Raw genomic sequence first — 135,730 nt, 5'->3', positions numbered from 1 at the left:
AAAAAAAAAAAAAAAAAAAAAAAAAAAAAAAAAAAAAAAAGATAAGATAAAAAGATGCTGTTTAAAATATTTTAGGTTTTTGACCACTTCCGGACAGAACAAATTGCTTGCAGCAGTGACACAGTTTTTGGAGGTGCTGCCTCTGGAGTATCCCATAGCAATCAGCTCTTTTCCTTCCGACTGGCAGTATGGAGAGAAGCTGGGAGGTAACAGCCCTCCTTGGTGTGGTACCTTTGCTATGGGCCTGTCATTCCTACAGGCCAAACCCAAACTGGTATGCACTCAGGGTTGTTTATTTTAGCGGAAGTTTGCATAAGGGTAAAGAGGTTACTGCAAACAGTGTTGCCTGGCTCTGCAGATTGCGCTGCAACAGTGTTATTTCCAAATGCGTCACTTACAGGATTGTGGTTTGTCCAGTAAACAAAATCTAACACAACTGGGTTCTCACCAAGTATTGCTTAGCATTTAACAACACCAAGGTATTCCCCTTGCCCTAACTATTGCATATCTTCTAGTAATGTAAGGAACGTCTATTTGATACAAGTCGTTTGCATTCCTCCCTGCCCCCCAGGAGGTGTAACTGAGAGCGTGTGCAGATCAGTTTTGCGGTGGAGTGTTTTTTTCTTGGTAGTTAGCTCTAAGAGATCTTTCAGAAGCCGCCACCTTCTTGTGAAAATGAGAGCGACTACCCATGACTTGGGGTTGTGCCTTCTGGCTGGCAACTGTAGCTGTTTGGAGTTTCCTTGTGTAATAGACGCAAACCAAGAGAGAGCAGTGTGTTTGGAGGGGTTTTGTTTGTTGATTGGTTATTCTTATGAAAGCACTGCTTTGCTGTGCCCAACTTTGTGCTCCTTTTTGGGCTGTAGCAGCACTTTTAGGCTGGCAGAAGTGGCAGCTTTGAATGTATTTCTTACTTACCCACCATCTGAGGTTTAATTCATGTGTCAGCTGAGTTCTGTGCAAAAGTCTGAGATCATAGAACAGCTTAGGCTAGAAGGGACCTCAAGATCATCAAGTTCCAACCTCTTGCTGTGGCCAGGTTGTCGACTTTAGATCAAGCACTAGATTGGGATGCCCAGGGCCCCATCCAACCTGGCCTTGAACACCTCCTGGAATGGGGCATACACTGCTCTCTGGGCAGCCCACACCAGCACCTCATCACCCTCTCAGTGAGAAGTTTCCCTTGACATCTGACCTAAATCTCCACTCCTTTAGTTTAAAATCATTACCACTTGTCCTATCACTATCTACCCATGTAAAAAGTTGATTTCTTTCCTGTTTATAATGTCCCTTCATACACTGAAAGGCCATAATGAAGTCTCCCTGGAGCTTTCTCATCTCCAAAACTCCAAAGCAAGTCCAGCTTCTGCAGTCTGTCTTTATAGGAGAGGTGCTCCAGCCCTCTGAGTGTTTTGATGCCCTACTCTGGACTCTCTCCAAAAGCATGACATCTTTCCTGTGCTGGAGGCCCCAGGTTTGGATGCAATACTCCAGGTGGTGCCTCTTGAGAGCAGAGGAGAGAGGGACAATTACTCCCCTCATCCTGCTGGGCACTCCTCTTCTGATGCAGCCCAGGATTACAGCTGGCCTACGGGCTGCTGGCTTAAGTTCAGCTTTTCATCCACCAAGACCTGCTTGACAGGACTGCTCTCAAGGAGTTCTTCCACTCTGTAATCATATCTGGGATTGCCCTGACCCAATTACAACACCTTGCACTTGGCTTTGTTGTACCTCATAAAGTTCCCATAGGCCCACCTTTTGAGTATATCAAAATCCCTTTGGATGGCTGCATAATTTTTTCTACCAGCAGATGTCCCTGCGTGTTTCCTAATATGCAAATTGGGAGCAGATTTCAGAAGAATCAAACTCAAGAAACAGTTACCATGTAGCAGCCTGAGTTTTTTGGCTTCTTTGCAGCTCTACCTTTAGAAATGTAAGATTTTGAATCTAAGGTGAAGTTGTTGACCTACTCACTGCGCTGTTCTGATTTGTGCATTGGGTTTTATTGTTGTTCCGTGCTTGCATGCAGGCACTGATCATAAAAAATTCTGTTAAAAATAGCTGCAAAAATGGCATAAGGAGGAGTTTAAACATATTACTGCAGTGTTCTGGTTTTGGGAATTTATATTCAAGCCTTAATTGGCATTCAACTTTCTTTCTCACCCAGAAGCCTACTTGAACAGATTAAAACTGACTCCATCAGGGTATTATGATATTATGAACATTTAAATTTTGAGAAGGCCATCACACTTTGTCTCTTAGATGAAGGAAAGATGTCACAGTGAAATAAGCACAAACCTGGGGTCTGTGCATTGTATTGGTCTGAACTTCAAAACATTGAATCCACACTTGTGTTCTGGGGGGAAAAGCGTGAGATCTGACTTGCTTTCTACCACTTTGTTCTTTGGTTACACATTGTTGGTGTTTGGTTTTGTTTTGTTTTGTTTTTTCTTTCCTAATTAAAATATATTGTTTTTTTTAATACTCAATTTCATTTTGGTTTCTGTGTATTGGTGATTATTTAACAATTTTTTTTTTATTTTTTTTTTTTTGTGCTAAAATTGGGCAATTTAGATTAAAACAATATAATTTAACCGAAGTGCTTCCATCAAACTTAAATTCTCCTTTGACCTGTAATGCACTTTAGAACATTGTTGCATAGAAGACTTACACCTGGAGTACATTAGTGAGCTAGATGTAGGATCTCTAGAAATTTAGAATGGTAATGAACTCAATACAATTGTCTTCATCTCTTAACCTTGCATTTTCTGGTTTTGAGTATGTTGGCTGTTCTTCAGTAGACAATAGATTTGCCCTAAAGTCCAATTTAAGGAGGATAACAGTTGTATTTTGGCAACCTGATTTGAATGAGAAGGGAAGAAAATGTGAGAGAATATTAGTAATGATCTTCAGTGACTGTGTTGGCTTTTACGTTGCACTGTGATATGGCCTCTTTGTAAAATCTCAGGATTGCTCTTCACCCTTTCTAAAGTGCTACTGATAAGCACTTAGGTTGGTGGTAATAGTGAAAGGATCTTGGACAGATGATGTGGTAGCAGGGCCCTGAGTGGGCCCAAACACCCTGTCGGCATGGCAGCATAGAAATGGGAAAGCAGTGTGTCATCTCAGAAGTTTGCAAACTCTGCTGCTTCCTGTGTTGTTCTGTAAGGCTGCTGCTGTGTGGTGTTAATCAAACAGATTGGAGAGTTCCGGCATGTTGCTGTCAGAAGAAATAGTAGTTGGATAATCTGACATGCAGAGCCACAGATGATGGTGTATTTAAAAATAAAAAAGAGGGGATAGGGAAGGGAGCAAATGTAAAACTCTCACTGGTGATAGAAGTATCAGTCGTAGGACTGCTGGAATGAGGGATATAGATGATGTCTGAACCCAGGTGAGATCCAGGGTAGCAGCTGTGTTTAACTAAAGACCTCTCAGTGGGAGCATCTCAGGAGCCTCTGTTTCTCTGGTCTGTGTGTGTGTGTGACTGATGTAAAAAAAAAACAGCAGGAAACTGAAACTTGTTACAAGTCACTTATCCCATTAGCAGTTCTCTTCTAGAGGGGATGAATAAGACCTGGGAACTGTCCCTGGCACTGAAAGGTAAAATAGATGTGTACCCTTACTCCCACAGTTCAGCTTCTTGATGGCACTACTGCTCCAGGCTCTTGTTCAGCAGGCCCAGTTTGATGACGTCAATGCATTCTTCACAGCAGGAAAAAAAATCGTTTTTCAAACAAACCGAGCATTTCTTTAGACTGGAAAAGCAAATTGGCTGGATGCCTGGTAGCTCTCACAGCCAATCACTATAACCTTACCATAAATGTAGATGTATTTCTATCTTAGGGTTGATTATTGATTTTATTTTAGCCATGGGACTGTCCTGTCCCAGTCGTTTGAGTATGTGCCCTATGACTGTGAGTGCTGAGATCCTGAAAGCTGCACTTTTTAGCGAATATTTTGCACATCTCACTGGCTCAGTTAAAATTTGACTATGTGACCAACTGATACATTGTAGATACATCTCTTTGGAAACTTTTGCAGACCTCTGTCTTTATCCAGAGCTTGCAGCTGGCAGCTTAGCTTCAGTGGCTTGCTGGTAGGCTTTTTTCTCTTAGCAACATTTTTGAGGATAGTGTTACTGAGATCATGCTTTCTCCTTGCAGAGCTTAGTTTAAAGCGAATGCTAACTATCCAATGTGTAACAGATGAACTGTAAAAGCTCTAGAGATTATGTGCAAGGCACTCTACATGTCCTCCAGGGGATCAGTAACGAAGTGCTTAAGCCTATTCCTTTGGACAGTGCTTGGCCATGATTTGGTCTGAGTTGTGTTACAGTTTCCTACAGCTGTGAATAAAATCCAAGGCTGAGTACTAGCAGTGACAGTGAGACAGAAATATCTGTAGAGGAATGTCTGGAGTTAAAAGGCAAATGTGTGTAAAAGGAGGTATTTAGTTTTGCTTTTAACTGTTGGTTAAAACTGTTGGTCTGAAGGTGGAGGTAATAAGCATGGCAGTTGTCTTAATTTCAGGTAGTAAGTGACATGAAACCAGCCACACTCTGGGGAAAAGCATTTTCATAATGTGTTTAAAGTTAACAAAGGTTTTATTAAAGGTGATGGTAGAGAGGAGAAACTAAAAGAAACATCTTGAAAGATCTTAGCACACTGTTCCTGATCGCAGCTTCTAAAACTGTAACAAATACCGTGTGTTTGTGATTTAGGACCTCCAGTCAGCTTTGTTCCGTCATGCTCTGTTTGTGGGATATCATCTGACAATTGAGATTAGCACAGGGAGATAACACGGTGCCTAGTGGCTGATGCTCCCAACTCTCCTGTGTTTTTAATATCACTTAACCTTTAAAATTCTTTTGGGGGAGGGACAGTGAAGTGGAAAATTTTATCCCTCCCACTAGCATCTCAGATATGATTTGCCATCCTCTGTAACATCAAACATTCTTCAGAGCGAGAACAGGATGCAGTGTTCTCACTCTGAACGTTTGTCTCCAGGCACTGCTGTGTGCTTTTTCAATGGGATTTGAGCTTCAGGGAGATGACCAAGAGCAAAATGTTGGTAAAGTAAACTTGTGGCAGGAGCAGGTTTGGACCTGGTGGACTATCACCATTCCCTTCCCTCACTCACACACCCACATTCACTGCACATCTGCACAAACAGGCCTGGGCAGATCATACAGTGGCAGGGATGAGTCATAACTCCTGTGCTCAGCTGCACAACCTCCTCTGAGCTGAGCTTTTGTGAGCATGAAGCAGATAAAAGGAGTATGGACTAATTTATATTTCTGTGAAAAAACAGTTGATTGTTTTCTGTCAGTATTCTCAGCAATTAAATTATGGGTTTAGAATCCTGTATGTCTCCGACGGTGGCTGTAACAACAAGGGATACAGTAATGTTGGTGTTTGATGTAGCCGTCTTAGTTCCCAGATAGTATGTTCGTGATACTTTTCAGCTGACTCATTTCTCATATACGTACTTATTTGAAGCCAAGCATTTCTGAAATGGCATTCTTTCCACGCTGCATGGGATCCCCCTCTCTCCTGCTGCCACCAGCCTGTCTCCTGCAAGAGTAGATGGGGTGAAGGAGGGGGAGGGAGTAGATGGGCTGAAGGAGGGAGTTCCTGAGGGGGAACAAGCAAAAGGGTTCTCCACTCTTATTCAGTCACTTCGGTGAGCCATATGTGAGATCAGTGGTCATTTTGATGTTTTCTCGAGTGAAGCTACGATTTTACCACATGTGCACCAAGCGGATGTCGAGATGTGTTGTGTCGTTAACAGGGGACTTCCCGCCCTCTGCAGGGCAGGGCTGGTTCCCTTCTCTCTCAGCTTCAGAGAGGAGCAGATGCTCTGCTCTGTGCCTCGCATGTGGCAGAGCCTGGACCACCCTGGCTTGGTGTGTTGAAGGGCTTTTACCACGAGGAGCATCTTCTTGGCTCTCCCAGCCACAGCTCCTCTATTCCTGAGTGACCTGGTTCAGAACCCACCGTCTTGTTTTCTCTTTAGAGGGCCTACATGTATAAAAAGGGATCTGGCAAAAAAGTCTGTCAAAGGATAACTATAAATTACCAAAAATCAACAAAGTAGGGAAGATTTAAGTTCATACAGACTGTTGTTTCCATGGTGTAAGCAGAAAAAAAGAAAACAGATGTAAACCCTTTTTCCCAAGTGGTTTGTTCCCCACTCCCCCCTGCAGCCCTTGTTTCTGAGGAGGCCAGGATGTTTGCAGTGGGAGTGGTGCTGAGTTTTTAATGCTGCCACTACTGTCCCAACGTTGCTTTATTTATATACAGTTCAGAAATGTGTTTATGCTGCAGACCGGCTAATTAGTTAATTTTCTCCTTTTGTTAAGCAATGTGTTCGTGCTGCGTAATGCAGACCAATCAGAGTGCAAAGGAAAGATTTATGTTGTGTTGAAGAGGTATGAGCATTTGGACTTGTCAGTGAATTCCTAAAGACAGCTAAGTACAGTACAGGAAGTGACAGATTAATTAGGATGCCAAAAGATGTGTGTGTAGTTCTGGTATCCTCCTGTGAAAGCTGTCCAGACATTTTCAGATGCCTGGATAGCAGTGTTTTGCAGCAGTGAAAGAAGTTACTAAGTCTGTTCAAGGAGTTACTAGCGAGGAACTGAAAGAAAGAGAAACCTGGGAAGTACCCAAAACAGAGATTGTGTGGTAGAAACAGTAATTCTGGGACAGAAGTTTACAAAAGCTTGTCTTTTACTTAGTGCTGTTAGACTTGCTAGAAGAACAGAACATGAACAAGCATGTTATATCATTTTCTGCTCGTAAGTACTTGGAATATTCATGAAGTCCTGATAACCTCAGTGAAATTGTGTGGATGTTAGCTTTCCATCTGTGGAACAGAGGCAGTCTGCAGTGCAGTGCAGCAGAGCTGTGTCTGTAACAATCTCTGCATGTACAGTAAATGTGTATGGGCAATACAGAACAGTACTTGTGATTCTTTCCTTGTTAAGAAATACATCAAAAAGCAGTTGAGGTCAGAGAAGTCTGCAGCTGGACAACCAGCAGATCAGATCCAAGTCCTCTCTTTTCTACCCCCTATGAAGCCAGAGGTTGTCTTGCCATTGATTCTAGTGAAAAAATGAACTTGAATAGGCTGGAATGAATGAAAACTTTGTAGAATTCTGTTTGTTTGTTTGTTTTTCTGGTTTGTTTGTTTGTTTGTTTGTTTCAGAAATATATGTCCAACCATCTCTTACATTCATAAAAGGAAAACAGCAAAATATTCTTTGTTATGATAGAAAATTTGAGTAAATAGTTAAAGGTAGGCATGTAAAATACTTTTAGTGGGAAAGGAAAAAGGAACATTTGGCTGGAAAATGGTGGTATGCTTTCAGAAAACCAAGCAAATTATTATAAAGAAAAATGACATAATCTTGTGCTTCTCTGTAGTTGACAAGACAAGAAAGAGGAAGGAACTACCTTATGTAAACAAAATGCATCTGCAAAGCAAAGGTGAAAACCTGCCTATCTCAATCTTTTTGTGAGACTTGGTTGTCACTTGGGGAGAAGTTCACAAACTGAATGTACCAGAATATGAACAGCTGCTGTGTGGTAAGTTTATCCTGGCTAAGTGACCAAACATCTTTAGCCATCGGTCGATTGGAGCACTACAGAGGACAAGAGTGGCTATTCTAGGCCCAGGCAGCGGCCAAGATGTGTGTGGGGAGATGTCACAGAGGCAGTTGGACTCTGCATAGAGGACAGAGGATGGCACCAGTGTTGTTCTGTCCTTCCTACCACCAGCAGTGAGTTAGGCACCCCTTTACCAGGTGTGTTTGTCTGCACCTTGTTTTCATCAACCAAAGTGACACCCAGCAAAAATCATACAGATAGAAGCGGAAATCCTTTTGTGCAGGTCAGAGATGCAAAGGCATCTCATTATCTGGGCTTCATATTATATACAGTATCCTGCAGGGGAGGACTCTGTCTTTTAGATCTGCAATATAGATTATAGCAAGTTGCAAATATACTTGCAGACACCTTGTTGATCTGCAGTTGTTATCATTCAGACCACTGCTAAAAGCATTAAATGTCATAGCCAATGATGAGGAGGGAAGGTCCCACACGGTCACACCCACTCAGCAGCAACATCCCTGCACTGCTTTTTGTGAGACTTACAGACATCTGTATGTCAACTCTGCATTAGCCTAATTTTTAACAATACTATGTTTTAGAAAGTTAGAAACTTTAGGACTAATCTTTTACACCTGAATTTGTAATATTTCTCTTTTTTTAAAAAAAAAAGTTTGAGAAGTAATTTTCATAAAGCCATCTTCATCATCTGTTGTAACATCCCCTTTTGCTTTTTAAATTATTTCAATTCTGTGGTGGTGGCTGTGGCAGTTAGAATGTGTTTACCTGACAAGTTTGCAAGAGGCTACTTTTTCCAGTTACATGCTTGGCATTTTTGGTAAGCCATCTTTCTTCCTGTTTTGTAAAATCCCCTTAATCACTTCTAAGAGCCAATTAAAAAAAGCGTTAATTGCTCTGGACATGGTTCAGCCTGTTGTCTTGGACTACATGGATGGACGTGCACCATCCAGAACTGCTGCACTGCATGTGTCTAACTTTACTGCCTGTTCTTTCACTCTCTTGCAGTGGGTATGAAATAGCCCAAGTCCATTTTGCAATGCTTTGAATTGCCACGTGGCTCTTTTCTCATACAGAAAACAAACATGTATTAAATGTGTTTGCATTTGGTGTATTGTTTTTAACAATTATGTATGTGCATATATTTCCATGTAGTAGTATGCTGGTCCCAAAAGTACATTTCCTTTTTACCCTAAGATATTTTCAAAACTTTGTGTTAACTTCATTCTTACCGGTTTTATATTTCCACTTGTTTTCAAATGTCCTTCAGTTTATTGATATTTAATGCTCATTATTCCACTGGGACATAGTATTTCTCATGTAAGCTTTAAAAAAAAAAAAAAAAAAAAAAAAAAAAAAAGTACAACTGTACTCTCAGGAGTTGTTAGTTGTGCTGAGTAACTCCTCTAGGAGACAAAGAATTTGCTACGAGGACGGGTTTTTCTGGTCCTGCCTAGCAATGATACCTAGTTATGCTGCATGTGCCCAGCCAAGGAGCCAGGAGAAAGAAGCTGGAAGCCATGGCTGGCCCATCTGGAGAGGTAAGTACCTTCTTGTGAAAATCTGTCTTGAGGAGAACTGTAAAGTTCGCTATCAGCCAGAGCCTGCATGCAAAGAAGCTGTGTGTTGATCAGAAAAAAATGAAATTCTAACTCTAGAAGAACTGGTAAATTCAATAGTGGAAAAACTGCCCTCTAGAGGTCCTTTTCCTTGCTGCTCGCTGGAGGGGCAGCTGACTGGCTGATAGAGGCACTGAAGCTCGTGGAACTGTGATTTGACTAGACATGCCATGGGTCCACATCTTAATCTGTAAATAGAAGCCTTATGAAACCTGCTTTCAGAATATTTTTTTCTGATGGGAAATATCTGATCTCTCCCATTGCACAAGCTCATCTCGAAACTTTTCTTTTGGTGAGCTAGCGGTAGGGCTTCTCTTCCATGCAGCCATTAGGTTTTCTTATTGCTGCCAGTACAGGAATATGTTGATTAAGGAGCTAAGAACATACGTGAAAGAAGAGAGGAGGAAGGACCCCTGCTTCCTGCCTGCCCATGTACAAATGTCATGTGTTCTGAGTTTCTTACAAGTACAGTGCTTGTTTTTCAAAGTAATGCAGTAGGAAGATGTCATTTGTATTTGGGCAAGTTTAGACTGTATTATCAGAGTAGTTCTGATTCTGGGGGAATCTGTTCTCTCATGACTCTTAGGAAACATGTTGATGTAATGTTATCTGGAACCCTTGTATGCAGTGTCATTTAGGGCAGATCAGTCTTCATGAACTGTGGACTAGCTACTGAGTAGCTGCTGTATTAAGGAACAATAGGGCAGAGCTCAGCCTTGGCTAGTGGCCCGAGTACTGATCCAGGATCTCTGCTGGATTTGCAGCTCTTGGTATGGAGACAGCATTCCTTTGACTGTACTTCTCATATACTGATGTTTTCTTTCTGACATGAGCGATGTCCACTTCAGCTGCAATTTGAGCTGTGGGTGGTGTCTTGCAGATGAAATGCAGGGCTTATTTCCAGAGCAAATCATGGAGAATGATGTATCTCCAAAACTGTGTTTAAATCAAGCAAATTTTTGGAGGAAAAGAATCTGTCAGCATCTATTATACATGATGATATTGATACAAAATCCTGTCTCAAGAAATCCTTCTACTGCTCACAAGAAAGCTGGAAGGGTATAGGAAGAAAATTATCACTGTCCCCTGTCATAAGAATTTGCTTAAGATGGAAGGAAATTGCAAAGACGTGTTATCAGCCTGATGCAGCAGGACTCATTCCTACATACTGTTTATTCATCAAAGAAGGATGGGGAGGGAGCTATTAGCTCGTTTTTACTTTGAGTATTTTCCTTTGATTTTTGAATGAAGGGCAACTTTACTTCATGTTATTATGGAGGAAGATCCTTGTTAAGAAGATGAAGGGAAACTGTGAATTAAAATGCTCATCACCCCACCCTGCAGGCAAACACTATTCTTTAGCTCTCAAACAGCACTGACAAAACTATTTTCTAAACATTGCAGATTGAAAACTGCCATGTTTTACTGTCTTGAGAATGATTCGAGCTGTTTTGTCATAAGATGTTAGAGTCCGACAGTGGTAGAGCAAGCCAGTCTGTGTATCTGACAGGTAACGATTGCTCTGATGCTTTACAGCTGTGCACTGCATGACAGCTGCAATGAATCAGGTTATTAGGACTTTCTGCTCCCTAAAGCTTCATTATTCCTGTCATTCTTAAGAGGGTAGGGGAAGAAGAAAAGTGTAAAGCCTATCAGTGAGATAGAAGAGAGGGCCTGAAGCCAGACAAACAGAAACATTTTGGGATTCTGCTAATGCCGAGAAGATGAAAGGAATCCCCAAATAAAAAGGAGCCAGAGACATATTTAGCAGAGTCTCATTCCTAAGCAGCCAATTAGATCTAAGCAGGAAGGTCTTCATGCACATGTGAGAAGCTGTTTTCCCTTATAAAGTAATGAGTTGTAATGTTATGAGTAAAGGAGTTACTTTTTTCCCAGTTTTCTGTAGCAGTTGTGATAAAACTACAGCTTCTGCCCTTCTTTACCAAAAAAGTATGACATCTACACACTAGTGCATGGCCTTTGAGCCTGCATTCCTTGGGACAGTCAAAGTCTGTTCCCTAGGCAGAGCCATATAGCTCCTGTTAGCATGCAGTCCAAAGCATATTTTCTGTTCAGATGAAAATATGCACAAGTTACAGAAAAACAAAGAACTTGTCTTGTGAAATGTAGCTAAGAGTTTCCACTGAGACCTTGAAAGATGGTTAATAAAGAAGTTGCCATTGTACATGGGAGCTTTGCTAGTAGTACTATAAAAAGATCAGGGGAAAGTATATTGGAAAAAAAGCAAGAGAATTGCTTTTTCTATTTATTTTTCTTTCTCTCATCGTATTCCAGACATACTCCTCTGATGGACAACATTTTGGACAGATAAATAGCATGAAAACAGCAATGGATGCCAGAAAGATGTGAAAGAAGTGGAGTCTTGGGGTATAAACACCAGGCAAATTGCACTTGGTGGTTTCCATACAAATGAGCACCATAAGTACTTAAAAGTAGAGAACAAAAAGTGGTGATGGAAGTGGCCTCCACAGGGGGAGTTTGGCTGCTTTCAGGAGTGGAATTTTGGTATTTGTTCTTTTTCTGGAGAACAGAACAGACTGGGCTAAGCCGGTATGTGTCTGTAGCCATAGAGGAAAGTTCAGAGATTTTATCCCCAACATTTAGGTTTGGTTCTCAGAATACTTGTTCTGCCCTGTTCTATTTAGGTTCTTATTCCTGTCTCATGCCATATATATTCACTTCCCCTTTCCCACCCCTCTGGCAATGACCTATGTTGCTGAGAAGAAAGGTATAAACTATTAATGCCATTTTTTCCCCATGTGTTTTTATTTAGCAATATCTGTGATCATATCTTAAGCAATGGAATCACTATAAAGAGAAGAAATGCCTGCATTTTGTAATGTCCCTTAGCTGTACTGAGCTCATTTCCTTGCATAGTTTACCTGTTTGCCTGCCTTCCTTCCTGTCCTGGGACCTTCCATAGTGTAACACCCCAGAGACGAGCTGTCTGCAAAGCACTGGCTCTCCTTTGTGTGCTGGAGGCATGGTTGTTCTGCATCTTCAGAGTTTTGCTGTGCTGCTTCTGTGTATCGACAGCTGCTGCTAAGTCAGTCTCTGGGCTTACTTCCCCGTTCCAGTCTGCACAGTCCTAACTCTAGCAGATGCTCTGGAAATAGTCCCTCCAAACACTGTGTATCCTACTTTTGGTCATATCAACAACTGCTTTCTCAGGGTCATCTTCTATGTCATCTGTATCTTTCACAAGCACCCTGAAAGTTGGAACTCCCAAATCTTTGATGCCTATGACATGCAATGTAGTTCGAAGTGACGTATGCTCCCCACCCAAACAACTACTCCTCGGAGCAGCCATTGCCCCAGCTGGTATTGGGATATGCACCAGGCTGAGCTGCTCAGAATACCATGAAGTTTAACAGAGAGAAGAAACATTGTAATATCTGCATGGCCCCTGCCTCCCATGGTGTCTACAAAGGTCTCCTGCAGAAAACTGTTGCCTCTATTTCTAGCTATGCAGAAATGTTGTGTGAATTGATTGGAGTCCTGCTGAAGGAGCATTTACTTGGCTTTGTAATCTCATACATGCTGTACCCAATACAGCATCAGTAAGGTTGTTTGGTGGTTTTTTTTTTTTGGATGAGTGAACCTTCAGTCATTTAATTCTTCACCTTAATTTGGATTCTTCTGGATCTATAAGTCTTGGATTATACATCCTCTATTAATTAATGCTTGTCTCAAAATCAGACATGTTACTGCATTAAAGGGTTTTGCTGCGTAAAAATTCTTCTTCCCCTTGATCTGATTTGCTGATAATGTAGCTATATGAAAAGTACATAATTTCCATCTGCTATGTTTTGAATGTTGTTTGAAAAGAAATATTTCTTTTTGGCTGTTGTTTAAGGGCCTGTTGAAGGTATGCAAGAAGGTATATTTCTCTATATCCTCTGCAATAGATTGCTTAACTCTGTAGGTTCTATGTTGTTATTTGTTTAATACCTATTATCTTTTGTGTCCAAGTGCTAAAAGTTGAAATTAAGAATAGCTTTCACATGGCTCATGATCCAACACTTGTTAGCCTCTGTATCTGTGCCTCAAAAGCAATTGCATTCCTTAGGAGTTTCTTTCCTTAAAAGTTAAATTCCTTTTGGTCTTCAGTCCATAATTCTTCCTATCTGCTGTCTTTACATGTTGCCTTGTACTCAAATCTCTGTAGCAGAAGAAATCTCAGTGTGGTTGTATGGGAGATCTCTAGCATTAAGACTACTCGATTAGGCAGCACTCTGTAAGCAAACACATGGTGCTGCTCCCTGTTGCAACAAGACTCACAAAGGAAGGATCTCATTTGGATTCTTGTGTCTTTCTTGGCTTATGTGCATAGGCCATTTTTGAATTTGTAGTACTTCAGTGATAGCGTTTAGGGATGCTAATTTCTGATCTCTAGTAATAATTCAAAGGCAGTGTATTTTTGACTGTGAAAGGGGCTGCTCGTGAGACACAGTCTGCCTAGAGAACAGCTGGCTGCAGCCATAGAAATCCAGTCCTCTGAAAATAGCTCGTAGATTGAGAACCTTTGCTTTAGTTGCTAAAAATACGCTCAGCGACAAACCTAGCTGGAGGTTATGAAATTCAACAACTTTATTATGAGTGTTTTGAGATAGGAATTTACAACTTCTGTCCATCAGTGGAACTGACACTAGGATGAAGCTTGTCCACAGTTCCTAGTACTTTGGAAGTAAGCTGATGGAGACAGGATATTGATTCTCACCCATCACATGCTAAGGGGCACAAAAACAATCTGTGAGCAGAACATTTACATAGCCTTCAAAGACCCTACCATGAACCCTGTGCAACAGCAGGTTCTTCTTTCAGTATCCCTAAGTGTGAACCTTTTAAAGTGAATTTGTGGCAAAATTCAGCAGCTGTTAACTTGCTGAAAGTATTCTCATTGCTTTGATTCAAAGCTTTTCAAAGCTTTAACAAAAGCGAAGTGTCTCCTTAAAAACACCTTCCCTGTCACAAATGTCTGCTCTGTCAGTTTTTGCTCTACCTCTTGGATGTTCCTGTGGAAGCCTGGACCTCCCTATCTTGTTCAAACGTGTGCTCTTCCTGTCAGAGGGCATCAGTCACGGGCATGCTTTTCTTGCTGCATTTTAGCAAGTCTCCTAAAGTTCTGCAGTGTTTATCTTATACAGCTGAAAGTCTCCTCCTGTTTCATGAGCTCTGCATTGGAATGCAGTGGAAGGGACTCAGGGCCTGTGGCCACCCAGATTAGAGGTTTTTGTAATAAGGTCCCTATATGGTTTTGTTAGAGACTTCAGCTCTGTCTCTCTCATCTCTGTTCCTTGTTTGGGAGGCTGGTGGGAGGAGAAGAGCTGAAGGGGCTATATAACCCTGATGCTTTTGGATACACAGTGCACCATCCCAGAGCTGCTATCCCCAGCCAAGCACTGTCAGGGTAAGTGGCAATGAACAAAGAGTGTGATTTATGTTTTTCTGGATGACTTTAAGTAATGTCAAATAGAAGATATTCAGGAGGATGTACTGCTGTGCTGCAGTTTGCTTAGACATTACTTACTAGAATTAAATTGGTAAAATGCTTTTAAAGTCTACGCTGAGTTGTATTTATTTTATAGCACTTTTGAAATGGAAATGGATCTGATGATTTTGCCAATTCCACCAACACTCCAATAGTAATATAAAGACAGACTATGTCATGGTACAGCTGGAATTTAAGTGAACCCATGTGCCCCTGGGGAGTTACTTTTGGACAGAACAGGGTTCCTGAAGGGGTGAATTTGAACACTGTGTAGTGATTTCTTAGCAGCTTTGCTTCGGTGCTCTTAAATCAGCTTAAACTGACATGAGTGTTTTGGAATGTGACTGTAAGAAGAGCTGGAAGATGCAAAATAGCAGTATCTAATCTAACACAAAGAGGATGCATGTGTATTTGTTGCTGTCTTGATATATATGAAACAATGTTCTGCAAAATGCCAAACATTTTATTAAAGATCATGCTATACCCAGCATTCCTTTTGTGGCTGGAGTTGTTCTTCTGATAACATGATATGGAGGCTGGGGACGTGATTGGTTGTCTCTCAGTGTAAAGCAGGTAGAAGTAAGAGGCTAAATGCTGTATTAATTGCTGGGGAGAATATTTTCCTTTATTCTGCAGTGCTGAGTGACTTTGGCTGCTGGAGGATGTTACTACTGCACGTCATGGCAGTCCTGAGCTGTAACTTGCTCCTTGGAAGCAGAGTTACTGCCTGAATGATTCAGTTTTGATTTTTCAGCTTTTTGTGCTGTATTACTAAATATGGTTTTCATTAGAGTCCACCAAGCTCAGAAATGTAGCCTTTCCTGCTCCCTCCTCCCCCCTCCCCCAAGTGATTTTTGGCATTTCATTCTCTGCATTAGTTTGAGCAAACCCCCTGACCTCGAACTCTGTTCCAAAAACAGACGGTTGGAAAGCATATTTCCTAATTAGGAAATGGTTTGTCTAAACCAGTCTGTTCATTCATGTTAGATAACAATTGTACTACATTGACTAAATGCTTAAATATAAGGAACCTGTTTTCCCAAGAGTTTAATAAATGCAAAAATTGCAACCTACTTTCCTTTCCTTGTAATAATGACAAAATATCTGGAGTACATCAAGGTGGGATTTCCTTCTCTGTGCCTTCTCCTGGGAACTACTACATCCATGCAGAACTGCAGCCTGCAGAAGCAGCCTCATGGCTGTGTCTCGTGGCTGTGAAGAGTCTGCAGTGAAGAGTCTGGGGGAGGCTGTCCCTGCTTGTCCATCTGTGGAGGCTGAATGTTGCCTCATGCTCCTGTACTCATCAGACATGGCTCTTACTGACCCCTCTGCTGCTTCATCCTGCGCTTCCAGCATTCCCATGCAGAAGGTTTGAGCGGCTGCACGAAGAGCTAGCTGGGCTGCTGGAAGACAGCTGTCTCCTTCAGCTGTTAACACATTGCAATTTGTTGAACTCTGCATGGAAGCCCGAGCTCCCAGCTAGTCAAGTGATTCTCTAACACACTATAAATTGTGGGCAAATAGTTCTTCTCGAGTGCCAGTATTCAGGGCTTGTTCCATAATTGATTTTAATACAAACCTTCAAAGCATTTTTATTACCCTTGTTATCTTCCTGTTGCCTGAGGAGAAAAACAATTTCTGTTTTAGTGAAGCAAGGAGCCAGCATAAATTACTCTGTCATTCTACAAATGGAGCTTACTAACTGGTTTGAAATGATGATGGAGCACATACTATGGGCAGTTTTAAAACACATGCTGTCCTTGATTGCATTTTAAAGTCACGATGTCATCTTTCTACATGCACCATTCCTGTCAGGATGATAGAGGCAGGGGACATCATGCTGAATATGATGCAAAGGGACCTTTGTTTTTGCAGCTGTCAGTCCAGCGATCTTCTTTATCTCCCACCTACTCCCCAGAGGTGGATTTCCGTGATGGAATTTAGATAAACATTTGCTGTCTCAGAGCTGTAATGACCTGTCTGCCCATGCAGCAGGACTGGAATAGTTCTATGGAATATCTTGAATTATGTCTGATGCACGGAGCCCTCCTGTGTGTCAGTTCCTTTTATACTGCATTCTCTGTCTTACAGGGTGGTTCTGGTACCTCACTTTGTCTTTTTCAATTATTCTTTTCCTGCTGTTTTCATAGGGCTGTTTTCTGCTTGGAGCACCCGAGGACACTGACGTAGAAGATGTGTGAGGAGGAGGACAGCACTGCCCTTGTTTGTGACAATGGGTCAGGGCTCTGTAAAGCCGGCTTCGCTGGGGACGATGCCCCAAGAGCAGTTTTCCCTTCCATCGTGGGTCGTCCCAGGCACCAGGTGATAAAGTGCTTCGGTTGTTCCATACTGAGCTTGGAGACATGCACCGTCCCCAACCCTCCATCCCAGAGCTGAGGCTAACTGAGCCCTGAATGATCTGTGTAATGTGGTATTTATAGGTAAAATATGTCCAGCAGTGCACTCACCTGAGTCAAAGCAGATCTTCAGCCTTGTGAGAGAGGAATCCTTCTCTCACAAGTTTTTTTTTCACTTCTTTCTATGCTCTCTTCTCTCTGTACTTTGCATCACCCAGAGAACTTGGTGAGTACAGCCAGTTTAAAAGTAAGCAATCCCAGAGAAGTATCTGGAATTTTTGACTGCCCTAAAACTGACAACAGATGATGTGCAGGGAACTGAGGGGAGAAGTTGTCAGTCTGCTTCCTGTCAACCTTACTTCTTCTTTTAACTGTGTCACAGCCAGACACCTCTCTGGGGTTTCTAGGGCTGATTTTTTCTATTTTTTTTTATTTTTTAGCTTCAAGTTTTACATTTGAGCATATGATACATTCCCAATAATTTTAATAGTTTGCAAAGTGTATTTATTGGCTGAGTTGTTAAATACAAGGTTGCTAAGCCATATCAACATTAGTGAGATCTAGAGCAGCTTAGCTAGTCCATAACAGACTAAACTGGCTGCTGGGTTTTAAAATCCAACTTATTTCTTCTGTGTCACCTAAGGACATGTTGAAATGAGAAGAGAGAGACTGGCTGTAAGATGTGGCACTTTATGCACCCAGCTAATAATTTTTCAAGCCATTGAAGGCAAGTGGAATATAGGCCTTTTGATATAGCCTCTAGGAGGTCTAACTGAAGTGTTTGAACAATACCACAGTAAAAAAAAATAATAAAAAAAAAAAATTCAAGTGTCATCTTTTGTAGATGGGATTAATTATATTAATTGCTCAAAAATAAATCATACAATCACAGTAGAAAAATACGATATGACTTGTTAGAGAAGCCAAGGTTTGGAACATAAAATGACTTAAGCTCTGGTAAGAGTGTTAGGTAGTCAAAGCATCCTGCAGTATACTACTTTTTTAACAATATTTCTAACTCAAAGCATAGAGACTACTGTACATCCAGAGTAGTTTCCAACTTCTGACTCACACACTTGGAAAATCTGAATTGTGTATTGTTGCATCGTGGCCCTTAGATGGCACAATGTCCCCTTTCTGCTTTCTTTCAGCAGACAGGTCATCCCTAACTAATAAAGAACATTAAAACAAGTCTATCATTCTACTTCATCTGGATGAATTTGACATTGTGCTTCTTGTGTGTGCATGCATTTTAACATCATACAAAAATTGTACTTGTGTGCTGTTTATTTTAATTGTAGTGGAAAAATGAACTTGAGGTTTGAATTGGCTAAACATTTCATTTTGAAAATTAAGGAACAATTAATTCTCCGATCATTAGTATTTATAAAGTGTTTTGTAATTAGTATCACTGGCAATTGAATTTATCTAAGCTAATGTAACTGCTTTGTGACACCTCTCTTTGAGATACTAACTCTATTTATGTTATTTTTTAGGGTGTGATGGTTGGTATGGGTCAAAAAGACAGCTACGTGGGTGATGAGGCTCAAAGCAAGAGAGGAATCCTGACCTTGAAATACCCCATAGAGCATGGCATCATTACCAACTGGGATGACATGGAGAAGGTACATCAGTATTAAAATAATGTGCATCATTGGTAGACAATCACTTGAACTGAATGTTTAACACATAACTTAGTAAATTTTAGATGAAAGTGTCACACTGTCAGGTGTGGTTTAATGAGAAGCTTGTTAGCAGCAAACTGGAATTAAGCCTGTGCATCTCTCTCTCCTATTGTAAGATTATATTTATTTTCATTGATTTGTGTGCCCTTTGAAGAAATCACTTATCGTTAGCTGCGATATTTCTAACCTGAGGATTGAGTGTTTCCAGTTACCTTGGTTATTTCTATGAAGGCAGTAAGAACGATTGCATGTGAAACATTACTCACTGGTCTCAAAAGTGCTATAAGCAGAGTGCTGGAGCATTAAACCTGTCTGAAAGTCATCCTGAGCTGCTAGTTGATGGTATTTTTCTTCTTTGCCTTCTGCCATTATCCTCAGATCTGGCATCACTCCTTCTATAATGAGCTCCGTGTTGCACCTGAGGAGCACCCAACTCTGCTGACTGAAGCACCACTGAATCCCAAAGCTAATAGAGAGAAAATGACCCAGGTAATCTCACCCTACAGCTGTGGAATAATTCCAACGTTGTGAATTCAGCAGGATGTGAACATCAACATTTCAGTTAGCCACGACAATTTGGCTGTTCTGTAGTGTGCATCTCATAGTAAGGGAAGATAGAAAGTGCACATGACTATGTGTCAGATGTCTACGTTACTACATTTACTTGAAAAAGTCTGTGAATCAGTTTTGGATGTGAGAACTCCAGTCTGTCCAAGTGTTGCCACTTTCATCTTTTTGTGTGTGTGTGTGTTTCCAGGCCTACTACACAATGATCTTTAATGTGTCTGTATTGATACATCGTAGATGTAGATCAGATACAGAGGGGTCTTAAAGGATAATATGTTTGATTTAAATGTATTTTCCTTCCTTGTTACTGCCATCACTAAATACAAAAATCTTGTATTTTCCCTTTCCTTTGTTGTAATGATACAACTAATCTAAAATCCCTACTGCTAAGCTAATTATGTTAATTGCATTTCAGATTATGTTTGAGACTTTCAACGTGCCAGCCATGTATGTAGCTATCCAAGCTGTTCTGTCCCTATATGCTTCAGGACGTACCACAGGTAGGCCTCTGGGGGTGGCACTGGTGTTCAAAGCAGTTGTTTGTGAGCACCTGAGCATGAACTGTGTGTTATCTTCTCAAAGGGATTGTGCTTGACTCTGGGGATGGTGTCACCCACAACGTGCCCATTTATGAAGGTTACGCTTTGCCACACGCCATCATGCGTCTGGACCTGGCTGGCCGTGACCTGACAGACTACCTCATGAAGATCCTGACAGAACGTGGCTACTCCTTTGTTACAACTGGTAAGGATGCACTGCTAGACAAGGAGGGGAGTTGTTTAATGTGCAACGTTTCTAGCTGCCTTAGAAGGAATAGCAATGGTTCTGCAGTTGTTTTATTAACAAGAAAGAATTCAACAGGGAAAAAGTACTTTCTCTGCAGGACTGGCAGAGAATATCTGCATAAAAATGGAGAGGATGTTGGAGAATGAAGGTGTGGCTGAGTGCCATTCTAAAAGCTGAATCTTCTCAACAGCGGAACGTGAAATTGTCCGTGACATCAAGGAGAAACTGTGTTATGTGGCCCTGGACTTTGAAAATGAGATGGCCACTGCTGCCTCTTCCTCCTCTCTGGAAAAAAGCTATGAGCTTCCTGATGGCCAGGTCATCACCATTGGAAATGAACGCTTCCGCTGCCCAGAGACTCTCTTCCAGCCATCTTTCATTGGTAGGTAGAATGACTGTTATGCTTTGGTATAAATACTGGGTCTCTATTTTCTTCTGATTTTATCCCACTGCTAGCTCATTTAGATGTATACTCAAGTATGTTCCAGTGCCCATTATAAAATAATCTTTCAGAACAGCACTATTAATACACTGGGAGGAAATTTATGTCAAACAGTAAAGCAAAATGCTTTCCCAAAATAAACCCTGAGTGTTTATTTCTGGCTTTGAGCCCACACCATTTTGTACATCATGTATTGGTTACTATGAAAATTTTGGCTGCAGAAAAAGTTTTCTAAATATTATGAGGGTTATAGTCTGAGTGTGCTTGCAGAGAGGGGTTAAAAAACAAACAGACAAAATGCACTATTTTTATTCTACTGAAAGACTCCCCCAAAATCTGAATCCAGGGTCCGTCACATTTGCAGAACAAATCAATGGTCATGGAGGTAAGCTTTCAGCAAGGTCACTTAAAAATCTTGTTTGATAGAATGTCAGCCCAGAAATAGATTAAGTAGCTGCATACTTAGAGGTTTTGGGACATATTTTGACTGTTTGATCTCTGAACTGACTCAGAAAGAAGGGGAAAAAAAAAAAAGAGGAGAAAAAAAAGTATGAAAAAGAAAACAGATGATTCCAGGACCATATAAGGAATTCTTGGGACGTATGAGGTTGTCTGGAAAAGCCTATTGGAAACTGTACTACTCCGTACCCCTGGATTTTCTTTTTAATGAGGAGTTGACTGTACATACGGGTGTGGGGAGGGAGAGCTGTACCTGAAGGAGCTCCTAAGTAAATAATTCAAACAGCTGCAGAATGACTTTCCATGTTTCTGCAACCTTAAAAACTGTTGTCTTCCAAAGAAAAACTGCAGCTCACATTGTCTGTTCAGAGACAATTTTAAGTCTCTGTATGGAGTTGCTTCCTCAGTGTTCTGCTGTCATTTCTGTAGGCATGGAGTCTGCTGGCATTCATGAAACCACTTACAACAGCATCATGAAGTGCGACATAGACATCAGAAAGGATCTTTACGCCAACAATGTGCTTTCTGGAGGCACTACAATGTACCCGGGCATTGCAGACAGGATGCAAAAGGAAATAACTGCTCTAGCTCCCAGCACCATGAAGATCAAGGTACAGTGCAATTATTCGTAAACTATTTGGGGGGACATGTAAAAAATCCTCAAAAAATCTAACAGAAAATAACAACTCTTTACAAAGTGCTTTGTACATATTTTCAGTCGAGTCTGTATGTTCTACTAAATCATCCCTGGTAACTGGATGAGTCACCCTGGCTGCTAAAAGAAGAAAGGAGCCTTCACTCCTCTCACTTCCTTTCTCATGCTGTGTTCTGCAAACTGACTTAGCAAGGCCAAAGAAGAATAGCATGGAATCAACCAATGTACATTTTTGTAGACCTGCAGCTTGTTCAGTAATTTTTGGCTAATGGAATTAGATGTAGAAAATGCTGCTTCTGTCTTTGGCTTACAAGTAAAGAAAAAGATTCTAACAAGTTATTAATCCTTCTGTTGCTTCAGCTCTCCCCTTCCTTTCTTTGCAAACATTTTGTCAGCTGCACTAATAGGAACGTCATTCATTCTTCCAAGCCCCCCTGGGCTACCATTATATATTTGTCTCATGCTATGAGAGTGGTTGTCTCCCCTTTTGTCTTTTGTGGATAGGACTGCACACACACACACGTTGCTGTGTTGGGCAGGCTAACTCAACCAGAGGAATTAAGGGTGTAGGCTCAGGCAACAACTTTGTAACTATGGCTTGCTGCAGTGGCTAACTGCAAGGCAAGGGCAGACATTAGTGCATATGTACAGTGTTTTTCACTAATACAAAGTAGCAATGCTTTAATAGTTTTGTACAACGAATTCATAGCTTAATGTTGCATTTAATGGTTTTATTTCTCAAACAGATCATTGCTCCTCCTGAACGTAAGTACTCCGTCTGGATTGGAGGCTCTATTCTTGCCTCCCTCTCTACCTTCCAGCAGATGTGGATCAGCAAACAGGAATATGATGAAGCTGGCCCATCCATTGTTCACCGCAAATGCTTTTAAATCACTTTATCCCTGTATGTCTTTTTAGCATATTACTGTGAATGTATTCAGGAAAATACATTCTTAAAATTTCATTCCATAAATCTTTCATCGTAATGGCTGGTTAATTGGTGTATTTTTTTTTGGAATAAATTTTAAAATATGCAAACGAAATTGCTGCTCCTATTTTAGAGATGCAGTTGTGGAGTTGCCTTTACAGCTGGTGCGAAGCTCCATCTCGTGGCGTAAATTTGTTACTGCGCTGTGGGCTCAGAAGCGGTACATGTTGGCCAATGGTATCAACGCCAGAAAACGCCCAGCTGCCAGCCTGTACGGTGCCAGCATTCGGCCTCGGTAGGCATTTCAGTCTGCAAGCAGAACTAGTCATGGTGCTCCCAAAGTTCTGGGCAGCACCAGAGGGGCACAGTGTGTGCTTGATACCAGGAGGAGCACGTGCATTCTGCTTTGCATCTGCTCTATCCAGAAATACTATCTGACCACATCGCTTCTCAGTTCACAGCTACCATGCTGGAAAAGGCACTTCTTATACTCTGTGGTCCAGTAGCGTATGTTGCTTGCTATATCTTTTCCATGGTTGTTTTCTTTGGTTTTATTTTTGATAGAAGCTAAAACTGTCCTTCTGGGAGCATATCTAAATTCTGATACTAGCTTGAAAAGGTGACTTTGCTATTATATATCCTCAGAATGAGTGTAGCTTGTGTTGTTGTTGTGATTTTCAGCAAAGTCTAAAGGGTAATTAAGCTGGCTTAATACAATTGCTCTTCAGAAGTTTGTTTGTTTTTCTGAAGGGGAGGATGTAATGTAATCAGAACAGATAAAATGTTTTTAGACAATGTCCTTTTTTCTATGACTTTTCTGATTCCACTTATTGTCTTAAATACATTGAAACTGATTTTAAGAGAAGTATATGCATAAGCATTGAAGCCAATACTGCTGTCTTAGAAGTATATATATACATATATATGAATATGTTTATGACCAAAGAATTAATTGAGACAGATCTGAAGAAGGTCAGTTCTAAGGACCTTGCTGCAATCCGTATTCATTAGAATTCAGGATGAAGGATGCTATTTATTTTTGTTACTTATTTTCCTTCCTTAAACTCAATTATTTATCTCACCTACCTGTAACGCTTTACCTTTCAACCTGTAAGTTTTTTGCAGCAGCACCTGTTATTTACTATGGCTGCGTAACTGCTAGGTTTCAGATCTTGTCCGTCTTCAGACTCAGTGCACATTCTGAACTCTTTTGTACTAACCTTATTATTTAAAGTCTAGGTCATCTAGGTTTCTTGGGACAGACGCTAAATAAACTCTTGTAAGAGCAAATACCTTCGTATGGTTCTTCCTTCTTACTCTAGATAGATCTTTTTGCCTAACTCTAGCCACATCCAGGAAATCACTGTCAGGATAAGAGCTTGATTTAACATAGAAGTTTCATCTAGAGAATTGCTGGAAAAAACATAGTTATCCAAAAGGCTGATTCTTCTCTACTATTCCAGGATGCAATGACGGTCAGAACTCAGGTGAAGGATTTAATTATGTTAATGACTTAGCATAAACGTGAGCTATGCAAGGATGAAAACAAATCCCTGAATTGATGTGTTTGCCTCTACATTGCTACATACAATGTAAATTCAAAGAAGCTGTGAATACATCTACGTAGCTGGAAGTCATCAAAAGCCAACCACTGTTAAAAATATCTGTAATTCTCAGGTAACAACAACAAATTACAAAAGGAGCATTATTTATTTCAATGTTGTTACTGTTGCTTGAAGTACATTTTATTGTTGTTTTTAGTGAGATGATACATCTACAGTTTCAGGTAATGCCACTGAATTCCATCTTGACAGGGCAACAAAGTAACTCCAAAACAGGCAAAAGCAATAAATACCAAACCATTCAATCTAAAATGTATAAATATAAAAGTCGTTTCTGAAAACATAAGAAAAACAGGAAGCCATTTTTCTTTTTTGGCCACTTTTATAGCAACACTGCGACTGTCCATCTGTATCACCTCAGATCCAGCACAGTTATCTTTATGTCCTTCCCAACCACATGGGTGCATGGCTGTGAAAGAAAGTACATTATTCAGAAACCATTTTCAGGAAATTAATAGCATATTTCAGACTTTTCCTTCCTGAGCCTGCCTAATAGTTTGCCTATATATTCAGCCTTAAGCCTGCCTATCACTGCACCTGTTCACAGACAAACCTTGTCTTCACAGCTGTAGACTGCTGTATAAAGCAAGGATTGTAATATAGAAAAAGAAATAAATTTCTGTAGAGGAAATTTCTTCATGTTTGGTTGTGACACAGAGCATAGTACAGTGTGATCCTTTACATATCCCAGCAGTGGATACCTGAAAAGGAGGAAGGAGCTGTGTGCTGTGTTAGAACATGTGCATGGAGGACAGAGGCAAGGGAAGCTTGAACTCTGCTCTCATCCTGCAGAAGTTTCAGATGTGTCTGCCCATATATTTTTTGTGTGTTTTTTGAAGCATTTAGGACTGTGTCTTTAGACACAGCCATGACTAAATAAGAGCATATGTTGGATGTGTGGAGAAGAGATTTTGCTGTAAATCAGACAGACGCACATAAGGGTTGTTCCAGTCAGATTTCAGGAAGCTTCCTGTATTAGCACCTCTGATATTTTTCCTCCGGGAAAAAAATGCTGTGCTCTTACTGTTCTTGTTGGAAGATTAATGTGTTTTGGGAATTGTATTTGACAGGATGTTTTGTGTTCAACATAGGAGCAATGTGTCTAATGTTTATCAGTTTGAGTACCTGGAAACTTCATTCATGAACTAGGTCAATAAAGGACCACTGAAAAGAGTTTATCTGGAACAAAATCCTTAAGATTTTGTTTCAGACTTGGATTACCTTCTCAATCCCCCTAGAGTCAGTGATAAAGGAATAAAGCAAAATAGAGAACCCAAACTCTCTTACTTTTTGAGCAGTACTGATATTATGGGAGTCCTACAACAAAGAAGTAATGTTTAAAGTCTTTCAGTTATTTATTTTGAGCCAGAGGTATAAACTATTTTGTATTTGACATGAGCCCCATTTAAAATATCTTAATTATTCAGATATAAAGACAATTGTTTTTTTTTTCCAGATAGCAGTAACATTCTGATAATTCTGAATGACTGTGCCATTGAGCCATATGCATAGCATGCTATGCTACTAAAACATCAAAAGGAAACAATAGTTAGTTAAAAAAGCCTATGAGAATGTAGAAAAAATGGAAAATGAAGGGTTCAGCAGCTGGAATGCTGTGTTGAAATGACACAGTGGGGGAGATGAGCTAATTTATTTTTGTTAAAAACCGGAGAGCTTAGGACCGACTCCTATTGAAATTGTGGCTTTTATTTCTGAAAGTAAGTGGTGTGTAGAGGAACTGTTATGTTGCGGCCTGATGTGATGATGGAGCACGTGGTGAAGGGGTGCAGGTAGCTGACTCAGAGAGCACAGGTGCAAGCAATTCACCTGTGCTTCCCTCTTGATTGGAAGGGGTGGGCCTTGGGTCCCCCGGGCTCATTGAAGGAGTAGCCTCAGAAAGGAGATGATCTGCTGGATGAAAGCTACTTTGTGAGACAGAGTGTCCCCCAGTCAGAACTCCTCACCACCTGCTAGGTGAGTCAACTTTTTTTTTCTCTGCATTATGACTATTGGTATTCCTAACAGTATTTTGCGTGGTGTTGCAAAGAATTTGTCAGAAGCAGTTCTGCTGCTTTGTAGGACAAACATGGTGACTGATGGTAGCTGCTTGTAATTAGGTGCTATTTGAATGACAGAGCATAACAAAAGTCTCATGGCTGCTACTGGCTACTTAAGTCCTGATGTCTGCCTTCGTTGGTGATAGAGTTATTAGGATAGGAGAAAAGTAAAGGAAACTAAAGTGCAGCAGGTGTAATTTCTACTTGCAGGGCTATGCACAAGAACTCAACTAATCAAAAACATGTTGGATCATATACTTACATTAAATAACCTGGGATCCTTTGTATGTGGATGAAATCCCTTCTTTTTACAAGCAGAAACTTCAAGCATGCCAGCATTAGTCAGTCTGAAGATGCCAGTACTGGAAAGCAAACATGGAACTACTGTTATGCAATGTCTGTGTAATGCAAGTACAGAAATTCACAAACAACAGAAGGACAGTGGGATGGTTCTCAGTCACCTCTGATACCCTGGACTCCCATTAAACTGTACTTATTTTCACCAAGAAACAGTAGTAACCTAATAACTACAAGATGACACCAGATTAATTAATGTTATAGACAGGAGTAACAGGTTAGAGTTGGTTACAGGGTACCAGCAGAGGCTATGCAGTTTATGAGACTACAGAGATTGGAGAAAGTATGCAGACACTGCTGCATAGCTCTTGTGCACTTACTACTCCAGCTGTATTTACAGCTCTGCTACCTGAACGGCTCATAAAAAAAGCTGGCCAACTAGAATGGGATTCATAGAAGTTATCTATGGAGGCAGAAGGCCAGAAAGACAGTCTCAAAAAAATGCACAGTCTAAATATCAGAGTTAAACAAGGGGCCCTGAAATGTCAAATGAACCAAACAATAATCTCAGAGCTGTTGAAATTGAAAGGAACCTCTGAAGATCACCTGGTCTGACCTCCCTGTATGAGCAGAGTCACATTAAGCAGGCTGTCTAGGACCATATCCACTCAGGTTCTGAGTACAGAGTTCTAACAGTGTCTCTGGACAACCTCTAACATTATAAACCTTCTCATTTTTTCTTACAGTTATAATTTTTACTAGGTTCTTGCTGCTTGTATTTTATGAAATAAGAAAATAGAACCTGATTAGGCAAAGAGTGACCTTTACCAATCTATTCCCAAAACAGAAGCTTTCATACTATCCTATAGAAGTATGTCTAAACCTTCCATTTCCTCCTTCAGATGGAAGGAAGATAGGTCTGTGGTAGGCCACTGGCAATGAAGTCTACAGAAACAGCTCCTGTCATTAGTACTTGTTTGAGCAGAGTATAAAAATAAATCAAAATTTAAAACCTGGAGCTGGGAAGGGAGGAGGAAAAAGAAGTCAGAAAAAATACTGTACTTACCAACTGACTGGAATGCAAGTCTAAATAGATTAAAGAAAACAAACTCACAATACACTCGTTCCTGTCCATCATCCCAGCTGACGTGTGCTGTTTGCATTTGATCCCATTTTAAGATAAGGAGTAGGGAAATATATCACCATATTACTTAGAAAAATCAGAACTCACTCATTATGTTTTGGTGAACAAACAATTGCAATGGCCTCTGGTAACATGAGCTGATAAGAACAATGAGTATGAAGATCAACACTGGATAAGAATGCAGTTTGTGTTGGATGTGTCTACAAAAAGAAGGAAAATTCAGTATCGTGAAATATTTCTTGAAAGCCAGGGACAACATGCATTCAAGAAAGAACAATAATTTTTAACAAGTAAAAGCATTGGTGTTTCCCCAGGTTGGCATCTTCTTATTAACACAAATTCTTGGTTGTTAGGGTGGCTTCTCAGTGTGAAGTTCATGGGACATAATCTCAAGCAGATACACAAACCGTTTTTCAATTATGGGGGAAAAGAAGTGGAATGAAGAAGTACAAGATAAAAGGGAAATTACTTTACTGCTCAAAAATCTCTAGAATGAAATTCAAATAATTAATAATGAATTCAATCAGTGCAATACCCTCAGATTTTTTTTAATGGATTTTTAATACAGTGGAAAATAGATGGCGTTAAGTAATTAAAGGTCCCCAAAATGAAACAAAAGTTGCACTGGCAAAAGCAGGCCTTATAGTGTAAACAATGTGCCTCAACTTCATTAATCAAGAGATATTCGTTACCTGGGTAGAATATCAATGTTTATTTATATCATTATGATTAGAATTAAGCAAAGAAATTCATTTGAATTTTGCCAGTTATTTCTTTGGCTTGTCATTTCCAGGGTTGGTTAAACATAATATCTGTTCTATCAGCAGAACTGATACAGGAAAGCCAGAATCTGTCATACATACATGTATCCAACCCAAAGTGAGGAGGTCAAACTGATCCTGAATACCAAATAATTCTTCTACATTCTCCATGTCACAGTAGTCTGGTCCTGAAGATTGCTTTGGCACTATTACATGGGTAATAGTAAATTCGTTGTGTGTCTGTAAAACAAACATTGACAAGGTAACTTAGAGAAAAGGAAGAGTGTCTTCCCATACAAATGTGAAAGTTAAACTGTACCAGTTTTCCACAGAGAATTCCACATGTCTCTATTCCTCTTAATGTATTCGCCTCTGCTAGCAGCAGAAATTTGTGACAGAGATCCCTGGGTAAAATTACACCTCTGAGTGCTTCAGCCAGTTGAGCTAGCAAACAAATAAGAGAGAGAAAGAAAGAGATAAAAATGTATATGTAGCCTACGCAGTGACATTCCTTATTATAAAGCAATATACATATATTGCGTATATATTGTATATACAGAGGAAATTATTAAAGATTAAGAAATTAAACTCATCACATCACAGATATCTGAAATGAGATTACGCCTACGCTGCAAGCACATCATGCTGAATTGAGGTCACCAACTCATAAGATATGCTGTCGCCTGCCTCTTGTGGTGACAGGGAGTTGATCTAGTTTCTCAGGCCAGGGCTTCTCAAAAAACTTTGAAGCCTCTGCAGGTTCTGCTTCTGTTCTCAAGATTCAGGCAGACTTTATGCTATGGGAACACTGAGGCTCCATCTCCAGATGCATCTACTGGTGCTCAGATGGAAACTGTAGAACTTTACAACGTCTCTCTTAAAATGAGGAAACTGTAGAACTGTTGCATGTACATTTACCTATTCATGCTTATTCCACTACAGATGCTCTCAAAGTGTGCAAACCATAGAATTATTAGTTTGGAAAAGACCTCTAAGTCCAACTGTCACAAGCACGTGCAATACATGTTTTGCTCTAAGCAGTAAAGAAGCAGATAAGGGGTACAGAACATATGCACTTACTCTGAACAGCACTTAAAGCAGCTGCTGGCTTTAGGGCCTGGTTTACTGAAGGTAAATCTCCAGTAGAGACACATATATCACTCTTCTCTTTTTTCTCTTGCAGTGTGGTAGATGAGTAACTGTTCTCAGGTACAGAAATACAGGATAGCATACTTCCATCTATCTGCTCAGACATAACCATGCTCTCTTTAATCTTCTGATCTCGAGCCAGTTCTTGCTTCTTAAGCTGATCCTCAAAGAACTGAAACTGTTCTGATTCAAGCTGCTGCTGCCTCATATGTGCAATTCGTTTCTTCTCTGCCTCTATCAGCTTCTGCTGCTCTAGTTTCTTCAGAGATTCAGTTTTACACTTGTTCTGAAATATATGCAAAATAGTCACATAGTCACTAAAGTTATAGAAAGGAGGGGAAAGCAGCAATCTGATTGTATTAAAGAATATTAAAAGTATATTATATTAAAAGTCTCTTCTTAAAAAGCCTTCTGGAAGCTGTTAGCTAAAGTACCGAACACAAGCCTATCCCCCAGAGTAGTACAATACAGAATGAAATACTGTAAGCAAGGAAGTCCTAACACGAACCTTCCAGCCTGCATACCTGTGATGGTTTATGCTTTACTTATGCAGTGAGATCACTTTCCTTGTTTAGCCACTAAAGTTAGTAAAAAAAGTAGTAGTTTTTAGCACAGTGGTGGTAAAGAGATAAGATATAAATCCTTACAATTTTCAACTCAAGAGATGTTTGTAAAGGTTGGTTGACTTTCTCCTGTTTATTTCTTTCCTTAATTTTCTCTGAATTGCTGAGAGGGGCTTAACCCCAATGCTGTGTATGTGCCCACCCCAGCCCCAGGAATGCTAGGTGCCATCTCTGCCACCCCTCCGGTTTCAGAGCCAACATGCATTTTCTATAGACTCATGCAAGTGTCTGAACAATATCCTCCCTGTAAAACTGAACCTGAGCATACCAAAGAACTGTTCTGATCTTCTTCAACTATTATGCAGCTATCATAGCATGTTTATTTCCAAGCTCGCTCTTACTTTCAAATGACCAACTGATCAGATTCTAAGCCACTCTAAATAGTAACTAGGTTTGTGCAGAATGGTTATTTTATTGCTTTAACTTATATGAAGTATAGATGCAAAAAATATTCTTACAGCAGTGATTTTACAGCCACATAAAACTTACTTTGTTTTGCATGTATTCTTGATATTCTAAGCTATATTTTTTTAAAAGATCTCTCTTCAGTTCATCTGTCCGTGGAAATGCAACCTCCTTCAGTTTCTTTGGGTGGGGTAGAAAGATAGGTAAGTTAACTTTTCACTTTATAAAAGGATCACCTGAAAACCAAACTCATCTGTAATACAGATTTCAAAAAAAAAAAAAAAAATAATAATAATAATAATAATTAAAAGATACTGCTCTTTTCCCAGGAAAGCAAGGAGGAATTATACAGAGAATGATCAGCTTATTATGCTTTCGTAGTACATCGGTTACATGGCACATTGATAAACTATATTAATTTACGTAAGTAAAGCTGTTATAAAACTACTTGTTATCTAATGAGAAGATTGTTTTTCCAGCAGTCTGTTACTTCTGTTTAACAGGTGTGTGAATGACTAAGGTCTTTTTTTTTTTTTTTTTTAAGAAAACATATTTTATAAATAAAGCCAGGGCCAACTTTTAGTGTTTTGTGCAGGATCAACACATTTTACTCTGGAGCTCCCTGGACAGAAATAAAGCGTAATATGCCCGCTTCTAGGTGGAAAAAAGAAAGGCTACAGTTGCACCTGTGGGTTCTGTGACAGCTCTGGCAGATTCTTAACTTAAACAAAACCAGCACTGTTAATGTTTATAGCTGATACAGAGGCCACTACAGAATAAGTTAGAGGCTGTAAGCAAGGGAGGGGAAGCAACCACGTGCAATAGAAGGGAGCAAACATTAGAGTCCTTTTCCTTTTCTCAGCTTGGATGTTATCCTGGGTTGTGGGTAACAATCAACATTTGGCATGAAGTGTTTTTAGCCTTAAATACGACATTATGTAGCTTTAATGGTAGAGAAAGCCATGCAAATACTGTGGGATAAAGCAGAAAATACATTTATTGTTATTCTAACTATCCTCAGTGAGTAATTCCAGATGTTTTAAGTTCTTTATAAGGCTATATTTGAAAATTGTCTTTTAGAAAAGTAATATGAACCATGTTGGAAGAAAAAAACTTGATAGAAACTTAACAATACATATTTGGTAATAAATTATGCAAAAATTCACTTTGATTCTTAAGCTGGTAAGTAAATAATGTGCAGACACCAGTAAGGCCACACATTTCTCTTTCTGTTTCCAGTGAAATTTGGATCAGTAGCCATACATATAGTTAAGATCAGAATGAAACTTTATGCAGTTAGGTCAGTGTGTTTTTATCATGTAAACTTTCTGAAATAGATGTACCTGGGTTTCAACAATCTACAGACTTGTTCAGAGATTGATCTTATTCACCTTTTGGAATGCACAGCAATGACGAAGTGGTTAAACTAAAATAAAACACAAATGTCTGGTAGAGAAAGTTATCAGAACTTCAAGCTCTGTTGGCTGCCTTGGGCTATGTATGCACTGGGAAAAAAAGAATGATAGGAAAGAACAGAAATGGGGAAAACGTGTCTCAAAGTTCAGGAAGCCATAACCCTACCTTAATAATAACTTGTTTTTCTGGTACTGCACATTGGTGATAGTCTCGGTGACTGGGCAGCTTCTCCACAAACAAGCTAGAAAATTAAGCATGCGTATTTGCCTTGATAGCCAGAGGAATAGCTCTGTTAGCTTTTCTTTGGCAGAAAAATCAGTTTCACTTGTTGTAACTGTTAAACATCGAATTTCAGATGATTTGGAGCAGACTTCTACACCATTCATTTATTTAAACTATTGCTTAAACTCTTGTATGGGCTGGACACATGGGGTAATGACAGGAAGTTATTTTCTACATCTGAATATATTTTGTTTCTCATTAGCAGTGGGTTGGGTCAGAAAAGGATTAACTAGCACTCAGCACCTGCAAATACCCTCCACACCAGACACTGTTACTAAATCTTACTTTTGCCATCTTGATCTGTCGCCTCAGCTGAAATGAGGAATCTTCAATAAGACACTGTCATTAAACCAGCTATTTCTACCAGACTAAATTGTACAGCTAAATGCAACATTATTAACTCATCCAGACATCTAAATTACTGCAACACTTGGCTGCAGAAAAGTTTGGAATTCACAGCTGCTATCATTTTTCCAGCAATTTATGCTATGTTCACCTCCAGACCTTCTTTTGAGACAGATGCATGCATTTAACATAATTGAGGAAGAAAGATTTGGTTTAGGTTTCAGAATATTGGGAAAATAAAGGTAGAAAAGAAGGTTTCTTCTGAAAAAAATCTAAGAGGATTTTTTTTTTTTTTAATACGCATACTTTAGAAGCAGCAAAATAAATCAATCGCTCCTACAGCAAAGGGAGCTACTTAAAAGTTTAAATCTGCCACTGAGAGAGTTTTCAGTCGATTATTTCAAGATTTGTAATGAAAGCTGTTCAGATTTTTTTTTTAAATGGGGAAAATAATCATACAATGAACAAACATTGTGGATTTTGCATTTACTGCTTTAAGAAGCAATGATGCTTAATCCTTCTGGGGCAAAAAGCTGTTTCTTCATGTTGTTTTTTTTTCTTTTAAATATTGTGTCATGTTATCACCTTTAAAATCTGCTGAGGCTCACAGGGCTTAATGATTAGTCTCAGAAATCTTATGCAAACACTGATTGTTAAGGCTTACGCTGTATTTTACCAACATCCTGATCCATACACAACAACCTGTGTGGAACAGTGCTCATGGTATAGCCTGGTACTGCAAACTTCAGCCTCTGTACATTACATTAATTCACCCTGGCAGTCAGGAGGCAGGTAAGGCTACTCCACTAGTAGTAGAGAAGAAATTACAATAAAGACTGGAATTAGATTGAAGATCTCAAAAGAAGGTAGCTATTTTGCAAGAAAACAGTGAGCATTTTTTCTCCTAAGCTAAAAGGGTGCTCCATTTTCATTGCAAATGTTTATTTCCCTCCGCTTACAACTACAGCTGTAGTGCTGTAACTTAGAATAGTAGCTACAATTACTATAAACTGTTTCTTACGTTATGAACTTGTTATAAAAAACAAAAGCGTTCTCCAGATTTCCTTCCTCCATATAAATTGATGCCATTCGCTCCATTTCTACTCCAGATCTGAAGTAACGACGTGGAGTGATGTCCTCATTGATTGCAATATTGCTGCCAAGTTTGCTTAGGGCACGCACTCTCTCTTCTGGGGTCACAGAGATGTCCGTGTGGTCAGGAATAGCTACGAGCTTTTTCTGAAAAAGAACAGTGTAGTGAGGAGAACAAGATATTGTATTTCACTTTCAGTAAATGATCTTATTCAAGAAACTCAGAGGAAATCTTCAAAATAGGTATCAGTTTCTACATTGCTAGTAACTTTAAAGCATTCTAATGTTTCTCAATTGCATTACAAATAGGAAAGTATCCTTTCCCTCTCCCTTATTTTTCAAGCTATAAGATAATCTCAGAAAGGAAGTTATGGAAAAAAAAAAAAATAAGGAAACCCCAGCAGAAATGATCAAAGGCGACACAAAACGTGTCTTCTTCAGAAATCTTCAAAAATGAAATTAAAGAAGGGTTCTGCCTTGGGTTATTGAAGTAATCTAGTGGAAGGTCTGAAGGTGCAAATCACTGTTATACAGTTCTCTGATGTATTGTGCATGACTGCTGGGTACAGCTAATTTGTACAGCTAACAAAGAACAGTATATTTCCCTGAGCAGTCAACAGTTCATTTTACTGCTTCAGATGAAGCAGTTTAAGTCTAAGGATCTAGAACTGACTCTGCTAGAGAAGAAACAGAGCTTCTTATTGTAGTAATTACTTTCTTGCTAAGTGGTTAAATAATGTGGCTACTGCAAGCTGTTTCCTCTTATGTTGCTGAAAGGATTTATCTTTTCTATTTAAAATGTTCACTTCAACTGTGACCACTGAAACAAACAAAAATCCTAAAGACCATACATATGGAAGCACAAATCCAGCAAAACTATAAGAAGAGGTGAGGAGCTGGCAGAACTCAAGAAAATGCCCTTTCAGCTGACATCAGTGCTGCTGAACTGCTCTGAAACCTTTTACTTGAAGAGGTGCTAAGCCATTAAAGCATCACTTTGTAATACATACCAAGGAACTAATACTGAATGGTTGTTCCATGTTGCCCTCTGTTTGCAAACCAAGGAGGTTGCTCTTTTGCTCCAAAGCCTCCATCTGGCTGTGAAGGATAGGCTGCCTCAAGTATTAATCCAGCGCTCCGTATTTGCAGCCAGCTGTCTCAGAGCCCGGGGAAACTTTAATAGAGATACACTGATCGTGGTCAGGTGCTGGATGAAACAGGATAAGTCATTCAGATTAGAAATACATTCAAACATCATATCAGTTTGTATGCCTGTATCTGCTCATTACTTCAGTTTCAAAAGCTTCCATGCTTATGAGCAATCTAGAATTCAGCTATGTCGAATTAGAAGTAGGAATGTACAGAACATTTGTGAACTAGCTGACTCGTTCTAACGTTATCGAAGTGGACTCACGTAGCGTAGTAAATTATTTTTACAATCTTTACAGCAACTTGGATTTAAAAAAAAAAAAAAAAAAAAAGGCCCGAGAAAATAAACCAACTTCTAAGCATTAAGCCTTAATAGTTCAAAGACTAAGCACAGAATGTTTCCTTGTGCATATGTTCATGACTAGCATATTTTAAACCAGTATGAATTTCCCTGCTACGTCTATAATTAAAAATAAGACAGCATACAAACTCGTATCAGCAACATAAAGTACCACGTGCTCCAACTGCACAATTTGTTCACTTCAACTCCACTTGAATTACAATGAAATATGACAAGTTGACTGATGGTAATTACTCCCTGAGCAGTTCTGAACAAGTAAAGACAAATATTTAGACATGCTGTGGTCATAAAAAAAGAAGAAAATTAATTATCTAAATTATACTGGAAATATAAATGTGAAGCAGCTAATGTGGCCTTTCACTTCTGTGCTCTCAAACCAAACAGGCTTGATTCTGAACGTCAAAGATGCTTCATATATTGCAATACATAATTGCTTTATGTTTTGTAAAAGCATGGGTGGGTTCAGCAAAGATCTTTTCTCAGCATTTCTCTCTCTAGAAGCCGAAGGGCTCTGGGTTGGAAGATAAAAATCCTATCATGTTTTTACCTGCTGCTGAAGCATTGATTTCTGAATTTGGGTCGTCTTCATTTTTACAGGAACCACCACCGCCTGTTAGGTCAGCCTTCAGTTTTAACCATTAGTTGTCAATGTTATAATGAAATGGTATAGGAGACATTAAATTCATGTAAGCAATGTGCTTTCTTTAAAAATAATTGGAATCATCCTGCTTAACTGCAAAATCCCTTATTTGCATGCTTAGTGAATGAGCCTTACCCTGTTTTTACATATCATCTCCTAATCTCAAGTAACTTATTCTTGCTTGACTTTACTCCCATGTTTTCCATTTTCAAGAATTTTGTTCTTGTCATCTGGCATGTCACAGATCTGTGCATTTAATTTAAAGACCAGCTTTTTCAACTTCAGGTATACAAAACCCTTGCACAATTTGTGACACGCTAATGGAAGTTAAAAAAAAAAAACACACACACAACAATGAAGCTTTGCTTTTACACCCAATACATCAATATTAGCTGTGGTGGTAGCACTGATGGAAAAAGTTCTCTAAATGATTTAATTTTATACAAATGGAGCTCTGGTACAAATGATAATCTTGGCAGGAGAACCCTATTCATTGCCTATTCACAGGCTGCAGAAAGGCCTCATGGGACCACAGTAATGAAATAGTTTTCCTTTAGCCAAGGCTAAGCTTATGGTTACCTATACCTAGTTCCACCTGAACTTAGCTGGATCATGGCAGCCCTAGTAGGCTATGAAAGGGGAGGACTACAAGCCTGGATAGTGCAGAGTTTACATCAGTCTTCTTTCCTTGCAGTTCTGATGCTCAGCACGTTACGTTTTCAGTAAGAGGCTCTGCATTCATACGCTCTGTCTGGCTTTGGAACACTAATTAAAAAAAAAGCCTCAGACCTAAAAAGCATGCATTTTAGTCACAGAATCATAGAGTCATAGAATATTCCATGTTGGCAATCCCACAAAGATCATCAAGTCCAATTCCCTGCTCTACACAGGACCACCCAAAATGCAAACCCTGTGTTTGAGATGAGAGTATTGCTCAGATGTTCCTTAAACTCTGGCATTTGGGGCTGTGCTTTAATGGCAAAACTGCTTCTCAAGCACCGTCTCCCTCATGGGCCTTCTCCAAAATCTAGCATGGAAATGGGCACAAGATTGGATATGGATTATACACTTCTTCCAACTGATACCACACTTGAAGACTTTTAATCCTGGACCACCTGGGCCCTTACTAGTCAGCAAACAGGAAAATCTTAGGGCAGCAATTGAGAAACACACAAGTGACCTTTCTTTTTTTTACTTCTTCTTTTTTTTTTTTTTTTCTATTTGTTTTTCCTCCACCATTACCAAAAAAGTCTTTGCTAAAGAAGCTTGTGGTATCTCTCAGCCAAAATCTTGTGAACTAGCAAGGGAGCATCATGGAACCCCTTGGATGCCTCTAAGAATACCAGGGCTAAAAGAAGAAATTATTTGAGTCATTTTTAACCAAAAGAAGCAATATTATGAAGAGCAAAAACCCACGTACAACACTGGGTATTTTAAAGAGAAGAAGCAACTCCCACTTCCTCAAATTGTGCCAGTGCTCGGAAAGGATGCAGCAGCTGTGCAGAGAGTGAGGCACTGAGCACAGCCAGGCCACTGAGTACGGGGGAGCAGGGGGATCACAACGGATGGAAGAGGAAACGGACTTGTCGAACTTAGTTCAGGAGCTCTGATCAATGGCTCCTTGTCTTGTGGAAACAATCTCATGTTTTACTCCGCAAGAGCAAAGAGAAATGCAAGTAACTGAAATGAATTTTACATTCAGAAACACAAAATAGTTATGCAAATGCAAGGAACCACATTCCAGCCCTAAGCATGGAAGATAAATGCCAACAGCAGCTTGGAGCTGCTGTCATCTATTACAGTGTAAAGTGCTCTAAAGTCTAAGAGTGAACATGCATTTTTCTTCTGTACAGTTTCAGGCACTCCAACTAATTTAGATGGACTTTGGTAATGTCTGATTAAGAAGAAATATCTGTACAAAAACAAAAACAAAACAAAAACAAAACAAAAACAAAAACAAACAAACCAAAAAAGTGTGTTTTAAATGTTATTAAAAATAATCCTTTCAGTTCAGGCAAGCAAGCACAGAATCAAGTGGAAGGCAAATGAAAAGCAGAGAACAACTTCAACTTAGAGCATACTCAAACATTAAGCTACACGAAGTATATCAACATGTATCAAGAGGGCTAATGAGATAGAGGTGGTAGCACTCTCACAGGATACTGCACAGGCTTGTTTCTAGCAATAGTGTGAGCACAAAAGAGCAAGTCCCTTTGCCTGAGCCCAGCTAAGATGGCAAGCTGCAGAATCGTGGCCTGTGATAGCGGCAGGTGGTACGCTTGGCTGCACGGCAAGGCTAATCAGCCCTGGTGAAGTACTGAACTAATGAAATCACATGTTTTGTGTCTGCAATGGCTGTGCACAGCCTGCTTGGTCTGGGCAAAAGGAGCTCACACCACCTAGGCCCAGGCCTAGGGCAGGCTCTGGAACACCAACGGGTCGTGCAACCCAACCATGTGAGGCCATAGCATGCCAACATGGCCGGCCATGCTACTGGCTGCAAGCTCTGCTGAGGAACATGCAGTCACACAGTGCTGGGCCTCAGGGTGCAGAGAGGAGCTCAGAGAGACACTGTCACTGACACCTGCAGGCTGCAGAAGCATGAGGATGGAATTGCCACTGGTTACTGTCAGCTTGAGGTTGCTTGTCTTCCTTGTCATCAAATGAGATTTTTAGATGTTGAATGACCTTTTAGATCTATAAATAATGAACAGCTGAACTTTAATACATGACTAGCTTAATCACTAGTTTCCACTTTGCCTCCCTGTAACATGCTTTTTACATTTCAAGAGATGTTGCATTACACTGACTTCCCTACCACCAGCAGCATTTGTCAATAAATAAAGCTTCATTACAGAGATCACCAGTAAAATTTTACAGAGCACTTTTTAATGTGCAAGCTAAACTTCTGCTAAAACTTACAAGAGCCTGGGGCATCAGCAATCATTTACTCTTTGCATGTTTTTAACAGTAGATTATTTTAGAAATATTCACCCTTTGTTAGATACTTTGGTAGAATGTAAAGCACATTAAAATCATTTGCTTCAGTTCATTGCAATCAAGGTGTGGAGATATCTGCTAATAAAAGAGCTAAAAAGTGGCATGATTCCACCTTTCTACAAAATACTCTTGAAAGTAATGCTCTATATTCATACTGTGATTACAAAAAAGCTTACTTTAATACTGCAATAGGAAGTTAAAACTCTGTAAAGCTCTGTTTTACTACTCTATGAAGTGTGATTATAGAACTCTGGAATAAAGATGTCTCAAACCACAAGAAGGTCACTTCTCACTAAAATAGTCAAATAAGCAAGTGCAAAAAAACCCTTTTAATTCCCCATGATGGAACATCTCAGCAGACTTGAAATAGAGAACATCATCCAGTCATTGCTAGATGAAGGCAAAGGACAGTTTCATGCCAACAGGTCACCCATGGTGTAAATATTTGTACTTCTGCATTTTGAAGTTGATGTTCATCTGAATTTGGTGAAAAAAATGATTAGAAACACAGGCATCTAACTCATTCCAGCTCTGTTTGAAACACCAAGCATATTGGTACGGCATGTAATCATTTACACACATGCTTGGTTTTGAAACAAAATATGCTAAAAACAGCCTAAACAGCTAAAGGCCTTCTGTTGATTCTCTCCAAAAAGAAACAGCGTGTTCATCTGTCAGCATGTTTTCTGAAACAGCAATTCCCTATCACAGCAAGTGATTCAGCTGGGAGAGTAAGTAGTCTCTTCTGGAAAAAAAAAAACACAAAGCACTGAATGTCACAGCAAGATCATTCTCTGGTGCAGAGAAAAAAAAAGCAGCTATCACAAAACAACAGAAGGGCCTTTCAATGAAGAGAAGTGCAAGGAACTGCTTGCTGACAGCCCCAGCTTGCTCAATGAAGAATTGCTCTTCATAGTAGGAGCTACCAAACTGGGCTCTGTAAAAGGCTGTCTCAGTAAATGTTCATAATTTAACACAGCAATAATCTTTTATTCATTCATGTTTTATGTCCGTGGTACGGAATAAAACCATTCGATACATATCCATGAGCAAAGTCTCTCATCTTTACCCACAGGAAATAAAATGCATCTCATCAGCTCCCTTTCCACAGCTCACAGAATAAAACCTCACTGCCATCCTGAGCAATAACTCAAAACTGACAGTGTATTCCACCACTCAATCCTCTTCCAGTTTGGCACAATCTTAATTTAGGATGATTCTATTTCAGTTCCTCTCTAACATATGGCATGCAGAATGCTGATGCAGCCCATGGAGGTTAACTGCTAGAGGCTTGGAACTAGATGGGACCATGTGCTGACGTATGTTTAAAATTTAGGGTAAGGGTATGTTGACTAAGAAGCAGAATTAATTGCCCTCAGGACAAACATCACCACTACAGAGAACATGAATGTAGAACCTACAGACATTTCTTCAGAGCACAAAGGACTCTGACCTTCATTTTTAAGTAGGCTTCTGAAGTCAAGATCTGTAGTGCCTATGTTACTACAAAGAAAAACAAAACAAAACAACAACCATGCATTTGAGCTGCCAGTGATGGCTTGCTACCAGTTTCATTAATGTGCTCTACCTGCAATGATATGGGCCACTTGTAAAACAACGTCCTGAAAAACAGTCTGGAAATCCTGGACCTGTGAACTGAAGACCAGTGAGCCCCCGGGGTTATTTTCTCTGATGGCTTCTTGTATTGAAACAAACTTAATCCCTCCCTCTTTCCGGTAACCCCAACCCATTTTTGACGTAACAAAGTATCACCAGAATGCCTTGAATCTGTAACACCCTCAGGCTGCCTGCAGCACAGGACAGCGTCTCTCCTATGACCTATTACAAGGTTAATTTAGACAAGGCATGAAGGAACAATGCCCCATCCTTCATCTAGGAAATCCACAACAGTCCCCCACCAAAACGACTGTACTAGGGCATAGTAAGCCAGTAGAAGGAATAAATGAAAGAAATTTATTCTTTGATGACTCAGCTGAAATACTGAGAAAAGATACCTGCAGTACATGTCATCCACTATGAAGACAAGAAGCTGTGTTGCCAAGGGAAACAAAGGCTAAAATCAGCACAGAGGTCTGTGACATATCAGAGATTCCCATGAAACAAAGAGAGTAGGATTACTTCCAAATTCTAAGGAATTGCAGCTTTCCTGCCTGCAGCCCTGCTTGTCTCAAAGACAATGCCCCAAGAAGGAGCAAGAGCTCTCCTTCCCATGAAAGATAATGGTTCTTCTGACAATAACTGCTACTTAATTTTATAACAATTCCAAATTCTGTAACCACTAATAAGGACACCTTTTAATGGGGTGAATATCCACGTGCAACAATCCATTTTGGTTTCTATTGGATGACAAATTCATACTGTCTTATTCATTACAGCTCATAATGCACGTGATGAGAAAAAGGAGAATTAAGTTTATCAGACATTTCTGGCACAAATTTACAGTCCACTTGGAGCTTATTAAGTTATCTGTATAGAGTCATGCCTGTCTTGTGGCCTCAAGTCTAGAAAAATAAAAATAATAATAATATAAAAAAAACAATTTGGGGCATTAGTTCAGTGGATTCTGCACCCTAATGGTTAAGTGAGCAAAATGCAGGTAAAAAACTGATAGTGCCATTACCTACGGGATGGAGTGTGGTCAACTAGTCAAATAATCACCAGTTAATCAGGCATAAGCACCATGCTGCAGAAACATATTAAGATAATACTGTAAGTTGATTTCATAATGAAGTCTTTGACCTCCTTCTCTAATCTAGCTGTAGAATCTCTTGTGCTATGAGTAGATGGAAAAAAAGGAAAAAAGAAAAAAAAAAAGAAAAAAAAAAGGTGTTTGCCTTTACAGTCTATTTTTTTCTTCTTGTTAAAAAAAGAATAATTACAATGCCTAATTTCTTGTTTCTATGTTTATAAGACTGACAACAATAGGCACACACTTCATTGCAGCACTGAGTGTAACTCAGCAGCTGCCCTTAAACCAGCTGGATTACCCACAGTCTGAAAGCCGAGCGCAGTGCTGTGCAGCTCACCCAGGGAAGCTATGCAGAGACCATCTCTGGGCCAAAACAATTTTCCAATTAATTACTTGCCCTTTCAGGATGAATCTGATTATATTAACACCCCCTATCCAGGCTTTACTCTTAGTCAATGGAAAAAGCAGGAGATCTCTGGAGGCCTTCTGACAGTGACCTGGAGATGCTGAAAGAGGCAGGTACTTTTTCCAATGATTACAGAGTCCACTGCCTCCCAAGCTCAGTTCAGCACATTGAATGCTGAACTGTGAGCCATCTGGAGCTGCCAGTAGGAAGTGATAGGCCAAGGATGTGCCTGAGGGAGTGCCTGACTCATGGCATCACTGGGTGTCATCACCCATGTAAGATCTCAAATGCTGATTTTTTTTTTTTATATACGAGGGATATCCATGCAGGAACAGTACAAAGCCATATGTGGACTGGTCAGGATCTGCACCAAACTGGCAAGACCACTTGCTCCCATGCACAGACACTTCTAGTTGAAACGTCGCCCTGAAAGTTTGTTTTTTGGCATGGCAATCCAAATGTTATGTATTTATTGAAATGATATAGACAAAGACTTCCATTACAAGGTAGCAACCTGCTTTTCAGAACACAAATTGGAAACGCAACTTTTGATACAGAAATAAAATATCAGGAGTCAGATAAGACCAGGAAAAAGAAAACACCCTATGCATACAGGTTGGACAAACACAGATGAACCATTAATTTTTATACTGCATTTCCTTCAGTGTCTTCACACTTGCCACTCCCTGAGCTGCTGAGGATTTCATGACATCCCTCACCTCAAAGTGTACTTTCCCTCGGCACGGTGATCAACTTCCAGGAAATACTTCAAGGCCTCACCATGAATCTATTCAGACACATAGAACCACAAGAAACACCTTTGTGGTATTCTCATTGATCAAGCCACTGAATCTTATTTTCAAACCTAAAACCATACAGTAAAATTCCTTGCACTTACAGGCTCTAGAGTACTAATGAAAAAACAAGCATGCGATTTGTGCCTACAGTATTGTATTGCATTTGGGAACAATGTTTCCTGTAGTTCTCCATGATCTAAGAAACTCTGGATTTGCTAATAGTGGCATTTGGTTTAGTTGTTAGTATACTGAGCACGTAGAAATGCAATATATGAGACAAAAAATACATTGCCTCAGCAACATCCACCTTCTTCTAGGAGTACTTCATGAGGTTGTGGGTCTGTATACAACTTTCTAGGACCTGCTGCTCTAAGGCAGTTCATCAAACGTACGCAAGCTCCAGCTTTGTGCAGTCAATCACTTCAGCCTACTCAAGGAAAAACCTGCTCGTGTGAAGACAGACAGTGTGCCGCTTCTGCCCATGGCTTCTTGGATGTACATTCACTACTGCACACATTAAAAATAAAAAATAAAAAAAAAAATCCAAAATAAAAGGACTTCCCTCAAAGGAACTGTCTGTCACCCTTCTGAAATGGGAAGGTGCATCCATGTAACAGAGCCATTAAGTTACATTGCTCGGTACACATCGGATAGATAGCTGAGGTCCTACAGAGATCACCACGATGTAGGTACAAAATGAAGTGAGAGTTACAGGTGCACAAGTAACAACACTTCTTCCTTTTTACATTCTTTCACTTTTTGATCCGATGACAATATTTCATAGGTACGCAACTGGGGACGGGAACGATTTACAAATGGAGTGCAGGCATAGGCAGTGCTTTCCTCCGCAGCCGGGCCAGGCGCTGACGGCTCCTTGCGGGCACATGCGGCGGCCCCGGCAGGCTGTCAGTGAGCGCGGCTCCGCCCGCCTCGGCGGGGTGGCCCGGAGCCGTTGTGGCCCGCGGGCTGCCGGCACCTGAGAGCGGGCAGGGCAGGGCAGGGCAGGGCAGGGCAGGGGAAGGGAGGCGGCCGGGCTGATGGGACCGCGCACCCGGGAAGGCACGGCGTGGCGCGGCGCGGCGTGGAGCGATCTCTTTCCCCTTAGCGAGCACCGACGGAAAGCAGCGGGAGGGAGGCAGGGAGGGAGGCCGGGGGAGGTGGCGGCTGCTTACCGCCGAGCCGGGCCGCTCTCCGTCAGCGGCTGCCGAGTCTCGCACGCGCGTGGCCGACCCCGGCGAGAGACAAAGCGAAGACGCCAAGCAGCGGAGGCGGCCTGGGCCTCTCCCGCACTCCGCCGGCGCCGCGGAGAGGAGCGCAGCGCAGCCCCCCGCGCTGCCGCAGCCGGCCCGGGTCACGGCGCGGTGCGGGGCGAAGGGAGGAGCCTGCGCGGCGCCGGGCAGCGCGGCAGGGCCGCTGCCTGCATGCCCAGCGGCCGGGGCGCCGCCGTGCGCCCGTGGCGGCCGTTACAGCACGGTAGCGAGCTGCTGCCCCACGCCGGGCGCCTGGAGCCGCATCCCTTCCAAGCTCCGTAGGGCAGGGCAGGCACCGCTTCAGTACCTCCTCATGTGCCCGAATATAGCAGTGGGCGCACGCGGTTCATTCGGGCGGAATCTAAACCTCCTTTAGGTAAGGAGCAACAGCGGTTGCTAACCGTCTGAGGGAAGAGTCTGGATAAATAGAGGTTTCAGTGACGACGCAGTGCTCAGCGCATGGCTTGCACTCGAGAAGGTGGATTATTGCTGGACAGGAGAGCCTCTCTCCCCACAGAGTGGAACAAGGGCTGGGCAGATACAGATGCAGTGCAGGTGTCCCTTGCTGTCCTGCCTGCCCATCTATGCTCTACATGTGGCATTTGCTGGGATACACTTGTTGCTGGAAGGTCTTCAAGGCTGCAGAGCTGAAGTTAGAACCACGTTAACAATCTAGAAGGACCTGAACAGGCTTGAAGAATGAGCGCGTGGGAGCCTAACAAGGTTCAACAAGGCCAAGCATAAGATACTGTAATCAGGGCAATCCCAGACATTCAGACTGGGAGAAGAGCTTCTTGAGAGCAGCCCTGTGGATGAGGACTTGGAGTCCCGGTGGATGAAAAGCTGGACGTGAGCCAGCAATGTGGGCTTGCAGCCCATAGGCCAACTGTATCCTGGGCTGCATCAACAGAGGGGTGGCAGCTGGGAGAGGGAAGGGGTTGTCCCCTTCTATTCTGCCCATCTGAGGTCCCATCTGGAATTCTGTGTACAGGCCTGGGGCCTCCAGCAGAAGAAGGATGAGAAGCTGATGGAGTGGGTCCGGAGGAGCAAGGACTTGTAGCAGTGCAGGGATGTAGTCTGTGTAGCTAACAGTCTATTGACAGAACATGTAAAAGATTAATGCTTTTTTTTTTTGTGCTGACACAAGCCATTACAGGATTGTGTTCCTGGTGGATTCTAACATGAAGATAATTATTGTTTGTGAGAATCATTACCATCAAGTGTCAAGCCTATCTAATTGTTTGGAAGGGTTTTTGTCTTCTGTAAGTGATTTTGGCAACCCATAGTAAATCTTGGGTTGGAGATGGTGTTAAACTAGTTGCTTTCTTTTCTGAACAGTGTTTTACTCATTACGCAAATGCTTCCCTGTGACCTCTTGCAGAGTATATATGTGACTACTTCTTCTAGTTGAACACGAAAAGGCTCTCTGGAGAAGCTCATTTCCTTGAGTACCTCTTGGTATCCACTTCCAGGCTGTGTGAGCTTGGTCTTAGCTCTGTATCCACACCACTGGCTTTTGAAGAGCTGCTATATTTGCCTTCTTTCATCACCCAGGAATGGTCCCCATCGACTGTCCTTGGCTTTCTTCAGTGGGACAGAGTCATGTGCTCTGTCAAAGGAGGATCTAAGCTAGCTCATATTTGTACTGGGGCCAGTGCTATGTCTCCTGTGCTCCCTGAGGAGCAGGAGTAGGTCTGTTCAAAATTCTCTGAGGTGGTCAGGCTGCTGAGAGCTGGCAGCTGATGTGGTGTGGGTGAGAGTCCACTCTAGGTTTTGGACTATAAAGCTCTCCATATGTTTGAGTTGAGTTCCCAGTGGTAGATGTTAGACAAGGTGATTCATCTCCTTTGCATACATTTTGTCTGTTACATGAGACAAACTTGTTTTGTTTTTATATTGATGACTGTCTCCAGATAACGATCAAATGGATTTCATTTGCTGCAAATCTTGTTTGAGGAATCTGGCCTTAACCCTGCACCCAGAAACACCCACAGCACCTGAGTTACTCTATCTTGGAGTGTACTGATGAAGCCTTGGTGTGATCTTTCACCTTCTGGATTATTCCGTAGGTGAATGGCATAATATGTGGACATGATGAGCTGAGAAGTTAAAAGATGCTGAAACAGCTTTATTGACAATATCAGGAATGTTTCTTGAGATGGGTGTCTAGTCCTCTAGACATAGACTAGTCATCTAGTCCTCGATGTGCATGATGCCTGATACAGCTGCATCGCCTCAATCCTCAGTTGCCAGGTTATAGTTATAGAGATGTTTATTCTCTTTGTACTCAGGGAGTGAACAAGAGAGTTGCTGATATGTGGGCATGAAAGATGAGAGAGTATCTGCATCTCTCTAACAAGTGGTTAGCAGAAAGTGGTTTCCCCCCAACATAGGTTTTGAGAGGTATCCCTTGGAGGAATCCCTTGGTATTTGGGCTAATAAGGCAAACTGTTCAAATGCTAGGGTAGCCTTATGACAGAAGATCTTGGGGTTCAGGCTTGCTGCTCTTGAGAATGTGAGAAAATAAAAACAGGCCAAGGACTTGAAGAAGAGGATAATGATTTAATTTAAGCAAAGATCAGTAATACTTAAACAGAGAAATGACTATATCCAATTTTAATGTTTTCATATGATAACACCTCTGTCTCAAATGGAATATATAATATTAGTATACAAGGGAGATAAAAGCTTGTTTGTAGCAAAATCAGCCCTGTAACTGTTAAAATATTTCAAAGTAACTCATGCTGCCCTCTCAATTGTATATTCAGTGGTCATCTTCGTGTTTCTTACCTTCCTAACATACCTTACCCTATCTACCTACCCGCCTTCACCAAAATACCATAAAGCCCTGAGATACAATGCAAGAAAGAAATAAACCCCTATACCAATCCCTACGCCTATATTCTACTGCTAAATAGAAATCTTTGAGGGCTTTGCTGGATGAAGGAACTTCCTGTATGAATCTTTAAGGCTGTTTTCTAATTAGTTCAGCAATTTTCATATACATTTTCTCAGCTGCATCAAGGCCCCATACAAAATCAAGATGTCCCCAGAAAGGAAAATTCTCATGGTAATAGAGATTATTAATCCTAGAAAGTAGCTTTGTTATGTCCTTGGGATCTGCGAATTTGTCTTGTCCACCGCTCCAAACGGCAATGGGCGTGCTTATCTTCTCTATCTCGTATGCAGGAGGAGTAGGCTGTAAGAAAGGAAGGACATCTGAGTGAATGCTGTTATATCAGAAGCTGTGTTTACAAAAAGGATTCTGTGCAGAGGTTTGTTTCTCTTCTGCACCCACTACAGGAAAAGAATAGGGATCAAGTCCGCTCTCTTAATGCATATTTCCCTAGCTGCAGTCCCTACATATCATGGAACAGAATGATCTATCCTATTTCTAGACTTTTCTTCAGTGCATGGCTATGAGTTGTCCTGAACTTTGATACCTGCTTATTCTGATCATAGATAGGGATGTGGAAAGAACAGGGTTTCTTTTTATCAGGAGAGAACTGAAGAGGTGTTCATGTGTCCCATTCTTTTTTTTTTTTTTTTTTTTTTTTTTTCTCTTTTCATGCTTTTATGTGGCACAGTGAGAAAGAATTTTAGTTGTCTTGTGTCAAACTGAACGCTCTCTCAGTCATAGCTACATCATAGCTACTTAGGGAGTAATAGCCAGTGAAGCTACTTGCGTGTTATCACAGAGGAAACTGACCAAATACAGAGCAGAGCAGGGATCTTCTGAGCCCTGAGCTGAGTAACTTAATGCAAGATTATCTACAGGCTGATGCATGTAAAAGCACATGCAAAAAGTGCTTTGACAATAACCTCTATTATCTAAAAGCGATTCTATTATTTTTCTCATTGGCTGTCACATGTTCACAAACTTATATTGGGAATAGAACTTCATCCAATTCTTTGTATTTGAACACCACAAGTGGATGGAAAATGCCTGATAAATCTTTGGAATATTTCTCTGCCTATAAAATAGCATATCACCCACCAAATAGCGTGCTCTGACATAGAAATTACCACTAGAAGTCAACAAGTCAGTTTAAATCTCAAAAAACTGTCAGATAAATTGTCAGTGTTGCAGGAGTGCAGCATTTCTGAGTAATGAATTTTTGTCCATCTCCTTTTTTCCTTAGAGTATACACTAGTTTGCCACAGCATTCTTCACTATGCTGTTCTGCAGCATCCCTCCCATTTTATTTTGGGGGTATGAACCTTCTCAAAATCAAGGCAAGAGATGCATTTCCTTTTCTCTCTCCTTTTTGTTTGTTTGCTTTTTTGGCCATGCTGGTGTTCTAGTTAAAGGTGAGGGTTGGGTATTTCTTGGCAAGAGGTGCTGTCCCACACTCATCCTGTTCTAGGACATGGATGTGGTCCTTTGGGAATGGCAGGTAAATGAACATGTCACTGGACTGCATCAGTAGGGAAAGCAACAGGAACTTCTATTAGCTGTCTGCAAGGAACTGTCTGTGCCTTTTGTGCTTAGTAGTATTAGGTTCAGGTGAAACATTATCTCCTTCTTTCTGCAGCAGTTGAAGTCATGTGTTCTTAGCTTTGTCAGGATCCAAGGAGATGTTCCCAGGAAAACCACATTGCCTTACCTGGTTGTACTTCTGCATGTTTATCCTTGAGCCATAGTCGTAAGCCTGGAATCTGTCCGTATGGGATAGCTGCAGATATTGAACAAGGACAGATAAAATGAAAGCGTTAAGAGACAGAGCAGAGCACTGGTGGTATTTTTCTTCCCTGTGATTGAACACAAGGATCAGACTCCTCCTGGCCTTTCCTCCAATCGCAGGCTTTCCTGGGATGGGCCATAGGATGGGATGAGTGGTTTGTCACTTTTTACCCTTGCAAACATTCCATCCTGTTCCCCAGCTGTCACCATTGGGATATTTTGTTTTTCAGATTTGGTTGGAGTCACTTCAGTTAGTTGTGACGTGGGGCTGTGTCCAGTTCTCACACTGGGAAGAGGACCTGTCTAGAAACTGTCAGGGCTATTATTAGTTGTGTGGTGTAATCTATGGTATCTCCTCACATCACATCTCACAACGATACATCATTTGTGTGTCAGTGGGGTCTGATCTGCTCACAGTAATGGTGACCTTTCCAGACACACTGTTATTCCTACCAGAGTTCAGCTTCCACAGGTGGATTGTAATTAGTTTGTCACTTAGCAGTAGCCCTCTTGAATCTGTTTTGTTATAAAAAGGAATTCAATTGAGTCTGCCCTACTGGAAAGGTGAGTGCCCTTTTAAAATTCAGACCTGATTAGTAATTTGATTAGTGAGTGGTTTTAGAGAATGAAAGGTGAGAGGCCATTATGGAGCTCTTCCTCAGTTGTTCCTACATGGGCTGAGTTGAAGGTCTGAGTAATTGAGGATGCTATAGAAATCTGCTACCTTGCTTCCATTTGCCAAATCTGGTTGCTGATGGTCTGGATGCTGGAGATTTGAACTCTATGTAGTGCTGGCAGAAACAGTCACAGTGCTGTGCACGTGCAGTGCTGTGCTTCTGAGCTGGCACTCTCTTGCCATGTTCTGGCTCAAACTCAGGTCTGAGAGTAGGACGCCAGCTGAAAAGGCTGTTCTCCACTTTCCCAATGTCCCAGCAGAAGCATGTGTGTGGCTGACTGGGCTCTGGGGGATGATCCAGGCTGCAGTTAACCCTCCGGGAGAGAGCTGAAACCTGGATCATATCTTTGTTCTGGCTCACCCTCGCTTGCTCAGGTTTCCACTGTCCTCCTACTGCCTGCCAAGTGCCCAGGCTGTGCTTGAGTGCTCTTCTGCAGCTTTCAAGGCAAAAACAAAGCTGGAGGCAGGAAGCCACTGGAGCTCAACTGCAGAGAGGCCTGATGTGCCCTGGGGAAATCTCTTTGCCTGATACCAAAGGCTCAGTTAGGGTAATGGTGTGGGAAGCAGTGCTCCCACAGTGGCATCTGCTTAGGGTGTTATTTGAGAAGATATGGTGAGAATTTCCCAGAACTGCTGCCTCTGGAGTTCCCCATGGCCTGTCAGCTGCATAAAAAGCTGTAGTGAGTGTTTATATTTCAGTATGCAGTTATACCTGATGCCAATGTATTATATTCTGTACTGATGTTCCAGCTGGGTAATGTCCTACGTATACATCTATTCGACTCTGGAGAGAAAGCACAAATGTTATAAAGGCAGGGATCCAATGCTGTGACAGAATAAATCTGAGAAAGACCTTAGCAACACAATGCTGCTGTGTTATAGCCCCTATTAGTGTAGAGGATGTTTTTTAAATATTAAACAAAACTGATGGTAAACTCTCAGGTGATATGATTGTACACAAGAAATGAGTATGTTGAGTTTTATCCTTATGAAAGAGTCTTTCCTACATTATAGATTAGTTGCATGGAAAACTGCATGTGAGGAATAAACATGGATTGATTGTTTTCCAGTTTTTACAGTTTGCCTGATGGTTATAAGTAGAGTTCTGCTTAATCATGAGAGGAAGAAGGTTATTAATAGACTACCTGTGTGAACATAATGAGATCACACGTGTAAGAGCTTTTTATGGGAGGACTTGTTAAATAATGAGTGTCAGAGAGCAAAAAACAGTGAGAAGAGAGATGCAGAAGGTCTTCCAAAAAGCAAACAAAAACCAAAACCAAACCAAACCAAAATACTGTTTTCCTTTCTCCCTTGTGTGAATTGAATACAAGTGGCCCATTTCATCAGCAGCAGAGGTCCTGGCTGGAATTATTTGAAAAGTGCAACATATTTCTTTATGTTCCTGGCAACTGTATATAGACACAGGGCAGGAAAATCACTTTCCTCCAAAATTGCCTCCATTCTACAGACATTAATGTGCTCTTGGACGTGCTTACCGTGTTCAGGTTTTGCGCTCTGCCACCGGCTATGGAGTAGAGGATATTGGCACAAACTTTTTGCAGAGGTGTGCACAGCTGTATTGCAAGCCTTCTCAGCAGTTCATTCTGATGAAGAGCTCCTTTGTAACCAAGGACCAACTGAAGGGCAGAAGAGTGGGAAACTTTATCTTGTTGCAGGAGTATATCATGCAGCAAATTGCCTCTCTCTCTACTCTAGTACTGTAGCCTCTTAACTAAGCTAGCTCAAACTGCTTGTCCTTCCATTGTCATTTAAAGTGAATTTTTCCCCAGAATACACCATGCATTCCTCCTGTCTCTTTGTACTTTGTACATGTCCTGGAGGTTGCTATCCATCTGTTTACAGAGTGCAGACTTAAGTGAGATAGGCCTATTGATTTCAGTCACAGCTGTAGACTACAGGAAGACCCCCTGTGCTCTAAAACTTCTTTCAGGCAGGTGCACAAACCTGTAATTTGAGCACTGATACTTAGAAAGAGGGGGAGTCAAGTGCAAGAGTTGAGCACTGTAGAGAGCTGTGCACTGTATTTTCACATAATTGGTACAACTTGGGAAGAAAAAGCAGATACTCCTGCATTTTGACATACAGCAGATTTCTATCATTCCCAGAATATACTATTAAGTTGGCAAATTATGGTATGAAACAGACATAACTCTTTAAATTTCCTATATCATTTTATAGGTCAATATTTCACAAGCATAAAGCAACTGCATATCTAATGAATTTAAGTTGTGAAATATTTGTAGTTTTCTACTTGAGCTTAAGACTTAAGTTAGTAGAGTATGTACACAACTTTTCTTTATGGTATTTGTGAGTGTCATTCAAAATTATTGGATTTTAACAAACAATGGTACAACATGCAAGTTTTCCTAAAGAAATTCCAAAAATTTGTTGCATCAAGATTTGTAATTTTGTTCCATGGAAGGTCTGAAGCCTACCAGCTTTATCAACAGTTTGATACCCTAAATTCAATCTTAACTCATTGCCTCCTTAAAAATCAGTCTAGACTGAGTGAGTCCAGCACAGACAGAGCAGGCATTCAGGTCTTTCAGAAGAAGGAATGACATACATTGATCACTGGCTGAGGAAGACGTGCAAATGTTACAAAGGGACTGGTAGCGTGTGTGATAGTGAGTACTGGTCCTAAAGCAAAGAACATTTTCACCCTTTGTGCCAACTCTGGATAAGTAGAAAGTGCTATAAAGCCTGCAAACGCAAAAGACAGAAATCAAGTTAGTGATGAGATCTTTCACAGACCAAATACATAAAAGCATAGATGACAAACAAGAAATGAGACTATATTACCACCCTCTTTCCTTACCTAAGGAAAGTATTTGATTCTTTTTAATTCTGATGGAATTTTTTTTTTTTTTTATTTTTTTATTTTTTTTTTTTTCCTGAGGACCTTCATTAGAGCATATCCAAAAATTCTCAGAACTCTCAAGTTTAAGCCACTTTTTGAGAGATGATGCATCCATCCAATTTTTGGAATTCAGGTTCCCTTAAAGTTCCCCAAATTCTAATAAAATAATAATTTTTTCACCCTGCAGTCTCTAAAAGACTATGTTTATGATGGCATACCATCATGTAATAAATATATGAAGGCTGAGACATTAAGAACACAGTTTTTGACTTGTAACATGCAAACTCAGGTGAGTGTGAATACACACACATAAAGGAACAGTATGAGGAAGGAAGAAAGAAGTGAGAAACAAAAAGGGGTATATCTTATCCTGTTTTCTGAACACATCCAAATTTCTCCACTGGCAGATTTGGTGACAATTTTAGCTGGTTGCCTAAAACAGATTTACCTGTGGATAAGGGCAGAGATGTCTTGGCCTGGGTGATTTGTGCTGCCCAAAGACCCACACTTAGAATGCTCTTATAAGAGGAAAGGAAAATAATATTCTAGTAAGAAAGACGCATACAGCTCCCCCCAGATATCTCCTCAGTGGTTTAGAAATAGTAGTGGTGCATTATAGTCATAGATAAACTATACCTTAAATGTCTCTTGTTAAATTATGAGACTTAGTAGTATGTAAGTTCTGCTTTTCTTCTCAAACTGTTTTATGGACTCTTAAACTGTTTCATATATTGCTTTTAACATTTACATCCAATCCATGAGGATTGGACACATGCATCTTAAAATCTGAGGTTAATCAAAGCTCCTTGTTGCTGATACTTCATGAAAAGTATCTGTTCGCTGGAAGACTCTGGAAAAAGTAACAATGAATGGCTACAGAGTAATAAGAAAGGATACTTAGCAAACTGTGGTGCAGTGCACCTGGTAAATAGTAGCTTTTATGTATCAATAGCCCTTAGTTACTGAATTTAAAGCATTTCTGGATTCTGTTTTGCTTGCTTGTATCAGACAGAATAGTTAGCAGGAAAGTTTCCCATATTTTTCAAGTATCAAGTTAGAAAGTATTTCTCCCTTAAGTAACTTTTTATGAGACAGAAAGCTAGTTGACAGAGAGAGGCGCACTCTGGTCAGGTAATGATGCTAACTATTTCATAGCCAGGCAATCCTAACATTACCTGCAGTTGAACCTTCTGAGTGACTAACATAATATACATTCTTCTGTCCAGTTTTATTCATGATGAAGTACAGCTCAGCCGGGAGATCGTATTTACCTATCTCATCGAAGCTACAGGGGAGAAAAACAAAAGCTGTCAGAGAGGCAGGTTGTTTATCACAGTGTGAATTGTTGAATGTCAGTTTTCCTTAGCGCTGAGCTAAGTTCAAATGCACACTTAGTCTGCATTCTTTTCTGTGAGCTGGGGAAGAAAACAAAAGGATGCAATTGTACTGAAGGGCTGCCTAGTGCCTTGCTCTCTCTACTGAGAAGGTACCCATTCTGTTCACTAGCTGGGGCTCTTGTGGGAACAGATTTAAGTACTCTCACTAGCGGGGTAACTGCAGTGGAAACGCTGAGTTACAGCTTGAAGCAGTGATTGAGCACCTGGTAGGAAGGCGAGGCCAACCTAGGGAGCACAGGTGCATGCAAAAATCCTGAGTGACCAGAAAGGGTTGGGCTAGGATTCACTCCTTCCCAGATTTTACTTCAGGGTTGGCAGTGGAGGTGAATTAATCTCATCTGGAGATTCCTGCATACCTGAGTACCTTACAGGTCTTTTGAAGGTAAACAGTTGCTTTCTTTTATTTCTGCACCTACTGCTCTTACATCTATAGTAGCTTCTCATTTCATGTAGCCTAAGATCTTGCTGCTCTACTGTCTTATTATGCTTTCCATTGTGTTTCAGTAACAAAATAGATTTCTCTTTCAGTTAATGTCTATTGCCATGGATCAGATTTCATTGCTTAACTGAGCATTATTCTCTCCTGTCTGCACTTGGAGTAATGACATCAAGTGAGAGATCTCAAGGTTACAAATGCCTCCTAGTTCTGGAAATGTTTTCCTCAGAGGAACAAGCACTACATATGTACAGAAATGGTGGGGTGCCTGTGTACTTCCATCTTTGCTTCTTTGTTTGCTGATTCCAGAAAGACCTGCCCAGGTCACCTAGCCATATCATTCCTAGAAGTAGATGCATCCAGAAGGATCTGGTCTGGTGCTCTTGGGTATTGTCTGTCCCATTTTAAGTCAGGTTACATGAAAATCACTAGCCTGAAGGGTACAGATCCTACATCTCAGTATTAGTTGCCCAAAGTTGTTAGTCCACTGAAGGTTGCTTTCTTTGGATAGTTCTTTTCCACAGAGTACCTGAACTGCCAGAACTCTTTCTGGCATGTTTTAAGAGTCTTGTGTTTTAAAGACCATGTGTTTCCTCGGCTGTTTCCCAGCCAAACATCATAGCCAGCATCTGCAAGGATGAAGCCGAGACTGTTGTTGGGCAGGTTAGCAATCCAGTAAGTACAGTCTGCAAAAGTACCGTGGTGCAGCAAGACTGCTGGCTTTTGCCCTGGAAAAGAAGAGTGTTTTTATTTATTTTTATGCCATAGCAATAAATTAAAAGTACTCAAAACACAGTATGATTTTACAGAAAGTTTTTAAACTATCATTTCTTCAAGAAATTGATGAATGCTGCCCAAGCATTTTGGGGTAAGATGCCTGGAGGACTTAAGTGAAGAAAACATTTAGATGGCCTGTGCCCACATTCTTCCTGCCCCTCCCCCCCCTCCCCTTCCCCCAAAATCAACAATCTACAGATCCCTCAATTTCTAAAAATGAAAGATTGAAGACAAAATTACATATTGAGACAACAAAATATGAGCAGGAAACAGCAGTGCTGTCCTGTATTTTTGGCCTTGAATTAAAGGTACAAACTTTCATTATAGTTTTTCAGTTTTTCTTAATATTTCTGATCAACAAACAATATATGTTTCTCACCAATAGGATGTTACAGTACATTCGCCTTCTTGACAGTAGGTTAGCTGTCCTTCATGAGGCAGAGAATTTTTATATTGATGTCAAAATAGGTGGGAGTTTTTTGGTTTGCTTTGGCTTTTTTTTTTTTTTTTTTTTTTTTTTTTGTTTTTTTTGTTTAGAACATTTTCCTTAATTATGTTAAATGAAAGGTTCTTTTTAAATCTGAATTGCTTAAGAACTAATTGGCAGAATTTTTTTTCCAGACTGCCAACAGTTGTACTAAACACGAAAGTTCAAGGAAATAATAGGGGGAGGGAGTGGGGGGGGGAAGTAAGAGAAATTTGAAACCTGAATATAGGTTATGAAGAAGGGATGTGACCTAAATTCTGAATTGAACTAGCTACTTTTTCTAAGATGGGAAGGTGTGGAACATGTGCAAGCATGACAGATGGGATCTTGGAGTTGGATTACAGAATTTTCTTATGTGCTATGACTGCCGCACCTGTGTTTTGCATGTTCCTCCCATTGGGAATTCTGAAAACACCGAGTATGTATCCATCCTCTGTAGTAACTTCATACATTTCACTGGGGTATCCATGATATCTGATCATTTCAGTCTGTGGGAAGCCAAGGAGAACTTGTTAATTTGCATTTGCTCTGTAGAGATGAGTGGAAACTCTCTGAAGGCTACTTCTGTTCAGGCATATGTGGCTAGCCAAGAATGTGCCAGGAAGATGAATGTGATGTTGTGTTGCTGATTTATTTTCTACTATTATATGTTATACTGGTGGTAAGGGACCCTACAAAGACTCCTGTAGGTCAGCAAAGCTCTACCTATTTCTCTCTTGGGGATGGATGGATATATGGTCAAAGGATACAAAAAATGGTGAGAGCAAAAGAGCTGCCTTTGGTTGATGTGGTTGATGCTCTTCAGTACTTCATCTTTCAAATTGAAATAACAAAAGATGTGGTTGCCTGGACAGAAGCACATAATTACGCTTGGTGCGTTCCTGACATACCACGCTACTGTTTAGGTTTTGGCTAGCTAGTGATTACTGTGGCAGTGGTACCTGTACAATCAAGGTTACAACAATGGTGAGATGATAAACATTGCTTGTGCTGCAAATAAGACTGTTTCTGGACTCTAGAGCTTGGTTAAATGTGTTGAATATGCTGTACTGTATTAGGACTGTCCCAGAAGTAGTGTTTTCTGTCCATCCCAATGTTTTCCACTCCTTTTCTGAATGCATCTTTGTACTTTTGGAGCTTAGGGATGATGATGTTAGACTGGTGAAGCCAGCCTGTTTTGAAGGGCAAACAAGCTGAGCAACATAGATATAGGGGTGTTCTGTAACAGTAGTGTAAGGACCATTGCTACTAAGGGACTGTGGCAAAAATTAAATATTACAGGTCTGGTAAAAAGTTGCCTCAACAGTTTGCTTCACATCTGCTTAGGGGAGTAGCGGTCTGATATCTGACTCTGTATGGGACAAAGCAGAACTATACTGGGTGACTAAGCTGCTTGCCTGAGTACTGCACTTGGTTGCCCTTGGGTCACACCTGGTTCCCATCAACAATGCCAGAATTGTGTTTCAGCAAGGCTTTTTCCTAGAGCGTGGCTGTGTGGAGACAGAGGAAGACAGGCAGGCATAGGAAGTTTCACACGAATGTGCGTAAGAACTTCTTTATGGTGAGGGTGATGGAGCACTGGAACAGGCTGCCCAGGGGGGTTGTGGAGTCTCCTTATCTGGAGATATTCAAGACTCGCCTGGATGCCTACCTGTGCGACCTGGTGTAGGGAACCTGCTTTGGCAGGGGGGTTGGTCTCAATGATCTCTAGAGGTCCTTTCCAACCCCTACAATTCTGTGATTCTGTGTTAGTGCTTGGCTTTGTTTAGCATGTAGTGCATTACAAAGCTTGAAAGCCTATATCTCCTTAGACCCACACATTCTAAAATGAAAACAGATTTGAGCGTGGTTGTTGGGGAGAGGAACATGAGAAGTCAGATTTCCCTGTGCTCAGGTGCTGTCTCCAAAAGGGAAACTGTCTCAGCTCCCACAGCAGATACAACATAGATCATCATGTTGTGCTGATGGTACCTTTCTAGAGAGTAAACATGCAGTAGTGTTGGTATAAGACCATGCCAAAGGATGTCTTTGGTCCATAATGAGTCCTTTCCTGCTAAAATATTGTTAGGTAAGCCATGTAGGGTGGAGCTCTTATTACAAAATATCACCTATTTTTACATCTTGCCAGTTCTGGTGAGTCAGAGCAAGGGGGCTTGAATTACTTAGTGTTGTGAGAATCTACTTGTTGAAGGAGGGGTTCAGCCTCCTGTGCTACTATACTGAGCAAACAAGTTGTTACAGAAGAGAAGGACTTCTATCGAGACTAGAAACAAACCTCTGCCTCCACTTCTCTCTAGCAGCTCTGTTTGGATTGGACATCAAGTTTTCTCTTAGGAAGGTATTCCCTACCTTCCTAAGAGCTGGAAGGATCTTTGTCTTCACAGGATCCCACTCTTTTCCCTCCTTGTGCTTTAGCTGAAAACATCAAGATGTGTTGAGAGAGGTGACTGTGCAAGCAAAAGTCACAGTCATAAGCCACATGTTCATTATGTGTCTGTTAGGGTTCACTCTAAATGCAGGCAGAGAAGTCCTATTGTTCAGGCTGAAATTGTGCATTGTGCGAGCTATTCACATTTATAGCTGCTGATGCTGAAATTCAGTGGCCTGGATCTCCAAGTTCTCCAGCAGCTTCTGGGGAGTTGCTGGGCCTTTGAGCCAAGAGCATGAGCTGGAACGTTCTATTCCAGTGTGATTTGTGTGCATTGCACCACAACATCTGTCCCCATTGCATTCAGGGCTGGCCCTCACTGCAGGCCTGAATCTAATGCAGTGGCTTTGGGAAAGGCAGGTTGGGAAAATGTGCAACAGGAGCAGGCCTGTTTTTAAGCCTCCTCACGTGACCTGTTCGAGACGGTACAGTGGGGTAGTGAGGTTGTGAAAGACATGTTAAGAAGGTATGCAGAGAAAATGAGACAACTTACAACGTTCATGAGGTCTTCAGGATTGCGTTGCTTCCTGTGCAGCCCTTCCTCTGATTTCAGAGCATGGAGTGCTGTGAATCCTGCTGAAAAGGCAATGGCTTGGGAACACAGCAGCACAAGGAGACACCACATGTTGGGGCTGTGTGAAAGAACAGATGCAGTATGCTTGCTTTAGGAAGAGAGAACTGCAGAATTTTGCAGGAAGCCCTGAGTCTCTCTAGGGTTGTCTCAGGTGTGCTTCCTAAGGGGCTCACAGAAATACATACCTGCATAAGGTGGGACTGTCTACAGTTAATGTCATGTAACAGGGGAAGGAATTAGTCAAGAGCTTCAGGAGGATGTGGAACAGGACTAGAGGAATGTTACTGCTGAACAACAGTGCCAATTTGTGCCATGAGTTCCTTCCTTTCTTTCACATATAGTCCTACTTACTGTAAATGTGCATCTTAACCACCTGAAGATTAAGATTGTGCCTTCCCTTGTGTTTTTTTTTGAGGGGAGGGTTGATGTGAGGAAGCCTTTTTGCTGAACAGAAATTGCAGACTGGAATCTACCTAGTTAGTGCCTTGCTGTGTGGAGCACAAGCAAAATCAGCTGTTACATGTTGGTTTTAGCCATAGCTGCCTTTGTAATCAGCATTGAGGAACCAGAACAGAGGTTGTGAAAATGGTGTACTATCTGATGTTAGTGGAGAAGACTTTCAAGATTTGGAGAGCTAGGAACGGATAACTAAGAAATCTGTTCTCTCTCAACTTCTTCATGAGAGAGTGAGTTTTCAGTTCTCTTAGTTTTTCTTAATTAAATCTTTCATACTCCTTGAGTCACTAGAACAATTAAGTAAATAGGAAATACACTCAATGTTAAGACTGCCATGCAGATTTACTCTGGTGTGCTTACTTTGCAGTTGCCAAAGTGTCACATTTTTCTTTGGCCGATCTACATTTTTTTTTTTTTTTTGGCCATTCTACAGACTAACTACTTTATAAAGGAAAATTATTGTCCTTTTCAGGCATACTTTTTCCTATTGACTGTACTGTCATCTGGCTTAGCTGGTATGCTTTAAGGCACTTAAAGATTAATGCATTCTATATCAGATAAAGTGTACCAATTAGTGCATGCCAAAACTTGGAGTTGCCTCATTAATTTCAGAGGTGAAGTTTTGACTGTGTGAGCTTTGAACTACTTTCTATTCTCTCCATGTTATAAGGCACTGAAAAGGGAAATATTTACCTGAGGCAAAAAGGGATTAACAGAAATACTTCATTAAAAAAATAGTGAAGAAGTAAACTACTAGAAAGACATTAAGAAAGCCATTCAAAACTTGTGAAGGTTTTTGTTATTTCATGAAAGTAAGTTTTAAAGTTTCTAGAAATTTATCAGCGTAATCTTGAGGGTAATTTTTTTTTCCACACATAGCAGTAAGTGGGACTAAAAGCCACCCAATCCATTAACATGGCTAGCAGATCTATGAATATCCTGGTTAATTTATGAAGAAAAGTTAAATGCAATTGAAACAGTGAAAGCAAATGGTCACTTCATGTCTGGTTTTTCAACATTGACATTTTCAGTCAACCATGACAGTTTTAAGAGGAAAACATCAGCAGAGCGAGATGAAAATGTCAGTTACTCCCTTCTTTCCACTAGCTGGTCAATGTCTTCTTCTCAAATTTAGCAAATATGCCCTTTGATGAATAGCAATAGGTTTACAGATCAGAAGGTGCAGAGTGCTCTCACAATAAACTGAACGAAAGAAAATTACACATTTTATGGAGGCAGACAAGAAAGAGACTGCAAACATATATGTAGAAGCAACTTACCTCTACTTTGACTGCTTCACTTAAATCCTCTGCTGCAGGTCCTTGTCTGTGTCTGCTAGCAGACTGATTCACTGGTGGTAACCTATGCCAATAAAAGGAAATCAAAATTCATTTAAGAGCAGCAGTAGGGTGTTGTGTGCTCCCTGTGTGTATAGGCAAGCATTCTTAAGTGCTGATTTGGCAGTACTTATGATAAACAGCACCTTTGTATGACATTCTGAAAGACCTAATTGCACCATGGACCAGGAGAGGTTAAGAGGCACCTAACCCATGGTTAAGATGTTTAGCAGGGACCTGGGGGTTCGTGTTCCCTGAAGATGTGACAGACTGTACTACTGCCTGTCTTGGGGAGTGTTCATATTATTCTGGAATGAAGATGAATGCAGCTGTTCTCAAAACTTCCTGGCTAAGAATATCATCTCTGCTATTGTGATTTGTGAAGAGGGTGCTGTGGTCATTGGTTCAACACCTGCCACTTGCTTTCTGAACTGCACTTAACTGGTCTCTTGAGGACAGGTTTATTTTATTTTATTTTTTGTTAAGTAATCTTAGAATGAAAAGACAGATGATTTAGAATGTGTGTATTTAGCACTAATCATGTATTTCTAAACTCGTAGATCAGTGAATAGCACAATACAGAAAGACAAGTTTGCTCGGAATTTGCAAATGAAGTTTGAAAACATCAGTAAACTTTGTCAAAGGCAGTATGCTAGCAAGACTTCTTGTTTATTCCAAGTCACTTCTATAAATTCTGTGTAAACTTTCCTACCTGATGAATAAATTATAGTTAGCCCAGGGGCTCAGTCCTCACTGAAACTGGCCACCTGACAATAGCCAGGACAGTGTTTGTCCTTAAGCAGCTAGAAGACAAAGTCAAATTCTCCTGTGTGAGCACCAGTCCCTTCAGTGAATTCACTGCTAAATAGTTCAGAACTTGTGTTTTGTCATGGTGGGATTTTAGAAGAACACCACGTGAAAGTGATTCTTGTACAGCGATTTCACTGGAATGCGGATGCTGTTAATGTGCTGTTTCATGTATGAAAAATAGAGTGAAGCAAGTCTTTGGTAGTGATCAACCTAATACCTAGCAGTAATGACAGGGATCATTCTGCTTTTTAAAGTAGTAAGTAGTCTGTGGAATTGACCAAAAAAAAAAAAAGTGATTAATCAGTGAAAAATGTCACAGCATGTCTACTCTGATATCCTTGCTCAGTATGAGATAGCAGACCTTGCTCTGCTGTAGTTTGAGGTAATGCAATACTGTATTTTTAATTCAGTCTGGAATAATTTACAGTATTTTATCTAGTTCCTACTCACACAAGCAGATAAGATGTACAGAATTTACATGATTTATGATTTTGTTAGGTATTAAGGATCAAGTGAAGAGCGAAAGATAGACAAAGCCAAATGTTGTCTCTTGTCTTTCGTTCAGAAAAGAGAGGGTGACATGGAAAAGTGACAATGAAAGTAATGCTTATAAAAAGAGCATAGGAAGCACAAAACCTGAGAGACATACAGTCATTTTCTTGAACATGTTGTGATGCTTTCCTTACACAGAGAATGCATACAGCTGAAATAGTTAGTATTCTTCCTTGAAAACACTGGAGCAAAACCTTGAGGGCCTGGTGGGTCTGGCTTGCTGCTAGACATAGCATGAACTGCTTATATATGTCTTAACCCCCAGTGTCTAATTCTGTGCCTCTAAACTCATCCCTGGTGGTCTGCAGGCTTGGAGGTGGAGGACAAAAAGAATATACACCTTGCAAAGAACTGCTGGAAACATGAAACAAACAGGACTTTCCTTTTCCATGGTGCGTCAGCACACTGAAGATGTGCAATGAGACCAGGAGGCAGTGTGCAAGGTGATATCTGGCAGAGGACAGACTGGACTTGAAGCAGCTGTGTGTTGTACGGATGGTGCTGGGCCCTCTTGTGAGGAGCAAGGCTGGGCTGCCCTGCCAGTGCTGGGGCAAACAGTGGACAGCACTGTTTGGTACCGGGACTGTGTTGTGTGACGTGGAAAAATAGATGTTTGGGATTGATTCTAGAGGATGGGAGTTAGGTTTTGGGAGCAGGAGCTTAATTTTTTGATCAAACTAGTAAGAGTTAAATATGTTATGTCAGTGTTTTTCATTTAAAACTGCCTACTACTAAGGTTAAAGAAGACATTACAAATTCTGGCAAAAATGTGGTGGCTGTAAGTGAGGATTTAGTTTTCTCAGGCATTCATTCTGGGAAAGAACAAGCAAGTACTTTGAAATAGAAATGTAAGTGTTCATCTAAGGAGATGGTCTGTGTATATTCTTCCTTCTGACTATGAGCTCTATTCCTCTTCCTGAGTACTTTTGTTGTTCTTTCAAGTTTTCTTCCTACGTTTTCCAGATGATTATCTGTTTGAACAGGTGTGTATGGGAAAGGAGTTACTTGTTTATCAGATACATGACTTTGATGAGGCATCGCCCATTCAATATGCTACTTGACTAATTTAGATTAAGAAATACCCTATAGGATAAGACTGATGCTGCAAATGCAAATGCTTGTATATCTACAGGCTTGTGCAAATAGAAAGCTCCACTCATTTTTCAAGAGCTGTTATGTTTCAAATTTTGCAATACTGCTAGAGAACTGGTTATGGAGATGGTAGCTTGGGCATACCTGAATCAACTTTTCTGAATTGCTCTTAGGATTCATTATTCTTAAGAGAAAGACTGAAATTCAGCAGCTCTGGCTCCTGCATTCTGTCCTTAGGATACATTGTACTGTTTCGTACTGTTTGCTGATGCTGTGGAGATTTTCAAATGGACAACAGTTCTGACTTTCAGGAAACACTTCGGATGTTGTGAAATTCTTTCAAGAAGTACACAGACTGAATAGCTCCCAGTTTGCCCATGAACTGAATCCTGTTATCTTTTGGAGAAAAATGACTTATTCATCAACTACAAAAACAAACAAAAAAAAAAACAGTAATAATCAGGGTTCAGAGATTCATTTGTAAGCACAATCAACTACTAAAGATGTATCTGAAGCAGAAGTCAACCAGTGAATACATACATTTGTGCAAATCTCATTTGTACTAATCTTGTTTGTCATCTAATTGGGCTGCTTATCTATTTTCCAGCTAAAATTCTGACCACAATAGTCACTTTTCTGATTTACAAATGTTGGAGATGTGATGCTGAATTAAATGGTAACCTACATGGTCTGGTGAAAGGTGATGCCAGAAGCTGTCTCTGTGCTCTTTTGTAGGTGTTTGTGTTTGTTTTTTTCTTATATTAAAAAAAAACCTTTTATTGTGGGTTAGCTCTGGTCAACTAATTCTCACACAGCCACTTGCTCATTCCTCACAGTTAGACTGAGAAGAGAATCAGAAAGGTAAGAACACAGAAACTCAATTTAAACAACCCACAAAATGAGTTCCTTCGCTGCTTCCCATTGATGGGCAGGTGTTTTCCTGGAAATTGTTAAACAAGCTCCATCATGTGTAGGTTTTATGTGAGAAGATAAAAGCTGTAACTCTAAGAGTCTTGTGCCCTCCGTGCCGCCTCCTTTTCTTCAGCTGTTATTTCTGTACATGGTGTTATATCATGTGGAATATCCCTTTGGTCAGCTGGGGGTCATCTGTCTTGACTACATCCCCTCACAACCTCTTGTGCATTCCCAGACCACACACAAGTAAGGCAACATGAGGAAAAAAAAAGGATGTGAACTTTTATTAGCACTGCCAAACAAGAGCTAAAATATCAGTGTGTTGTCAACACTGTTTTCTTCACAAGCACAAAATACAGCACCATAAGTAGACTATACCCTAGCCAAAATCCACCTTTGCTATTGTGGATTTGTATAGTGGTGTTAGCAGAGGATTAAGTACCCTATAAAGTTATTATAGAGAACAGCTGAATGATCTGAGGCTTCACTGAATGAGTTGTAGTTTATAAATTCCAACCACTTAGCTAGTAGATGGCATCTGGGAGAATGCCCATTCCTTAAGGTTTGGACATGATGAAATACTGGCAAAGACCTTTTGCTTCTGGAATGTTGCATACTCTTCAGTGTCTCTGCACCATGCTGGAAGATCAATATATTAGGAGGATTGTAGTGAGATTTATCACAGGCATATGTAGTATAAGTTTCAGTTACAATCCAATCTAATTTTCTTGTGGTAAACAGCCATTGAAAGGCTTGGAAATGGTGTCAGCAAAGTAATGCTAGTCAGTGAAACTATTCTACTTTAACTAGAGAAAGATTGAGTGTAAGCAGTTCTATGTAGGTTGCTCCAAAAGTAATGTCTCTGATTTATTTCCATTTAAACTACAACAGATACAAATAGTGTAATAACTATTTGAGCAACTAAACATTGTTTTTTCAATATAATCATCGCTATTAAATATGCATTTTCACCAGTAATGAGCAAGTGTCTGCATGCCACGCTTGTAAAAATTTGCACCAGTAGAGGTGTGACCCACCGTTTCACAGCTCCTACGACAATATAGTTGTTAGGAAAATGTAGCCCACGCAAACCATCTTTCATCTGCCTAGAAGTTTAGTAGTCAAGAAGTGCCAATCTGGAATACACAGTGGGTGTGTTTTGACAGTCCAGCCAGGATTGGCAGTGTGTTCCATGAACTTAGGACTGGTGTGGGACCTGGTGGTGTTGTGTTGCAAGAAAGGCTGTTTCCTTTTCTGGTCACACATGGGAAGTTCAAACATTCAGCTTAGTCAGCATCGTAGTGTATCAGTCAGGGTTGGTCATTTGTTTGGCTTCCAGGAAATCCAGAAGGATTTCCCCTTTCCTATCCGAAAAGACAGCACACATTGTTTTACCCACTGAAGGCTGCATCTTGAACTTCTTCCAAGGGGAATTCATATGCTGCCACTCCATGGACTGCTGTTTTGATTCCAGCTCATAAAGGTAACACCGTGTCTTGCCACTAGTAATGGTACCATCCAGGAAATCGCCACCGTTTGCCTCATTGGTGCTATAGATCCTGGCAAACTTGCATATAGAGTTCTTTCTGTTGTGTGTAAGCATTTCTGGGACCTGCCTCGAGCAAACTTTGTGATATTCCAGTATTGCTGCCATCATTTCCAATGCACTGCAGCCAATACTCACTCTGTACGCACTTCATGGGCTGTTATCCAGAGTCATTTGTGCAGATGAGCTGATCGGGAAGCTCTTGGTTTCATGGTGAAACAGCTCTGCAGGCTGTCTGGAACATGATTTGTCTTTCACATCACTGTTACCACTAATGAAATGTGCCACCCACCGCCTTGCTGTGCTCGCATCCACTGTTCAATCTCCATAAAAATTCAGCCAGTATTCATGGATGTTAGTGGGTGCCATCTTTTCCACATGGAGGAATTCAGGGACGCACCTTTGGTTCATATGCAATTCCATGTCAGACACTGTTTTATCATCCTGCCCCTCTGCTGCTATCTGTTGCCAGCAACAACATAGAATATTGGTGGGAAGATTGTGTTTCTACTGCTGTGTCACAAATATGTGCGCTTGTTTTTATGGGCCAACAGAATAAAATAGGAGGTGCTGCTTTCAAATCAGCCTTTGTATTTGTCTCCCAGCTTCACTGAAGAAGAAATATGAAAATTGTTTGGTAACAAGTTTTCAAATGTAATGCAAAGAACTTTAAGTAAAAAGGGGCAGTTGCATGCACCTTTTTTAAAGCTTTTTTTTTTTTTTTTTTTTAATATGCTTGAAAGAGAAGAGAAGTAATGAGTACAAACTAAAAAGAGAAAGAGATTTTGGAGTGTTTATAGATATTTAAAATACACATATCTTCCTCAGGCTGGCTGAGTGTACTACAGAAATACAGTCATCTTACCCTCAGAACCTTGAAAACTTAAATGGAATGGAAGCTTTAGGAATAGGTTAGTGAGGGAGGGTACAGGGTGAGGAAGGTGTTTTTGGCTTATCTTAGTTTCTCACTACTCTGGTCTGTTTGTAGTAGGCAATGAATTATATTAATCTCCCTCTGTTGAGTCTGCTTTCTGTTTTGCCCATGATGGCAATTGGAGAGTGGTCTTCCTGTCCTTGTCTCAACCCTTGAGCCTTTTTCCACCATATTTTCTCCCACTTTCCTTTGAGAGGGGAGGGTGTGAGAGCAGTTGTGGTATTTAGCTGTCCATTAGTGTGAAACCACAAAAGGAGGCTACTGTGAGTCATGTTTAGTGTTTGGACAAGGTTAGGAAGAGATGAGTGAGCAGATGATGAAATGGGCTGGTCTAGTTAAAAAGAGACTGAAACTAATTACACCAGGAAATCTTTTTAATAAGGTATGGAATCTTAGTATACCTCTGAGGTTTTCTTGAAGTGAGTTTGGGATATGTAAACCCGAAGTAGCTTGAGTGGCAAGCTACCTATTGTTCTTAGTTACTTGTTTATCCCCTTTCCCCCTTTGTTCACTAACTTATTTTTCTTATTTCTTCTCTCCTTCCTCCCCTACCACCCATCCCCTCCCCAGCCTATTTTGCTGCTTTCCTTTTTTGGTAACCAGAGGCTGTTATTGCAAAGATGACAAAGGGAAATTCTTCTCTCTGTTGCAACTTGTTCTGTCAGTCTCTTGTAAGCTGCTGTTCCCACGTTTACCTTGCTGGGTTGGGTTTCTGAAGACAATTGTTTCATATCACCAAGTAGAAAGCACAGAAGGCAAATGTAGCTTAAGAGTGATTCCTGTGTTCTAAGTTAAATGTTAACCAGATTCAAACAAGTTCAAGAGCATTTCAAGCGAGGTTAATGTGTTGAGCTGGTGAACAAGAAAGAACTCAAGCAGAGAAGAATAGGCATGGGGATATTCTACTCAGAGGTACGTGGTCATTTTCTGCACAGTAACTGAAGCTATTGAGGCTGTGGATATATGTTGGTTTTACTTTGTTTCCTTCACGTCATCATGTACATGGGCTTAAAAATACGGCAATTCTTTTCCTTTGGAATACTGTTCTTTAGCTATTACAGATTGACAAAAGTGCCTTTTGTAGGAGCAAAATAAGCACAACAACCAGTATAATTACTGTGGCTTTGTAGACAAAGTTCGCTTTTGCTCAACATTTTTTATTGTTTTGTGTTGAGATCAGAATGATTCTGAGTACTGTGTACGAATAACTAAGAACTCCAAGTGGATCCCTTAACTTATGTTGAATACAGATAATAAAGCTGGTGCCCAAGGAAACATTATCTATGGAAGCTTTGGTTTAGAAATGTGATTTAAAAGAAATTTTTTAGCTCTTATGAGTTTTTCCCCACACTGTAATTAAGTCAGCACAACCATGGATTTCAACATAAATGCTATGTAAGCATATTCATTATTTTATAAATTTTCCATTTGCACACTAGGGAACAAATGAAGACTTCATTTCTTTTTTGACTGTGAATACAATGTGCTGCTTCTCTTTCTGGAGATAGCATTGTATATCCATTCCTTTAAAAGGTCATATGTTCATCCTGAAAGACACCCTTTTAATTTTAAGAAGCTATTCAATGAAAGTATCTTTCAGTACTACAGGGAGCTTGAATCTGTGCATTCACACGCTAATGGAATGAGTAGAATGCATCATATTCTTTTTTGTCTCTCTCCAGTTTGGCTACTCAGAGATAGTATTGTACTATCTCTGTATATCTATACTACAAGAAACAGTCATCTAGTAGAATTAACATGATGTTTAGGGAATGTTCAAATGCTATCCATGTTTTCTGTGCTTTCTAGTTGATGATTTCATATGCATTGGTTTCTTGTCTTAAAGTGTTTTTAGTGAGATGTAGTTCTCCTGTTAAGATAGTTTATTTACAGCTGATAGAAATCTATAGAAGTGCAATTAAAGTGCAAGATTTATTTGCTGAGAAGTATGGAAGGGATACTAGTACATTTCCAAATATGATTTATATTTTCCCATTTAGTTTGTAGAAGGCCTTTGAATGAATTTTAGCACACAGGAAAAGGTTGTGGATTGATTCAGAATATCTTCATAAAATGAAGTGTTCCTTTTTTTCTAAACAATTGCAAATGTCTGATATAACTTCGGCTGTCCCTTGCATTTCTCAAAAGAGAAGGCAATTTCCACTTGAAATTCTTGTCCTAGCTTTACCTTTAGCCTCCTCCCTAGCAGCTGAATGCTTTGTCCTTTGTATTGTGCCTTGAAACTTTATCATAGTATCTCAGAATCGTTTGACTTGGAAGAGACCCTTAAAGTCCATTCAGTCCAACTCCTCTACAATGGGTAGGGACACCTACAGCTTGTTCAGGTTGCTCAAAGCCCCATCCAGCCTGACTTCGGATGTCTCCAGTGATGGGACACCCACTACCTCTCTGGGCAATCTGTTCCAATGTCTCACCACCCTGATTTTAACAAACTTTTACCTCATGTTTGGCAGAACTTGCTGAACTGCTAGCTGTTTTTTTATTAGTACTTAAGCAAATCTAAACAAGGAATCACTGAAAGCAAGTAGGAAAATTTAGTGTGCAATTCATCTGGATCTGAGTAAACTACCAGGTAGCCATATGGACTATAACTGATAGCAAAAACAATCAGTTCTGTAGAGGTGTTGCCCTTCTATCTATCAGCTAATGTTTTTTACTTTCACTTCATATCTGGTGATCTTGCACTGAGCGATTTTAACCATGAAAATTGTTGCCTAACCTGTGTCCCTATTAGCATATGTTTCGTGCAGAGTCATGCTGTTAGGTTCATGGTGTGCAGCATGTCTGCATGTTGTGTGGTTCTGCAGAAGTGTGAGGGAAGAGGTGAAGGGCTTTGCTGCTTTGGAAGAGGCACTCACTTCCTCTTTACCTAAGCTCAAGTTCTTGGTCTTGCTTTCTACTCTTCAGAGCCATTTTTCTCAGAGCTCGTGTTTGTACTGGGAGTAATGCTACATCTTCTGTGCTCCACTGATGAGCAGGAGTAGATCTGTTCAGAGTCCTCTGGGGGTCATCAGACTGCTGGTAGGTGATGTGTAAGTGAGAGTCCACTCATCCATTTGCCTCCCACATCTTTTTAGGTACTTATAAATGTTAATCAGATGTCCCCCTCAGTCATCATTTCCCCGGATTGAACAGACCCATGTTACTCAGCCTTTTCTCATGAGGGAGATGCTCCAGGCCCTTTATCATCTTTGCAGCCCTCAACTAGATTTCTTCGAGGAGATCCCTACCTGTTTTAAACTGGCAAGCTCAGAAATGGGCACGGTACTTTAGATGTGGCCTCACTAGGCCTGAGTAAATGGGGAGAATCACCTCCTTCCCCCAGCCGGATCTCTCTTTTTAATACACCCCAGGATACCATTGGCTTTCTTGGCTCACAGGGGCACACTGCTGGCTCATGGCCAACCTGTTGTCCACCAGAACACCCAGGTTCTTCTCCTCAGAGCTCAATACTAAATACTACTGTGATGTCCTGAGTACTACTGTGGTCAAAACAATGTGCTCATAGTTGTTTGGTTTCCTTCGTTAAATATCCTGCTTGTACCTTTGCTCCTCCAGACCTCAAGTCCTGTTTGTCAATTTTGGATGTATATCGTATGTTAGAACTATGGCCTTTTCACCTTTAATACATTTTCTTTGATTAAAATAGATATATTGTAGGATGCAAACCTGCAGAATAATAATGGGCCTTAAGAGAAGCCCACAAAACCTGTTTGTTTTGTGTGTAGTGGTTGTATTTTTTTTTTTTTTTAAATGAATGGAATGCATTAATTTGTGAGTCAATTCTAAAAAAGACATCCCACTTCACTGAAAAGGTAATCATTTAAAAGTTACTTTAAGTACTTAAATTACCCATATATTAGCTGGTGAAATGGTTGGGAATTGCTTCCTTAAATTACCTGTGCTTGAGATGTTTTGTTAGAACTGCCAATTTCAGAAGATAAAAGAGTGTGTGTGGCTCTTGCATGCCTGTCTCTGTGGATGACTGCAGTTCCAAGTAATGTACTCTGTTAGGGTGTAATAATTTCTTTATCATTATTCATGGTTCTAGAACAGGATTCAACAGTAGTGTAAGGTTTAGAAAAAGATTCTGTGGGTCAATGAACATCTCAGTCAAAAATGTGTCTTGAAGTCAGTGGCTGAGAAAGTAAAACTCTGTGAGGCAGTGTGGAAAGAAAAACACTACAGCGTGTCATCTGATGACGTTAGCTGCTGGCATAGCAAGAATCAGAGTAGAAAGGAGTAAGGTTGTGTAGTAAATGGCTGGGATTTGAGCCAGTGTTCAACCAAGCAGCAAACCTCCTGCATCTTTAAAGGAACAGAGCTGTATTTAAAAGCAAGAGTAACAGTCTACTGACAGACTGCACTGGAGCTTCTTTTCTGTGGATGTGAAAGTGAAGGTGTAGTCCTAGACACAGACATAACTGAGAATGAGGTGGTTAGCCGAACAGATTAATTAAATGGCACAGATATACAAGGTTCTTATGCCAGTAGGCCATTTAAAAGGGGGATTTCTCCTCTAAATCATTAAAACTGGTTTGTTTTTGCAAATGTCGTAGGAATGGATTAAAAGAATAGTGACAGATGACACAAGTTTACACTGTTGCATGTGTTCTTTGTAAATTCTTGTCTGATATAATGAAAACAAAACAAGAAGTGACACAAGGTCTGGCAAGCATGAAAGTACTTTCTCTATACTGGGAAATCATTTATCTGGTGCAGTTGTTCAGAAGACTTAGCAGCAATGATATTGGAAGCAAGCTTGTACCGTAGGCAAATGTTTGAAGTAAAAATGTAAATAAGAGGAGTCTTTTTTTATGTGGAAAAGGTGTAACAGCAGAAGAGGGTGAGTAGAGAGGACTCAGAGTTCAGAGACAGATCTTGTAGCACTTTCAGCTTCTGATACAGAGAATCAAAATGAAAACCTGCAGGTACCAACTGAAGAAATACACTATACTGGAAAGTGGCAAAGAACCTCAGTATTGAAGAGGATATAATGAAGTAACCTTTTCTCTTTATGACTGAAGAACTTCAAATGTTACAAGTTAGGCTGTTCTTTTCTGCCTGCTGGTGACTAAAAGCGTATAGCCTCCTATTTCTCCCTAGCTGTGCTTATTCTGACTTCTTACTGCTGAAGGGGAAGGAATAGCAGGTCAGAGGTGCTTGAACATAATGAGCAAAGATGTGAGCAGCAGTTTTCAAAAGCCAAGCAGGATCTGAGCTGTGGCTGTGCATGTACATATACTTTAGGTATGAGGTTTAACTTGAAGCCCAATAACAGAAATGCGGTGTTTTCTTCTTCTTCTTCTTCTTCTTTTTTTTTTATTTTTATTTTATTTTTTTATTTTAAAAAATACTTCTGGCTCAACTTTCACCAGCTATGTGGTTTTGCTCTGTGAATTGATGAGTCAGGAGTTATACCTTTTGTTCAATCAGTGCCCATCTGAAGGGAAAGTTTTTGTAAGCTTGGCTAGGTGTGGGCTTGCCAGGGCTTGCTTGCTTTCTGTTCCAAAATGAACAGAAAATTTACCCTCTGCGCGCGGTCCGTGTCAGACTTCTCACGCTGAGGGCTGCGAGCCGCATAGAAGTTGCGGGTGTATCTCTTACCGCCATCTTCTGGAAGACGCTTGGAATGGCAGCCTCTGTCGGGGCTGCATGGCAGGCTCTTGGGATGTGCAAGCAGAAAGTCAGGATGGACGGTACAGAGAAGTTAGTGGATGGTGTGTGCTGACAAACATTCTCTTCTCTCTTCAGCCCATTTGTCAGGCAGCTTATAATAACGATTTCAATGAAGTTCAGCTCCTTTTGGATAAAAACAGCAGCTACCTGAATATCCAGGACAGCTTTGGTGGAGATACCCCCTTAATCTGCGCATGCAAGCAGGGAAACAACAGAATAGCTAGCTATCTTCTTAAAAAGAATGCTGATGTCAACCTCAGAAACAAGGTAAGTGGTCACAGACTCAGCTTTTGCACTGGCTGCCCTTTTGAATACATATTTGAGAACACTGGCAGTACTGCTAAACCTTAGTTTTGTTTGCATGGCATGTCTAAACCTGACATTGTAATTCAGTAAGCCTTTATGTTTCTATTTATTTCCTCACCTATTTTCCTGACTTGAAAATGCACATAACATGTAATCAACATTGCCATTCTCAGTTTCTCTTTGTTTCCCATTTACTCCATACTGCATGTCATCCCCAGTCCCCAGTAGATTCTGCCTGCATCACTCTGCGTTCATCCTGCCCTCCAGCTTATATCTGTTCTTTCTTAGCCTTTCTTTTCTATCTGTGTTTATTTTCATCCTATAGTTAAAAGGAAGATCTGAAAGACAGCCTGCCTGTTCCTGCCATAAGGATCCCTGACAAAACTGAATCTGAGGGCTGAAGGGAGCAGCCTTCTGTCTGTTCTTCCTCTAATCCATATTTTTCTAAAATCTGCCTGCCTTCTAGAACAGCCACGAGTGGTTATTTTCCCTAGAGTGATAAGGAAGTGTGTTTATGCACAGGTTCCCCAGAGATTACAAAGAAAAGGAGCCTGGAAAATGCATGTTCTGGCTTCACTGCTAATTTGTTCTTGTGGAATGATATTAAGGGTGATAAAGTGCTAGGAAAAATTACCTATATTTGTCAACTCTTGTATTATCTCAAACTCTAAGTCAATGTTTAGCAAGTTCCTACACACTCATGTGCAATTTTATGCTCTGGGGTCCAGCATATTTTTTTTCACAGCAAATGTGTATGAAGTCAGTGAAATGTTCACTTCTATCTGCTCTGTTTGATCCAGAACATTCTGTCTCACCTTGAAGTCCCTTTGAAATAGTTCAGTACTTTGCAGTAAGATCGTTCTTATTGCATTGACAGACATTTCTTAGCCTTGCCTGGTTTTCTTAAATTGTTTTCTGCTTCACCTTCACAGGTGGGTGCAGAGCTTGACAGGTGTTCAGAACTGAGAATAGGAAGCAGAGGATTACACAGAAAGGCTTCTGAGCATTTTTTGGGTCATGACATAACACCATAACCTGATTTGTCAGACTCCAGTTTAATGAGTTGTAGGACACTCATCTTCTTTAATGTGCAAGTTAACAGCTCTTCTCTTTTTCTTTGGCAGATACAATATTCAAAGATAGTTAAACTAGGAGTCTGCTGTGGGTGTTGCTAATTTCCTGTTTCACATTGGTGACATCAGCTCTTTTATTTCTGTGCTTCAATAATCAAAACCTCTATGAGGAGCAGAAGGGATTCTTCCTGCTGATTTAACTTGCTGGGTCAGGGTAGACTTCCACTCTGCCTTCTTTCTCTCAACAGTTAAGTCTGCAGCCATATTCATGAAATCCATTGGATCTCCCATTGTTCTTGCATGTGGATCCTATTTTCCCTGAGTCTGTATGAGTCAAATGTGCACCCACTTGAAGGAAGCATACTGCACGTGCCTGTTTCTACTTGAAAATCAGAGAACTACTTCTAGTTGATAACCTAAAAAAAAAAATGTTTGTGAAATACAGAAAGGATCTAGTATTGTCAATATTATACAAATGTAATCAGAGAAGTGATTTTGATACTAATCAGAGTTCTTCTACCGCACTTGTCTGCATTATGCTGTCAGAAAACGGTTTACCTTCCTTGATTATGTGCTCATCATAATCCTCATGCCGGTTTTACTTATTGGATATCTTCTCATGGTGAGTCTGGATGAAAGTAAAAAAGGCCCTACGCATTTACTTCTCCTCTATCACCTTTCTTATGGTGATATCTCAGGCCATGAATCTGCACAGAACATGGGCTGCTCTTTTTGAAGCAAATACTGATGGAGAGCAACAGAAGAAGCAGTTTTCACTATGACCATAGCTGGTGAAGGGGAAGGACTGTGTCACTGCATCACTCTGGTATTTGCAGAAGTCTGACACTTCTTATTCAGAGAAAACAATATGTAACCAACAACTACTTAACAGTGTATACAGGTGAAGCGTCTCACTGTGTAAATTTACACTTCCACTAAACAGATCTCAAAGACGAAACAGAATGAAAACCTGGTCAAGATGTTGCTTTGGGCTGGAGTTGATGTTAATGCTACAGACTATGTAAGTGGATTTATATAAGTGTAATTGTATGGTGTAATTCTATGCATGCTGTATTAGTAAAAGCAGACTTCAGACTTCTAGCTATACAATACGGCTTTTGGAGTAGGATCAGAGACTGAACTGATATAACAGGAAGATTTAGTTTTTGTCCTTGACACTTTAGCAGTATTTATGTAATGTACTTAGAAATAATTCTCCACTGACAGCTTTTTCATCAAACAATAGTTTTTTCCTCAAACTTGTTTTTCTTAGCTTCAGCAGTTGTTCCAAACAGCATCTAAAACCTAGCATGACATTGTTAGATGTGTGTTTTTACTCAGATCATTGTAAGTGATTATCAGCTTCTTGACTGCTGTGATGTGTACTCCTGGAGTACAGTTTCACTGGGTTTTTAACTTTATCGAGACCTTTTCAACCAAAGTCATTTTAAAAGCAAATCCAGGCCAGCTGAGTTGAAATACTGAGATATTAAATATTAATCACATAGATATTCTGGTGATGATATAGGTTCTGAATTTATCACCATTAGGCTAAGGTTGACCTCTGGGCAAAGGTCACTTGGTCTTTTCTTGGTCTTTAGAGTATACTGATCTGCCATGTGTAGTGTTTGTGTTGACTATTTTGCTTGGGTGTGCCAAAGAACTCCAATGCACAAAAGGAGGTACTACAATTTTAATAGCAACCAAACTCTAAAATACATAAGTCTGAGAAAACAATATAAATTAAGAAATATTTATTGAGCACGGAATCCTTTGAAGTAAGTGAAGAACTACCGGCTTCCTGCTAAAGGTATCAGACTTGGTTTTAGCAACTGCATCCTAGAAGAGGATTTTTTTCCTGTTGTGATTATGACAAGTGCTTTACTGTGTTGTGCATTGGAACATGAGATTATATATTTTATTCATCCAGTTGTTAGGGGGAAAATTATAAGATATAAAGGGATTTTGCTAGCACTACTTACCTAATTTCTGTTAAAGAAGGAATAAAACTAAAATCCTTCTGCTACTCTTTCCCTTCAGTATGGTAGCACAGCCCTTCACTACGCTTGTGAAATGAGAAATCAGGCAGTCATTCCTCTACTGCTTGAAGCTCATGCAGATGTTTCTGTGAAGAATCAGGTAAGAAGGTGGAGCTTATAACTGGGTATCCTTATCAGGACAGTGAATCAATATGTGGTAGGCCTTAGATGGTGCGTAGCAACTTAAAAAAGAAACAGTGCACAGCTTCCTGGCAGCAGATTTTTTTGCTGTGGGGCTTAAAGTAATATTTGCCCCATTTCCTTTATTGGCAACAGAAACTTTAAGTCCAGCTACTTCATGCTGGACTTCTACCATCAGCAACAGTGTACACATTCACTAGATTGGCAAAACTGCTGAACTCAGAGCTATGCTACAGTTGTTCCTAAGATGCAGGATGCAGAGAAGTGCTAAGAGCCCTTCAAGGAGCTCTGTGTAGACATCATTCTTCTGAAATGGGCTAAGTCAAGCTTCTGCTGTCCTTCAAGAAGCTCAAATACTGTCACAAGAAATATCCAGGAGTATCTATTATTGTTCAGTTGAGACAAATGAAGTTTTGACTGTGTTGCTCTTGAAGTTAGCTCTTAACTCTGTGATGTCTTTGGACATTATCCCCAGGGAATGGTGGATCGGCTGTTGCTACTGGAGCAGAGGCAAGGGTACTACCCTTTACTTCAGTAAGAGTTCTGTTAGACCCAGCACATCCTGAAATCTTTACTTTAGATCAGGGATGTGACAGTGAAACTCCTGCAGAACACCGAAGACGGCAAGTTCAGGAAACTTCCTTGTATTTGACTTACATTTATCATAGTCTGATGTACTTCATCTGTTTCTTTCAGGATGGGGAGACTCCTTTAGATATTGCAAGAAGACTACATTTCAGCAACATTGAAAGCATGTTAAGGAAAACTTCCTAATGCTTGGTGGGATTTCATCAAGGACTGTTGAAAGCGCAGAAAATCACTCCATCAGACAATACATTCTTTATAGCAGCAAGAGTCCTGCAGGGGTCTGCAGACTGATAATTTACCTAAATTGATGTAGGCTTTGACTATTTTGTATGAGACTTGGGAGTATCCTCAGGACTGTGTGGACTGAAAGGAGTTTATTTGCTTTTACTAAGCTGTGAGTGAGTACAATCGCATTCAAAATATTGCTCTTCCCATCTGCTCCTCCAATTTTTACTGCTTGATTTGCACAGATAAGACTTCTGGAAAGCCAAGCACCACAGGTGATGATAAGCAGCCAATGAAGAAATAAAATATCCTTTACAGTCTGTGTAACAGCTTTCTTAGGGGATACAGCTGAACAGTATAGCACAGCAGCATATACAAGGTCAGGCACCTACTCTCTAAGTATTTCTTCTCCTACCATGGGAATGACTATTCAAATAGATTGCTCTGCTTAGCACTTCCTCCTTCTTCTCTACAAATTTCCCACACCTTAATTCTCAAGATATTGCTACAAGAGAAAGATTATCTTCTGTTTTACATAAAAGAAGCATCAAGAAGAGATTGAATTATTGGAGTCTAGAAACAAAGACAGTTTCCAAGTTCCTTTAATGAATTAATAAATAACAATGAAAATCTGTTTGAAGCAAGTCTTTTGACTACTTTTCCAATATTAAAAAAATTAATAAAATTTAAAAAATAAAACAGTGAAATGCTGTAATGATGGAGCCAGATACATTATTCTCAAGGAAATGGACAGGATAGTATGCTTGTAAGAATGGTGCACACAGCAGAGAGTGCACATACCAAAATAATAATAATAAATTCATGAATCTTTTATTGCATAAGTAAAGACAGTAGAAAACCAGAAGTGATAAGTAATTTGTTAGCTTGGCCTGCCACTTTGTGGTTTAATAATGCACTTATAAATGAGAGTCTGCTTTCAAACACTGCTGTGTCTTATTTCCTTGGTCTAATGGATCTTTGTCTCTCTTAGTAATTTTGGCCATTCTGTGTAAGCTGCCATAAGTTTGGAAGATAAGTGCTATGATCAGCATTGCTAATGGCTGCTAGACATACATGGACATGGACACCGTTAGAGTACGTTTCCAGTACTGCAGCAAATCTGGCATATTTTTCTGTGTACCTAGCTTATTGGGTGCTGACTCCAACTGCAGGCAGTCTTGGCTGAGCATATAGTCAGGCTTTAGATCCCTCCCAGAATCATCCCAGGAAACAAAGCTACCTGTCTGAGCCTGCACAGATGACCACTTTGTGTGTAACCTGAGGACAGGTACTCAATCAGATCAACATATATGTCAGCAGACGTGAAATGCTTGCACAGATGACATAGGTTGAAGATAATGTCTCTTTCAGCTAATGGATTGGAAGGGAGAACAGTTGAATGCTTTCACGTATTTCAGAAATACCATGAACAAATTTTGGCCAAGACACAAAATTATGTAAAATTCAAAGTCAATAGCACAGTGCTTTCAACCACTTAATTGCATGTGTTAAGATTACTACATGAGGTGACAACTGTATTGGTTGGAGTGTGGCTTGATGTATCTGCATCCTCTTATTCCTCATCTACAACCCATGGTCATTGTAGCTGAGGGTTTAGAGTGCATGAACAAATCTTTGGATGATGTGTGGTCAAGGAGGGCAGGAGAATAATCGGATAAGTCCAAAAAACAAGGCTGAGATTGTCTTTTGAAATTGCATTCCTTGGTATTTGGAAATCACTGATTGCCTGCCTATACAAGAGAATATATCATTTAGGCTTAGGAAAATCAGTCTTGTGTAAGAGCTGTCCAAATAAAGTTATCCTTGAAGAATGTGACCTAATGTATTTGTGTTTTCAGTTTTTATTCCCATATACTTTAATTTTCCTAGGAAGATACCAGTCACAGTAACATCACAGAAAACCTCAAACTATGTAGAAAGCAAGAAATAAGCAAGTGCAGGTAAACACCTGTACTAGAATTCTTTACTCTTGTCTCTGTTTATCTGTTCCTCAGGTATCATTCTTCTTGTGAAAGAAAAATGTTGGAGATTTGAATGGATCAACACTTTGCATGTGGTTTCAAAGGTATTTTATTAGTAGTTCAATGATTTTCATATACATTTTCTCAGCTGCATCAAGGCCCCAAATAAAATCAAGATGTCCCCAGTCAGAAAAATGCTTATGATAAGAGAGATGAGTAATCCGAGAAAGCAGCTTTGCCATGTCTTTGGGATCTGCAAATTTGTCTTGTCCACCGCTCCAAACAGCAATGGGAGTGCTTATCTTCTCTATCTCGTATGCAGGAGGAGTAGACTGTAAGAAAGGGAGGACATCTGAGTGAATGCTGTTATATCAAAAGCTGTGTTTAGAAAAAGGATTCAAGTCCGCTCTCTTAATGCATATTTCCCTAGCTCCAGTCCCTACATATCATGGCAGGGAATGATTCATCCTATTCTTAGACTCTTTCTGCAGTGAGTGGCTATGAGTTGTCCTGCTTATTCTGATCATGTGTATGGATGTAGAAAGAGCAGTGAATCCATTTACCATGAAAAGACCGTGGAGCTTACCCATGTGTATACTTAGGGAATCTCTTTAATGTTTTGCTGGGGCAAGAAGTGCATCTTAATTGTTATATTTTGGTCTTCATTGTTATATTTAGGACTGAAGTAGCAATATTATAATTTGGCTATTTGTAATTTTGTGTATAGGCAGAAATTTGCTGCTTTTCAACTGACGTCTTTGCAGCTTTTCAATCTGTACAAAGCGACCTGATGTAGTACAGAACATCAGGCTCCAAGTAAAATGTGCTAATTAAAAGTGAAATGATTGTCAACCATATGGAGGTCACATATGGAGGCTCTTCCCTAATTGAAAGGCGGGCCTTGAGGATTTTTTGGAGCTTCATACTCATCCAGTCCTAGAACTTAGTCATGGATCTTGGTCAATTGAGTATGACTGGTAAGTCAGCATGTCAATGAATACATCCCTGCATCAGTAGGGAAAGAAAAATGAAGTTTTGTTAACTGTCTGCAAGAAACTGTCTATGCTCTGTCTGTGAATAATAAAATTTTTATATTAGTTAGGTTTAGGTTCAGGTGAAACATTATCTCACAACACCTTAGATGTTTCGTAGCAGCTGAGGTCATGTGTGCTGAAGTGTTGAGTTCTTAGTTTTGCCGAAACCCAAGAAGAAGTTCTCAGGAAAATGATATTGCCTTACCTGGTTGTATTTCTTCATATTTTCCTTCCAGCCATAGTCATAAGCCTGGAATTTGTCTGCATGGAATACCTGTGGATATTGTAACAAGGACAGATAAAATGAAAGCGTTAAGAGACAGAGCAGAGCACTGGTGGTATTTTTCTTCCCTGTGATTGAACACAAGGATCAGACTCCTCCTGGCCTTTCCTCCAATCGCAGGCTTTCCTGGGATGGGCCATAAGATGGGATGAGTGGCTTTGTCACTTTTTACCCTTGCAAACATTCCATCCTGTTCCCCAGCTGTCACCATTGGGATATTTTGTTTTTCAGATTTGGTTGGAGTCACTTCAGTTAGTTGTGACGTGGGGCTGTGTCCAGTTCTCACACTGGGAAGAGGACCTGTCTAGAAACTGTCAGGGCTATTATTAGTTGTGTGGTGTAATCTATGGTATCTCCTCACATCACACCTCACAACGACACATCATTTGTGTGTCAGTGGGGTCTGATCTGCTCACAGTAATGGTGACCTTTCCAGACACACTGTTATTCCTACCAGAGTTCAGCTTCTGTAGGTGGAATTGTAATTAGTTTGTCACTTAGCAGTAGCCCTCTTGAATCTGTTTTGTTATAAAAAGGAATTCAATTGAGTCTGTCCTACTGGAAAGGTGAGTGCCCTTTTAAAATTCAGACCTGATTAGTAATTTGATTAGTGAGTGGTTTTAGAGAATGAAAGGTGAGAGGCCATTATGGAGCTCTTCCTCAGTTGTTCCTACATGGGCTGAGTTGAAGGTCTGAGTAATTGAGGATGCTATAGAAATCTGCTACCTTGCTTCCATTTGCCAAATCTGGTTGCTGATGGTCTGGATGCTGGAGATTTGAACTCTATGTAGTGCTGGCAGAAACAGTCACAGTGCTGTGCACGTGCAGTGCTGTGCTTCTGAGCTGGCACTCTCTTGCCATGTTCTGGTTCATACTCAGGTCTGAGAGTAGGACGCCAGCTGAAAAGGCTGTTCTCCACTTTCCCATTGTCCCAGCAGAAGCATGTGTGTGGCTGACTGGGCTCTGGGGGATGATCCAGGCTGCAGTTAACCCTCCGGGAGAGAGCTGAAACCTGGATCATATCTTTGTTCTGGCTCACCCCCGCTTGCTCAGGTTTCCACTGTCCTTCTACTGCCTGCCAAGTGCCCAGGCTGTGCTTGAGTGCTCTTCTGCAGCTTTCAAGGCAAAAACAAAGCTGGAGGCAGGAAGCCACTGGAGCCCAACTGCAGAGAGGCCTGATGTGCCCTGGGGAAATCTCTTTGCCTGATACCAAAGGCTCAGTTAGGGTAATGGTGTGGGAAGCAGTGCTCCCACAGTGGCATCTGCTTAGGGTGTTATTTGAGAAGATATGGTGGGAATTTCCCAGAACCGCTGCCTCTGGAGTTCCCCATGGCCTGTCAGCTGCATAAAAAGCTGTAGTGAGTGTTTATATTTCAGTATGCAGTTATACCTGATGCCAATGTATTATATTCTGTACTGATGTTCCAGCTGGGGAATGTCCTACGTATACATCTATTCGACTCTGGAGAGAAAGCACAAATGTTATAAAGGCAGGGATCCAATGCTGAGCAACACAATGCTGTGTTATAGCTCTGTTTTACTAGGATAATCTTCAAATATCAAACAGAAAAGTGGAAGGCAGATATAGGACTAGGTCGTTAACAGCGTGGATCTGTACACAGATTTTTCTTCAGAAAGCAACTTATATTGAGGATGTAATACAGTACCACTGTGGAATCCTATGGTCCTCAGAAGCAGAAAAAAACCTTCCTGTCATTTCAGAGCAGAATCCTTGCTTAACCTCCACCCACGTGTAAGTCTTTTGAAGACTCATTTTCTCCTTATTTTTTCCAGGTGCTAAAGAAGCAATCTTATAAATCACAGGCTGACTTTTCATCTGCTTGTGTTTATTGTTTTCTTAAAGGGATGTTTTATTTCCATCCCCTCTGTTTCTTTTTCAGACTTACCTTGCCCTGAGGAGAACATTAGTGACTTAATCCAAGTCAAGTACTTGTCTCTAGAAATCTCATAGTGTTGCACTCCTCAGGCACAGGGCAAGGAATTTCTGTAGCTCTCTGTGCTGCGGATTAAACTGTTGGGCCCATTTCTGAAAATAGCAAAAATGGGACATGCTCCTTTGTGTAGTTCTTTGGGACTGACATCTGGCTCAAGCAGTCTAAAATTTGGAAAGAGAAGCAGAACTTTTCCAGTTTTTTAATTATTGTTCAAAGGACCATAGTGTCTGCATGCTAAGAAATAACACTGAAGTCTGATTCCATCATCCATTGGCTCTTTTTAAAGAGCATGTGTATATGACCGAACTCTGGTTGTCCCCAAAAGAGGACATACCTAGAGATGTATGCAATATTGCTGCAGACTAAATTCAGCCTTTTCCTTCTGAGACATAGTATGTCTGTTTGTTGGTCTCATCATCAACTCTAGTCCTAGTCCACACAGTGTCCTGTATTCTCTCTGCTGAGAACTATGTTGTGTTTTATTTACATTAACATGTAGGGCAAAAGGTTAAGGATGTAGGGCAAAATATAATTTCCAAAATCACTTTAATTTTACTTTGAGTAGGTGTTTTTGCATATACTTACTGTGTTCAGATTTTGTATGTTGCCCCCAGCTATATAACAGAGTATTTTGCCACAAAATCTATCGCTGTTTGTACAGAACTGCGTCACGGGTCCTTGCATAAATCCAATCTGGTGCATGGTTCCTTTCCAGCCAAATGCTACCTGAGGGAAGGGAAAAGCACAACACTTCTTTTTTTTTTTTTGTTACAAGAGCATTTTATGCAGGAAAATGTTGATAATAACCTAGTCTCCCAACTCTGTATTCAAAGATTTCTGAAACAGTTTGCCCTCCTACTACCCATTGAAGTGTATTTTCCCCGTGGTTCACCACGAGCCATTCCTGCTCTTTTTACTCTCTTCAGTCCTGGAGGAAACCACCCTTCAGTTTCTAATGTTGTGGCCGCAGTGCTGACTAATTTCTCAAGTCTGAGATTGTTATAGCTATTATTGCAGATCTGATTTACTTCCTCCTATACAAGGCCAGCAAAACACTAGTTAAACGGCAACGATAAGAGAATTTCATACTTCACTGTACCTGCTGCAAACCCCAGTTTTCTCTTCTCCTGTGTTTCCCCCACCCCAGAGTTTCAGAAGAGAATTTTCAAAAGCACGTATCCCAAGCTCAGTATCAGCATCTTGTCCCTTTGAAAGCTGTTTGTCTAGACTGTGCAGCCTGGACCCTGAGATGGTAAGCCAGACCTTGTGCCTTGTGGGGGGAAGAAAGACATACCCTGAGTGCAGCTGCAGGAAGTTTTGTTATCTTCATCAAAGGGCCTTTAGCATATGTGCAAGTGGTTACTGGGCCCAGAGCAAAGAATACTTTCACCCTTTTAGCCAGCTCAGGATATGTAGAAAATGCTATGAAGCCTGCAAACGTAGAAGAGCCAATCTGAGTTAGTGAAAACATCTTCAACGGGCAAAAATAAACAAGTATGAAGCAGGTAGCAAATGAGAAGTGAGACAAGATTTGTAACCCATTTCCTGTTGTCCATGTTTATCTGTGCTGCATCTTCTAGCTAAGGCAAGTGTTAATGCTAAATCCTGAAATGAATTTTATTTGGGAGTCAGAGTTCATCCTGAACTTGACAGAATGTCTAAACTTTGCCTTTATCAGAACAGTTTTCACAGGTATATGGCAGAGAGTTTTAGGTGACAAGATCAGATTCCCTCTAATGTTCATAAAACTCCCTATTAAAAAAAAAATGAAAATTTCATATCATAGCCTTTAAATGACCATAGGTGTTTATGCGTCCATGGAGCAGTAGAATAATAAGCTGAATACTGGAGTTTTGAGTATTTTCAACTGATTGTTTACATCAGAGGCATCTGTATGATTAGTTAGCTTTGTCTTGAGAATCTTTTAATACTCTTATGAGAGGATAAGAAAGGAAAGATCTAGACCTATGATGGTATATGATTTTCCCACATTTTCATCTCTTCTCTTTTTTTCCAAACAGTTTTCCCTAATGAGTGATTGGTTGTTCATTTTCAATCAACGGCCATTTATGAACCTTGCACATAAGCTATAAACAATAGAAACTTCTTGCTGATGCTGAAAAAAAGTTGCACTCAAAAGCCATAAATTTGGTTAATGCTAAAGGTTGGCTCAAGGAGAAAATATATAATTAATGCTTTTTAGATCCTAATTTTCAGCCTCTGGCAATGTATCTTTAAATGGTAATGTGGCCAGTGACTATTTAAAGCATATTTCATGAGTGTTTATAAGATAGGTATTAAGTCATACAACTTGGTAATGCTAAGATTCTTCTTCCTTGTCTTATTTGAAATTGTGTATTTTATATGCATTTTTTTCTTATTAGTTTTTCCTTACAGTTCATAAAGAAAATAATTGTATATCTTAATACAAAAGATGAACTTAATTAAAATTCCAGGTGCAGAGAATTTAAGAAATATGCCCAGTGCCAGTATCTGGAGTACACACTAAGGAACGGCTTTTAAGTCTCTAATTATTTAAAAAGTTGGAGTACATTTCTAACTCCTGTTAGATTTCTTTGTTTATTAATGGCAACCAAAGCTGTTTTTAGAAAAGTCTCATGTTTTGCACTCCAATCTCAGAAGGCATTTCTCCACAAACAAAGAAAAGAGCAGTCAGTGGGGAGACCCACCTCCTGATCAGCTGGGAACACAGGTGATAGTGAACCATAAATGTCCTGACCTTACCTGATGCAGTGCCTTCAGAGTGACCAATATAGTACACATCCTTTTGTCCAGTTTTATTCATAATGAAGTACAGCTCTGCTGGAATATCATATTTACCCATTTCATCAAAGCTACAGAGGAGAAACAAACAAATCTGGCAGGCAGTTGAGTTATCATGTGAATTACTGAATGTCAGTTTCATTCACTGCACTGAGCAGGATCCACTCAAAGACAAGAAAGGGACAGAAGGACGCATCTGTACTGACAGGTTGCTTTATGCCTTCGGGTGTCAACAGAGAAGGTGCAAAACTGTCATATGTGGCCCTTGGGAAAGTGAATTTAATCAGGGCTTTCACTAGCAAGGGTTACAAAATACATTTCTTTTGGTTGACTTCAGCTGTGAGAGATCGGGGATCTCCAGACAAGGCTGCTCAACCTATTCCAGCTGAGCTTCTTGATTTCCTTTCCTTAATGCTGCCTCCCTTTTCCTCAGCATCCCCTTTCATTTACCAGTGTCTGAAATCTTTTCCTCAGCCAGTGCTCCCAACCATGAGTTCCGTTGGTCATCCTTCTTTGTCTGGCTTTTTAACTCTCCTTGGACTATGTAGACCGTTTTCTGATGCTAAGCAAAAATCCCATCAGGATGAAGCTATCTAGTACCCTTGGGACCTTCTATCCTGAGTAATTTCCCCTGCCCATGATACCTGAATTGCCAGAACTCTTTCTGGGAGGGCTTAAGGGTCTTGTGTTTTAAAGACCAGGTGTTCCCTCGGCTGTTTCCCAACCAGACGTCAAAGCCAGCATCTGCAAGGAGGAATCCCAGGCTGTTGTTGGGCAGATTAGAAATCCAGTGGGTGGCATCTCCTAGAAAAGCATGCTGTAGGAAGACTGCGGGCTTTTGTCCTGGAAAAGATTAAAATATTCTTATATTGGAGCAGTAGTTAATGTTAATTTGAGTGCAGAGTTTAGTTTGTGAGAGATTTTAAGTCTTTCCTTTAAGAAGCTTCCATAAGAATTATGCATAGATACTGGGCTGAGAAACCCGAAGGGTTTGTACCAAGCAAGCAGTTTAACCATTTCATGTCAGGACTGGTAAAAAAAAAAATAATAATAACTGATGAGGTGGCCAGTTCCCCACTTACTTTTGCTCTGGACAGTCAAGGTACAAGTTGAAACCATCTACCTACAGACGAAAAATGCTGAAGGCAAAACAGCTTGTGGAAGAGAGGATTGCCAATCTAACTTTGATCAGCCTTATCTTGAGGATGGCGAGGCTGGTCCAGATCTCCAAGGAAGGTATTCAAAACAAATTATAGAATAATTTTAAGGAGTAATACATGAAGTAGCAAAATCCAGGGAATCTTGAATTCCAAGTTGAATTTTTTAATGCTATTCAGATGAAATGCATTTGGTCTTCCATGATAACCTGATTCCTTATCACCTTTAAGAATATCTGTCTTTCAGAAAAATGAGAATTCTTACTGATGTGCCTAACTAGTTGTCAAGCCTCTGTTTGCTACTTTAAGTCTATATTAGAATGTTAATGGTAAATCTCTCTAAAACCCTCCCCTCAACACATGTGACAGGGAAAAACTGGAATGTAACAAAGTTGGAAAAGTCTGAAATTACAGAGACATTGAATGTGAGGATTCTGATGGATTTAGAATTCCTGGCTAGCTGCTTTTGCTGAGATGGAAAAGCATGGAACATGCCATTGCACACGCAAGTGTGAAAGATGGGGGCACCCAAGTAGGAGTTGGATCCCAGACCTTCCTTATGTATGCCACACCTGTATTATGCATGTTCCTCCCACTGGGAATTCTGAAAACACCAAGTATGTATCCATCCTTCGTGGTAACTTCGTACTCCTCACATGGGTATCCATGATACCTGATCATTTCATTCTGTGGAAAGCCAAAGGAGAGCTTAGTAACATGCAAACCATCCCATTCTGAAGCAGAGGAAGGCAGGCAGGTAGCTCTTGGCTGCACCCAGCATTCAGTGCATTGCAAATCTTGAAAGCTTTCATCTCCTCACTAGACACATGTCTAAAAATAAAGGTAACAGATCAATTGCACATTTGTAAAGTGTGATGACTGGGGAAAGGAGTGTGAAAAGTCAGGTTTCCTTGTGTTCAGGTACTGTCTCATCAAGGGAGACTACCTAAACTCTCTCAGCAAGTCCAAGGGAGATCATTTGTCATGTTGTGTCAGGCTGATACAGATGGTACTTTCTAGAGAGTAATAACATGCACCAGTATCGGTATACGACTATGCCAAAAAATGTTGTCTGTATAATGAGTCCTTTCCTGCCAAAGTATGGTTAGGTAAGCCATGTAAGCCTATTACAAATTCACAGTACTTGAAGTACTTAGTGTTGTGAGAACCTGCTGGTTGAAGGAAGGGTTCAACCTCCCTTGCAGAATCACAGAATCACACAGAATGGCCAGGGTTGGAAAGGACCTCAAGGATCATGAATCTCCAACCCCCCTGCTACATACAGGGCCATCAACCTCCCCATTTAATACCAGACCAGGCTGCATGGGGCCCCATCCAACCTAGCCTTGAACACCTCCAGGGACGGGGCATCCACATCCTCTCTGGGCAGCCTGTTCCAGTACCTCACCATTCTCTCTGTAAAGAATTTCCCCCTGATGTCCAACCTAAATCTTCCCTCCCTCAACTTAAAACCATTTCCCCTCGTCCTGCAGTTGTCTACCCTTTCAAAGAGTTGATTCCTCTCCCCTCTGTAGGCTCCCTGTAGATATTGAAAGGCTGCAATGAGATCATCCCGCAGCCTTCTTTTTTCCAGGCTGAGCAAGCTCAGCTCCCTCAGCCTGTCTTCATAAGGGAGGTGCTCCAGTCCCCTGATCATCTTCATGACCCTCCTCTGGACCCTCTCCAACAGCTCCCTGTCTTTTTTGTACTGGGAGCTCCACACTTGGACGCAGTACTCCAGATGGGGCCTCACAAGAGCAGAGTAGAGGGGGACAATCACCTCCCTGTCCCTGCTGGCCACCCCTCTTTTGATGGAGCCCAGTACTTGCCACTGTACTGAGTGTAGAATCATAAAATCATTGATCACTAAGATCATCTAGTCCAATCATCAACTCATCGCCACTATGCCCACTAACGCTGTCCCTCAGTATCACATCTACACATTTCTATTTAGTCACCCACCTCCAGGACAGTGATTCCACCATCCCCCTGGGCAGTTGTTCCAGTGCATCACCGCTCTTTCTAAGAACAATTTTTTTCCTAATATCCAACCTGAATCGCCCTTGGCACAACTAGAGGACATTACCTCCTCTCCTATCACTGTTACTTGGGAGAAGAGGCTGACCCCTACCTCGCCATAGCTGTTGTAGAGAGAGATAAAATCTCCCCTGATCCTCCTCATCTCCAGACAACAATCCCATTTTCCTCAGCTGCTCCCCATAACACCTGTGCTTCATACCCTTCACAGTTTTGTTGCCCTTTTCAGGACACACTCCAAGGCCTCAGCAGCTTTCATGTAGTGAGAGGTCCCAAACTGAATGCACTACTTGAGATATGGCCTCATTAGTGCCAAGTACATGGGGATGATCACCTCCCTGCTCTGCTGGCTGTGCTATTTCCGATACAAGCCAGGATGCCATTGGCCTTGGCTGTCTGAGAACACTGCTGGCTCATGTTCAACTGGCTGTCAACTAACACCCCCAGATCTCTTCTTCCTGTGTGCAGCTTTAGCTGGAAACATCAAGGTGTGTTGGGAGAGGTGACTGTGCAAGCAAGAGTCACAGTAATAAGCCATGTGTTTGTCACGTATCTGTTAGGGTTCACCCTAAATACGGGCAGAGAAATCCTATTGTTCAGGCTGAAATTGCATATTGTGTGCACTACCCACAGTAGTCACACTGTGGGTATGTCACACAATGGAGTGTGACACACCCCAGCTGCTGCTGAGGTTAAAATTTAGTGGCCTGGATCTCCAAGTTCTCCAGCAGCTTCTGGGGAGTTGCTGGGCCTTTGAGCCAAGAGCGGGAGCTGGAACGTTCTATTCCAGTGCTGTGTCAGTGTTCTGGTGCAGTGCACACAAATCATGTTTGTCCCCACTGCATTCGGAGATGGCCCTCACTGCAGTCCTGAATCTAATGCAGTGGCTTTGGGAAAGGCAGGTAGGGAAAGTGGGCAACAGGGAGGGGGCCCTTCTTTAGGACTCTAACATGGCCTGTTTGAGATGGTACAGTGGTAGTGATGTTGTGAAAGACATGTTAAGAAGGTATGCAGAGAAAATGAGACAACTTACAACGTTCATGAGGTCTTCAGGGTTGCGTTGCTTCCTGTGCAGCCCTTCCTCTGATTTCAGAGCATGGAGTGCTGTGAATCCTGCTGAAAAGGCAATGGCTTGGGAACACAGCAGCACGAGGAGACACCACATGTTGGGGCTGTGTGAAAGAGCAGATGCAGTATGCTTGCTTTAGGAAGAGAGAGCTGTGATCTCACGGGAAGTCCTGCATGTGGAGTTGCTTGACTCATCCATTTACCATAACAGTATTCTTCACTAGCCCATTTCTGCCACTTCATCCAAGAGCCTTCTCTGCTAACTTCATTTTTTTCCCTCATTTTTTCTGCTGCTAGTTCAGTGTTTCTGTCTCCCAAACTGATGGCTGTTACCACTGAGAAACCATGGAAGTATTCATTTTTAGAGCAGTTTACAATGGAAACTGAGAGTGTTTTGCCAGGGGTCTCTATCCTTTCTCTCTCAGAAGCAGCTGTCGTTAAAAATCTTGTCTTGGTTGTGGGGAGGTGACACCTTGCTCTTTGCGGGCTGGACTCCATAGCAGCTATTCTGAATGGAAATTGGAGAGCGCAGTCTGTCTAGAAACAGTTTAGGCTGATGCCTCCTACAGTAGATATACTTCTAGGCTTTAGTCTTTTTTTTCCCAAAACCCAGTTGATGACTGTAGAACATTTCCCTCTGTGAGCCTCCCTGGACTTTTTGTCAGCATACAAATTTTATTTCCAACATTCCCTAGAAGAGGGAAGAGCATACCATGTGTCATAGAAAGCTACTGGTTAGGGGACTGTGAGTGGGATCTGTTTGGATAGCAAAAGAAATACTGTTGTGTTCAGTGCTTCTTGCCTACAAAAGAGCTATAAATAAGTGGGATAGGAATTTTCTTTCCAATGTGAAGAAATTTACAAAAAGGATTCATCCATGTAGCTCATGATTGGACTTACATTTCTGGAAAAGCTTTGATATATCTAATTATGATTGTGTGCTACGTCTGCCTGTGTGAGGGGAGAATAAGGGCTGAAAAAGATAAGTAGCAGTCATTCTGCACGTGGATAACAATCTTAAAGATCAGATTTAATACCTAAAGTTCAACAATAGGATCTCTGGGACAAAAGTGATGAGTAATGCAATGTAATGTTTCAGCTCATGGAGGTTTCTTGTAAGACTGACGCACCAGTGGTGACTGGGAACGTTATGGCTCTTGTAGGCTTGGTTTCCTCAGAACAGGGCATGCTTCTGTCACTGTGGATGTTTAACTTTGTTCACCGTTCTGTCAATCCTGTTATTATCTTTCGATGTCACTGATGAACTTCTGCTAAGTGCAACACTGAGCCTCTGAAGTAATAGGGTTCCCAGTTACTCCTGAGGGGAAGGACTATGCAGGGGATTTGTGCCAGCTGTGACATGTTCTACAATGAGCTGAGCAGTCAGCACAAGTGACCTAGCCAGCTAACCAGCATTCATACAGCTCCAAGGCAGCCACAGTATGTGTGCTTGGTCATCAGGATTCGTGAGGGAATTTCATAGGAGACCCATCTGCATTAGGAGTAAATCAGGCTTGGGTAACAAGTCTTTCTGAGACCAGAGATCTTTGCACTCCGAATCTCCTATGAAAAATGTAGTTCTGGCTTTTTCTGATCTTCAATTTAACCTTCAAATTTTACTGAACAAACTTAACAAACCTCCTGAGTCATCAGACAACTGCAATGAAGCAGAGTTTGGAAACACCCAAAACTTTAAACTTGGCATCAAAACAAATACCATTCAGTTCTGTTTGTATATTGAATACTTCTTAATTTTTGTTGTCCAAACAGGAAGACTCCCAGCTACACACAGCACAATACTCCTTTCTGCTTTCTGTTGTTTTTGTCCCAGTGGGAGAAAAATGCAGCTCTCTGTCTCTGCACGTGGAATCTCATTTGGGAAGAAAACACTTTGCTAATGTCTCAGCGTGCTTTCAAATCTCTAGCAAGTCATACTGGGGCAATGGAGAGGCTAAATCACTCCTCTTGTTAGGGCAATTTTTTCTCAAAGCACTCAATTATCACATAGGTTAGCTGGCATGCCTCACAGACTTCCAGGTATTCACCTTTTGAATCAGATGCAGCAGGCTAAGCAACATCAGTCTTAGCAGGCCAGTGCTCCAGTAAGCCTCAGGAGCAAAGACTTCAAGAGAAATGAAACCATAGGGAAATGCTGGACATGGTAAACTGTCAGAAAAGAAACATACTTAGAAGGAAAAAAGTCAGAGAAGGAAATGCCCTTGAAAGATCTTTTTGGACTTTTAAGAGTTAGTGAAATTGAGCTACAAGACCTTCAGAAATTTATCCATATAAATGAGAATCTGTTGGTTTACTAACAAAATGTACATATGCATAGAACTTCAAGAACTGAAAGTCCAATTTACATACACTGCTTCAATACTCAGACTTTAATTCTCTTGTTCTTAGACTGAATAAATAAGTAGAGGAAAATGAAACAGCCACTCTTTTTCTTTTTTTCTCTGCAGGTTGAACTTATTTGTCTTCCAACTTGAGCAAATGTACTTCCATGCATAGCAATAGGCTTACAGATCAGAGAGGAAACAAGCCATCTATTCCTACAATTAACTGCACAAAACCAAGACTGCATGTCTTTATGGAGATAGGCAACAGAGAAAGAGATCACGAACACATATGTACAGGCAACTTACCTCTGCTCTGACTGCCTTACTTGTGTCTTCGGCTGCAGTTCCTTGTCTGTCTCCAGCAGCAGAATGATTCACTGACAGAAACCTGTGCCAATAAAAGGAAGTCCAAGCACAATGAGCACTTCAGGATAGCGAGTGTCATGAGTTGGCAGCATGTATTGTAGAGCATGTTTAACTGCTGATTTGGCAGTGCTTCAGAAGTGAGGAAATCTTTGTGATGAAAAAGATCTTCCAGTTAAATTCACAAAACCATGTATCAGGAGAGGTTAACAATTGCTTACATACCAGTGGTTATGATATTCAGCACGGACCTGGGCATTCCAGTTCCCTGGGCTGTGGCAGACCTTGACCTGTAATGTTTCACACTTTGAGGACTGCTTTAAATATAATATTTTAGGATGAAAAGTAAGAAGTGTCTAATTTCTCACAGCATACTGTCTGAAGAATATTCTTCTTGCTACTAATCTGCATTTATGTTAACTTCAAATTTATCCTTGCACACACATTCCTAAACATGTTTTTGAGTGAGGACCACAACTCTGGATATCCATATTATTCTCAATTAGGTTCTCAGAGTTGACACGGCTCACAGAATCACAGAATCACACAGAATCACAGAATCACCCGGGTTGGAAGGGACCTCAAGGATCATGTAGTTCCAACCCCCCCGCCTAGCAGGGCCACCAAACATCCACATTTAGATCAGGTCTCACATAGAGACACTCTCATGTCAAAGAAGGCTTGAACACTTTGTAAAACCTTTCTCCCAGGGAGAGAATAAACAAGAGTTACTGTTTCTCCCTAGCTATTTTCAGAAACTTTGAAAACACTGTATCTTTGGGAGACCTCTTCCTCACTGCTGGATTCATTGTGGTCAGCTCAGAGGCTCATTCTCACTGAAACTGATGGCTAGAATGATGACTAGAAGGGCACCTTGTTTTTTTTAGGCAGCCACCTAGGCTACAATCAAAGCAGAATCCTCATGCCTGAGTACCAGGCCTTTGGCCGATGAATTCCTAAATATCTTTGGAAGAACTTGTGTTTTGTCATGGACTGACTGCTGAGCTTTTAGAAGAGCAGCAGATGAAAGATATATATTCTCAGCTGCTAATACAATGCTGTAAGCTGGCAGAGGAAGGAGAGAAGTGATGTAAGAACAGGATACCAGAGAAGCCACAGTAACAGTTCTATTCTACACACAAACTACAAAAAATCTACTTTACGCCACACTAAGAACATTATGTGGAATGATGGAAAAGATAATTTCTTAGTGAAAAGCACTATAGCTTTGATGTTTCTGCATGATAAACTTTCATCAAAGCTTAACTTTCTCTGTCAGAAGGGCTCTGAAATTTGATGATACACCACTCCTCATGTCCTAAGGTGAGATCAACATTCTCCGTGATATTTCCAGTACCACTTGTCCAGCCTGTTTTTACTGATTTCCCATGGCAAAATTTTCAACACCCAGCCTCTTATTTGGTCTCTCAAGTTGCAAGATAGGTGCATATCTGCAGTCTCTTTCCCAAGTGAATTTGAGGGATGCTCTGCTACTGCTATTGCATTTCTAAACCTAATTCATAAGCTAGATTTCAAGTTGTAACACATTTCCCTTTACCAGCAGTAAGTCTGTTGATGGGCTTACTCTCTTCAATGCATTTGTCCTTTTATTTTGGAATTTACATTGAGTGGAGGGTATATCTCTGCCTGGAAGGAATTTGATTTGATTTTTTCAAACTTTATATTTGTGGAGGCCAAAGAATCAAAATGGGCTTCAACTCAGGAGGCAAAACAGGCCTGTTGGTGGTATTGGAAAGGAAAGGGATGGAAGTGGCATCGGCCATGGTTAGTTTTTTGGTTTATGCATAGTTATATAATGTCACCTGTAAACTATCTTAGTGCAACAGCTGTAACTGCTGGTTAACATCCCATACTTCACCCGTCTTGATGCTTGATTCAAATGGAGACTGAGGGTGACACTGAAAAAGTGACACCCTAAGTGCACTCTATTTCTTTTCCACTAATGAGACTTCATTGTGAGACGCAGAAAGCTATAATACTGTAACCAAATAACCAAGGAGGCTATCCTTCAAGTGAGTGCTTTTATGCAATAACTACATCACTGCTGCAAGGTTTGTAGAGACAGATTTCCCACAGAAGATGGAATAGGATGGAATAGCACCTTCAGCCCTTTTTCTAAAGCACTCTTTCCAGCCTAGGGAAGGGCTCTCTTTCAAATGAAGACAAACCAACTTTTTTTTCTTTTTCTTTTTACAGTACTGAATATTTTGTGTGAACTCTGTTTTTTCTTTCTGGTTATCATCTTACTAATAATAAAACTGATAAATGCTGTAACTGCTGGAGTTATCTCAGTTTATACAGTCCTTTCAAAAACCGCCAACCCAATAAAGTGAGAAATTATGTAATCAGTGGAAAACTTCTTGAGATCAGTGATCATATTCAGAAAAAGTTAGCCAGATAGGGCTACTGCTTGTGAGTTAAGGATACTTCTGCACAAGATCAATAATTTCATTGTAAACACACAAAGGTGCATCCAATCTCCAGATGAAATCCAAGTGTGCCCATTCAGGAATCATCTTGTGACAGAGGAACCTCTTAATCTGAGAAAGTAAAACGGCCACATCCTTGGGATCTGCGAGCAAGTCTTTTCCCCTAGTCCATACTGCAGTTGGTACAATCATCTGTTCTAATTTGTATAGAGGAGTAGTAGCCTGGAAAACATGAAGCAGTGCTGGAATGAATGTCCAGTAAAGAAGAATAACCTTTAAACATGCATCTGGTGTTTTCTTCAGTCAGTGTTCAAAGTAGAGTTGCCTAAGACAAAGGGCGGGGAAGTGCCCTTGCTTGCCTTTTCTGTCTGTGTTCACAGCGAAGATCAGATGACAATACAGACAAAAGAAACACACCTCCTGAGCTGACAAACAATTGCAGTTAGATCTTTGCTCTCTCAGCTAGGAAACTGTAGGGCAGGAGCCCAGAACAAGACAGAGGATGTCTGGATAAACCTTTGTCTTAGTCCTCATCTCACATATTCCTTTTGGAGTACTGGTCAGCCCCAGGAGATGTACATAGTCTGGTTAGAAAAGGCAAGGTGTAACAAGCATGAGGTGAAAAGAAGCATGAGGTGACTTCTGTAGCAGGAGAGAGGAAGCTGCTCAGGATTCCTGAATTTGGAAAATAGGGGCCAGCACGGGGACAGGAGACAAACTTAAACAGTCATGAGTGGTATGAAGAAAGAACACAGGAAGTAATTATCTCATTGTTTCTCAGAACACAAAACCTAGAAGGCATCCAGTGACTTTCCAGGGGCAAGAAAATTCAAGACAAGCCAAAGGAAGCTATCTTTCATACAAGCCATCATCAAAACACATAACATTAAACTCCTAATTACAGACTGCTTTGGAGACCTAAAGGGTCAGAGGGTCAAGGATGGGCTCAGAGTCTTGGATGGAGGAGAGGTTGCTCAGGGTGTATGAAAGGTCAAAGTCTCCTGTGTCCAGAATCTAGAGGTAGCTTTTAGACACACTAGGACTCTCCACTTGCCTTCTTCCTGATACTATTTCCCTTTGGCAACTGTCAGCCATGCTCATAGGCAAAATTCCTTTTTGGTCTGATCCACTAGATGTTCTTTTTCAGAATTCATTTTCCATCTCTTCTGCCCTTCTTTCTTATTATTACTATTGACCATTTCATGAAAAAAGGTTTGATCTTACTATCTCTTTTCCTTTTATTTTTTTCTTCTTTCTTTTACTTTTTTCCTTTTTTTCTTTTTTTTCTTTTTTTTTCTTTTTTTTCTTTTTTTTTCTTTTTTTCTTTTTTTCCCCAGTTTTTGTTAACAATAACGCTTGCATTTTTCTCTCTGAACTTCCAAATTGGAAATCATAATACAAATTGTGGTGGCTAAATCCTTCTACATGTATTCAGAAACTGTGACTCTTGATACATCATTACTCTCTTTCCCAGTGCTTCTGCATTGTCGAAGGGTGACAGTATTATTTCACTGAATGGTACCTGTTGGTATTTCTTGATGTTCTTCTTTGAAGTGTCCCAGTCATAAGCTTGGAACTTCCCTGAATGGGCTTCCTAATAGGATGAACCAGAGAAGAGTAGTTACGAAGCTGTCATTCAGGAAGGTTATGGGACTTCTCCCTACTAAGCCTCTCACACAAATTCAAAGCCTCAGCTGAAGCTTTTCTCTTTTAAGAGCTATGAAAGAGACAGCAGTTAGTTAAAAGCCTCAAGCAGCAAAAATGAGTTGAACATTTTTATCAGTGTCAAAAGAATCAGTGCACCTGTAGAAAGATTTAGGGATGCTTTCACAGGCAATTTGTTCTAGTCTGTAACCTTGCTATTAGTGTCTGCCTCCAGCTAATGCCCTTCCATGCTGTTGCTGTGTCCTCTTCTGACAGTCATGTACCACCCTCAGCTCTGGGAGTGGCTCCTTTCTAGGTTTTCACTTCTCCCTCCTATTTGAATACAGAAGTCACCACTTCTAGGTTTCCCCTCTTGATCCTTCTCTATGCCTACTGCATGAATTTTTCCACTGTAAGAGAAGCCACCAGTGGGATTTAATACTGATGCAAGGTGTCTGTATACTCCTATAACAGTAATAATAGCAATAACAACAACAGCTTAGGAGTATTACTCCTGCATGTCTGTACCTGCCAGTCTATGACTAGATGCTGAATTAAACCTCAGTCTATTTGCAGAGCTCCCTCACAGTACCTCTGTAACCTTTCTTCCTTACAGGTCTGCAATGGTTATGAAAACAACTTATCATCTAATATCCCATGTGAATTCACAGCCAAGGTGTTACTTGATTTTGAGTAAATGCCTGTGCAGCTGTAACTCAATACGTTCTTGTGTTTGCTATGTTGAAAAGTGCACAAGCTTTCCTGCAAATTCACCCTGCTTGGAAGTGACTCCTGCTCTGCTGCAGGGCAGAGCCTGCAGTGCTGCCATGAAACCTCTCTGCATACAACAACCTGTATGACGAGCCCAAAGAGAAACAGGCATATTCCATCAGCATTGGTGATGGACAGTACTTTGTAAATAAATGAACCATTTATTATTTATAGTTCTATTTCTGCCCACAAATAGAAAACTTAGAAAACAAGACATGAAAATACAAAGGTCCTTATTCATCAAATCTGATATTCTACAAAGCACCTGATGTCTCTGCTCATTTCTTGACCCCACATTAGAGAAATAAATGGTGATTTCTTATAGCAGGCTCTGCACTGAAGTGCAGACACCATTTATATAGGGTACTGGATACGCAATAAAAAGAGTGCTATACACATCTGCATATACAACCTTCAGCATACACGAATTCAGTGCTTTGCTGTTGGTTTCACATGTTCCTGTGTCACAGAGGATATTTCTGTTCTGCTGGCAAAAGAGAGATCAGTGAAAAATAATGTGTTGAACTGAGATATTAATTGTGAAGAACAGATTGCATGTATTTCCTAGCAGTGAGCAAAGTTTTCACAGCAAGATATCAGCTACCTACATTCCATAGAGTACAACCAGGGGTTAGAACTTATTTTGTGTGCCAGAAGTTTGATCACTTGTACCAGACTCCAGTGGATTATGTTTTGCACAGATGTTCCAGCAGCAGCTCGTGCAATATACATATTGACCCAGTTCTGAAAGAAAATATTCAGTGAATGTTCTCTTCCTCTCTTCTAATCAGCTGTGCATCAGAAGCAGCCAGAGCAGCATCTTGTACCAATAAAACCAAGAGAAAGCACAGTGGTGTGATCAGAGACTTCCCCAGAACTCCATGTGCATCAGGTTTGGAGCAACAGAAAAAGGACAGCTGCCAATCAGAACATTTTCCAGGATGATAAAGAACCTGAAAGAATCTGAGATGGAGAAGGCTAGGTGGAAAGTCAACAGTCTTCCTCTCAAAGCAAGTGATTTATTTGGAAGTCTTGAGGCAGCTGTGGGTTGTAGAGATGATGCTGAGTGTTCTTATGAGGAGAAAGGCCATGCTGCCCTGCCAGCGCTGAGGCAAACAGTGGATAGCACTGTCTGGTACTGGAACTGTTCCCTGCTGTGTTATGCAGAAAAATAGAGTGCTGGCTTCATTGTACAGGATGGGAGGTAGGTTTTGGGAGCAGAAGCTTAAACTGTTGTTCAAACTGGTAAGAGCACTACATACCATGTCAATGTAATTCATGTTATAGCCCTCCACACTGGAGAAGACATTTCTACAAAGCTTGGCAAAAGCAAGGTGGCTGCAGAGAGGGACTATCAGCCTCCTTAGACATTCAGTCTGGGTAAGGAATTCTCTTTCGCCAAGCAAACCCTGTGAAAGAAAGGTAGCATTCATTTCAGAATGTGCACTGCAAAATGTTCCTTTAAAAAGGTTTGGACCCTGTTCCTCTCACCCAGATCTTTTGTTGGTTCTCATATTTTCTTCCTTTGTCAGACGATGTTAACACAAACAAGAATGATCCTAGGTGTTTTCCATTGCATCAGCCTGTCAGGCATTGCCCAACTCATGTTACATCATTTTTAATGAAGGTATGTGTTAAATGTTAACTCTGATTTATATTTTAGCTCTAAGCTTGCAAATAATTCCATGCATAAGTACCTTTGCACATATGATCTGCCACACTGATTTGACTCCGATTTTCATATCACTGTGAATTAACGAGCGCACTCATTTCTGGTTTAGTGTTTGCTGATCTGGGCATCAAGAAATTAATTTTTTATTGCTGCAATTAATGGCACCTGATAATTGCCATTAGGATAGGATAAGTAACTGGATATTTTGTGGGCAGATCCAAGACTGTGTAGAAACCCAACCTTGTGTGTGCTATCCTAAATAACATCACACACTACCCTCCTTGGGCTCCTTTTTCCTTTTTGTGTTAGCTCAGTTTGCCCAAATCTGAAAAGACAAATCAAGAAACATTTTTCCTACAATTCCCAGAACATTGTCGTATGGCTGGCATGCCTTTAAAAGATGTTAAAAATTACACCTGATGAGAGGTAATGGCCTTTGGGCTCAGAGTATCCTCTATGATCATGAATTTGGAATTACTGATAGCCTGCACCTGGATGGTAGCATGGCAGATCCTTAGCCATTCAGCCTGCTTCTTTCATGCCTTTAAAAGCTGAAGATTAGAGGAAGTTCTAATTTAGCTTGTGGAGCCACCAAAAAGTTGCTTGGAAGAACCTTTTGGAAGTTTCATCTGGAGGCCTCCTACAAGCAGAAATAAACCAGGCTGGCTGCGGCTTTTTCTAGAGGGAGGCTGGAGATCTCAAGGGTCTGTGTTGCTGTGCTTCTCTGGGTAACTTGTTCCAATATCACATTACTGTCCTACAAAAATCTTTTCCTATTGTCCTGCATGAACTGTAATCATAAGGTGAATCTACCTACCTGCAAATAGGTAAACTTCATAAAGTGCTAAACCTTCTATATGTCCCCTTTAAGAGCTGAGCAAACAAGTGTAGATAATCCTACATCTGAAGCTGAGACACCACGTACCCAGAGCAGTTTTTCCGGAAGGTATGCTGGGCTTTTGGCATACTTAATAGCAGTGATAGGTGCCAAAGCAATAAAGAGTTTGATTTTTCTGTGCCAGTTCTGGCATTGCTGAAAAAGCAATGAAAGCTGAAGAAATAAAAACAAAGTGAAAAGAAAATCATTTTTGTACCTCAGACTTTTTGCAGTATTTATGTATACTGTTCTGCTATCTCAAAACTACAGGCAGCCTTGTTAGTTTTAGGCTGCAATTCAGCCTGGCTTCGTATGAAGTATCTCTGCTCCTTGTATTATCAGCTTGTGGTCTTACTTCCCACTTCAGAGACATTAATTTATGTTTTGCATTTACAATTTTCTCCCAAGTTCATTTAAATATAAGTAAATACTTTGGTGTACACATGTGTTTGGTATACTGTTGTGAGTTACAGATGTTTTCCTTCCTCTCAATCCCTTTTGTGTATATGTATGTATGTATGTGTATATATGTATGTATATGTATGTATATATATATATATATATATTTGGTATCACAAACTGGCCAACTTTTCCTTCTTTTCCATTGTCTTCCTACCATCCTCTTCCTGTTTTGTTTGTGGGTGTTTTTTTTTTTGTTTTTTTTTTTTTTTTTTAAAGCTAGCCAGTGCTAGCTGTTGAGCACACACATCTTGAAAGGAACAAAAAGGCTCAAAATAATTTCTGGTATAATTCTAAGCTGAAGCATTTACAGCTGTGGTACATTTGACCCCTTAGGTTTAATCATCTTTACAATAAATTAAACCTGCCTATATGCTGAAAACAGCTCATCACATGTTTTTTATTCCAGCAGAGAGTTGATAAAAACCCAAGGTACGCTGTCTCAAACTAGGCTTTACTTCTATTTTCCTGAAGTGTTGGTCTGCCATGTGTAACTTACCAATGGTGGTGAGTTGTGAATAACCAATATAGTATGGCTTTTCCTGTCCAGTCTTCTTCACTCTGAAGTTTATTGCTGCTGGAAGATCAAAATTGGCCATCTCATCAAAACTGCAGGTAGGAGATTGAAAGAGAGGTGTGCATAATTTAAGATATCTTTTGAATTTATGCTTTTATTACAGACTTGTTGGCAAATGAAGTATTCTGTGAATCACTTAGCTGTTTCAGATCCAGTGTTTAAGGGCACTGGATGCAGAAGATACTACTTGAGCTTTGCTGGGCTATTTTCATCCCTGACATTAACAAGAGGATTCAGACTTCAAGGAGCATTGAGTTGAACTGTAACAAGTGGTGATACATTAGCAGAGATCTTCCTATGGATTCACGCATTTTACACAATTTGCCAGTAAATAGTGTATTTCTTAATGTTCATTAAGATAAGTAGAAAGAAATTGCTTTGTATCTTTTGTGATTTTTTTTTGTCGTTCAAATATACAGGCCAGTGTTTCTAAAAACCCTTCAAAACCAGAATAGCTGGGACACAAGTTGTGCAGATCCCTCTGAGCTTTCCTCGTGCTGTGCCTCCAGCCTGAACTCTGCTAGCAATAAAGGAGGTGATTAGTCTGCACCTCTGTTAAGCCCATGTAATTGCACTGGGACATCTCAGCTGATGTGAATGTAAATAATGCTTTTTAAAAATTAATGTATGTTAATCCCTGATTTAACCAAATGAAATGAATACACTCCTCAATGTTTTGACCTATCAGAAAGCTCAGAACTCATCTTGATCAGTGGAATAATTTTGATGTCTCTGGACCAGCAATTCCCTCTGCTGTTTCCCATCCAAACATCATAGCTAGCATCAGCTAACATGAAGGCCAAGCTGTTGTTGGGCTGATTTGTGACCCAGTTACTGGCATTTCCCAGTAGTCCACGTTGGAGAAATACAGCCAGTTTTGCAATTGAAAAGCCATATCAGAAACAAAACAACATTTCATAAAATTTCTTGATTTTTCTGGTAGTTAAGGGACATTGCTGTCCTATATTCAATGCAGGGATTTGGCCCTGTACCATCTTACAGGGAGACAGCTGATCATAAGAACAGAGCACACCTGTCTGTAAAGAGAGAATCTCTTGTAAAGTTTTGGAAACACCTGTAGGAAGGTAAGTCCAGTTATCAGCAACAGTGAGTTGGCAGCCTCAGGTCACTGTATATCTGAAGATGCTCAATACTGATAGGAACAAGGAAGATACGGGATCATTTGCAGATATTTCATGTATCCAAAATATGAATCAGACACTGAAATTAAAAAGGTGTAAGACAAAATAAACTCAGAAGCTGGACCCGCTCTTGCAAAATGGGCTGATTAATCAGGCTGCACCTTTTATCTGATGTACACACACACGTACAAATATCTTAACTTTACTCATCAACTCCTATTATGATGAAATTACAATGCTTAATTCATATTAGGAGTTTTTCACTACAAGCAGAGGTGCTTGACATAAATCCTGTTGACCACACAAACTGCTCAAGGCAGCTAGAATGCTGAAAATTCACTTGTGTGCACAAACTCTGGTAGATGTCTTATAACTCTGCAGTATCTCTTTCTAGAATACATCCTAACTGAGCTGCGTTTGTTTCCTATTAGTAAATTGTACTTGGATTTTCCTGATTTTGTGTACCATAGGAGATTCTGTTAATAGTAATGATATAACCATCTTCAGCCATTACTTTGTACTCCTGCTGGGGGACCTTTTGTATGCTATGAGGTCATTCTGCAAGAGAAAGAACAAATGCATTTGTTTGCGCAAGTTCTTTTCATTCATTACCTGCTTAAGATATTTGTTACAAAGAAATAATAGAGAGCAACAACAACTGGGGTTTCTTTTCAGGTATTTAAGCATTTGTATGAAACAATATTAGATGGGGATATTGTAACCCCCAAACTACTACTAAAATTCCTTCGTTCCTTGTGTAACCTCTAGGGTTTGACTATTCAGTTAAAATAATTTTTTAAAACTGTTGCACCACTGACATCTGATCACAAACCTTTGAGTAATGTAAAAACTACAGTAGCATGATAGTAGGAGCTTGCATTTCACAGACCTGAGATGAGGAGCTGCCTGGGTGCATTTATGAAAGAGGATAGTTTTTTTAGAACTTATACTTGCAGAATTATTCAGTGTAACTTTTCAGGCAGGACAGAAAAAAAAAAAAATTCTAGCCAGTGAATACAGACCTAAACAAGCTTGATTGGTTGAGAGGTGCTCTTCTGGGAAGCTGTCCATTTCAAATCTGCGCTGGTCATTTGAGTTGCTAGTAATTCAGAGCCTTCTTTGCTGATGAAATGCTGGCAGAGCATTCCAAAAGTTCATTCTTTCAGATACAGGGAGAGTGCCAAACCAGTAACTGATATTAAAAGGAAATTAATACTGCAGATGTACTAAGGAGAGTAGTCCGCTTTGGTTTGTAGCAGAAAACAATAGCACGTAGAGTAATTAGAGTTGGTTAAATGAAGGCAGTTTGTCTACCTTTTTATTCAGAATACCTAGAAATTTCTCTGCTGTGAGCCGTGCATTCCTTTGCCCCTAGCTAATTCCACCAAGAAACTTACATTATTCATAAATGCTTCAGGATCATTTTTCTGATTTCTTCTGAACAACTAATTCCTTGAAACAAATACATCACAGTAAAAAAAAAAAAAAAAAAAGCCGTATCTTCTCTCTGGATAAAACAATATATACACCTGTCAGGAGTCCTGCACTTGTGTCCAGGCAAGTTCTATGCTTTTCTGTGAGAGAAGCGTTGCTCAAAACTGAATGCAGTTAGTCTGATGCTCTCTACTTGTTAATTAAACTGAACAAATCTGACTTTAAACATGTCTGAGGGAATTTGGCAGCAGTCTGGATTCTCTGCTAATATTTGTGTTAGAACGTTGCTCTCCATCAAGGTGAAAAGCATCAGAGAATCCAAGGAAAGGAACATTTTTGTAGAAACTGATTACACTCATTCTTTGGAGAAGGAAGTCACTTGTGTTACAAAGCCAATACCCTATCCTGTATGTTAATCAGGGAACTTTTCTAGGTAACTCTTGGGGATGTTAGAATTATTGGGCAAATCAGTTAAGTTATTTATCATCTAGGTAAGGATTAAGGCTTCTAAATGAAGTATTTATTTGTAGTTGCCTAATGTAATTTATAAAGAACTGCTCAGTGGCAAAATTTCTCCAATCTGTAAAATGAGAATAGGGAAAGGAAAAGAGAGCTTTGATAAATGTAATGATAGGTAAAGGCTGAATGTAATTACATCCAGGCTTGTTTATGAAATTAGAACTGGAAAAAAAATGTGAGGAATCTGGCCTGTTTGAATGAATACACAGCAGCTTTACAATCTATGCTCTCAGCTCAAAAATGATGCAGGATCTTTGGATGAGCATTCCCTCTGCAGTATACAAATATCTGGAGCATGCTGAAAACTCAGTGGTTCCAGTGGCATATCTCTAAGATGGACTGAATTAGCCAGCAAATCTACTGCATGTGTTATTTTCCCACTCAATGAGATTGTGATTGTTTTCCTCCATCAGAAAGCTTGGCTTTTGTGTGTTTTTTTTTTTTTTTGTTTGTTTGTTTTGTTTTTTTTTTTTAATCACAGAACAAATGCACAATTTATATTCTCATTTCCTTACTTTCTGATATTACCTAAAATATCTGTCTCTTTTGTAGGAAGAGACATTATAAAACTTTATTTTTGCCTAGCTGCTCTTAGGTAAGTGAAAGTGTTACTGATCTTGAGCCAGAAATCGTGTGTTCTGCTGAGCAGCTGAGGGATGGAGACTCATTTTGTGGGTGTCTGAAAGCAATGCTGGGCAAAGAAGGCAGTGAAGTGTTGATCATCCAGTGTTTTCTCCACAATCATGTAAAATATTGCCAATAAACATCAATTTCTTTCCCGTTCCTCATTCCCTCTGATAATGTTTGAGCTTTCAGGTGTCAGCAGAGAGATGACTCCTTTTGTTTTCAGGCTTCATGCTTTTCATCTCCTCAGCCATTACGTAAGTAACCGCCTTTTCTTTACAATCACAGATAGCTGGATTTTTAAGGAGAATACCAGCCTCCATGGACTGGCATTGCAGGATCAGGACAAGATTTGTTCTGAGAACAGATATTGTACCTCATGAAATTGTAAATATGGAATTCTTGTTTACTTACAGCCTGCCAATTCCAGCTTTTCATCTTATGTAGAAAGAACGGGATGCACTCTGACTCTTTGATCACAGATCACAGAACCACCAAGGTTGGAAAAGACCTTCAAGATCATCCAGTCCAACCATCCACCTATCACCAATACTATTCACTAAACCGTGTCCCTCAATACAAAATCCAAATGTTCCTTGAACACCTTCAGGGTCGGTGACTCCGCCACCTCCCTGGGCAGCCCATTCCAGTGCCTGACCACTCTTTCAGAAAAGGGGTACCTCTACAGATTTCATTGCACATATTTTTCTTCTGTTCTTTTAAGGTTAATGTTGTTCCCCAGTTTAATGCTGTTGTAAGAATAGTAGCAGGACATTTTCCTTTATTTGTATTATTTGCAACCAAGGTGTCCACGAAGTGGGTATTACCTAAACGTATAGTTAGGAAGCTTGAATGTTTTTCCATATCCTTATGGACATAGGAAACATACCTGTAAGGCTGTGGGCCTCAAGCATACTGCAAGCTGGCCAGCATCACCCAGGTTGAACTTAGGTAGGTTTGAGAAGGTGGCCACGTCTTCAGAATAAGGAACTAATGAGGCTCTTTGTGCAGAGTATAGACATGATGTGGCCATGTTCCTTATCTGATGTCTGAGCTACTCTTCAATGTGAAATATAACAGCCTAGGTTCAGATTATGCCAAGGAAATAGGAAAATAAATGATTTTCAGAGTTGGGTTTAGCATGTGTTTCCAAACTTTGTCTCCTTGTGGGATAGGGATTTCTTTGTTTTTTTTTTTTAATCTTGTGTTTACCTCCTTGCATGTAAGTAATGTCTTACATCTTTTAGGACAAGAGGTAATGGCTTTAAGTTACTCTGGAAGAGGTTCAGGCTGAATATTATGAGAAGTTTCGTCTCAGAAAAGTGGTGATGCATTTGTAGAGGCTGCTCAGGGAGTTGGTAGTGGAGTCACCATCCTTGAAGGTGTTTCAGAACTGTGGAGGCATGGCATTGAGGGACATGGTTAGTAAGCATGATGGGAGTGAGACGATTGGACTTGGTGGTCTTAGTGGTCTTTTCCAGCCTTACTGATTCTATCTATGGTCTTCCCTCCAAGACCACGTTAAATAGCAGGCTGAGTAGCAGAAGACCGGGTAAAATAATCACTGAGGTGTATTAGCACTTGTTTGCAGCAAATGCTTGTGTTGAGGAAAGAATATGATTGAGGTGTGTTCAGTTGATTATTTTGACCACAGATACATATTCCGTTTTTAGCTGACAGGCTTCAAGGGGAGCTGCTCACTGTATGAGCAGGTGTAGGAGTCAGTGGAAACGCTCAAAGGTTGAAGTACTGCTGTCAGGGTTGTGGCTGCAGTTTCACAATTGTGGGTATGCTCGAAAGAACTTTAAACTGGTCGTCCCAACTGTCACTGTATAAATGAGTGCCTCTGCATAAATTGTTGGCTATGTATTCAGTTTTCGAAGCCTCAGCTCCTTATTTTCTCTTGGACAAAAAGCAACACACAGGATATATAATCCCTAGTGTTTTGATATTTTCTGCAGATTTATTCTTCTTTCTACTCCCTCGTGATTCAAGATTAGACCTGGCTCTTCCTGGAACTGAGGTAAGAATAAATACTTTCAATATGCTGAATATAGTTCTTCATGGATCAAATATGTCCTTTTGGCTTCTTCAGCCAGTTAGCATATGTTATTATCAGGAAAATCGGTCTATTTTGAGTGTGTTATGGAGGGTGTTTAGAGGATGGTATGTTTAACTGAGCAACAGCCATATTCTTGTTTGAGCTGCTGGCCAGTCATCTCCAAGGAGACACAGCAGCAAAAACAGAAGGAACCCTTCGTGTTCTCTTATGGCCCTAAAAATATTTCATGCCAGTGGTGTGACAAGTTGTTTGCCAAGATTGAGCAAAACACAGTAAGAACTAGGAACAAGGGCTACTAGTACATTCTTCATGACATCTGTGGGACAACTGCAGTCTCTATCAGGGCAAGGCCTGCCCTCAGCCATCCACCCCTCAATAGTTCCTGGGTTGGAACACTCTTGCCTCCCAGCACAACCACGTCCTAGTGGTGAGGCAGAGCCCTAAGGGACTCCTAATGGACCTCATACCTCCCAGCAGCAAAGGGAGAGACTCCACTTGAAGATGTGCATAATAGGACACAAGTGCAAAATGTGATGTGCTGTGTTCAAGTGGCACTGCCTGAATGAGGGAGTCTCATCAGTGCTAATGCCATCATAAATCCTTTGTACTCTGTTGAAACTGGTATTTTGACACACTTGTAACTGGTCCATGCTGACCTGAGTTGAGCATGGCCTGGAGTGAGCATCAGCATTAGTTATCCCACATTAATTAGTCCACCATAAAAATAATTAAAAATAGTAACAAATTAAGATGATTACCTTGCACTTAGGGAGTAGAATTTTGTTTTGGTCTTTTGCAAGGAAAACAGCATGATAGAAATGTTTAAACCTTATCTATAGAATGTACTTTGAATAGCAAAGCTGCATACCAAACACAGTTTGTGTTTTCAGAACAAGCTTTTCCTTATAAAGAAAAAATCTGTCTGCTGAACCCAAGTTGATACTTTCCAAAAGCAAATGAAGGACATGGAGCTGTTCATCACAGTTGTGCCTAAATCACTCCTGCTTCCAACGTTTTTGTTTCTCTCCCTTTGCCCAGCTGGCACCTCTGTCTACAAGGATTTTGTGCACAGGCTGTTCCTAGTACTTGTCTGAACAGTGTCTGAGTTGTATTTCAAGTTGCATTCCTGTTAATCTGAGTAGTCATTCCAAATACTGGTAGGTAGCTGATAACTGCATGAATATTGTTGCTAAAATCCTTGCCTAAGGGATATCAGATTTGATTCACATTAATTATAAAGACGGGAATATCCTTATTACAAGGTGTGATGACAGAAACTTAGGAGAGTAAACTGCTGGCAACAAAGAAGTCAGTAATGACTTCTGATCACCTGATTTATGTCCCTGATATTTGCAGGAAAGTTGGACTAGGTGACCTTTAAATGTTCCAACTCTATGGATTCTATTTTTCTGTGATTCTGTAAGTATTTTCTTTTAAAATAAGGTAATAAGTATCCGAAAGAATAACGATTTTAAAGGATTTTTTTAATTGACAAGTAGATTCTTGGAGCTGGTAATGCTTTCAAAGTTTTCATGTAATCATATCAGAACTCTTCTGTGTTTGAAAAATTGTTCTTTGAGCACTAGGTAAAGCAAATACTGGTTTCTTACCAGCTTGTACTTCACAGCTGGTTGCAAATTCGACATTTCCAGTGACTGGGGTATTTCTCTTGCTTTTCTGTTTCTTCTCCTGATCTTTGTACTCAGTGATGCAGGGTAAGATATGATTACACACACTTGCAGTCCTTCTCTTCTCTTCTACTTAGTCATCCTTTTTTTTTTTTTTTTTTTTTTTTTCTCCCCCATGAAACAGATGAAGACTCAGTCCTTTTGGCCAGGAATGTACTGGTATTAGTGAGAAATGGTCACAAGGCTTGAAATTTGCCTGTGAGCATACAGACACACAGAGACGATAATCCCCTGAGCATTGTTTCCTTAGGAAACATCTTCCATCAGCTTAACCATCTTCCCTTAGGCTTAAAATAACTATGGTTCTGTGCTATTGCTGGATTCATACTGGCTTTGTGTATGGGAAAGTGACTGTGCCATTGCAAAGCAAGATTTTTTTAGAGCTATATTCTCTTCAAAGGCGTGCACAAATGTAAAGACGTACAAACATTTTGCATAAATGAGTTCCTCTGATGTTATGTACTCACCCTTAGTCTTACAGGAAATGTGCAAATGTGTATAAAACTCGTATCTTGGGCATATATCAGGCACTCAGCTTTTTTAATTTTATAAGACAGCATTCATTTCCTGTAGAAAGAACCAGCTTATGAAGCACTCCGAAGCTGGTGTCATTGCCTTTTTCACTGGTGAGCATTATTCAAATTCAAGGGGGGAGAATCCAAAACTCTGTTTGGAGAAAAGCTGAGAAGGCTCTCCAGAAGGTGGACAGGAGGTTCCAGTTTCGAGTGATTTCGGCAGATACAGAAAGATGCACAATATTTTGTAGAGTGAGTTCCTGCATGTTCATCATCATGGAAGTTGTTGCACGTGCAGAAATGTCCTCTGCTGACAGGGATGTGGAGCAGGTCAGCTCATCAGGCATGGTGATGATTAGTCTGTAATTTTAATCTGAGGCTACAGAGAATTACACCCTGGAGTTTATTTGTGAGAAAATAAAATCAAAGGCAGAGCTACATAATTGTTTATGTCAAACATATTTCTATGTGTGGTACATCAACTGTCAATTACTAGTGGGTGAAATCATTAATACTAGTGGGTGAATGTGCAATACAGGGTGTGTACGTACAACCTTCTCCTTATAGTGTTTATTTTTCACGTAAATGACAACCTACGTTGCAGGGACCATACTAGGGAATGTCAGCAAGTGATCTGCTTCCCATTCTTTTTTCTGTCTTCCAAAATCACTGGACTCTGCTATCTGTGGGACCTTGGGTGAAGAAGAGAAGTGTAGCAAGATGAGGAGCTACGGGAGGCTCCAGTAACCATTGATCCAGCAACAGGAATTACTAAGCATAGGCTTAAGCACTTAGATTTAGGTGTTCTTGGGTTTTCTACCTGCCTCTGGCATTACTCCTTGGCTTTGTGAGCATTCAGTTTATACAAACCATCTTCTTATTGGATCATGTTTGGAGGTATGCATGTTTTATCCTAATCTGCTTAAGGTCATTTTGTTCAAGAAAATAATAATAAAGAATGAAGACTGAGCTTGCAGGTATCCTCTGCTAGGCTTAAGCAAAGCAACAACCAGATTTTCAGATGGAAAAGATTTCCATCTGTGATGACTGATGGGCATAAGCTAGATAAACTTCTGAGCATCTGCAATTTGCTGTTGTCTGCAAATTGTTTACTGTTTGTAGCTGAGCATTACAGAAAACATGAATTAAAAATGGAAGGTTGTTTACAAGGGGAATTCTGAACAGTTTTTCCTTTTCCAGGTGATACAGGATAGCCAGCTCTCAACATTCGGAGCTATGAGCAAACTCCTGCCTCATTAGGAACTCCATGTTTTTAAGCTTTTCTTTATGACTGCGAGGCTGGCATCCTCATGTGACTGTGAGCACCAATTTTAAGGGAAATACTGACCAACATTTCAATAAAGTCCTAGCTGTGTAATAAGTATATTTGTTAATGGTTAAGTCATTGTAATTTAAATTATAGTTTGTCATAGTTACTACAAACATGGCAAGTATATTTATATAATCATAGAATATCCTGCATTGGAAGAAACCCAGAGGGATCATTTAGTCCAAACCCTGGCTCCACACAGGACTGCCTAATTAGACAGTATGTCTGAGAATGTCATCCAAAAGTTTATTGAGCTCTATCAGGCTTGCTCCTTGACTGCTTCACTTATGAGTTACAAGCAGAAAGGTCCTGATATTTTCCTTAGACTTCAGAATACATGATAGATGATTTTATATGTTTGTACCCAGTACTCCCATGTTGCGCAGGTTAGATTTCTTTTTAATTTTATTAATGATATATTTGGTTTTGGAATTACCTTTAGTGGTAAGTCTACTTTATGCCCAGACATTTCTGATCATGGTATATTTCCTTACATGCACTACAGGGACAACATGCCATTGTGTTTTCACCCATCTGTACAACACCTACAGAGTTAGTCTGTGTGGGGGAGTGAAGAACATATGCTGCAGAGGTTAGTGCTATTTGTGTACTAATTCCAGAGTACTTGCTGCCTTTGAAACACCAGATGCACTGTGTTTCAGCTACCATGCAAGCATGCATGCATTTCTGCCTGGGAAATCACAGTCAGCAGTGTAAATGCACCTAATTGGAGACGGTCATCTCTCATCATGATACGTCCCACCAAAGCAATGTGGATTTACTGGAGTAACACAGAGTTAAATAGCAGGCTCTCTGCATTGCGTAGCAGGCACTATGCAATGCACGCTTGTCTTGCTTATTCGTAAGAGATATGGGAGGTCATTTCATGTAAGCCTTGTTTGCCAAATATGATCGTGGCACGATGAGGTGTTGTATCTCATGAATGTGCAAAGGAAAAGCTGATTTGCTGCAACTGTGTCATGAAAATGTGCCATTCCCATACACACCCTGGTGTGCCTTGTCTCTGTGCGCCATCCTGTCACCTAACTCTACAGTGAGGTAGTGCACTTTGTCCCACTGTTCTTCCCATGAAACCACACAGCTATGCTGCAAGAAGCAGAGGAGTTTTGCACAATGTATTTAAACCATCTCAAAATCCAAAAGATGTTGAAAAAAGCTATACAGGTTAATTAATCGTGCATTGACATGTTTGCTTATGCTTGATGTATGTTTGCTTTTTTCAGTCTGCCTTCTGGCCTTTCAAGAGGAAAGAACCACTCCTAATTTATGCAATTCAATTTGGAGTTTCAAATTCAAGCATATGTTGCCATACTTCTGCTTTGGATGAATGAAGTAAGTTTTCCTTTACCCTCTCCTTTCTTGTGAGGTGAGGCCACCTCCTAACCTAGCCTGTCTCCTGTCCTTTGCTCTTCTGTGCTTCAGTCTTCCTTGTAGTCCTATTGATGTCCTCTGCTCTCACTGTTTTCTTGTGTGTCCATCAACACCTCATGTCTGTCATGTTTACTTCTTGTTTTAGTGTCTTCTTATGTTTTCTCATCTACCTATCCTTTTTTTAACTCTTCAGCCTTTCATAAACTCACATTCCTCCTGTTTCTCAGCTTTCCTGCACACAATTTTCAGTTCTGCCTTCATGATCCTCATAGGTGTTTTCTTACCTCATCACTGTTTTTCTGCTGTCCACCATAGACCTTTATATCCTATCAAGTAATCACACATACCAAAGCCCCAGTGAAATCCCGGTGCTTCTAGTCATGAAATTTACTCAATTATATCAGATTGCTGATCTGAAGAAGTAATATTTCAGTGTCATACTGTTGGTTTATTTCTCTAGACCATACAACATACAGCCATTTTTCTTCAATTTTCTTTTTCTTTTTCTTCTTCATCATTTATTTATTTATTATCATATGGAAGAGAGAGGCAGATGTGGAGAAAAAATACATTTGAGAAATTATCATAGTTTTAAAGCAGGATCAATAACTTATCTTTGGACTTCAAGTCTGGTTCGGGATCAGTCCTCAGGAATTCCACTTCTTCAGTAGTGGGTACTTGAAGTGCTGCCTATGTTGGAATTACATTTATATTACCTGAAGTTCATTCTATTTTATTCAATTCCAGTCATGGTTCATTTCATCTACTATGTTTCCTGACCCAGGTATCCTCCAGAATGCCACGATATGATTTTTTTATAGAACAAATGCAACCTGTTTTCTCCGATCTTTTTTTCTGTATTTCAGTCATGCAGTAGATTTTATTTCTGTGATGTTGATGATCAAATTATTTTCTGACTGCTTTTCATACATGTCTGTTTTAGAGTAACTCATACGATACAGAGTAAATTTACAGACTCATGAACGTAGGGCCCCGTTAAAGTTTCTCACCACTATTTTGAATAGATTGGATTTGGGAAAAAAAAAAAAAAAAATGTTAACAACAATGTGGAAAATAAAGTCTACTTGGTTTTGGTACAACTTCTTAGTAGCTGTTCTGTGTAGAGATTGAGCCATATAGACACATACACACCTACTCAGTGAGAGTGGTCAGACACTGGAATGGCCTGCCCAGGAAGGTGGTGGAGTCACCGTCCCTGGCAGCGTTCAAGCGGCGTCTGGATGAGGAGCTACGAGATATGGTTTAGTTTGTGGTAGCAGTGGTAATGGGAGGAAGGTTGGTCTAGATGATCTTGTAGGTCCTTTCCAACCTTGTGATTCTATGATTCTATGATAAGAAAATTTCTTAAGGAAGTTTGTTTACAAATTAATCGTTGTTAATGATTCTTTGCTTGAGACTAGCTTTAGCTTAGTCCTATTCAACTCATAATTTTCTGTGTTCTTGTCTGACATATCATTTTTTAAAAAACTTTTTAAACCCTAATCTAGTGGTCGGTAACTCTGCCCATGGTGAGTGGTTGGAACTGGATGATCTTTAAGGACCTTTCCAACACAAGCAGTCCTATGACTCTGTGATTCTACTCTTTTTAGGAAGTAAAGAAAGTCATTTGAATGGCCCATTTGAATGCCAGAAACATGGAAATTACAGTCATATAAAATATATAAGACATTGCCTAAGCTGATTTTTCTTTAAACATTTAAATTGTTTTCATGACTTCATGCTTTTGGAGAAATAACTACAATAATTACTTTTGCTAATAATACAGAGTAACAAAAATAAGCTTTACACAGTATCTCCACACAGCCCCAGAACTGTATTTCGCAGGTGTTGACCACGCAGGGGTGGAAACCATGGAAAATCCTGGGATGGCAGCTGCAGCCAAACTTGCAGTAGTACACTGCTATCACTGACAGCTACAAGCAGGTAACAAGAAAGCAGGGGGTCTTCTCGTGGCAGAAACTGCACACTGGCTGCAATAGCATTTCTCTTGCAGTACAAATTCATGTGGTGTATTTGCTTTTGCCTTGCTGGGTAGTTTCTATCACATCTTTTAAAAGATACGTGTTCCCTGCTGCTGTTTCAGGAAATAGCAATGTTGTAATTAATTGGCTTGAGACATTCTCAACTGTGGCTACAGGACACAGAACAAAATCTGTTTTATCATTTTGTGCCCATGTTTCCATGGTTGAAAGTGCTACTTAAGTACTGTTTATGTTATTAAATGCTATTTATAAAGCAAAGGCAGACAATAACAGCAACCTTATGAGTAATATAAAATTTTTGAGAGTATTGCATAAGGAACTGTAGACATGTGCAGGCAAAACAGCTATGAAGAGATGCACAGGCCTGGAAAACAGAGGCACTGTCATGCTGTTTTTGGTACCAAGGGACTACATCTTCAGACTGAATCTTCAAAGGCCTTAAACATCTCCAGGTTAGCTACAAAAGACCTTCACTCATGGCATTGCCTTCTCAGAGGTGTGGCTGCTGTATAGTCTCCTTTCTCTGGGCTATAGGTGTGTAATCCAAAAAGTTAGTTGGGAAATCAGATTCCTGGCATTTTACATACAACACCAAAACAGGATTCATTAAAGTCATATACTGAGTGAGTAGCTGCCTAGAATTAGTTTCCTAAAGGTATATTAATCATTCACTAAGCTATAACCTAAGTGCAACTATTGCACCTGTGGTATGCAGGTTGGCGTTTGGCAGCTAGAAGCCAGATTCCTGCCCTTGCCCACCCCATGCCAAGATGATGTTGACAGTTAACAGCTCTGAGGAACATCAGGCAGGCCTGGCACTTGGTTTCTGGTCCTTGTAACTCTCTGAAGAGCACAAAGTGAGGGAGTCCATCCAAAACAGGATCAGAACTTCTGGCCTGGGCATAGGAGAAGCTTGTGAATGTAATAGGATAAGGCATAGGGCTGTGAAGTGGTAGTGTTGCAGGTAGGTCAACATGCAGCACTTATTTCCTGATCCGCATACGAGAATGGAGGCAGGTTCTCTCCTGCATGTTCATGTGACTCAGCCCTGAGTCAGGAGCTGCTCATGCCACTGACCCCAATGCAAGGCTTTACTGCTGCAGGTGTTGCTGTCAAATAGTGTTGTGATGAGTTTCCAGAGCACTTATACATTCAAAGCAGGCAGACTTTAACTCATGCAGGAAGGTGTTTGGAGGAAACTTTGGAATTGTTTCTGTTAGGGTTACCTTGTGGAGTTTCACCTCACACACATACTACTTCTGGATGATTCATTTCCTTTCCTTTCAGCATATGACACCGTAGGAGTTTATAGGCTGATATAGTTAACTCTAACTCATTGGGCTAATCCTAGTGGATTAGCTGCTTCATGAATTAGCAGTAATAAATGCAAAAAAATATATACCAGGATTCACGTGATGCTGTGTGGACTGACAGTTCAGGCAGCTCAACTTCAGGTATCACTGCAAATCACAGTTGATTGCATCAAGTTCTTACACTTTCTTTTCCTGCAATCACCCTGCCTCAGTGAATTTTCCATGCTGATACTTCACCCTCCAACTCTCCACTGCCTCTGGTGCTTTTGATAGACCTTGAGGTGCCTCTCATAACAAGATATAGAAAGAGGGTCCAAAGGAGAAATGAACACTTCAGCAAGCAGTCTCTGCAAGGTCATCCAGCACCCCCTGAGGGTGAGTATTCCTTCTACACTGGGATTTTAAGGAACTCCTCAGGTTACATTTCTTTGCACAGCTGAACTGCTCTAACAGTCTGCTGCCTTTGAAAAGGGTGCTCGTATTCCCCTCACCTCCTTCATTTTGAGCCTGGCCCTTTCTTCCATGGATTTATTTGGCTCATTACCCCTAGAAGACAACCACCTACTTTCTTTTTCCTAATTATTTTTTTTCTCTGGGCTACTGAGCTCTGTCAGCTGAAAAAGCTGGCAAAAACACTAGGATGGGATGGACGGTAGGGAGCAGAGCTGGGGATGCACAAAAAGTGTAATGTGGAACAGCAGCTCAGCTTGTGTGATGTGAGTGTGTCCTTCAGGGTTGTTTTGGGCTATAGCTTAGTTGCCTCTGAAGGAGCATCTATCTCCAGAATTACTGGTGAGCCAGAGATGGACCTTAACTGAATGAACAATTTAACACAGGAGTAATGAGCAGATGTTTTCCAACCTTCGTCTTCTAGGGCAGCTAGCTGTAGTGATCAAGAAAAGCCAGGCCAACAGAAGGGAGCAGGCAAGAAAAGCATCTAGGGATATGGAAGAGCACTCTGCCCAGGGGAATTCCCAACAAGGCTGAGCAACCACCTTGCTGGCAGCTTTCCCTGTCCCATTTCCCAGTGGAATTCTACATTGAGACATGTCTGAAAACAAAAAGGCCTGATTCTGCAGATGCTAATGATTAAGAACTCTATAAATGCATTTCACAGCACAATAAAATTTTGGGTGAAATTTGCTTTTCCCCACCCCAGAACTCTCACTCCACTGGTGTTCCCCTTGCCAGCTATCTCCACTGTCATATGGGTATAATGCTTGGGTCTGCTGTGTAAGGGCAGATGTGTGACATTTGGATGCAGGTTGGCTGTGTGCACCCAGGCTGTCCTGGAGCTTTGCTCAGAGCTAAGAAGACAGTGGCATAAATGTGATCTTTCATCAGCAGATCAGTTGATCTATGAAGAGCTCTGCCTTTTTGACAACTCTTATCTCTATGTATATATTTAGTTATTCAACATTCAGAGAACAGCCTGGGATGATGCAAAAAGTTGCATGCCACTAAGAGTGGGTATAATGGGCAGATGTGTGACTGAATCAAGGAGCTGTCTCTGAGCACAGCCTTTTGGAGAAGTGGATAGGGATGATACCCTTTCAGCATGGCTAGGGTAGGGCCTTTGATGGTACGAGTATGCTGTTTGATTATCTACTTTAGAGGAAAATAGCTTCATATTCACTTCTTCATTTGATGAGTAAACCAGCTTGTGAGTGGAGCTGTGACTTTGTCCAGGGTATCAGTGGGGTGGAGTTAGTCTGTAAATTGCTTCAATTTTCTGAATACAGTTCTGGAGGTGTAGGAGGAAACTAACTCTTCCTAAAGTCAGATATCTATGTGACTCTTCTCTAGCATGCTATTTTGGAGCAGAGGTTTAATTTGGGCAACTGGAAGAAAGAGGTCTGTAATCTCTGCATTGTGTATAGAGTAGATAAATAGCAGTTATCATTTCAAACATCAGTGACAGAACAAGCTTTTTTTGTTCATGTCTAGTTGTAGGAAAGACTGAGTGTGTGAGACCAACTTTAAGCCCCTCCTGAGGACGGTTTCACTAGCCAACACAGGCAGTCAACCACTGTGAGTCAATATCTTCTGCCTTCTTCCCCACCTATCTCCCATAACAGGAACAACTTAATCAGAGTTTATTAAAAAGTTGCACTGAGTTCTCATCACTTTCCTTTTGCTTTTTGAACATTTACTCTTCACATTTTCCCATTTCCCTTCAAAATACATCACTTTCCTAAATGGCAATTGTGGTGATTGTGTCTCAGAGAGATGAATATTTAAAATGAAGCAACGAATTTAAAAAAAAAAAAAAAAAAAAAAGCCCACACTGACTTCTGTATTATTATCAGCCTAAGCAGATCTCAAGGGTTTTCTGTCCTTCACCGTCCCCCACTCCAGCACTCATGTTCAGTGTCCAAGCAAACTACTCCTTCCCATGTGCAGCCACAAGAGTTGCCTGGTGCTGATGAGAGTGTCTTGCTGATAGCATGTGCAGGCACAGGCTGAGCTGTAGGTCCCTTTGCTAATGGATCCGGGAGCAGAGAAAAGAGTCTTGAGCTATCTGCCCTGTACTGCTCTGGTAGAACCTCAAAGAGGTTACAAATCCTGCCTGAGGGATTGAGCAGGAAAGAAATACTGTATTATAGGTAAATGGTCCTCAAAGAGCAGAGGATACAGTAGGATTAAGGCAAAGGTGAATACTTCAGGGATTGGAGAGGGCCAGTGGGGGAGCATTGTAACTTTATTATTGCCTTTGCCCTCTGGGGGCCGTATTTAACACAGTCTGATGAGCCAGCCAGTGCAGTGATGAACCTTGGAACTTGAGGTGCTATGGCATTCCAAAGCTCTTCTAACTGCAGAAGGCTCCCTAGGGTCCTCCCTGCTCCCACAGTGACGTAACTCCCCTGCCGGGCCCAGAGTATGTCTCAAAGCAGAACATTTAGTAAGAGCTAGCTCCAGAAGAGTGCTTGATAACTCCAAGCTTCCATGAGCTATTCCAGGCACAACAAGGACAGTCAGAAGACAACTGTTCCCAACAGGGGCTGCTTGATGGATGGTGGTAGCACTCTTCCTGCCTCTTACTGCCTCATAGGAAGCAAATGCCATGGCTGTGATGTTAGGCAGAAGCTGCTGCTGTGGCATGTCATTCTGTAATAGATGATGAATGAAGCCATAGAGAGAAATTCCCAGGAGGAGAAACCTTACTGTTTTTCCAATGGGCTGGTCAATCCATGGCCTGTCCCCTGGGCATGGTGTTGTAGGGCTGCAGACCACCACAGTCCCTGTCACCAGCTCTGCAGTCCTGATCTGTACATGCAGTCCCTGCTTAACAGGTGAACCAGCCAGGGTAGGGAGGGCAAGAAGGGCCACTCCTCCACACTGGGGCATGGGTGACACACATTCCATCCCTCATCCTCCTTGCTAGCTGTGGGGTTGGCCTGTGGGATTTCCTGCTGACCTGCCAGGATCATAGCAAGTGCAGAGGAAGCTGTGATACTCTAGTCATTGTGGCAGCGCTGCCCATGGCACAAGGTCCATCAGCTGCCTGAATCTCAGAGAGGAACTCAAGTACAAGTGTGCCTGCCTTATCCTTGTTGCTGGTGAGTCCTCAAAACAGTCCTGTGGGACTGAGGGGTGTGAGGACGACAGGGGTATCAGGAGGGGTGAGGATGGGTGCTGTATCTGATGTGGTTTCTTCAGTCTCACTTTCCACATCATCCAGGCTTTCACTGACAGAAGGGATGATTTGCACCACCTTCTCCTGGAAGTGCACTTGCTTGCGTGGGGCTGGTGGGACCTCCGGTTGGAGTGCAGCTGGATGGGTCAGACTTCTGTCCTTGCTGCCCTTCAGGATGCTCTTCATGTGGCCCAGCAGTGAGCAGTGCTGCTCCCTCTGGGCCTCATGGAAGGTGTAGGTCTGCTCAGTGTCACCAGCAATGGTTGGGGCTGCCATAGTAGCTGAAGGGTCCACGTACTGGCCTGCCTCAGGATGCGCGTCTTTGTGCCCTGAGGTCTTTCTCCTCTTGCTCAGCAGGAAGTAGGCCAAGGCAGTGAGAACAAGCATGGACCCTGGAGAGAAGGATATATTGGTTGAGCGTTGGCCCAAGGTGAAGTGCTAGCCAATAAGTGTTTGGTCCAGTTAACTCAGCACTGCACACATCCTCACCATCTGTGGGTCTATCAGTCCGTTGTTCCCAACAGACCATATTCGTCTTTCATTTGCACTACTCCCCACCCCAACTCAGGCTCCTCACCAGGTATGGTGACATGCCAAACGATGACGGGATGCAAGAAGCAAGCCACTGAGAGCAGAGTGTACCCCAGGAATTTCTGGAAACTCCCTGGGCGTCTGGCTTGCTTCCAGCAGGAATGCGCCAAAGAGTCGGGCTCATATCTGGAGAGAGAAACAGAAGTCCTTGTACACCAAGTGCATGCTGAGGGGGTTTGGACCTAACCATGACCTATCTAAAGGTTCAGACTCTCAGTCTAGTTTGCCAAGAAAAACTGGTGTTTTGGTTAGGGAAGCTAAATGAAGTCTGAGCCCTGAGTGTGGTGGGCAGAAGTAATAAGTCAGCATCATATGTGACCTCTTCTTGGCATGTTTATACCTACTATTTGGATTAAGGTGTTGCCTCCTAGCAATTGGAGATTTTGAGCTTATGCTGAAAGTCAGCAGAAGAGTGTAAGGATTTTCTACATTTTAACTCAAACTTCTGCTGGGCCCTTGTATGACTTTGTACCATGTGCTAAGGGGATGCTGCAGACTAGGGTTTGTCATACTGATGCTTAGCAGATTATGGCACAAACTTGGGTTAAAACGTGTTTAATTAGGTGTGGACATGACTCCACTTATCTCCCTGCTGCACTACTGCCATGGCAGTAGGGGCAGGACCTTTGGTGTGGCAGTTGCATCTTTGACAGGTCTGATGGAAGTGACAGGTTGCCCTGGGCAAGTTGCACAAGTGTTGAGAAAGACTGGACAGGATCTACTCACGTGAAGCACATCTCCAGGAACAAACTGAGAAAGAAGAAGCCTTCACAGACAGTAACTGCAATACCTGAAAAACTGAAAGGTGGAGTTGTCAGGGAGGCAGGGCTGGGCTCTGCAGATAGAAGAAGGGGTGTAGAGGGCTGGGATTTACTGTTCCAGTCACAACAAAGACAGTTTGCTAGGGTCTGAACACTCTCTACCTGGCTGGTTTATGGAGGAAAGCTCAAGACCTTCCACCCATGGAGGGCTAACTTGCGGCCAGTGTCACTTCTGGCCTGCCTGAATCTACATTAGCATGAGGAGAGGGTCGTTCTCACTAACAGGATCAACTTACTCATTGGAAGCCTAATGAGAGAGTTCTCAATTCCCCAAAGCCTTTAATACTGTTTCCTGCTTCTGTTGCAGGCTAGTTTGGTGCTATATTTGGTGGAGGAATCAACTGTGCCACCTCTACTAGCTCTGAGTGCAAGGGTAAAAATACTCACAGCAGGTAGAAAGCCAGGCTTTTGAACTGCCCTCGCTGTAGAGTTTCTACACCCACGCCGATCAGCACTAGAAAGGGAAGGCAGCAAAGGTGTTGACTGCTGGCTCAGTTTGTGATTCTCTGGTGTCCCACCAGCTCCCAGCATCCATGCCCTGATGTCTATGGCTGTTGGTGCATCTGCTTCTGCTCTGTATCTTTGGTGACTCAAGCTGACACAGGAATCCTGAAATCAGAGCTGAGTGCTGGCCTTGATGTACAGCTCATGAACCAAACACAGCAATATACCAGCAGGCAGCCTTGCTGCTGCATGGCCTGGGAAGATGTGCTCGGAGAATAACAGCCTTGGACAGAGATAAGCAATGGTGTCTGTCCAATGTCTTTCCCACCCTCTACTGCTGCAGAGACTTCAGTCGCACTTCCCCATCTGCTCCTGCCTCATCCCACACATCTGTGAGCCTCTGATGAGGCCTCTCTGCTCTGATCCTCTCCATGCCCACCAGCTCTGCTGCACCCCACATGTGGCTGGAGGGCAGAGGCAGGATAGGTGAACTGTGCCAGTTGCATTCAGGTAGGGCTGTAGCCATGGCATTAAAATTCTTTGCTAGCCAAACACAAAAACCTGTAAGAGGAGCAGGCAGATTAAAAACAAGGAATGAACATCCACCCAGAACACAAGCCAGCACAGCACACTGGGGAGTCAGTTTAAGGGGGATTAAGAGTATTAGCAAGGCTAAAGTCCTTCCAGGACTGGTCGTTGGGAGCCAATAGCTTTATGGCATGCAAACTTTCCTTCAACATCCCTCAAGGGTATTTCCAAAATAGCACAAAAACAAAGTGTTTTGCACCAGCTGCAGGGAGCTTGTTCAGCGCACACTGGCCAAGACATGAGGTGCCAGTAGGCTGTGGTTACTCTAACACCACACTGAAGTTAGAGTATTTTTCCAGATTTTGGATTACATTACCTGAGCTGTGGCTGTGCCCCACCCAGAGGTAGGGTACCAGGCTCACAAGCAGGGAGCCAAGCTCTAGCCCACCATGGCCATGAGGTGGGCCACTACTGTGAGTCTGTGCCTGAGCATGCTGTGCTGATCCAGCCAAGCCAAGACCCATCTGGACGCTGTGGTTTTGTTGGTTCTTGCTGTGTCACCTGCAGCTGCTGATCTCCTCTACTGGCCCCTCCTGGCTCCAGGGGAACATATGGGGCCCACGTCCTGTCTCTCCACACCCAAGCAAAGACAGGGAATATCACTGTCATCAGAGGGCTGTGAAGAGACCAAGCTGTGCAGTCCTACACACAAGGAATTGTCCTTCATTATCCTGTGATAAAGCAACTTTCTTAACACTTTTTTATACAAAGTCAGAATTCATCCATTCAGTCATTCCCCACAGACAAATGCAGAATTCAACAGCTCTAGACTCTGCTTTGCCTGGGGAATTTTTCTGATTTTGCACGGCTTCTGCTTTATCTGCAAAGCTGTTTGGGTGAAGTATCTACAAAAAGCAAAGGGTTGTTTCTGAAGTGTTTGTTTGGGCTTGTTGCTGCCTTGATTTGGATCTTCTCCAAATCATGTGGTTAAAGGCACATGATTAGGAATTAAATGGTTGAAAGCATGAGAATTAAGAAAAAAGTAAAGACTCTCTGGATGCAGAAATCACGAGGCCTAAAATCTCCAATTTACGGAGATACCCCCAACACAGAGGTCATCTGTGGGATGGTTTGATTGCTCCTCACTGACGAGCAATGGACAACAGGATATTTCCTGCACAAGAAGCCCCATTGCACACCAAGGTCCTGGGGGAAGGAAGAGTTACGTTTTGTGGGCAGTCTTTTGTGTTTGCAAGCCTATGGAGTTGGCCAGACCTCCTCAGGATCAATTAGTGAGGCTGATGCACTCTCCTCTCCCTTTCATTATTCTTATTCAACCAAAGCCTGTGGGATTCCTTTCTGCGTGGTTTCCATTTCATGTGAAAACCTCATACACCTCATCAGGCACTAAGCGCTGCATCAAGCTGTTTTCTTACCCCATTGAGACACACAAAAGAATAAAGCATGGGCACCTCCCATTCCTTCACTGTCCTTTTGGGAAAACCAGTTGATAGTAGGAAGGCATCAGAGCGGAGATATGGAAAAGTACAGAGACTGGCAGTGCAGCTGTCTGTACTCTGCAGCTGCTCAGCTGAGGGTACTGCACTGCTGGTTTCCAAAAGAGCTATGGGAAGGGGTATGGATGATGCAGAGTGTGGACAATAGCAAACAATCAAGAGAGATTATATTCCATTGAGACTCTTCCAAACTGTAAGCTACGCATTCATTTTTACTGTTCTAGCTTTAGTTTTCCTGCAACAAGACCATGTTTTCACCCAATAATATCTGTGTGAGTTTGGAGCTTTAAGGGTGAATATGATCAGCGTAGGCTCATGTGGGCCTAAGGAGGATGGGAACAGACAGATTTGCTTTTACTAGTTAAAGCAGTGTGCCAGCTCCTGCCTGTTGCAATCTCAATACGATGTGCTGGGGAGTTTGTACAAACTCAATGACTTGAACCTCTGCACTTTATCAGTCTATAAAGTACACTGTGGAGCATAGCCTCCATTGTCCCAGCAGGGCTCCGGGTGTCCTTGGGGACCTGTGTGCTCTCCAGCTGACCTTTGTGCTTTCTGCTTCGTCCCTGACTTGAGCAAAGTGTCTGCAGTTGATAAAGGAAAAGCCAGGGTGGGAGGGCCTGCTGTGACCTACCAAGCGATGTCTGAAATCCAAAATTCCTGGAGTCTGACACAGGCACCTGAGACACTTCTCATCAGGAACCTCTGTTCACACCTCCAGCCATGAGGCAAGCTAAGCCTTTTGATCTCTGCTTTGCTGATGGAGAAACTGAGGCAGAATTCTACCTGCCCTCCCCCATGAGAGAGAGTCAGCAGCAGTACCAGAGTGAATATCTGAGCTTACTGCCCCTGCCCTGGCTATTTATCCCACCTAGAGCTGTGCTGTGGGACAGGGATGTCCACTACAGCCCAACTCTGAGTGAATGAGACGTTGCACCACCATGGCAGCCCAACAGTTTTGTGCTGTCCTGAGTGTTTTGCTTTTCAGTCCCACTCACACTATGCTTGTTCCTCTGCGTTTTTACAAGAAAATAACTTGGCTTTCTTTTCCACCTGCACTTTGTTTTGTCTTATACAAACAGCCCATGCACCCAGCTCTTTCCTTTGATGTGTCTCAAAGCAAAAAGGAGCAAATTCCCTCACCCCCCTTGCAGCATGTAACAGTGGCTAGACCTGGCCAAAGCCTTAGAAACAGCTCAAGAGCCCCCACCCCTATGCTTTTAGTAGCAAAGAAAGGGAGGTCTCTCTTACCTGCTGCAGTGGTGATGCCCAACAATCGGCAGGTGTACTCCAAGGCACTCCAGAATGCTTCCTGCCGCATGGTGAAGATGATGGAGGTGATGCCAGCTAAGAAGAGGCTCTGTATTCAGACCTCCAGCTGCAGGCTGAGCCTCTTGTGTGCAGGTCCTGGTGACCTTCCCAAAGGACTGGCTACCTCCACAGGGGCAGAACAAGCTGCCACTGCAGGGAACCAGTCAGCACTGCCTCAGGGTTGGAGACACTTGGCCTTTTCCCCCTCACCCGCCCTCCCGATGATGATTAATGATTGGTAAGGGGGGGTGCGGCTTTGGGAGCATTTGCAGCCTTGCAACTGGGGTGCACGCGTGGCTTTCCTGCTCCAAGGCAGCAGCTCTGTAAGCCCAAGCTGATTAAATGCATGTGAAGTCATTAGTGCTGTGCGGCTCCCTGCAGGTTAACCATTTGTGAGGAGGATGATGCTTGCTTTTGGCAAGGAAGCAGAAGTCTCCTGGTAGATGGCGGGGCTCCTGGACTCCCCAGCCTTTCAGTGGCACCACAGCCATTTGCACTGGGGTCCCACTGGCACGTGGAGTGGTGTCAGAGGAGGAGGGCTATGTGTATGCATTCTGGCCTATTTGTGTTGGCTTTGGCAGACAGCATCAGGATCCTTGGCCTGTCTCTCTGGGACACAGTGCTTCTGAGGAGGGGCAGCTCTCACTACAATGAAGGCTGAGATAGGGCAGTGTGCACCTACTCACGACCCCACATCCCACTGAACACACCTCATCTCACAGGGGTCACCGGTCCCAACCTACTGCCTGGGTGGGCACAGCCTCTGCTCCCAAAGCATAACAGGAGACCTGTGCACACACTGGTGCCCACCAGGCTGCGACTCACAAGGCAGTGATCTCATCTGCTGGGCAAATCGCCATGGCTCCTACCCTCACTGTGCCTCCTGCCAGTGTGGGCTCAGCACAGACCCCGCACATATGGGTTTCCCTCTCTGTCACCTGCCCCACAGCATATTTTTGGAAGAAACAGGGATTTAGGATCTCCACAGCTGGTGACTCAGCTGTGAGCCTACAATTCCTTCTCAAGAGGGATGGACAAACCAGTACACACCAGCAGAAGAGCCCCCAAGGGGAGCAGATTCCACTGGTGTCCTTCTCCCTGCCCACTGCCACTGGCATACTGCAGGAATGGCATCTGCGCTCCTCTGGCCAATGGCTCCAGAAATTACTGCACTGACTGAAGAACCCCAAGTCTGCAAACTGTCTGGATACATTTTTCTTCGCTATCTTTTTTTTCTTTTTTTTTTAACCTTGATGTGTTGAATTTCAGGTGTTTCTTTAGAAGCGTGAAAGCTGAAAAATAAGTACATATGCCAAAGGAAAGGAGTAGGAATTTCAGGACTGCTGAGAGCCACTAGCCCAGCCTTGAAGAAGCTGCTGTCCTGAGAGCTGTCTTCAGTTCCTGTCTCTGAAGAGTGGGGTCTGTGCCCACCCTCATTGTCCCCTGCCTCACAACATGGTCCCCACACCAGCATTGTGGTAAAGCACCGCTGGGTCACCCTGGGGCTCACATCCAACTGCAGTGAGTTCTCAACCAGAAATTAAATGACTTTTTCTGGCTGCCCTTGACTGCAAAGTTTCCTTTCTTGCCAGCAACAAGCCCCAGGGTTTAAAATAAAAGTAAATTAGTGGGTGGGGGTGGTGATGGAGAAACATAGTCCATCTGGGAAAGGCAACTTAACACATTAATGATTTAAAACCCCTGTCTCCCTCCCGCATTCTCCTAGCCATTTTCCAGCATCTGAGTGGGATACCACCTGACTTGCTGAGAGTTCTTGTCCCTTACCTGGAGGGAAGGTATGGTGTGAGCAGGACAGGCATCCTCAGTGACAACACTACCAGTATTTCCTTCCATTTAGGAGCTTTTTGGTTAGTGCTCCTATGAAGTAATGTCATATAAACGTGACCTTTCTTGGTAGAGGGATCTCCTCTCGTTCTGCCTCCTTTCAACTGGGGAGCTGTGAAGCTACTAGTGAAGCTATGAGCCACTTCTGTGTGTTTCTGTGAGGACTTTCAGAGTGAATTTATGCAGTTAAAAAAGAATGAGAATTTATGATCTACAGGAGTTTAACAGCCTGTAACCAACACTGCAAAACCTATGCGCCAGCACAGCCTGTTCTGGAAGCCTTGATAGCAGTGGTCTCCACTGCACATTAAGCAAATTTCCGTGCATACAGCCTTGCCATTTGCATTCTGGCTGCCAGCCAGGATTCACATTTACTGGCTACTTCCAATGATGTATAGTTATAGCTGAGAGGATTTTATACCATGTTACTGTTTCATAGCAGTGCTAGTCCCAATTTTCATCCTTCCCTTCCTTGCACTTCATTTTAGTCACATTGTAGTAGTATGGCTACCATGGCCACTGTGCTGTGTCTGCCATTAGCGGCACACGCCTCGCCCTGTGAAAGAACATTAAGTGCTGTAACTTCAAACATTCAGCCCTGGTGGGAATCAGAGAAGGTTTCTGTCTGGTTTCTCTGAGCATCGCCCTGGCCTGATGTGATGAGGTGGTCTGCCTGCGGTCCACTGGGCCTGCTGCCATCCTGATGGTGTCACAACCATGTGGGGCTGCCGGCAGGGGACAGCAGGACCCCACCGCCAGCCTGGCTGCTCCCTGCAAATTGCAGGCTGCAGCCAGCCCTCTGCAAGGCGATGATGAAAGATGCCATAAAGTTTTACTATCTGAGTAAGAAGAGTGTGATAGACGCCACATGGATCCCGTGGAAACTGGGAGGATTGGAAGATCCCAGAGCTGAGGCCGGCACCAGTCCATAACAGTTTATGTAGGGTGCGGTGGGGCTGCTAGTCCTGTGACACCTTCAAGGCTCCCTGCAAGGCCAAGTTAGCTGCTCTCATCAGAACAAGATATCCCTACATGTCAGCACGAGGCCCGTTCTCCTGTATGATTGCCTGTCTGACTCTTGTCTCTGAGGCTTTCCCAGCAGTGGACTAATGTTGTACCCCTTATGCAAGCCCCAGTGAAAACATATTCCCAGCTCATTAAGTTGAAAAAAGGGAAACTCAAAACCCAGAGATAAGAAAATCCCCAAGTGGAACCCTTCCCCCTCTGTTCACTGTTATTAGTAGTATTACTTTTAATTGCATGATTGATTTAAACTCATGCTCTTCAATAGGATGACAGCAGAGCTAAAGCAGGAATTCAGCAAGGAGAGAAGATATCAGGAGAGATCAGACTGGGATCAAGATGATGCTAAACCCCACCACAATGATTGCCTCTGTTCTCACTGCTTCTCAGCTGCCCATGACATTTATTTGCTGGTAGCAGAGTGAATGGTATGAGGGCTGAAGCAGGAGTGGGTGGAAAACACTGCAGTGCATGTAGAGCCCTGGCAGGGATGTGGTGCTCATGCCAATGGGATGCTCCCCGCAGGCAGGACTCAAGCCTTGGAGCCTGACCTGGGCTCTCAGGTGATGACAGGAGATCTTAGCTTGGTAATGTGAACCATACATGCAGCTTACACATGCAGGAACCTCCACCATAAAGAAGCAGATTGTAGCAAAAGCAGTCCAGCCCCCACATCACAGGTTAAAAGGAGGCGCAGAGCCCAGGGATAGCACAGGAGTGGTGCAGGGGCAGAAAGACTACCCATGGGGAACTCCAGAGCAGCCTGTTGCTGTATAGCAGAAGAACGGATGAAATCAATCACGTGTATTTTTTCTGGATCAGCAGCTCAGCTGCTCTTGGGACCCCTGAACAAAGACTGGAGCTCCCCAAACCAGCCAGCTCCTTCCCCACCACTGGACTTGTCACACCACTGGTGTGACACACCAAGCACCAAGCTGCCTCAGGCTGCAGTTCCCATTTTCCAACTTCTCCATCCCCTTGTCTTCCCCTACAAATCATTGATGAGCTGTCACATTGGGATCAATGGCAGCCATGCTACAATGTGCAGGGTGTGCAGGCTGGTTCTCAGTGCTGAGAGCTGATGATGTTGCCAACAGGAGCACTGTGTCAATACAAAGGAGAGGCTCCTAGTTTTCCTATTGCACTGACTCATCTCCATTTTGCATGGGGAAGTAGGGGCAGGGAGCTTCGATGCAGACAGCACACAGCAGGTCAGCCTAGCTCAGCCCAGGGTGATGCATCCTTTCTGCCTGCACATCCCTTGAGAAATCCAATGGTGGCTCTTAATAAGGAAGGTTATTCACCTAAGCTGTAACCTGAATTAACATGAATTGCTCACAGAGTAAATGCTACAAGCTGTGCTGCAATGGTGCTGAGTGAAATCCACCCCTGCATAGTGGGCCTGTAACAGGACTGGTGCACCCGCTTGGTGCCACAGGACAGGAATGGTTCTCTGCTTAATCCTGTAAGAGAAGTATCACCATGGGGGAAGTGCAATAGTGTCACCGTGGGGGAAGTGCAATAGTGGAAAAGGAGCTTACAAAGAGATCAAATATTCATGTGCAGTCTCTTGGTCTGGAGTGTATTTCATAAGGAGAGATGGAATATTTTATCAGCTATCAGGAGGAGGGAGTACTGCTAAGTTGCAGTATAAACAAGCTCTGTGCAGGAGGGTCAGCCCACAGACGTTTATCCATCCATCAAAACCATTTGACTTCTTGCCCTTTTTTCTGGCAAAGGGGACCGGTAACTTCTCCCTGCGTGGGAGCAAACAAGGTGTACGCAGAAGTGATTGATTCACCTGGTGTTTGAGACACACATCAAAGAGCCTGCTTGCTGTGTTTTGAAGCCTAGTGAGCAATTTATAGAAGAGTCTATGAGGATAAATACTGAGAGATTTATGTGAAGCAACACAAAACACATGTTTTTGGCTGTGGAGATGAAGAAATATACGAGGACTTGCAAGCTATATAGCTTAAGTTATTTATGAAAGTGTTCCTGTTCAGTGGGATTTATTCTGGAGCTTCATTGTACTTGGAGCTGCCTCTGAAAGGCTGTGAAGCAAACAAGCACAGCAGGCCCCATCATCTCTGTGTTGTCTCAAAGGGGTTTGAGTGTTGAGGTTTAAAAGTGGAGGTTTATCACAGCCAGGGCTGGGGAGAGGGAGAAGCTGAGAGTGAGAAGGAGCAGCAACAGGCACAGAGATGGAACACCTGGAGATGGGGCTCTGATGGAGCTGAGAAATTGCTCAGCAAAGAGGGAGCTTCAATGCAGACAGCACACAGCAGGTCAGCACAGCTCAGCCCAGGGTGATGCATACCTTCTGCCTGCACATCCCTTGAGAAATCCAATGGTGGCTCTCAATCAGGAAGGTTATTCACCTTCCTGTGCAAGCCTGTGAACCCATTGTTCCTGGCTGGTGTGGAGGGAGAGGAATAGGCTGTCCTGCATTAAGTGTCCTGTCAGCACTGCTGGAACGTCTCACCCCAGCAGAAGGTAGATGTGAGCTGTTCTAAGCCAGCTTGAGATTGCTCCTAGGCCTTCTGCTCCCTTTTCTGGCATAGGAGTGCAGTGCTTGGGATTTGCTTAGCAATTGATTGTCCTGTCCATGGGAAAGACATCTTGCCCTCATGTGTGCTTACCATGTGGGCCATTTTATTTATGTAGTTGAGTCTGCACATTTATATTTAGTAAGAGAGGCTATCACAGATGTAGTAAGCTAAAGACGAGACTGAAGAAGATGTGTGGAGGTTAGGGAGGGGAACATGAGTGAGAATTGAGGAGGCTGGAAGCAACTCGAGGCTGCGTGAATGTGAACACAGTAGCTCCTGCTGCTGGCAAAAGGACCAATAGGTGAGATCACCTGTGGATGTGAACACAGGTCAGATCCAGCTTTTGATTCAGGCTCTTCTTTAAGTATTCTCGCAAAGGGAGATTCACTTAAATATAACTTAGCTGTGCCCTGCCAGCAATTTCAAAAACAACTCATTCTCCTCCACCCAGCCTTAGTGAAGGTGCTCCAGATATCGTCACTGGGCAGTGACAAGGATGCAAGTGGGGTGGGGAGTGCTGGGTCACCCAAACACTCTGACTAAGCTTGCTGAGAGGCAACACAGAAATGATGCCAGCCTGTCCCAGCCTTGCCCTCCTGTGAGCTGCCTTGGTTTCTAAGCTGGCTGTTGAGACTGCCGTTGTGAAAAGCCAAGAATTCTGCACAGATCAGAGGACAAGTGGCTGCCATTATCTTTGGGGTAATATCCTAATATTGATGCAGTTTGTGAGCAGTGCATAGCCCCCAGGAGCTCTGAGAACGACACAAGCACATTTACTTAATGTATTCATGAGTCTTCTTCTCAAGCAGACACAGCCTAAGACGAAGTTTATAATTTGTGGCTATCCCATCAGTCTGGGCAGAGCCAGGTGTGAGGTTTCCCACTGCAATACTCTCAGCCATCCCCTCCTCTAGTGCAAACCACTGAGAAGGGGAAGCTGCCTGCGAGAGCAATGTGATGACAGTTAGGAGCGGACTGTGCATTCCACTTCCTCCCACACTTGGGTGTCTGGCTTGCATTTGTCTTTTGCTTATGAGAAACACTCTGTGAGGCAGCACTTGCCTTCGGTTGGGGATACTTGTTAAAAATGAAACGTCAGGTTGCATTGGTGCTCAGTAGCCCGTCGTGGGCATGGGGCGGTTGTTGGCTATCCTTTCGCCTCACCAGCACCATCCATCAGGTGGGAAGGTAAAAGCCTGGGCTAGCAGTGGACAGTAGGGTTCAATCTGAGGAAAGGCTTCAGAGCAGTTGTTCTGAAGAAGAAACATTCTTAATTTGAAGTAATAGCACACCTCGTATACAAACACTTTGACAAACTGTTTCAGTTGAAAAGAAAGCAAAGTTTCAGGCACACTGTTATGCAAACAGACCAGGTGCCTGAGCACAACATACTTGTATCTGATCATTTTGCATTGCTTCAGCTTGTCTAAGCACAGCTTGCCACCACACCCTCCAGGAACGTTCTCAGCATGTTTCTATGGGACTATCCCAACACACAAACCTATGATTTAGGACTACAAACAAACATTATTGCTCATCTACTCGTTAGCATCTTTGCATTTGCTCCCTTCCCAGCCTTTTTCATGCTTTCTAGACTGCACCTGGCGGTGTTGGGATTGTGATTTTAGAAGCCCAGGTGGGCTGCACCTGGGAAGTGGCCACCTCACAGGTGCAAGGTAGGCTTGACAGGTTGTGCTTGCCTATGGGAGCACAGTAGGGTACTTAAATATCAATGGCAAGGGATAAAGAAGGTTTATTGGGAGATGTCTGAAGTTCATTCCTGGGGGGGCTGAATATAGCTACCCTTTTTCAAGTGGGCTTAGTGATGCGCATTCCCCCTACTACTGCTGTTTCTAGATGCCTGGGTTTAGAGGTAAGGTTGAGTGCTTATAACAGCTACTATTTATTTATTTATTTATTTATTTATTTTTCTCCTATTTTGTTATTGTTTCGGAAGGAGAGTGCCCCATCCAGGGGAAAGTGCTACTCTGAAAGTAGGAACACTTGGCAGAACAGGAGACTGTGCCCAGATCAGCTGGGAAAAGGGGCGTCAGTACCTGAATAGGCTGTAGTGAATGAATGTGTCTGGATCTATTGATGTTCTCCATTGTAGTAAGCTTAACCTTGCTTCTGCAGCAACTCTGTTTCTGTTTTCCATGTATTCGCAAGGTGCTTTGGGTGAGAGAGGTGTTTAAATGTTGCATCTGCTCAGGTTGCCTTGATTAGAAACGAAACAGAGGCTTCAGGCTTATACGTTTCAGCTGAGTTACTGCTTCTTTGTACCTGTACTACTAGGAGTAAGGTCAGGTGCAAAGACAACTGATGTCAATTAATCGTCTTGGCTGTGTGAGATGATATGTTTGGTACCTTGTTTTACAGCTGCTGGTTAGCTGGGCATGCTGCTGGTTCTACTTTTGCCATAGACCAAGGTTTCAAGATTTGATTCTGCAGCTGAAAAGGAGTGGAACTAAGTTCATAAAAACACTTTCTTTATGTGTATGTGAGGAGGAGTAGATCTGTTCTTGCCAGCATCTCCAGTGGCAGGCAAGTGGCTGCAGCTCCACCAGTGTTCCTCCTGAAGTCCTGTTGGAGCCTGTCTATGCCCACAAATAGCTTTGGTGCCCCCTGGAAAAGCTTTCTTTTTTTCCCTTATTATAAACACCTGGTGAGAACAACATCTGGTGAGAACGCAGTGTTCAGTCCTTCCTTTACTAATGACAGCAGAGCAAACTAAGCTTTTATGAATTTGATGCATGCAGATTTGTGTGTCCCAGGCTGTCCTATTGCAGTGAGGACAGAGCTGTTCTCCCGTGCTGTTGTTGCAGGCTGTGCTAGGTTCTTGTCCAGCTGTCCTGTCCCCACCAGAGCTTGTATGGCTGCTGATCTGTGCAGCCTGTGATCTCAGCTCTCAGAGCAATAAGGGCAGCATGCTGCTTACCTGCCCGGCCTGGGAGGGCTCCCTAAGCAAACAAACGGGGTCCATAGACCACCTGTTAGCCAGCAGCCTGTTCCCATTTGCGGAGCACTAGCAACCCCCCACCACGAGGAGGCAAACTACCCCTGTGCCCTCTGAGAAGAGCTTTAATTATGAAGAGCACAAAAAGTGCTTCTTCCCCACATTTGGCAATGCGGGACTCTTCAGCCTGCTTTGTGCTTTGCTGAAAAACATGCAAAGGGGATATGGGTAGGATTTTGACATTCAGGCAGCCTTTGCCAATCCTTCACAGTGGACTCTGAGCTCTAAGAGGCTCTGGGGCTTAGGATGCCACTTTGATGTCCTTGAAGTCTTCCTCCCAAGAGTACCAGCAGATAAAAACTTTGCTCAAAGCCACTGCTTGCTTTGGCAGGTTCACAGGTTGGTGTCCAGTATTTTCAGTTAGTAGATGAGAAATCAGTTGTGGCAGGACTGCAGGATTGTGAATCCTCTGTACTATCATCGCCTGTGGTAAAACTTGTTTTTAGTGCTTGCTTTGAATTGTGTACTGAAGTTAATCTTTTTCAGAGAGTCAGGCAGAGGAAGAGAGGTCCTGAGGAGAGGTAGAATTCTCTTAAATTCAAGCTCTCAATGCAGGTGTTCCACTTCTAACTGAATTTGTCCTTACAATATCTTTATGTCTGCTTGAAAGATTTTCAGCTTTAACAAGGCAACACTGGGTGTGAGAATGCTGCCACAAAGCCACTAATATTAGCCTTTAGGCCGTAAAGTGAAACTTCTTCTAATCTGTGCTGGTAAGGGGGATTTAGGGTAATGAGCTTCCAACTTGGTATGAGGAGAAAAAGATAAGCGGAGACAAGATTTGATTTGGTTCTCTTTGACCTTGATAAAGCAGGCATGGCAAATCACTGCTGGATTAGAAAATTCACATCCCTAACAGGCAGGAGGTGGAAGTGCTCTATCTTTTGAGAAGAACCTCCTGTTTCTTGCTTGCCTGTTAAGTTAGCAGCTCCCAGAATAGCAACCTATAGTAGCTGCATTCATAATTAGAACTCCTACCAGCGTTCAGACCCTGCTGTCACTTTGACCTCTGTCTCTCCATGAACATCCATTTCAAGGGATGCTTGCCCTGCTCTCAGGGGAGAGCCCTGGGACTCAATCCCATCAAGCTGACAGAAGGTCATACCATAGTCATAAAAATATTATAGATCCCTCCCACATTCCTCACCCCTGGCAAAACTGTGCAACCAGGAACAATCAGAATTTTGTAGCAGGACAGCTAATAAATCTGGAAAGGTATCCAGAAGTACTGAAGCTATGCAGCTGTTGGGGTGGACAGTGGGTATGCATGGATAGCTATGAAAAAAGGATTCTTTTTTTCCCCACTGTAACTGCTTGGAAAAAAATCTGTACTTCAGGAGTATCATTAAGAGGAGTAAATATTTCATTTGATACAGGGTATTGTTGTTTATTCATTAGCAGTTTTGTGTAGTAATCCTCTAAATTCAGTAAAGTTGAAGTGGATTTGCAGAACTGCTGTCCTACTCATTTACTTTCTCAAGAGTGGCTTATGAGTTATGGAGTTTACCCTGTATCTGACCCATCCTGTAGCAATCTCTGCTTTAAGGTTCTGCTCCTTGCCAATTACTGCTGCCACAGGGGAAGTTTTTAGCTTTTTCACCTGAATCCCAGAAGCAGTGTACATTCAGTACAGTACATCCCTTCAGTACAGAGCATCTGTAATGTCTCCAGCCTACTGAATCCTCTCCTACCGAGAGCTGTATTTCTATACAATTTATCTATGGGTAGCAAATAAATGGGATTTAAGGGTATTGACAGTGTCTACAAATGGTGTTAACAATTTAAGAAACTGGTGTGTGCTCATTTGATTGTCTCTACGGCAGTGTTCATATGGGCATTCACACAAAGGAGCAGGTCGCCAGGCTGTGTGGCTGCTAGAGGTCGGAACCTATTAAAACTTTATCTGGAAGTAAACTGTTTTGCTGCTATTACTGCTCAACCTGAAATTATGTATATAGAGCGTGTATGTGATGAGAGATGACTCCAGCTTCTCCCCAAAGTGCTTTTTGGTGCTACATTTCAGGGATTAAGATGAGGGAGAGTTGGCTGCACTACCTGGGAGGAGGTGAGTCTGACTCCTGCCCCTGCAAGATGGTGGGGAGCCCCTAGTGTAACTTTGGGGCACAATGCATGAATGAGTGTCAGCATCCCAGTTGGTTTGGGTCCAGGTTGGTACCCAAGGGGGGCCCCACTAACCTCTGCTCACCTGAGGGCTGGGCATGAGGAAAAGAGAGCCTGTGGAAACCGCTTCACTGGAGAGGCTTCTGTGGAGAAAATAAGGTTCTGGAGCAGAGCCAGACGCTGATGAAGGAAACAACTAACTTCCCTTTGTGGAGCTTGTACTACAGGAAATGTGGCCCTCTGGGACATGTAAATAAAGGCACGTTAACTTAGCGCTGTGCTTGCCCAAACATTCCCTGGATCCAGGTTCTCTCTATTAAACAGGCAGTTGGCTGGGAGGTGCTGTATTGTGAATAGTGTCTGTTCCTATGGCTTATTCCACATTATCCTATCAATCTTTTCCCTCTGTGGTAGGTGAAGAGCAGTAGCACTGTAAAATGACTAGTGCGAGATTTCACCCAATTCCTTTAGCTTTCCACATAGTCCTAACATGGTCAGTGTAATCTCCATAGCTGTGTTTACAGTGCAGTGTACACACAGCACTTAGCAAGGATTTGCTGATGGTAAGAATCTATTTGAAGAACCCATATTGCTGCCTTTGGCTTTATTTGGCTACTCCAAAACTGTGTCTATAGGAAGTGTAGTGCCTGAGATGTGTCAAGCAGATACTTTTAAAGATACTTTTAATTGCAAGAAAAATATGTAAGTGTAGTAGTTTTTTTTTTTAGTCTGTGTGTTGTTTATTGTCATGCTTTGACTCAAGCAGTTGCAAAACACTGTCCTTCTAAATGAAGGAGCAGCTGTGTATGCTAGCTGGCTTTGCTCACTTTTCAGAGGAAAGTCTAGGGAAGGGGGAAACCAAGTGTTCAGCTGTTCTTAAAACATTACTGCTAATAAAATCTAACAGACAGAGCAGGGATGTTTTTGAAGCAGATATCTGTGGGACTGAGTTCTTTTCCCCGTGCAGAGCTCAGCACTTGAGTGCTCACAGCCTTCCTCGGGGCTGCCTCCTGCTCTCCACAAAGAAGGAAAGATCCTCTCTTCTGTGCAGCCTGAGGCAGATTGTGAAAGGGTGGGAAGGGGCTGAATGCAGCCAGGACTGCCTGTATCACCGAGATAGGCTCAGTGCTTGTAAGATTTGGGAACTTAGACATTTTTCCTCTGAGGCCTGTACTGATAGAACAAGAGCTGTTATACTTCTGTCCATGACATGGCAGCATGTGCCCTATTTGGACGGCAAGATGTGAAACATCAATGAAACATGCAACAGCTGATGGCACAAAATGTTAAAGCCCATAGTGCTCAGCTGAAGGCTGGTTTCACTGGTGGAAAAGTGTCAGACTGCCTTCCAGGACTAGTGGGATCAGTAGTGCCAATTGATATAGTCCCCTCTAACTTCATCCCCAATTGTTTGGCTGGGGGATAGCAAGAGTGGGTAAGGTGATGTTCCCAGTCTCCCTGTGTTGCTAATTGTCCAGCAATGCAGGCATCTGATGCTGAAATGGAGCTCCCTGTAGCAGGCTGATCATATCAAGTGCTTACTGGCAGCATTTCTGAGAGCCAAACTCGGAGTGAATGATAGTGTTTTTCCGTTCCCTGGAAAGTACATACTCCCAAACTGCTTTCCTTGCTGCCCCACTACTCATGGCACGTGGAGGATTTGTTTATGTTAGGCTGTATAAGAAATATCTACATGTTATCTCAGAGCTGGGCAGATTAACCCGGAGGAAGATTTACATAAGTGTAAATCAAAGGCTTTGTTTTCTTGGATATTTCTTTAGTGTTTTGAGTTGAAATCCATCATGCTATCCCTGCAGCACTTCAGTGTTTTGAGGGGAATTTGGAATCTTTGCCATCTACTACAGTTTGTAACCAGATAGTACTTCCAGTCTGGTTACAGGCTCTAATATATTGCTTTTTTTTTTTTTTTATTCTTGAGGTTTCTGCTCTGCTATCCTCTATGATTTTTGTTATTTGTGATATCGTAGCTCTGAAGCCCTGATGAGAGCTGAACAAATAAAATAGAACCTAACTTCATGACATGCACCCTTGATGTGTGAACTGGCCCCATACCAGACCTAAGCTGAGCCTGTATGCAGCTGATGTACCGAGGGTTGTATTAAACCAATTTTTCTACCCAGAAGCAGGAAAACCGTGCCATGGGTGTTGTGCCTTGCTAATTTCCCGAAGCGCGTCATGCAGGAGTTAAAATGGATTTAAATTGCATAAAATGCATTTGTTCTTCTACATTCCTTTCTGCAGGTGTTAGATCACTCCCTGCATTTTATCACTTACCCGTTGTTAGCAGACAGTGTGCTGTGCTGCTTCATCTGCACCAGAAGTACAAAGTTGATGGGAGCTACAAAATTCCCATATGCCCAGCAGCTTCATTATCTAGGTAACTACAACAGTAACAAGCTGCTGCCAGTTCTCATACCTTGTGAGTACCTCCATGCAGGGAAGGCTTTAGGAGTGGGTAACATTTGCACCCCCAGCTTCTGATTTTACTTATGAATGTAAGGAGAGTCTAAGTCTCAACATATCGACAGCTGGAGGTTGGGAGGTCCAAGAAATGTTGACAGAGCTTTAGAGATTCCCCAGAACAACACTGTGGGTCTGGGTTATTTAGGGAGTTGGGCAGGA

The 135,730-nt window shown here is 41.6% G+C and overlaps 6 protein-coding genes and 1 pseudogene across 8 annotated transcripts; 2 read left to right on the top strand and 5 right to left on the bottom strand.

Moving 5' to 3' along the window:
* Positions 1 to 14,589: 14,589 nt before the first annotated feature.
* ACTA2 (actin alpha 2, smooth muscle) lies at positions 14,590 to 23,931 on the top strand. Its single transcript, XM_042863193.1, has 9 exons — positions 14,590 to 14,681; positions 16,913 to 17,084; positions 18,616 to 18,744; positions 19,183 to 19,293; positions 19,787 to 19,871; positions 19,954 to 20,115; positions 20,348 to 20,539; positions 21,488 to 21,669; positions 22,460 to 23,931. The coding sequence occupies exons 2-9, from the start codon at positions 16,956 to 16,958 to the stop codon at positions 22,601 to 22,603; spliced, it is 1,134 nt and encodes a 377-aa protein (XP_042719127.1). The 5' UTR covers positions 14,590 to 14,681; positions 16,913 to 16,955; the 3' UTR covers positions 22,604 to 23,931.
* Positions 23,932 to 24,349: 418 nt separating this feature from the next.
* Positions 24,350 to 44,165, bottom strand: STAMBPL1 (STAM binding protein like 1). Of its 2 annotated transcripts, XM_042863191.1 has the most exons (11): positions 44,070 to 44,165; positions 34,845 to 35,041; positions 33,764 to 33,981; positions 32,281 to 32,356; positions 30,784 to 30,879; positions 29,603 to 29,957; positions 28,842 to 28,966; positions 28,625 to 28,762; positions 27,849 to 27,961; positions 26,583 to 26,682; positions 24,350 to 24,672 (listed from the first exon to the last, which is right to left on the bottom strand). In XM_042863191.1, the coding sequence occupies exons 2-11, from the start codon at positions 34,926 to 34,928 to the stop codon at positions 24,616 to 24,618; spliced, it is 1,362 nt and encodes a 453-aa protein (XP_042719125.1). In that variant the 5' UTR covers positions 34,929 to 35,041; positions 44,070 to 44,165; the 3' UTR covers positions 24,350 to 24,615. The 2 variants fall into 2 exon arrangements, with proteins under 2 accessions (XP_042719125.1, XP_042719126.1); XM_042863192.1 differs by lacking the exon at positions 44,070 to 44,165 and having other exon boundaries at positions 34,845 to 35,057.
* Positions 44,166 to 47,112: 2,947 nt separating this feature from the next.
* LOC122175365 (lipase member M-like) lies at positions 47,113 to 58,541 on the bottom strand. The gene is made up of 9 exons (XM_042862997.1): positions 58,410 to 58,541; positions 55,862 to 55,976; positions 54,754 to 54,952; positions 53,567 to 53,676; positions 52,098 to 52,234; positions 51,007 to 51,147; positions 50,220 to 50,291; positions 48,755 to 48,823; positions 47,113 to 47,346 (listed from the first exon to the last, which is right to left on the bottom strand). The coding sequence occupies exons 1-9, from the start codon at positions 58,539 to 58,541 to the stop codon at positions 47,113 to 47,115; spliced, it is 1,209 nt and encodes a 402-aa protein (XP_042718931.1).
* An 8,351-nt stretch (positions 58,542 to 66,892) lies between these two features.
* On the top strand, positions 66,893 to 78,046 carry ANKRD22 (ankyrin repeat domain 22). The gene is given in 6 exon segments (XM_042862998.1): positions 66,893 to 67,044; positions 71,908 to 72,099; positions 73,699 to 73,833; positions 74,155 to 74,232; positions 75,252 to 75,350; positions 76,088 to 78,046. Coding segments are annotated over 6 exon segments (603 nt in total). The 5' UTR covers positions 66,893 to 67,023; the 3' UTR covers positions 76,166 to 78,046.
* Positions 78,047 to 78,279: 233 nt separating this feature from the next.
* LOC122175377 (lysosomal acid lipase/cholesteryl ester hydrolase-like) lies at positions 78,280 to 91,200 on the bottom strand. Its single transcript, XM_042863022.1, has 10 exons — positions 91,153 to 91,200; positions 88,470 to 88,608; positions 85,972 to 86,086; positions 84,887 to 85,085; positions 84,204 to 84,313; positions 82,753 to 82,889; positions 82,044 to 82,184; positions 80,894 to 80,965; positions 79,426 to 79,494; positions 78,280 to 78,518 (listed from the first exon to the last, which is right to left on the bottom strand). The coding sequence occupies exons 2-10, from the start codon at positions 88,599 to 88,601 to the stop codon at positions 78,285 to 78,287; spliced, it is 1,209 nt and encodes a 402-aa protein (XP_042718956.1). The 5' UTR covers positions 88,602 to 88,608; positions 91,153 to 91,200; the 3' UTR covers positions 78,280 to 78,284.
* A 2,447-nt stretch (positions 91,201 to 93,647) lies between these two features.
* Positions 93,648 to 104,411, bottom strand: LOC122175470 (annotated as a pseudogene).
* Positions 104,412 to 116,364: 11,953 nt separating this feature from the next.
* TMEM72 (transmembrane protein 72) lies at positions 116,365 to 122,697 on the bottom strand. Of its 2 annotated transcripts, XM_042863118.1 has the most exons (5): positions 122,471 to 122,697; positions 119,118 to 119,184; positions 118,636 to 118,707; positions 117,896 to 118,035; positions 116,365 to 117,710 (listed from the first exon to the last, which is right to left on the bottom strand). In XM_042863118.1, the coding sequence occupies exons 1-5, from the start codon at positions 122,538 to 122,540 to the stop codon at positions 117,250 to 117,252; spliced, it is 810 nt and encodes a 269-aa protein (XP_042719052.1). In that variant the 5' UTR covers positions 122,541 to 122,697; the 3' UTR covers positions 116,365 to 117,249. The 2 variants fall into 2 exon arrangements, with proteins under 2 accessions (XP_042719052.1, XP_042719053.1); XM_042863119.1 differs by lacking the exons at positions 117,896 to 118,035; positions 119,118 to 119,184; positions 122,471 to 122,697 and having other exon boundaries at positions 118,636 to 118,648.
* Positions 122,698 to 135,730: the final 13,033 nt, after the last annotated feature.

This window comes from Lagopus leucura, unplaced genomic scaffold, assembly GCF_019238085.1.
Source record: "Lagopus leucura isolate 7727_CA_CO unplaced genomic scaffold, USGS_WTPT01 Super-Scaffold_739, whole genome shotgun sequence".
Classification (NCBI taxonomy): Eukaryota; Metazoa; Chordata; class Aves; order Galliformes; family Phasianidae; genus Lagopus; species Lagopus leucura.
This window is presented reverse-complemented; position numbering and strand designations above follow the sequence as displayed.

Coding starts and splice junctions, on each gene's coding strand:
- ACTA2 (XM_042863193.1), top strand. CDS start 16,956: ATGTGTGAGGAGGAGGACAGCACTGCCCTTGTTTGTGACAATGGGTCA. Junction 20,540..21,487: donor CTTCCAGCCATCTTTCATTG/GTAGGTAGAATG, acceptor TCATTTCTGTAG/GCATGGAGTCTGCTGGCATT. Junction 21,670..22,459: donor CCAGCACCATGAAGATCAAG/GTACAGTGCAAT, acceptor TTTCTCAAACAG/ATCATTGCTCCTCCTGAACG.
- STAMBPL1 (XM_042863191.1), bottom strand. CDS start 34,928: ATGGAGGCTTTGGAGCAAAAGAGCAACCTCCTTGGTTTGCAAACAGAG. Junction 32,357..33,763: donor TTTTATAACAAGTTCATAAC/GTAAGAAACAGT, acceptor TTAATTTTCTAG/CTTGTTTGTGGAGAAGCTGC. Junction 28,763..28,841: donor GAATTCTCTGTGGAAAACTG/GTACAGTTTAAC, acceptor TTTGTTTTACAG/ACACACAACGAATTTACTAT.
- LOC122175365 (XM_042862997.1), bottom strand. CDS start 58,541: ATGTGGTGTCTCCTTGTGCTGCTGTGTTCCCAAGCCATTGCCTTTTCA. Junction 55,977..58,409: donor CTGAAGACCTCATGAACGTT/GTAAGTTGTCTC, acceptor GGCTTCCCACAG/ACTGAAATGATCAGATATCA. Junction 47,347..48,754: donor ACATGCAGAAGTACAACCAG/GTAAGGCAATGT, acceptor CCTTTCTTACAG/CCTACTCCTCCTGCATACGA.
- LOC122175377 (XM_042863022.1), bottom strand. CDS start 88,601: ATGTGGTGTCTCCTCGTGCTGCTGTGTTCCCAAGCCATTGCCTTTTCA. Junction 82,890..84,203: donor CTCTGAAGGCACTGCATCAG/GTAAGGTCAGGA, acceptor CTACGTTTGCAG/GCTTCATAGCATTTTCTACA. Junction 79,495..80,893: donor ATATAATACATTGGCATCAG/GTATAACTGCAT, acceptor CAATATCCACAG/GTATTCCATGCAGACAAATT.
- TMEM72 (XM_042863118.1), bottom strand. CDS start 122,540: ATGCGGCAGGAAGCATTCTGGAGTGCCTTGGAGTACACCTGCCGATTG. Junction 118,708..119,117: donor AGCCTGGCTTTCTACCTGCT/GTGAGTATTTTT, acceptor TCCACCTTTCAG/TTTTTCAGGTATTGCAGTTA. Junction 118,036..118,635: donor TTCCTGGAGATGTGCTTCAC/GTGAGTAGATCC, acceptor TTCTCTCTCCAG/ATATGAGCCCGACTCTTTGG.